Below are 144,179 nucleotides of genomic sequence, written 5' to 3'. Positions count from 1 at the left end.
TATTCTTGTCCAGGCTTTCTTATCTTATCTAATCATTATTTCCTATCTTGTTCATTTGCGGTTTTGCAGCTGAAGATGATGGTTCGGTAAAACCATCGAAACTAGTCCTGTGAAAATTTTGTAGGTATAACGCTGATTTTTGTTGTTTGACTTCTGAATTAGTATTTATTCGGCGTGTTATTGTGTCTTAATTATAGAAGCCCCAAACAGGCTTACATTTTGCTTTCTTTTTTGCACGTGGTGTGGCCGCCATTTTGTGATCGTAGGAGTTTCGGTGAGTACATTTTTGCAATTTTCAAGTTATGTTTATGTTTTGTACATTTGGATATTGTGCTTTGCTTGTCTGATTTCATGCATTTTGCTTACAAACGTTTTGTTTTCTATTCATTTCAGTGAGGGATTTTTCTGCTGTTTTGTGTGTACTTTATTATTGCTTAGTTAATTTAATTTGCTTTTCTGCATTGTTTATCATGCCTTCATCCGTTAATCGTTTCACTAAATTACGCCTGAAACGGCAAAAATTCCTGAATCATCTTGACTTTTTACTTAAATGTAAATGTAAAAAATTGATCCCCAATTTTATTCAAATCAAATCTAATCAAAAACCTTCGAGTCGCGTTTCAAGAATTCTGTTAAATTGCAAGCTTGCCTTACTTCGGTCCGTGATAAGGGATACACGTCAACAATTGTCCAAAATTGAACATGAACTCTATAAGCTTCATCTGGAACTCGCTAAATCATATCCAAAATTCACTGCCCTTGAACAAAAGTCTTGGTCTAGAACGGAGAATGCAGTTAACCGTCATAAAAACACCCTTGCAGTTAAATTCGAAAATCTTCCCATTGTAAACATCAAGCCAATAGTTAATATTTCTAATGTTAGTCTTTCAGAAGAACAAGAGAGAATTCTAAAATATAATTTTAACTTCTCACAAACCTGTAAACCCTCGATTCCAAAGATTTTGGCTCCTATCGAAAAAGCTTTCAAGTTCAGTAAAGTTTCAGATTCACAGAAAGAAATGATTAGGCATCTTATCGCTCATAATGTGAAATTCAATAATAAACCTTTGAAACCAAATCTAACTGGGAGAGAAAGAGCTACAATGCGCGAAATTCATTCTAACCCGGATATTATCATTTCAAAGGCCGACAAAGGTGGCCAGATAGTCGTCATGGATAAGAACACTTACATCGATGGTGTCACTAAACTCTTAAACGAAGGACCATATAATCCGATCCCTAAAGATCCTTCACCTTCGGACTTATCCAAAATAAAAACTGCGATCAAATCTTCGCAAATCATTTCAAGCAACTTAAAACATTCGCTTATCCCATCTGTTGCGAATTGTGCCAGATTATATGCTCTTCCCAAAATTCATAAAAGTGGTATTCCTTTCCGCCCTATTGTATCAAATTTAGGTACTGCCTCGTATCCTTTAGCTAAATATTTAGTTTCCAGATTTTCCACTCTATTAGAGAATAACATTTACACCATAAAATATTCAATAGAGTTTGTAAAAAAGGTTAAAAACATTTCTCCTAGTAATTTACTCATGGTTTCTTTTGATGTAAAATCATTATTCACCAATGTCCCAGTGGAGGGTGCATTAAGATGTCTAGAAACCAGACTTCGCGAATTTAATTTCTCTTGCATCGAAATTGATGAGCTAAATTCTCTCACTCAACTCTGTTTGAAACAAACACATTTTGTTTTCCAAAATAAATATTACAAGCAAACTGAGGGATTAGCCATGGGAAGCCCCCTCAGTCCCATCCTGGCTGATATCTACATGCATTATTATGAATCAAAATTGTTTGAAACTTTAAACTTCCCGGCATGGTTCCGCTACGTAGACGATACTTTTACCCTGTTTGAAGGTAATAAAGATGATTTAAATAAAGTTCTTTCAACAATGAATTCTATTGATCCTGCTATTCAGTTCACTTTTGAACTTGAGACTTGCAATTCTCTTCCGTTTCTCGACATTCTGGTCACACGTAACACATCCAACTTCAGTACTACAGTTTACCGTAAACCTTCATCGGTTTGCCTTCCACCACACTTTAAATCATGTCATCCGACTAAACAAAAGTTAGCTTCATTTTATTCCTATGTTTTCCGTGCTCTTCAAGTTTGCTCCTCCAAACTAGCCCTTGATGAAGAACTAAATTATTTAAAAGCAATAGCTATTGACAGGGGCTTTTCACCCAACATTATTAATCAAGCAGTTAAAAAATTCTCATCTCAACACACTAAAAGCCACACTCTTATTTTAGGAGATTATAAAAATTCTGTTGTCATTCCCTTCTTCCCATCAATTAGCTATAAAGTTGCACATATTTTGCAGAAATTTAACTTTCAGGTTGTTTATTCTCCCATCAATAAAATTCCAACTTCTATACTCAAAGACCCCATTCCGGATATGAATTCCTGGGGTATTTATAGGATTCCTTGCCAGTGTGGTTTAATTTACATTGGCCAAACTAAGAGAGCCTTAAAATTTCGCGTCAAGGAACATGAGGCATATGTTAGAAAAAAGGAAACACAGAAGTCTTCTGTTACTCAACATTGTTGGTCCGAAAATCACACTTTCAATTTTTCTGCTGCCAAAATTATTCAAAAAACATCTTCCATTGGAGAACTAGATTTTCTAGAGGCATTTCACATTCATAAAAATCTTTCTGTTCTAGTTAACGGTCCTAATTCCAATCCAAATTTGCCTTCGGCTTTTAGAGAAATTATGTTTTAGTTCTGGTTTCGCCAACAGATGGCGCCACTTGCTTATTCTTGTCCAGGCTTTCTTATCTTATCTAATCATTATTTCCTATCTTGTTCATTTGCGGTTTTGCAGCTGAAGATGATGGTTCGGTAAAACCATCGAAACTAGTCCTGTGAAAATTTTGTAGGTATAACGCTGATTTTTGTTGTTTGACTTCTGAATTAGTATTTATTCGGCGTGTTATTGTGTCTTAATTATAGAAGCCCAAAACAGGCTTACATTTTGCTTTCTTTTTTGCACGTGGTGTGGCCGCCATTTTGTGATCGTAGGAGTTTCGGTGAGTACATTTTTGCAATTTTCAAGTTATGTTTATGTTTTGTACATTTGGATATTGTGCTTTGCTTGTCTGATTTCATGCATTTTGCTTACAAACGTTTTGTTTTCTATTCATTTCAGTGAGGGATTTTTCTGCTGTATTGTGTGTACTTTATTATTGCTCAGTTAATTTAATTTGCTTTTCTGCATTGTTTATCATGCCTTCATCCGTTAATCGTTTCACTAAATTACGCCTGAAACGGCAAAAATTCCTGAATCATCTTGACTTTTTACTTAAATGTAAATGTAAAAAATTGATCCCCAATTTTATTCAAATCAAATCTAATCAAAAACCTTCGAGTCGCGTTTCAAGAATTCTGTTAAATTGCAAGCTTGCCTTACTTCGGTCCGTGATAAGGAATACACGTCAACAATTGTCCAAAATTGAACATGAACTCTATAAGCTTCATCTGGAACTCGCTAAATCATGTCCAAAATTCACTGCCCTTGAACAAAAGTCTTGGTCTAGAACGGAGAATGCAGTTAACCGTCATAAAAACACCCTTGCAGTTAAATTCGAAAAACTTCTTTTACAGTCTTCCAGTTCAAGTAGTTCAGAAAATCTTCCCATTTTAAACATCAAGCCAATAGTTAATATTTCTAATGTTAGTCTTTCAGAAGAACAAGAGAGAATTCTAAAATATAATTTTAACTTCTCACAAACCTGTAAACCCTCGATTCCAAAGATTTTGGCTCCTATCGAAAAAGCTTTCAAGTTCAGTAAAGTTTCAGATTCACAGAAAGAAATGATTAGGCATCTTATCGCTCATAATGTGAAATTCAATAATAAACCTTTGAAACCAAATCTAACTGGGAGAGAAAGAGCTACAATGCGCGAAATTCATTCTAACCCGGATATTATCATTTCAAAGGCCGAGAAAGGTGGCCAGATAGTCGTCATGGATAAGAACACTTACATCGATGGTGTCACTAAACTCTTAAACGAAGGACCATATAATCCGATCCCTAAAGATCCTTCACCTTCGGACTTATCCAAAATAAAAACTGCGATCAAATCTTCGCAAATCATTTCAAGCAACTTAAAACATTCGCTTATCCCATCTGTTGCGAATTGTGCCAGATTATATGCTCTTCCCAAAATTCATAAAAGTGGTATTCCTTTCCGCCCTATTGTATCAAATTTAGGTACTGCCTCGTATCCTTTAGCTAAATATTTAGTTTCCAGATTTTCCACTCTATTAGACAATAACATTTACACCATAAAAAATTCAATAGAGTTTGTAAAAAAGGTTAAAAACATTTCTCCTAGTAATTTACTCATGGTTTCTTTTGATGTAAAATCATTATTCACCAATGTCCCAGTGGAGGGTGCATTAAGATGTCTAGAAACCAGACTTCGCGAATTTAATTTCTCTTGCATCGAAATTGATGAGCTAAATTCTCTCACTCAACTCTGTTTGAAACAAACACATTTTGTTTTCCAAAATAAATATTACAAGCAAACTGAGGGATTAGCCATGGGAAGCCCCCTCAGTCCCATCCTGGCTGATATCTACATGCATTATTATGAATCAAAATTGTTTGAAACTTTAAACTTCCCGGCATGGTTCCGCTACGTAGACGATACTTTTACCCTGTTTGAAGGTAATAAAGATGATTTAAATAAAGTTCTTTCAACAATGAATTCTATTGATCCTGCTATTCAGTTCACTTTTGAACTTGAGACTTGCAATTCTCTTCCGTTTCTCGACATTCTGGTCACACGTAACACATCCAACTTCAGTACTACAGTTTACCGTAAACCTTCATCGGTTTGCCTTCCACCACACTTTAAATCATGTCATCCGACTAAACAAAAGTTAGCTTCATTTTATTCCTATGTTTTCCGTGCTCTTCAAGTTTGCTCCTCCAAACTAGCCCTTGATGAAGAACTAAATTATTTAAAAGCAATAGCTATTGACAGGGGCTTTTCACCCAACATTATTAATCAAGCAGTTAAAAAATTCTCATCTCAACACACTAAAAGCCACACTCTTATTTTAGGAGATTATAAAAATTCTGTTGTCATTCCCTTCTTTCCATCAATTAGCTATAAAGTTGCACATATTTTGCAGAAATTTAACTTTCGGGTTGTTTATTCTCCCATCAATAAAATTCCAACTTCTATACTCAAAGACCCCATTCCGGATATGAATTCCTGGGGTATTTATAGGATTCCTTGCCAGTGTGGTTTAATTTACATTGGCCAAACTAAGAGAGCCTTAAAATTTCGCGTCAAGGAACATGAGGCATATGTTAGAAAAAAGGAAACACAGAAGTCTTCTGTTGCTGAACATTGTTGGTCCGAAAATCACACTTTCAATTTTTCTGCTGCCAAAATTATTCAAAAAACATCTTCCATTGGAGACCTAGGTTTTCTAGAGGCATTTCACATTCAAAAAAATCTTTCTGTTCTAGTTAACGATCCTAATTCCAATCCAAATTTGCCTTCGGCTTTTAGAGAAATTATGTTTTAGTTCTGGTTTCGCCAACAGATGGCGCCACTTGCTTATTCTTGTCCAGGCTTTCTTATCTTATCTAATCATTATTTCCTATCTTGTTCATTTGCGGTTTTGCAGCTGAAGATGATGGTTCGGTAAAACCATCGAAACTAGTCCTGTGAAAATTTTGTAGGTATAACGCTGATTTTTGTTGTTTGACTTCTGAATTAGTATTTATTCGGCGTGTTATTGTGTCTTAATTATAGAAGCCCCAAACAGGCTTACATTTTGCTTTCTTTTTTGCACGTGGTGTGGCCGCCATTTTGTGATCGTAGGAGTTTCGGTGAGTACATTTTTGCAATTTTCAAGTTATGTTTATGTTTTGTACATTTGGATATTGTGCTTTGCTTGTCTGATTTCATGCATTTTGCTTAAAAACGTTTTGTTTTCTATTCATTTCAGTGAGGGATTTTTCTGCTGTTTTGTGTGTACTTTATTATTGCTCAGTTAATTTAATTTGCTTTTCTGCATTGTTTATCATGCCTTCATCCGTTAATCGTTTCACTAAATTACGCCTGAAACGGCAAAAATTCCTGAATCATCTTGACTTTTTACTTAAATGTAAATGTAAAAAATTGATCCCCAATTTTATTCAAATCAAATCTAATCAAAAACCTTCGAGTCGCGTTTCAAGATTTCTGTTAAATTGCAAGCTTGCCTTACTTCGGTCCGTGATAAGGGATACACGTCAACAATTGTCCAAAATTGAACATGAACTCTATAAGCTTCATCTGGAACTCGCTAAATCATATCCAAAATTCACTGCCCTTGAACAAAAGTCTTGGTCTAGAACGGAGAATGCAGTTAACCGTCATAAAAACACCCTTGCAGTTAAATTCGAAAAACTTCTTTTACAGTCTTCCAGTTCAAGTAGTTCAGAAAATCTTCCCATTTTAAACATCAAGCCAATAGTTAATATTTCTAATGTTAGTCTTTCAGAAGAACAAGAGAGAATTCTAAAATATAATTTTAACTTCTCACAAACCTGTAAACCCTCGATTCCAAAGATTTTGGCTCCTATCGAAAAAGCTTTCAAGTTCAGTAAAGTTTCAGATTCACAGAAAGAAATGATTAGGCATCTTATCGCTCATAATGTGAAATTCAATAATAAACCTTTGAAACCAAATCTAACTGGGAGAGAAAGAGCTACAATGCGCGAAATTCATTCTAACCCGGATATTATCATTTCAAAGGCCGAGAAAGGTGGCCAGATAGTCGTCATGGATAAGAACACTTACATCGATGGTGTCACTAAACTCTTAAACGAAGGACCATATAATCCGATCCCTGAAGATCCTTCACCTTCGGACTTATCCAAAATAAAAACTGCGATCAAATCTTCGCAAATCATTTCAAGCAACTTAAAACATTCGCTTATCCCATCTGTTGCGAATTGTGCCAGATTATATGCTCTTCCCAAAATTCATAAATGTGGTATTCCTTTCCGCCCTATTGTATCAAATTTAGGTACTGCCTCGTATCCTTTAGCTAAATATTTAGTTTCCAGATCTTCCACTCTATTAGACAATAACATTTACACCATAAAAAATTCAATAGAGTTTGTAAAAAAGGTTAAAACATTTCTCCTAGTAATTTACTCATGGTTTCTTTTGATGTAAAATCATTATTCACCAATGTCCCAGTGGAGGGTGCATTAAGATGTCTAGAAACCAGACTTCGCGAATTTAATTTCTCTTGCATCGAAATTGATGAGCTAAATTCTCTCACTCAACTCTGTTTGAAACAAACACATTTTGTTTTCCAAAATAAATATTACAAGCAAACTGAGGGATTAGCCATGGGAAGCCTCCTCAGTCCCATCCTGGCTGATATCTACATGCATTATTATGAATCAAAATTGTTTGAAACTTTAAACTTCCCGGCATGGTTCCGCTACGTAGACGATACTTTTACCCTGTTTGAAGGTAATAAAGATGATTTAAATAAAGTTCTTTCAACAATGAATTCTATTGATCCTGCTATTCAGTTCACTTTTGAACTTGAGACTTGCAATTCTCTTCCGTTTCTCGACATTCTGGTCACACGTAACACATCCAACTTCAGTACTACAGTTTACCGTAAACCTTCATCGGTTTGCCTTCCACCACACTTTAAATCATGTCATCCGACTAAACAAAAGTTAGCTTCATTTTATTCCTATGTTTTCCGTGCTCTTCAAGTTTGCTCCTCCAAACTAGCCCTTGATGAAGAACTAAATTATTTAAAAGCAATAGCTATTGACAGGGGCTTTTCACCCAACATTATTAATCAAGCAGTTAAAAAATTCTCATCTCAACACACTAAAAGCCACACTCTTATTTTAGGAGATTATAAAAATTCTGTTGTCATTCCCTTCTTTCCATCAATTAGCTATAAAGTTGCACATATTTTGCAGAAATTTAACTTTCGGGTTGTTTATTCTCCCATCAATAAAATTCCAACTTCTATACTCAAAGACCCCATTCCGGATATGAATTCCTGGGGTATTTATAGGATTCCTTGCCAGTGTGGTTTAATTTACATTGGCCAAACTAAGAGAGCCTTAAAATTTCGCGTCAAGGAACATGAGGCATATGTTAGAAAAAAGGAAACACAGAAGTCTTCTGTTGCTGAACATTGTTGGTCCGAAAATCACACTTTCAATTTTTCTGCTGCCAAAATTATTCAAAAAACATCTTCCATTGGAGACCTAGATTTTCTAGAGGCATTTCACATTCAAAAAAATCTTTCTGTTCTAGTTAACGATCCTAATTCCAATCCAAATTTGCCTTCGGCTTTTAGAGAAATTATGTTTTAGTTCTGGTTTCGCCAACAGATGGCGCCACTTGCTTATTCTTGTCCAGGCTTTCTTATCTTATCTAATCATTATTTCCTATCTTGTTCATTTGCGGTTTTGCAGCTGAAGATGATGGTTCGGTAAAACCATCGAAACTAGTCCTGTGAAAATTTTGTAGGTATAACGCTGATTTTTGTTGTTTGACTTCTGAATTAGTATTTATTCGGCGTGTTATTGTGTCTTAATTATAGAAGCCCCAAACAGGCTTACATTTTGCTTTCTTTTTTGCACGTGGTGTGGCCGCCATTTTGTGATCGTAGGAGTTTCGGTGAGTACATTTTTGCAATTTTCAAGTTATGTTTATGTTTTGTACATTTGGATATTGTGCTTTGCTTGTCTGATTTCATGCATTTTGCTTACAAACGTTTTGTTTTCTATTCATTTCAGTGAGGGATTTTTCTGCTGTTTTGTGTGTACTTTATTATTGCTCAGTTAATTTAATTTGCTTTTCTGCATTGTTTATCATGCCTTCATCCGTTAATCGTTTCACTAAATTACGCCTGAAACGGCAAAAATTCCTGAATCATCTTGACTTTTTACTTAAATGTAAATGTAAAAAATTGATCCCCAATTTTATTCAAATCAAATCTAATCAAAAACCTTCGAGTCGCGTTTCAAGAATTCTGTTAAATTGCAAGCTTGCCTTACTTCGGTCCGTGATAAGGGATACACGTCAACAATTGTCCAAAATTGAACATGAACTCTATAAGCTTCATCTGGAACTCGCTAAATCATATCCAAAATTCACTGCCCTTGAACAAAAGTCTTGGTCTAGAACGGAGAATGCAGTTAACCGTCATAAAAACACCCTTGCAGTTAAATTCGAAAAACTTCTTTTACAGTCTTCCAGTTCAAGTAGTTCAGAAAATCTTCCCATTGTAAACATCAAGCCAATAGTTAATATTTCTAATGTTAGTCTTTCAGAAGAACAAGAGAGAATTCTAAAATATAATTTTAACTTCTCACAAACCTGTAAACCCTCGATTCCAAAGATTTTGGCTCCTATCGAAAAAGCTTTCAAGTTCAGTAAAGTTTCAGATTCACAGAAAGAAATGATTAGGCATCTTATCGCTCATAATGTGAAATTCAATAATAAACCTTTGAAACCAAATCTAACTGGGAGAGAAAGAGCTACAATGCGCGAAATTCATTCTAACCCGGATATTATCATTTCAAAGGCCGACAAAGGTGGCCAGATAGTCGTCATGGATAAGAACACTTACATCGATGGTGTCACTAAACTCTTAAACGAAGGACCATATAATCCGATCCCTAAAGATCCTTCACCTTCGGACTTATCCAAAATAAAAACTGCGATCAAATCTTCGCAAATCATTTCAAGCAACTTAAAACATTCGCTTATCCCATCTGTTGCGAATTGTGCCAGATTATATGCTCTTCCCAAAATTCATAAAAGTGGTATTCCTTTCCGCCCTATTGTATCAAATTTAGGTACTGCCTCGTATCCTTTAGCTAAATATTTAGTTTCCAGATCTTCCACTCCATTAGACAATAACATTTACACCATAAAAAATTCAATAGAGTTTGTAAAAAAGGTTAAAAACATTTCTCCTAGTAATTTACTCATGGTTTCTTTTGATGTAAAATCATTATTCACCAATGTCCCAGTGGAGGGTGCATTAAGATGTCTAGAAACCAGACTTCGCGAATTTAATTTCTCTTGCATCGAAATTGATGAGCTAAATTCTCTCACTCAACTCTGTTTGAAACAAACACATTTTGTTTTCCAAAATAAATATTACAAGCAAACTGAGGGATTAGCCATGGGAAGCCCCCTCAGTCCCATCCTGGCTGATATCTACATGCATTATTATGAATCAAAATTGTTTGAAACTTTAAACTTCCCGGCATGGTTCCGCTACGTAGACGATACTTTTACCCTGTTTGAAGGTAATAAAGATGATTTAAATAAAGTTCTTTCAACAATGAATTCTATTGATCCTGCTATTCAGTTCACTTTTGAACTTGAGACTTGCAATTCTCTTCCGTTTCTCGACATTCTGGTCACACGTAACACATCCAACTTCAGTACTACAGTTTACCGTAAACCTTCATCGGTTTGCCTTCCACCACACTTTAAATCATGTCATCCGACTAAACAAAAGTTAGCTTCATTTTATTCCTATGTTTTCCGTGCTCTTCAAGTTTGCTCCTCCAAACTAGCCCTTGATGAAGAACTAAATTATTTAAAAGCAATAGCTATTGACAGGCGCTTTTCACCCAACATTATTAATCAAGCAGTTAAAAAATTCTCATCTCAACACACTAAAAGCCACACTCTTATTTTAGGAGATTATAAAAATTCTGTTGTCATTCCCTTCTTTCCATCAATTAGCTATAAAGTTGCACATATTTTGCAGAAATTTAACTTTCGGGTTGTTTATTCTCCCATCAATAAAATTCCAACTTCTATACTCAAAGACCCCATTCCGGATATGAATTCCTGGGGTATTTATAGGATTCCTTGCCAGTGTGGTTTAATTTACATTGGCCAAACTAAGAGAGCCTTAAAATTTCGCGTCAAGGAACATGAGGCATATGTTAGAAAAAAGGAAACACAGAAGTCTTCTGTTGCTGAACATTGTTGGTCCGAAAATCACACTTTCAATTTTTCTGCTGCCAAAATTATTCAAAAAACATCTTCCATTGGAGACCTAGATTTTCTAGAGGCATTTCACATTCAAAAAAATCTTTCTGTTCTAGTTAACGATCCTAATTCCAATCCAAATTTGCCTTCGGCTTTTAGAGAAATTATGTTTTAGTTCTGGTTTCGCCAACAGATGGCGCCACTTGCTTATTCTTGTCCAGGCTTTCTTATCTTATCTAATCATTATTTCCTATCTTGTTCATTTGCGGTTTTGCAGCTGAAGATGATGGTTCGGTAAAACCATCGAAACTAGTCCTGTGAAAATTTTGTAGGTATAACGCTGATTTTTGTTGTTTGACTTCTGAATTAGTATTTATTCGGCGTGTTATTGTGTCTTAATTATAGAAGCCCCAAACAGGCTTACATTTTGCTTTCTTTTTTGCACGTGGTGTGGCCGCCATTTTGTGATCGTAGGAGTTTCGGTGAGTACATTTTTGCAATTTTCAAGTTATGTTTATGTTTTGTACATTTGGATATTGTGCTTTGCTTGTCTGATTTCATGCATTTTGCTTACAAACGTTTTGTTTTCTATTCATTTCAGTGAGGGATTTTTCTGCTGTATTGTGTGTACTTTATTATTGCTCAGTTAATTTAATTTGCTTTTCTGCATTGTTTATCATGCCTTCATCCGTTAATCGTTTCACTAAATTACGCCTGAAACGGCAAAAATTCCTGAATCATCTTGACTTTTTACTTAAATGTAAATGTAAAAAATTGATCCCCAATTTTATTCAAATCAAATCTAATCAAAAACCTTCGAGTCGCGTTTCAAGAATTCTGTTAAATTGCAAGCTTGCCTTACTTCGGTCCGTGATAAGGGATACACGTCAACAATTGTCCAAAATTGAACATGAACTCTATAAGCTTCATCTGGAACTCGCTAAATCATATCCAAAATTCACTGCCCTTGAACAAAAGTCTTGGTCTAGAACGGAGAATGCAGTTAACCGTCATAAAAACACCCTTGCAGTTAAATTCGAAAAACTTCTTTTACAGTCTTCCAGTTCAAGTAGTTCAGAAAATCTTCCCATTGTAAACATCAAGCCAATAGTTAATATTTCTAATGTTAGTCTTTCAGAAGAACAAGAGAGAATTCTAAAATATAATTTTAACTTCTCACAAACCTGTAAACCCTCGATTCCAAAGATTTTGGCTCCTATCGAAAAAGCTTTCAAGTTCAGTAAAGTTTCAGATTCACAGAAAGAAATGATTAGGCATCTTATCGCTCATAATGTGAAATTCAATAATAAACCTTTGAAACCAAATCTAACTGGGAGAGAAAGAGCTACAATGCGCGAAATTCATTCTAACCCGGATATTATCATTTCAAAGGCCGACAAAGGTGGCCAGATAGTCGTCATGGATAAGAACACTTACATCGATGGTGTCACTAAACTCTTAAACGAAGGACCATATAATCCGATCCCTAAAGATCCTTCACCTTCGGACTTATCCAAAATAAAAACTGCGATCAAATCTTCGCAAATCATTTCAAGCAACTTAAAACATTCGCTTATCCCATCTGTTGCGAATTGTGCCAGATTATATGCTCTTCCCAAAATTCATAAAAGTGGTATTCCTTTCCGCCCTATTGTATCAAATTTAGGTACTGCCTCGTATCCTTTAGCTAAATATTTAGTTTCCAGATTTTCCACTCTATTAGACAATAACATTTACACCATAAAAAATTCAATAGAGTTTGTAAAAAAGGTTAAAAACATTTCTCCTAGTAATTTACTCATGGTTTCTTTTGATGTAAAATCATTATTCACCAATGTCCCAGTGGAGGGTGCATTAAGATGTCTAGAAACCAGACTTCGCGAATTTAATTTCTCTTGCATCGAAATTGATGAGCTAAATTCTCTCACTCAACTCTGTTTGAAACAAACACATTTTGTTTTCCAAAATAAATATTACAAGCAAACTGAGGGATTAGCCATGGGAAGCCCCCTCAGTCCCATCCTGGCTGATATCTACATGCATTATTATGAATCAAAATTGTTTGAAACTTTAAACTTCCCGGCATGGTTCCGCTACGTAGACGATACTTTTACCCTGTTTGAAGGTAATAAAGATGATTTAAATAAAGTTCTTTCAACAATGAATTCTATTGATCCTGCTATTCAGTTCACTTTTGAACTTGAGACTTGCAATTCTCTTCCGTTTCTCGACATTCTGGTCACACGTAACACATCCAACTTCAGTACTACAGTTTACCGTAAACCTTCATCGGTTTGCCTTCCACCACACTTTAAATCATGTCATCCGACTAAACAAAAGTTAGCTTCATTTTATTCCTATGTTTTCCGTGCTCTTCAAGTTTGCTCCTCCAAACTAGCCCTTGATGAAGAACTAAATTATTTAAAAGCAATAGCTATTGACAGGCGCTTTTCACCCAACATTATTAATCAAGCAGTTAAAAAATTCTCATCTCAACACACTAAAAGCCACACTCTTATTTTAGGAGATTATAAAAATTCTGTTGTCATTCCCTTCTTTCCATCAATTAGCTATAAAGTTGCACATATTTTGCAGAAATTTAACTTTCGGGTTGTTTATTCTCCCATCAATAAAATTCCAACTTCTATACTCAAAGACCCCATTCCGGATATGAATTCCTGGGGTATTTATAGGATTCCTTGCCAGTGTGGTTTAATTTACATTGGCCAAACTAAGAGAGCCTTAAAATTTCGCGTCAAGGAACATGAGGCATATGTTAGAAAAAAGGAAACACAGAAGTCTTCTGTTGCTGAACATTGTTGGTCCGAAAATCACACTTTCAATTTTTCTGCTGCCAAAATTATTCAAAAAACATCTTCCATTGGAGACCTAGATTTTCTAGAGGCATTTCACATTCAAAAAAATCTTTCTGTTCTAGTTAACGATCCTAATTCCAATCCAAATTTGCCTTCGGCTTTTAGAGAAATTATGTTTTAGTTCTGGTTTCGCCAACTGATGGCGCCACTTGCTTATTCTTGTCCAGGCTTTCTTATCTTATCTAATCATTATTTCCTATCTTGTTCATTTGCGGTTTTGCAGCTGAAGATGATGGTTCGGTAAAACCATCGAAACTAGTCCTGTGAAAATTTTGTAGGTATAACGCTGATTTTTGTTGTTTGACTTCTGAATTAGTATTTATTCGGCGTGTTATTGTGTCTTAATTATAGAAGCCCCAAACAGGCTTACATTTTGCTTTCTTTTTTGCACGTGGTGTGGCCGCCATTTTGTGATCGTAGGAGTTTCGGTGAGTACATTTTTGCAATTTTCAAGTTATGTTTATGTTTTGTACATTTGGATATTGTGCTTTGCTTGTCTGATTTCATGCATTTTGCTTACAAACGTTTTGTTTTCTATTCATTTCAGTGAGGGATTTTTCTGCTGTTTTGTGTGTACTTTATTATTGCTCAGTTAATTTAATTTGCTTTTCTGCATTGTTTATCATGCCTTCATCCGTTAATCGTTTCACTAAATTACGCCTGAAACGGCAAAAATTCCTGAATCATCTTGACTTTTTACTTAAATGTAAATGTAAAAAATTGATCCCCAATTTTATTCAAATCAAATCTAATCAAAAACCTTCGAGTCGCGTTTCAAGAATTCTGTTAAATTGCAAGCTTGCCTTACTTCGGTCCGTGATAAGGGATACACGTCAACAATTGTCCAAAATTGAACATGAACTCTATAAGCTTCATCTGGAACTCGCTAAATCATATCCAAAATTCACTGCCCTTGAACAAAAGTCTTGGTCTAGAACGGAGAATGCAGTTAACCGTCATAAAAACACCCTTGCAGTTAAATTCGAAAAACTTCTTTTACAGTCTTCCAGTTCAAGTAGTTCAGAAAATCTTCCCATTGTAAACATCAAGCCAATAGTTAATATTTCTAATGTTAGTCTTTCAGAAGAACAAGAGAGAATTCTAAAATATAATTTTAACTTCTCACAAACCTGTAAACCCTCGATTCCAAAGATTTTGGCTCCTATCGAAAAAGCTTTCAAGTTCAGTAAAGTTTCAGATTCACAGAAAGAAATGATTAGGCATCTTATCGCTCATAATGTGAAATTCAATAATAAACCTTTGAAACCAAATCTAACTGGGAGAGAAAGAGCTACAATGCGCGAAATTCATTCTAACCCGGATATTATCATTTCAAAGGCCGACAAAGGTGGCCAGATAGTCGTCATGGATAAGAACACTTACATCGATGGTGTCACTAAACTCTTAAACGAAGGACCATATAATCCGATCCCTAAAGATCCTTCACCTTCGGACTTATCCAAAATAAAAACTGCGATCAAATCTTCGCAAATCATTTCAAGCAACTTAAAACATTCGCTTATCCCATCTGTTGCGAATTGTGCCAGATTATATGCTCTTCCCAAAATTCATAAAAGTGGTATTCCTTTCCGCCCTATTGTATCAAATTTAGGTACTGCCTCGTATCCTTTAGCTAAATATTTAGTTTCCAGATCTTCCACTCTATTAGACAATAACATTTACACCATAAAAAATTCAATAGAGTTTGTAAAAAAGGTTAAAAACATTTCTCCTAGTAATTTACTCATGGTTTCTTTTGATGTAAAATCATTATTCACCAATGTCCCAGTGGAGGGTGCATTAAGATGTCTAGAAACCAGACTTCGCGAATTTAATTTCTCTTGCATCGAAATTGATGAGCTAAATTCTCTCACTCAACTCTGTTTGAAACAAACACATTTTGTTTTCCAAAATAAATATTACAAGCAAACTGAGGGATTAGCCATGGGAAGCCCCCTCAGTCCCATCCTGGCTGATATCTACATGCATTATTATGAATCAAAATTGTTTGAAACTTTAAACTTCCCGGCATGGTTCCGCTACGTAGACGATACTTTTACCCTGTTTGAAGGTAATAAAGATGATTTAAATAAAGTTCTTTCAACAATGAATTCTATTGATCCTGCTATTCAGTTCACTTTTGAACTTGAGACTTGCAATTCTCTTCCGTTTCTCGACATTCTGGTCACACGTAACACATCCAACTTCAGTACTACAGTTTACCGTAAACCTTCATCGGTTTGCCTTCCACCACACTTTAAATCATGTCATCCGACTAAACAAAAGTTAGCTTCATTTTATTCCTATGTTTTCCGTGCTCTTCAAGTTTGCTCCTCCAAACTAGCCCTTGATGAAGAACTAAATTATTTAAAAGCAATAGCTATTGACAGGCGCTTTTCACCCAACATTATTAATCAAGCAGTTAAAAAATTCTCATCTCAACACACTAAAAGCCACACTCTTATTTTAGGAGATTATAAAAATTCTGTTGTCATTCCCTTCTTTCCATCAATTAGCTATAAAGTTGCACATATTTTGCAGAAATTTAACTTTCGGGTTGTTTATTCTCCCATCAATAAAATTCCAACTTCTATACTCAAAGACCCCATTCCGGATATGAATTCCTGGGGTATTTATAGGATTCCTTGCCAGTGTGGTTTAATTTACATTGGCCAAACTAAGAGAGCCTTAAAATTTCGCGTCAAGGAACATGAGGCATATGTTAGAAAAAAGGAAACACAGAAGTCTTCTGTTGCTGAACATTGTTGGTCCGAAAATCACACTTTCAATTTTTCTGCTGCCAAAATTATTCAAAAAACATCTTCCATTGGAGACCTAGATTTTCTAGAGGCATTTCACATTCAAAAAAATCTTTCTGTTCTAGTTAACGATCCTAATTCCAATCCAAATTTGCCTTCGGCTTTTAGAGAAATTATGTTTTAGTTCTGGTTTCGCCAACAGATGGCGCCACTTGCTTATTCTTGTCCAGGCTTTCTTGTCTTATCTAATCATTATTTCCTATCTTGTTCATTTGCGGTTTTGCAGCTGAAGATGATGGTTCGGTAAAACCATCGAAACTAGTCCTGTGAAAATTTTGTAGGTATAACGCTGATTTTTGTTGTTTGACTTCTGAATTAGTATTTATTCGGCGTGTTATTGTGTCTTAATTATAGAAGCCCCAAACAGGCTTACATTTTGCTTTCTTTTTTGCACGTGGTGTGGCCGCCATTTTGTGATCGTAGGAGTTTCGGTGAGTACATTTTTGCAATTTTCAAGTTATGTTTATGTTTTGTACATTTGGATATTGTGCTTTGCTTGTCTGATTTCATGCATTTTGCTTACAAACGTTTTGTTTTCTATTCATTTCAGTGAGGGATTTTTCTGCTGTTTTGTGTGTACTTTATTATTGCTCAGTTAATTTAATTTGCTTTTCTGCATTGTTTATCATGCCTTCATCCGTTAATCGTTTCACTAAATTACGCCTGAAACGGCAAAAATTCCTGAATCATCTTGACTTTTTACTTAAATGTAAATGTAAAAAATTGATCCCCAATTTTATTCAAATCAAATCTAATCAAAAACCTTCGAGTCGCGTTTCAAGAATTCTGTTAAATTGCAAGCTTGCCTTACTTCGGTCCGTGATAAGGGATACACGTCAACAATTGTCCAAAATTGAACATGAACTCTATAAGCTTCATCTGGAACTCGCTAAATCATATCCAAAATTCACTGCCCTTGAACAAAAGTCTTGGTCTAGAACGGAGAATGCAGTTAACCGTCATAAAAACACCCTTGCAGTTAAATTCGAAAAACTTCTTTTACAGTCTTCCAGTTCAAGTAGTTCAGAAAATCTTCCCATTGTAAACATCAAGCCAATAGTTAATATTTCTAATGTTAGTCTTTCAGAAGAACAAGAGAGAATTCTAAAATATAATTTTAACTTCTCACAAACCTGTAAACCCTCGATTCCAAAGATTTTGGCTCCTATCGAGAAAGCTTTCAAGTTCAGTAAAGTTTCAGATTCACAGAAAGAAATGATTAGGCATCTTATCGCTCATAATGTGAAATTCAATAATAAACCTTTGAAACCAAATCTAACTGGGAGAGAAAGAGCTACAATGCGCGAAATTCATTCTAACCCGGATATTATCATTTCAAAGGCCGACAAAGGTGGCCAGATAGTCGTCATGGATAAGAACACTTACATCGATGGTGTCACTAAACTCTTAAACGAAGGACCATATAATCCGATCCCTAAAGATCCTTCACCTTCGGACTTATCCAAAATAAAAACTGCGATCAAATCTTCGCAAATCATTTCAAGCAACTTAAAACATTCGCTTATCCCATCTGTTGCGAATTGTGCCAGATTATATGCTCTTCCCAAAATTCATAAAAGTGGTATTCCTTTCCGCCCTATTGTATCAAATTTAGGTACTGCCTCGTATCCTTTAGCTAAATATTTAGTTTCCAGATCTTCCACTCTATTAGACAATAACATTTACACCATAAAAAATTCAATAGAGTTTGTAAAAAAGGTTAAAAACATTTCTCCTAGTAATTTACTCATGGTTTCTTTTGATGTAAAATCATTATTCACCAATGTCCCAGTGGAGGGTGCATTAAGATGTCTAGAAACCAGACTTCGCGAATTTAATTTCTCTTGCATCGAAATTGATGAGCTAAATTCTCTCACTCAACTCTGTTTGAAACAAACACATTTTGTTTTCCAAAATAAATATTACAAGCAAACTGAGGGATTAGCCATGGGAAGCCCCCTCAGTCCCATCCTGGCTGATATCTACATGCATTATTATGAATCAAAATTGTTTGAAACTTTAAACTTCCCGGCATGGTTCCGCTACGTAGACGATACTTTTACCCTGTTTGAAGGTAATAAAGATGATTTAAATAAAGTTCTTTCAACAATGAATTCTATTGATCCTGCTATTCAGTTCACTTTTGAACTTGAGACTTGCAATTCTCTTCCGTTTCTCGACATTCTGGTCACACGTAACACATCCAACTTCAGTACTACAGTTTACCGTAAACCTTCATCGGTTTGCCTTCCACCACACTTTAAATCATGTCATCCGACTAAACAAAAGTTAGCTTCATTTTATTCCTATGTTTTCCGTGCTCTTCAAGTTTGCTCCTCCAAACTAGCCCTTGATGAAGAACTAAATTATTTAAAAGCAATAGCTATTGACAGGCGCTTTTCACCCAACATTATTAATCAAGCAGTTAAAAAATTCTCATCTCAACACACTAAAAGCCACACTCTTATTTTAGGAGATTATAAAAATTCTGTTGTCATTCCCTTCTTTCCATCAATTAGCTATAAAGTTGCACATATTTTGCAGAAATTTAACTTTCGGGTTGTTTATTCTCCCATCAATAAAATTCCAACTTCTATACTCAAAGACCCCATTCCGGATATGAATTCCTGGGGTATTTATAGGATTCCTTGCCAGTGTGGTTTAATTTACATTGGCCAAACTAAGAGAGCCTTAAAATTTCGCGTCAAGGAACATGAGGCATATGTTAGAAAAAAGGAAACACAGAAGTCTTCTGTTGCTGAACATTGTTGGTCCGAAAATCACACTTTCAATTTTTCTGCTGCCAAAATTATTCAAAAAACATCTTCCATTGGAGACCTAGATTTTCTAGAGGCATTTCACATTCAAAAAAATCTTTCTGTTCTAGTTAACGATCCTAATTCCAATCCAAATTTGCCTTCGGCTTTTAGAGAAATTATGTTTTAGTTCTGGTTTCGCCAACAGATGGCGCCACTTGCTTATTCTTGTCCAGGCTTTCTTGTCTTATCTAATCATTATTTCCTATCTTGTTCATTTGCGGTTTTGCAGCTGAAGATGATGGTTCGGTAAAACCATCGAAACTAGTCCTGTGAAAATTTTGTAGGTATAACGCTGATTTTTGTTGTTTGACTTCTGAATTAGTATTTATTCGGCGTGTTATTGTGTCTTAATTATAGAAGCCCCAAACAGGCTTACATTTTGCTTTCTTTTTTGCACGTGGTGTGGCCGCCATTTTGTGATCGTAGGAGTTTCGGTGAGTACATTTTTGCAATTTTCAAGTTATGTTTATGTTTTGTACATTTGGATATTGTGCTTTGCTTGTCTGATTTCATGCATTTTGCTTACAAACGTTTTGTTTTCTATTCATTTCAGTGAGGGATTTTTCTGCTGTTTTGTGTGTACTTTATTATTGCTCAGTTAATTTAATTTGCTTTTCTGCATTGTTTATCATGCCTTCATCCGTTAATCGTTTCACTAAATTACGCCTGAAACGGCAAAAATTCCTGAATCATCTTGACTTTTTACTTAAATGTAAATGTAAAAAATTGATCCCCAATTTTATTCAAATCAAATCTAATCAAAAACCTTCGAGTCGCGTTTCAAGAATTCTGTTAAATTGCAAGCTTGCCTTACTTCGGTCCGTGATAAGGGATACACGTCAACAATTGTCCAAAATTGAACATGAACTCTATAAGCTTCATCTGGAACTCGCTAAATCATATCCAAAATTCACTGCCCTTGAACAAAAGTCTTGGTCTAGAACGGAGAATGCAGTTAACCGTCATAAAAACACCCTTGCAGTTAAATTCGAAAAACTTCTTTTACAGTCTTCCAGTTCAAGTAGTTCAGAAAATCTTCCCATTGTAAACATCAAGCCAATAGTTAATATTTCTAATGTTAGTCTTTCAGAAGAACAAGAGAGAATTCTAAAATATAATTTTAACTTCTCACAAACCTGTAAACCCTCGATTCCAAAGATTTTGGCTCCTATCGAGAAAGCTTTCAAGTTCAGTAAAGTTTCAGATTCACAGAAAGAAATGATTAGGCATCTTATCGCTCATAATGTGAAATTCAATAATAAACCTTTGAAACCAAATCTAACTGGGAGAGAAAGAGCTACAATGCGCGAAATTCATTCTAACCCGGATATTATCATTTCAAAGGCCGACAAAGGTGGCCAGATAGTCGTCATGGATAAGAACACTTACATCGATGGTGTCACTAAACTCTTAAACGAAGGACCATATAATCCGATCCCTAAAGATCCTTCACCTTCGGACTTATCCAAAATAAAAACTGCGATCAAATCTTCGCAAATCATTTCAAGCAACTTAAAACATTCGCTTATCCCATCTGTTGCGAATTGTGCCAGATTATATGCTCTTCCCAAAATTCATAAAAGTGGTATTCCTTTCCGCCCTATTGTATCAAATTTAGGTACTGCCTCGTATCCTTTAGCTAAATATTTAGTTTCCAGATCTTCCACTCTATTAGACAATAACATTTACACCATAAAAAATTCAATAGAGTTTGTAAAAAAGGTTAAAAACATTTCTCCTAGTAATTTACTCATGGTTTCTTTTGATGTAAAATCATTATTCACCAATGTCCCAGTGGAGGGTGCATTAAGATGTCTAGAAACCAGACTTCGCGAATTTAATTTCTCTTGCATCGAAATTGATGAGCTAAATTCTCTCACTCAACTCTGTTTGAAACAAACACATTTTGTTTTCCAAAATAAATATTACAAGCAAACTGAGGGATTAGCCATGGGAAGCCCCCTCAGTCCCATCCTGGCTGATATCTACATGCATTATTATGAATCAAAATTGTTTGAAACTTTAAACTTCCCGGCATGGTTCCGCTACGTAGACGATACTTTTACCCTGTTTGAAGGTAATAAAGATGATTTAAATAAAGTTCTTTCAACAATGAATTCTATTGATCCTGCTATTCAGTTCACTTTTGAACTTGAGACTTGCAATTCTCTTCCGTTTCTCGACATTCTGGTCACACGTAACACATCCAACTTCAGTACTACAGTTTACCGTAAACCTTCATCGGTTTGCCTTCCACCACACTTTAAATCATGTCATCCGACTAAACAAAAGTTAGCTTCATTTTATTCCTATGTTTTCCGTGCTCTTCAAGTTTGCTCCTCCAAACTAGCCCTTGATGAAGAACTAAATTATTTAAAAGCAATAGCTATTGACAGGGGCTTTTCACCCAACATTATTAATCAAGCAGTTAAAAAATTCTCATCTCAACACACTAAAAGCCACACTCTTATTTTAGGAGATTATAAAAATTCTGTTGTCATTCCCTTCTTTCCATCAATTAGCTATAAAGTTGCACATATTTTGCAGAAATTTAACTTTCGGGTTGTTTATTCTCCCATCAATAAAATTCCAACTTCTATACTCAAAGACCCCATTCCGGATATGAATTCCTGGAGTATTTATAGGATTCCTTGCCAGTGTGGTTTAATTTACATTGGCCAAACTAAGAGAGCCTTAAAATTTCGCGTCAAGGAACATGAGGCATATGTTAGAAAAAAGGAAACACAGAAGTCTTCTGTTGCTGAACATTGTTGGTCCGAAAATCACACTTTCAATTTTTCTGCTGCCAAAATTATTCAAAAAACATCTTCCATTGGAGACCTAGATTTTCTAGAGGCATTTCACATTCAAAAAAATCTTTCTGTTCTAGTTAACGATCCTAATTCCAATCCAAATTTGCCTTCGGCTTTTAGAGAAATTATGTTTTAGTTCTGGTTTCGCCAACAGATGGCGCCACTTGCTTATTCTTGTCCAGGCTTTCTTATCTTATCTAATCATTATTTCCTATCTTGTTCATTTGCGGTTTTGCAGCTGAAGATGATGGTTCGGTAAAACCATCGAAACTAGTCCTGTGAAAATTTTGTAGGTATAACGCTGATTTTTGTTGTTTGACTTCTGAATTAGTATTTATTCGGCGTGTTATTGTGTCTTAATTATAGAAGCCCCAAACAGGCTTACATTTTGCTTTCTTTTTTGCACGTGGTGTGGCCGCCATTTTGTGATCGTAGGAGTTTCGGTGAGTACATTTTTGCAATTTTCAAGTTATGTTTATGTTTTGTACATTTGGATATTGTGCTTTGCTTGTCTGATTTCATGCATTTTGCTTACAAACGTTTTGTTTTCTATTCATTTCAGTGAGGGATTTTTCTGCTGTTTTGTGTGTACTTTATTATTGCTCAGTTAATTTAATTTGCTTTTCTGCATTGTTTATCATGCCTTCATCCGTTAATCGTTTCACTAAATTACGCCTGAAACGGCAAAAATTCCTGAATCATCTTGACTTTTTACTTAAATGTAAATGTAAAAAATTGATCCCCAATTTTATTCAAATCAAATCTAATCAAAAACCTTCGAGTCGCGTTTCAAGAATTCTGTTAAATTGCAAGCTTGCCTTACTTCGGTCCGTGATAAGGGATACACGTCAACAATTGTCCAAAATTGAACATGAACTCTATAAGCTTCATCTGGAACTCGCTAAATCATATCCAAAATTCACTGCCCTTGAACAAAAGTCTTGGTCTAGAACGGAGAATGCAGTTAACCGTCATAAAAACACCCTTGCAGTTAAATTCGAAAAACTTCTTTTACAGTCTTCCAGTTCAAGTAGTTCAGAAAATCTTCCCATTTTAAACATCAAGCCAATAGTTAATATTTCTAATGTTAGTCTTTCAGAAGAACAAGAGAGAATTCTAAAATATAATTTTAACTTCTCACAAACCTGTAAACCCTCGATTCCAAAGATTTTGGCTCCTATCGAAAAAGCTTTCAAGTTCAGTAAAGTTTCAGATTCACAGAAAGAAATGATTAGGCATCTTATCGCTCATAATGTGAAATTCAATAATAAACCTTTGAAACCAAATCTAACTGGGAGAGAAAGAGCTACAATGCGCGAAATTCATTCTAACCCGGATATTATCATTTCAAAGGCCGACAAAGGTGGCCAGATAGTCGTCATGGATAAGAACACTTACATCGATGGTGTCACTAAACTCTTAAACGAAGGACCATATAATCCGATCCCTAAAGATCCTTCACCTTCGGACTTATCCAAAATAAAAACTGCGATCAAATCTTTGGAAATCATTTCAAGCAACTTAAAACATTCGCTTATCCCATCTGTTGCGAATTGTGCCAGATTATATGCTCTTCCCAAAATTCATAAAAGTGGTATTCCTTTCCGCCCTATTGTATCAAATTTAGGTACTGCCTCGTATCCTTTAGCTAAATATTTAGTTTCCAGATTTTCCACTCTATTAGACAATAACATTTACACCATAAAAAATTCAATAGAGTTTGTAAAAAAGGTTAAAAACATTTCTCCTAGTAATTTACTCATGGTTTCTTTTGATGTAAAATCATTATTCACCAATGTCCCAGTGGAGGGTGCATTAAGATGTCTAGAAACCAGACTTCGCGAATTTAATTTCTCTTGCATCGAAATTGATGAGCTAAATTCTCTCACTCAACTCTGTTTGAAACAAACACATTTTGTTTTCCAAAATAAATATTACAAGCAAACTGAGGGATTAGCCATGGGAAGCCCCCTCAGTCCCATCCTGGCTGATATCTACATGCATTATTATGAATCAAAATTGTTTGAAACTTTAAACTTCCCGGCATGGTTCCGCTACGTAGACGATACTTTTACCCTGTTTGAAGGTAATAAAGATGATTTAAATAAAGTTCTTTCAACAATGAATTCTATTGATCCTGCTATTCAGTTCACTTTTGAACTTGAGACTTGCAATTCTCTTCCGTTTCTCGACATTCTGGTCACACGTAACACATCCAACTTCAGTACTACAGTTTACCGTAAACCTTCATCGGTTTGCCTTCCACCACACTTTAAATCATGTCATCCGACTAAACAAAAGTTAGCTTCATTTTATTCCTATGTTTTCCGTGCTCTTCAAGTTTGCTCCTCCAAACTAGCCCTTGATGAAGAACTAAATTATTTAAAAGCAATAGCTATTGACAGGCGCTTTTCACCCAACATTATTAATCAAGCAGTTAAAAAATTCTCATCTCAACACACTAAAAGCCACACTCTTATTTTAGGAGATTATAAAAATTCTGTTGTCATTCCCTTCTTTCCATCAATTAGCTATAAAGTTGCACATATTTTGCAGAAATTTAACTTTCGGGTTGTTTATTCTCCCATCAATAAAATTCCAACTTCTATACTCAAAGACCCCATTCCGGATATGAATTCCTGGGGTATTTATAGGATTCCTTGCCAGTGTGGTTTAATTTACATTGGCCAAACTAAGAGAGCCTTAAAATTTCGCGTCAAGGAACATGAGGCATATGTTAGAAAAAAGGAAACACAGAAGTCTTCTGTTGCTGAACATTGTTGGTCCGAAAATCACACTTTCAATTTTTCTGCTGCCAAAATTATTCAAAAAACATCTTCCATTGGAGACCTAGATTTTCTAGAGGCATTTCACATTCAAAAAAATCTTTCTGTTCTAGTTAACGATCCTAATTCCAATCCAAATTTGCCTTCGGCTTTTAGAGAAATTATGTTTTAGTTCTGGTTTCGCCAACAGATGGCGCCACTTGCTTATTCTTGTCCAGGCTTTCTTGTCTTATCTAATCATTATTTCCTATCTTGTTCATTTGCGGTTTTGCAGCTGAAGATGATGGTTCGGTAAAACCATCGAAACTAGTCCTGTGAAAATTTTGTAGGTATAACGCTGATTTTTGTTGTTTGACTTCTGAATTAGTATTTATTCGGCGTGTTATTGTGTCTTAATTATAGAAGCCCCAAACAGGCTTACATTTTGCTTTCTTTTTTGCACGTGGTGTGGCCGCCATTTTGTGATCGTAGGAGTTTCGGTGAGTACATTTTTGCAATTTTCAAGTTATGTTTATGTTTTGTACATTTGGATATTGTGCTTTGCTTGTCTGATTTCATGCATTTTGCTTACAAACGTTTTGTTTTCTATTCATTTCAGTGAGGGATTTTTCTGCTGTTTTGTGTGTACTTTATTATTGCTCAGTTAATTTAATTTGCTTTTCTGCATTGTTTATCATGCCTTCATCCGTTAATCGTTTCACTAAATTACGCCTGAAACGGCAAAAATTCCTGAATCATCTTGACTTTTTACTTAAATGTAAATGTAAAAAATTGATCCCCAATTTTATTCAAATCAAATCTAATCAAAAACCTTCGAGTCGCGTTTCAAGAATTCTGTTAAATTGCAAGCTTGCCTTACTTCGGTCCGTGATAAGGGATACACGTCAACAATTGTCCAAAATTGAACATGAACTCTATAAGCTTCATCTGGAACTCGCTAAATCATATCCAAAATTCACTGCCCTTGAACAAAAGTCTTGGTCTAGAACGGAGAATGCAGTTAACCGTCATAAAAACACCCTTGCAGTTAAATTCGAAAAACTTCTTTTACAGTCTTCCAGTTCAAGTAGTTCAGAAAATCTTCCCATTGTAAACATCAAGCCAATAGTTAATATTTCTAATGTTAGTCTTTCAGAAGAACAAGAGAGAATTCTAAAATATAATTTTAACTTCTCACAAACCTGTAAACCCTCGATTCCAAAGATTTTGGCTCCTATCGAAAAAGCTTTCAAGTTCAGTAAAGTTTCAGATTCACAGAAAGAAATGATTAGGCATCTTATCGCTCATAATGTGAAATTCAATAATAAACCTTTGAAACCAAATCTAACTGGGAGAGAAAGAGCTACAATGCGCGAAATTCATTCTAACCCGGATATTATCATTTCAAAGGCCGACAAAGGTGGCCAGATAGTCGTCATGGATAAGAACACTTACATCGATGGTGTCACTAAACTCTTAAACGAAGGACCATATAATCCGATCCCTAAAGATCCTTCACCTTCGGACTTATCCAAAATAAAAACTGCGATCAAATCTTCGCAAATCATTTCAAGCAACTTAAAACATTCGCTTATCCCATCTGTTGCGAATTGTGCCAGATTATATGCTCTTCCCAAAATTCATAAAAGTGGTATTCCTTTCCGCCCTATTGTATCAAATTTAGGTACTGCCTCGTATCCTTTAGCTAAATATTTAGTTTCCCGATCTTCCACTCTATTAGACAATAACATTTACACCATAAAAAATTCAATAGAAATTGTAAAAAAGGTTAAAAACATTTCTCCTAGTAATTTACTCATGGTTTCTTTTGATGTAAAATCATTATTCACCAATGTCCCAGTGGTGGGTGCATTAAGATGTCTAGAAACCAGACTTCGCGAATTTAATTTCTCTTGCATCGAAATTGATGAGCTAAATTCTCTCACTCAACTCTGTTTGAAACAAACACATTTTGTTTTCCAAAATAAATATTACAAGCAAACTGAGGGATTAGCCATGGGAAGCCCCCTCAGTCCCATCCTGGCTGATATCTACATGCATTATTATGAATCAAAATTGTTTGAAACTTTAAACTTCCCGGCATGGTTCCGCTACGTAGACGATACTTTTACCCTGTTTGAAGGTAATAAAGATGATTTAAATAAAGTTCTTTCAACAATGAATTCTATTGATCCTGCTATTCAGTTCACTTTTGAACTTGAGACTTGCAATTCTCTTCCGTTTCTCGACATTCTGGTCACACGTAACACATCCAACTTCAGTACTACAGTTTACCGTAAACCTTCATCGGTTTGCCTTCCACCACACTTTAAATCATGTCATCCGACTAAACAAAAGTTAGCTTCATTTTATTCCTATGTTTTCCGTGCTCTTCAAGTTTGCTCCTCCAAACTAGCCCTTGATGAAGAACTAAATTATTTAAAAGCAATAGCTATTGACAGGGGCTTTTCACCCAACATTATTAATCAAGCAGTTAAAAAATTCTCATCTCAACACACTAAAAGCCACACTCTTATTTTAGGAGATTATAAAAATTCTGTTGTCATTCCCTTCTTTCCATCAATTAGCTATAAAGTTGCACATATTTTGCAGAAATTTAACTTTCGGGTTGTTTATTCTCCCATCAATAAAATTCCAACTTCTATACTCAAAGACCCCATTCCGGATATGAATTCCTGGAGTATTTATAGGATTCCTTGCCAGTGTGGTTTAATTTACATTGGCCAAACTAAGAGAGCCTTAAAATTTCGCGTCAAGGAACATGAGGCATATGTTAGAAAAAAGGAAACACAGAAGTCTTCTGTTGCTGAACATTGTTGGTCCGAAAATCACACTTTCAATTTTTCTGCTGCCAAAATTATTCAAAAAACATCTTCCATTGGAGACCTAGATTTTCTAGAGGCATTTCACATTCAAAAAAATCTTTCTGTTCTAGTTAACGATCCTAATTCCAATCCAAATTTGCCTTCGGCTTTTAGAGAAATTATGTTTTAGTTCTGGTTTCGCCAACAGATGGCGCCACTTGCTTATTCTTGTCCAGGCTTTCTTATCTTATCTAATCATTATTTCCTATCTTGTTCATTTGCGGTTTTGCAGCTGAAGATGATGGTTCGGTAAAACCATCGAAACTAGTCCTGTGAAAATTTTGTAGGTATAACGCTGATTTTTGTTGTTTGACTTCTGAATTAGTATTTATTCGGCGTGTTATTGTGTCTTAATTATAGAAGCCCCAAACAGGCTTACATTTTGCTTTCTTTTTTGCACGTGGTGTGGCCGCCATTTTGTGATCGTAGGAGTTTCGGTGAGTACATTTTTGCAATTTTCAAGTTATGTTTATGTTTTGTACATTTGGATATTGTGCTTTGCTTGTCTGATTTCATGCATTTTGCTTACAAACGTTTTGTTTTCTATTCATTTCAGTGAGGGATTTTTCTGCTGTTTTGTGTGTACTTTATTATTGCTCAGTTAATTTAATTTGCTTTTCTGCATTGTTTATCATGCCTTCATCCGTTAATCGTTTCACTAAATTACGCCTGAAACGGCAAAAATTCCTGAATCATCTTGACTTTTTACTTAAATGTAAATGTAAAAAATTGATCCCCAATTTTATTCAAATCAAATCTAATCAAAAACCTTCGAGTCGCGTTTCAAGAATTCTGTTAAATTGCAAGCTTGCCTTACTTCGGTCCGTGATAAGGGATACACGTCAACAATTGTCCAAAATTGAACATGAACTCTATAAGCTTCATCTGGAACTCGCTAAATCATATCCAAAATTCACTGCCCTTGAACAAAAGTCTTGGTCTAGAACGGAGAATGCAGTTAACCGTCATAAAAACACCCTTGCAGTTAAATTCGAAAAACTTCTTTTACAGTCTTCCAGTTCAAGTAGTTCAGAAAATCTTCCCATTGTAAACATCAAGCCAATAGTTAATATTTCTAATGTTAGTCTTTCAGAAGAACAAGAGAGAATTCTAAAATATAATTTTAACTTCTCACAAACCTGTAAACCCTCGATTCCAAAGATTTTGGCTCCTATCGAAAAAGCTTTCAAGTTCAGTAAAGTTTCAGATTCACAGAAAGAAATGATTAGGCATCTTATCGCTCATAATGTGAAATTCAATAATAAACCTTTGAAACCAAATCTAACTGGGAGAGAAAGAGCTACAATGCGCGAAATTCATTCTAACCCGGATATTATCATTTCAAAGGCCGACAAAGGTGGCCAGATAGTCGTCATGGATAAGAACACTTACATCGATGGTGTCACTAAACTCTTAAACGAAGGACCATATAATCCGATCCCTAAAGATCCTTCACCTTCGGACTTATCCAAAATAAAAACTGCGATCAAATCTTCGCAAATCATTTCAAGCAACTTAAAACATTCGCTTATCCCATCTGTTGCGAATTGTGCCAGATTATATGCTCTTCCCAAAATTCATAAAAGTGGTATTCCTTTCCGCCCTATTGTATCAAATTTAGGTACTGCCTCGTATCCTTTAGCTAAATATTTAGTTTCCAGATCTTCCACTCTATTAGACAATAACATTTACACCATAAAAAATTCAATAGAGTTTGTAAAAAAGGTTAAAAACATTTCTCCTAGTAATTTACTCATGGTTTCTTTTGATGTAAAATCATTATTCACCAATGTCCCAGTGGAGGGTGCATTAAGATGTCTAGAAACCAGACTTCGCGAATTTAATTTCTCTTGCATCGAAATTGATGAGCTAAATTCTCTCACTCAACTCTGTTTGAAACAAACACATTTTGTTTTCCAAAATAAATATTACAAGCAAACTGAGGGATTAGCCATGGGAAGCCCCCTCAGTCCCATCCTGGCTGGTATCTACATGCATTATTATGAATCAAAATTGTTTGAAACTTTAAACTTCCCGGCATGGTTCCGCTACGTAGACGATACTTTTACCCTGTTTGAAGGTAATAAAGATGATTTAAATAAAGTTCTTTCAACAATGAATTCTATTGATCCTGCTATTCAGTTCACTTTTGAACTTGAGACTTGCAATTCTCTTCCGTTTCTCGACATTCTGGTCACACGTAACACATCCAACTTCAGTACTACAGTTTACCGTAAACCTTCATCGGTTTGCCTTCCACCACACTTTAAATCATGTCATCCGACTAAACAAAAGTTAGCTTCATTTTATTCCTATGTTTTCCGTGCTCTTCAAGTTTGCTCCTCCAAACTAGCCCTTGATGAAGAACTAAATTATTTAAAAGCAATAGCTATTGACAGGCGCTTTTCACCCAACATTATTAATCAAGCAGTTAAAAAATTCTCATCTCAACACACTAAAAGCCACACTCTTATTTTAGGAGATTATAAAAATTCTGTTGTCATTCCCTTCTTTCCATCAATTAGCTATAAAGTTGCACATATTTTGCAGAAATTTAACTTTCGGGTTGTTTATTCTCCCATCAATAAAATTCCAACTTCTATACTCAAAGACCCCATTCCGGATATGAATTCCTGGAGTATTTATAGGATTCCTTGCCAGTGTGGTTTAATTTACATTGGCCAAACTAAGAGAGCCTTAAAATTTCGCGTCAAGGAACATGAGGCATATGTTAGAAAAAAGGAAACACAGAAGTCTTCTGTTGCTGAACATTGTTGGTCCGAAAATCACACTTTCAATTTTTCTGCTGCCAAAATTATTCAAAAAACATCTTCCATTGGAGACCTAGATTTTCTAGAGGCATTTCACATTCAAAAAAATCTTTCTGTTCTAGTTAACGATCCTAATTCCAATCCAAATTTGCCTTCGGCTTTTAGAGAAATTATGTTTTAGTTCTGGTTTCGCCAACAGATGGCGCCACTTGCTTATTCTTGTCCAGGCTTTCTTATCTTATCTAATCATTATTTCCTATCTTGTTCATTTGCGGTTTTGCAGCTGAAGATGATGGTTCGGTAAAACCATCGAAACTAGTCCTGTGAAAATTTTGTAGGTATAACGCTGATTTTTGTTGTTTGACTTCTGAATTAGTATTTATTCGGCGTGTTATTGTGTCTTAATTATAGAAGCCCCAAACAGGCTTACATTTTGCTTTCTTTTTTGCACGTGGTGTGGCCGCCATTTTGTGATCGTAGGAGTTTCGGTGAGTACATTTTTGCAATTTTCAAGTTATGTTTATGTTTTGTACATTTGGATATTGTGCTTTGCTTGTCTGATTTCATGCATTTTGCTTACAAACGTTTTGTTTTCTATTCATTTCAGTGAGGGATTTTTCTGCTGTTTTGTGTGTACTTTATTATTGCTCAGTTAATTTAATTTGCTTTTCTGCATTGTTTATCATGCCTTCATCCGTTAATCGTTTCACTAAATTACGCCTGAAACGGCAAAAATTCCTGAATCATCTTGACTTTTTACTTAAATGTAAATGTAAAAAATTGATCCCCAATTTTATTCAAATCAAATCTAATCAAAAACCTTCGAGTCGCGTTTCAAGAATTCTGTTAAATTGCAAGCTTGCCTTACTTCGGTCCGTGATAAGGGATACACGTCAACAATTGTCCAAAATTGAACATGAACTCTATAAGCTTCATCTGGAACTCGCTAAATCATATCCAAAATTCACTGCCCTTGAACAAAAGTCTTGGTCTAGAACGGAGAATGCAGTTAACCGTCATAAAAACACCCTTGCAGTTAAATTCGAAAAACTTCTTTTACAGTCTTCCAGTTCAAGTAGTTCAGAAAATCTTCCCATTGTAAACATCAAGCCAATAGTTAATATTTCTAATGTTAGTCTTTCAGAAGAACAAGAGAGAATTCTAAAATATAATTTTAACTTCTCACAAACCTGTAAACCCTCGATTCCAAAGATTTTGGCTCCTATCGAAAAAGCTTTCAAGTTCAGTAAAGTTTCAGATTCACAGAAAGAAATGATTAGGCATCTTATCGCTCATAATGTGAAATTCAATAATAAACCTTTGAAACCAAATCTAACTGGGAGAGAAAGAGCTACAATGCGCGAAATTCATTCTAACCCGGATATTATCATTCCAAAGGCCGACAAAGGTGGCCAGATAGTCGTCATGGATAAGAACACTTACATCGATGGTGTCACTAAACTCTTAAACGAAGGACCATATAATCCGATCCCTAAAGATCCTTCACCTTCGGACTTATCCAAAATAAAAACTGCGATCAAATCTTCGCAAATCATTTCAAGCAACTTAAAACATTCGCTTATCCCATCTGTTGCGAATTGTGCCAGATTATATGCTCTTCCCAAAATTCATAAAAGTGGTATTCCTTTCCGCCCTATTGTATCAAATTTAGGTACTGCCTCGTATCCTTTAGCTAAATATTTAGTTTCCAGATTTTCCACTCTATTAGACAATAACATTTACACCATAAAAATTTCAATAGAGTTTGTAAAAAAGGTTAAAAACATTTCTCCTAGTAATTTACTCATGGTTTCTTTTGATGTAAAATCATTATTCACCAATGTCCCAGTGGAGGGTGCATTAAGATGTCTAGAAACCAGACTTCGCGAATTTCATTTCTCTTGCATCGAAATTGATGAGCTAATTTCTCTCACTGAACTCTGTTTGAAACAAACACATTTTGTTTTCCAAAATAAATATTACAAGCAAACTGAGGGATTAGCCATGGGAAGCCCCCTCAGTCCCATCCTGGCTGATATCTACATGCATTATTATGAATCAAAATTGTTTGAAACTTTAAACTTCCCGGCATGGTTCCGCTACGTAGACGATACTTTTACCCTGTTTGAAGGTAATAAAGATGATTTAAATAAAGTTCTTTCAACAATGAATTCTATTGATCCTGCTATTCAGTTCACTTTTGAACTTGAGACTTGCAATTCTCTTCCGTTTCTCGACATTCTGGTCACACGTAACACATCCAACTTCAGTACTACAGTTTACCGTAAACCTTCATCGGTTTGCCTTCCACCACACTTTAAATCATGTCATCCGACTAAACAAAAGTTAGCTTCATTTTATTCCTATGTTTTCCGTGCTCTTCAAGTTTGCTCCTCCAAACTAGCCCTTGATGAAGAACTAAATTATTTAAAAGCAATAGCTATTGACAGGGGCTTTTCACCCAACATTATTAATCAAGCAGTTAAAAAATTCTCATCTCAACACACTAAAAGCCACACTCTTATTTTAGGAGATTATAAAAATTCTGTTGTCATTCCCTTCTTTCCATCAATTAGCTATAAAGTTGCACATATTTTGCAGAAATTTAACTTTCGGGTTGTTTATTCTCCCATCAATAAAATTCCAACTTCTATACTCAAAGACCCCATTCCGGATATGAATTCCTGGAGTATTTATAGGATTCCTTGCCAGTGTGGTTTAATTTACATTGGCCAAACTAAGAGAGCCTTAAAATTTCGCGTCAAGGAACATGAGGCATATGTTAGAAAAAAGGAAACACAGAAGTCTTCTGTTGCTGAACATTGTTGGTCCGAAAATCACACTTTCAATTTTTCTGCTGCCAAAATTATTCAAAAAACATCTTCCATTGGAGACCTAGATTTTCTAGAGGCATTTCACATCCATAAAAATCTAGTTAACGATCCTAATTCCAATCCAAATTTGCCTTCGGCTTTTAGAGAAATTATGTTTTAGTTCTGGTTTCGCCAACAGATGGCGCCACTTGCTTATTCTTGTCCAGGCTTTCTTATCTTATCTAATCATTATTTCCTATCTTGTTCATTTGCGGTTTTGCAGCTGAAGATGATGGTTCGGTAAAACCATCGAAACTAGTCCTGTGAAAATTTTGTAGGTATAACGCTGATTTTTGTTGTTTGACTTCTGAATTACATGTACGTTTGTTTCGGGGCGCCATGGGCACAGAGACCGCATAGTTGTGAAAGTAATAAATATAATTTTTAAATGTCCGATGACACTTTTGGTTTTGGACAGGTAGCTGGATATTTCGCGGACCGGCGGTTGAGAAACACTCACTTAGAATATTTGTCGTAATAATTTTCATTGATTCTAAAAATGCCCGACTTTTGATATTAGTTTACAATACCCATGCAGGCATTTTGATATAAGATCGGAGCATAATTTTTTGTGCATTGAAAGCAATAATTTTTACAACTTCTGCTTTAATGTATCTCGGGTTGTTTATAGTATTGAATGTTACTGAGCTAGTAGATGTGTTCAGTCTCGAATGAATATTCTTGAATTTTGAACAACTCTAAATATTCTAAAACAAGGAAGCCTTGAAATTTTTCTTATGGTTAAACAGGACAAAAATGGGATGTGCTCCTCAATAAAAGAAGGAAAACGCATGCTTGCGGGATGAGCAGATTTTGCTACATTTGAGTAGCCTGTGGAAATCGCGGGATGAGCAGTCAGAGGGTTAATAATGTGTTTTGTTAACGCCATCATCACAAATTCGAGTTGTGATTGACGGAGCTGTCGAACCCATGCAGGCAATTTTAAGTGAGATCCGTTAAGTATTGATGAAAATTATTAATGTTTAAGTTCCTGAAATAATGAATTTTTAAGGAACTACTGCGTACTTCTCGTGTGATCCGGCAAGCACATCCGGTAGGATAATGTTAAGCGAGCTGAATCAATTACTGAAAAGTCACGTGTTCGATTCTTGGCAGATGCATTGTCAATTTCTATAGAAGAGAATCATAGAATCTGTTTCAGTCTTCGTGGATGCTTCGGAAATTAAGAAAGTAACGCTCTGTTTTTCAGGCATTTGAAATAGAATCATGCTTACATATTTTAATATAAGTGAAATTTGAGAATTTACGTCCTATATAAATACTTTGATTTACACTTTTTTATTGAATCATTACTTTATCGCAATCTAATTTTGCCCCACGGCTCATTGTTATCTTAAAGTCATATCTTATTCGGCGAAAGGTTGGCAAGGCTCTGAGTGGATATAGCATGTATTAATCATCTCTAATACAAATATATATATATATGTATATATATATGTATATATATATGTAAAAACACATTTTAAGGAACAATATTTATGAAAAGTTTCAAAGAAATTCAAAGAATCCTTTCGGAGAATTCCTAGAAGGTGTTCCTGTTTTGGACTGATATAGATCACGCAATTAATTATATATAGAAATTTTCTAAAGCTATTTAAATTTTACGTAAGCACAATCATTCGATATTTTTAAGAATATCTGGCTAGGATTCTTTATTTTTCAGAAAACATCCAGAGTTTATGTAAAATAGTTTATTTTAGTCTATCGTCCACAGTCTAGGTCCATAGATGATAAGATTTCGTGATTTTATGAGTCAGACTCACAGTTGATGAAAGTGTTAAATCAATTCTCGTGATCCTAATCATTCGTTATAACGTATTCTATTTCTTCCCAGTGTGATGCGACATACATTTACAACGATTGTTAAATACCTTGCTAATTATATCGAATAACATTTTACTATTAGTATAAGCAATCCTTTGTCTAAGCTAGCATACTCTTTTTATTTGTGAGAAAATTTAATATGAGATGATAATGCAAAATTACTTCCAGAAACTAGGAGCTCTGGGTGTTTTAGTGAAGAAATTCCTGGAGTTCTCCTTTGAAACACTTGCCTCCAGAAAGCCTCATAATAAGCATGAACACCAGTTTGTCACGTTACAACTAATGATCTTCATCGGTAATGATTTGAAAGTGTTCATGTGGCAAGGAATCAAACCAAATTTCGTTTCGTATTCAGATTTGCTTTGATGTACGTAACATAGTGGTACAGCATGTTTTCTATATATCTAAGGGTCCTTTATCGTGTTATATTCATGTTTTATGGAAGTTATTTTTGTTTGAAGTATACACGTAAATGTAGCTCAGAGTGACAGAATTCTTCAGGACCGCCAAAGGCTTCGAGACCTGATGCTTCGACATACTTTGCATACCACTATTTACTCCACTATATGTAACCGTTGAAACCTCGTGAGAATTTCTTTTGAGTAATTTACCTCAAGAATTTTTTTTTTACTCAATTTAAATCGGTATGAAGTTTATAATTTCACTATTGTTTGCATGCTTCGACAATCCACATGACTAACAGCATAAAATGACGTTTCACAAGAAAATTCCGCTTCCCAAAACTACGTCATTGTGAATATTCAATGCAATTTTTATATTCTTTGAATGATGCTCGGTTATTTTTCTTTATTTAATAATTTTCTGTTAATTTATTGCTTGTCTTTTAATAATCACTAAAATTTTCATGATTAAATTGATATGGAAGCATTTTAAAGTAAAAATATTTATTTACATATCATATTCTCAATAAATACTTTTCGCAAATTTTATTTTTCCCATACCTTACATTAGATGACCATTTTAATGGAAAATAGGGAAGAGAAAGTTGAGCTAAAGTCAAAACTGCTTTTGTCTTAATTACAAAGCTCTACCCTAAGTGTTTTAAGACATTGTAGTAATAAGTAACATTTTAAAATATCAAAGTAAGAGCAATGTTAATATTTTCTAAATGATTTAATTACCTAATTTATATTTAATTATGAGCCAAAGATGTATAATTATACAAAACTTGCATTTTATAGCTACACTTAGCTTTTTTGCATTATGAGGTATTTTCTCCGTTTTCCAACATCTCTTCGTGGTGTAGCACACTCGGCGCGAATTTGAAAGGGCCAGGTTCGTGGCCCGGTGAAGGCATTTCTCATGTAGTCTTGCTTCAAAATAACCTAATGACTATAGTGGCGCTCGAACTAAAAACGAAGTGGACAATAATTCTTCACCACCAGGATTTGGCGACTGGATCCCCTAATTCCCCATCGCCTTTTAAAAGGGGAAGTATCTAAGGTATTTTCTCCCTCTTCTAGCATGCCTTCGTGGTGTAACGGTAACACGCTCGACGCAAATTCCAGAGGGTCAGATTCGAGTTCCGGTGAAATCGACGCTCATTTTTCATGTGCTCCTGCTTCAAAATAGCATAATGCCTGTACAACATTAACATAATTTTGTAGTAATATTTTTACAATGAAACGAAATTTCTTAAATTTTCGTTAATGTTTAAAAATACATTCTTATGCAAAGCATGTCAAGGCTGGTGGTTCCCTTTTAAGAAAATAATTGGGAGATGACACCATACAGTGTTCCTTATTATCCACAACGTGGATTTCGCCTGAAACGAAATGTTCTAGATCAAATTCGAATCACTCATAATCCAAAATGAGATGCATTGCCTGGAAGGTTTTTCAAAAAGTTTAATTAAACTTAATATTTACATATTACAATGTAGGGTAAAATGCCTGAATCGAATATTTAAGGCTCAAAAAGCAAGAACTGAATAGTTCCATCTAAGAATCTAAATCGAATTCTATTGCGCAGTGCATCGAAATTTTACCTTCAAGAAGAATATTTTTCCAAGTCACGTGTTCAGAAGGGGAAGGGTTAAGTAAGCCAATAGATGGTCTTCTAACGCCATCTCTTGGCGATATCAAAGAATACTCCTTAACACACTCCCCACCTGAACTGCACAAGAGTTCATCTAACTCAATTATACATACAATCATGTACATAAATCATAATTCTATAAAAATGCAAAAAATTCTAATTAGTTAAAAGCTTCAATTGCAAAAAAAAAAAAAAAAAGTTTATACACAGCTTGTATCAATTAATAAATGTTATAACTAATAAATGAACTAAATTTGTTAAAATATTTTCACCTTAACTAAACAAACTTAACTAACGATATTCAATTAAATCATTAATAGGAGAAAAAAAATGAAAAAATGCACAACAAATTCGTTAAAGTTCAAAATATCTAAAGTCCAAGAAGATATAGATGTTGGACAGTACGTTTTAAAGTCCCATTAACAGTTTTTAATTCGAATGATCGGACTTTACCATCACGTCCAGGAATAGTTTTTATGATTCTACCAAGTTTCCATAACAGTTTGTTTTTATTATCTCCTTCAACTAAAACAACATCTCCTACTTTTAGTTCCAGTTGAAGTTTCGGATTCTTCAAGAAATGGGCAGTTCTAAGATCTATAAATAGTGTTGCTTCCATTTGCACCACAACTGTTTTAACAGCAATTCTTGATAACGCTTTCTTTTTAACAGCGTTTCTCTTGTCGTTTCGCTACCGATGATTCAAGCAAAAGTCAAAGGATACTTCAAATCAGTTTGTCCAATGTTTAGAAAGTGCATTTGAGTCAAGGGTTGTGGCTCGTCATTGTCGTTGTAAACGTAACTTGGAGGTCGTGAATTAAGAACTGACTCCACTTCGACAAGCAGTGTAGACATTTCTTCGAAAGTCAACAATGCTTTTCCTACGATTTTTCTTAAACATTCTTTAACAGATCTCACAAGTCTCTCATAAAACCCTCCCCACCATGGGGCTAGCTCTTCCAATTTCCAATGGATTCTTTCTTTGGCAATAAAATTCTTGAATTTGTCATCTTTTAAAACTTTCGAAAACTCTTTTGTCAGGGCATATAAAAATTACCCAAGTAGAAAAATGTTTTCTATAGTTAATTACTCAAACAATAACAAAAAAAATTCATCCTCATGTGATAAAAATTGTTCAGATATCGTTATACTCAGATAACCGGCACTTGGCGAGGTTCCCGAAATCGCATTCGCCAACTTGGGCAATAGGCGTCAAACAGTAGAAAGAGTTTAGGTTTCTAGCTCAGATGTTAACTAGGATAGGAAAAAAGGAAAGGGATACAGTACAAAGTTTGTAATCCGGATATCCATTATCCGGAATGATCTATAATCTGGACCTCAAAGCCACAAACTTACGCATGCGCGTTTAATGCGCGTCTGCTACGCATGCGCGTAGCGTTTACCCATGCGCACTTCCGATAATATAGAAAATGACAGAGAGGTTATTGAAAACGAAAAAAATTCGATTGACAAGTTAGTCGGTATACTTAACAGAGCAATTACAGGACTTGAACTTTGTAACTGAATAAGAAATTATGTCTGTTTATAGAATTAAGGAGAAAGTATTAGCACAAAAAACAAAGCAACTTAAACAACTTACATTGAAAGAAATGTTTAATAAAGTAAGCAAATAAATATTAAGCTTTTTTTGTAAATTTTGATATCCTTTAGATCATAATTGCTCTTTATTTCATAAATTACGATTTCATATTTCTAATTGTATAATTTCTGCATGCCATCTTATTAGATTTAAATTGATGATCTATAATCCTGGAAAACCCCTAATCCCGAATCGCTGAAGTCCCGACGAGTCCGCATTACGGACTTTGTACTGTATTTTCCTTCTATATGCAGATACTTTGCTTTGGGTGTCGTGACTTTTCAGATAAATCTTTGTGCTGATGATCACACGACTTTGTTAGGAGACGTTTTGAATTCGCTGTTTAATTGTTTTCTAAATGAATGTGTGTGTGTGTGATTATGGCAAAGCTTCAAGGGCTATCTGTCTAAGGGAAGAAATGCCTTCGTGGAGGATTTTCTAAGGAAAACTGGCTGCTATACGCGTTACACATGGGGAAAACCACGAAAACCTCCCATGCAGCCAGCCCGTTCGTGGGATTCGAACCCCGGACCGAACTACCAGTGTTCAACGACTTTACCGCTCGGCCGCTGGTGGGCTTTCTAAATAAATGAATAACACCTGCAATTAGAATAAAATAATTTTATTGTTATACAAGAAAATTACAAAATATGCTCCTTTTCCGTTTCATTATCCTATGTGCATTTAGATATAATTTATTTCTAAATAACTTTAAAAATATATTTAAAACTTTTAATTATAAACTTGAATAAATTACATTTCTAATCATAATGAAATGATTTTATTTTTATTATAATAAAATATGCTCTTTTTCTAACTTATCGCTCATATTTCCTGAAAAAATTTGTTTAATTACCTAATTAATATTTAACTATATGGGAGTCTGGCCATAACAAACAGGAATTAATTTCTAAATAAATTAATTGTATTTCTGATATGAATAAATATGTAAGATAAACAATATGTGAATCAAAATTATCATTTAAACTAACGGTAAAACTTTAATTCTCCCTCTCTGTCTAAAAATCGTAATAACTTTTCTGGATTGCGGTATTTCTAGATTATTCCATTTTGCATGGCCTGCGCAGCGCTGATGACGTAAAAATTGGAAACTGGAACTTTTTAACTCAATCCAAAACCTTTCTCTTCGTGTACTTCCATCTTGCATAAATACGCACTTCAGCTTCGCTCGCTACCTTGCTAGGATGTAATTTCGCCGTCTTGCTCGCTATCGCAATAATATCAAAAATGTAAATTTTCTGTGAATAATATGGCCACAATCTCAATTGCAAATAAAAATGGAATTAAAACTTCCTCGACTGACAAGTTTCTTAGATATTACGATATCAACACATTAGCATACTACGCAATCAGAGTTCTTCCTCTTCAATATGGATCTAAGTACGCGTTAACAGTACTCGCTCTTTTCCTTGCTTTTATTATGTCATATATATATATATTTTAATTTATGCAAGTCATTTGTTTAATCTAACCTAATGTCTTTTTTCTATTTATGTCCACGTATAAATAGGATTAGGATTATTTAGAATATCAAAAACACTCCCGGGCTATTTGCTTAAATAGAGTTAAGCCCGTTAGTCGGGGCTTGGGGAGGAATTCATCTGGTGGACTTGGTGAGTGTAGGACGCATTTTGATTAGCTCCGTGATCGACCTCGTGTTCTGTGTGCCATTTTCGCCGCCATCTTGGATGGTTTTGTGTTGCATCTGTTTTTTCGATGGTATTTCTCTACAGCAAAGTGATTCTATGCAAATTGGATACACAATTTTCTCGGATCTAGTGTAATGCTCCTTTTTATTAGTATTTGTGAGTGATCTTTCTTCAACTTAGTGTGTTCAACGGTGTTGTGATCGTGATTGTTCCACATGGAGGGAAACGAGTTTCCTCCGTTACCGGACAAATCAAAAATGGATGTTGTGATTACGGCGTGTAAAAAAACGTTCTGTGGACTTGGCTGTTTTGGATTACGGTAATGTCACACTTAGCCGGGATTGGCAAGACCTTATTATGAAAGACACCTGGACCAAAGATGACGTCTACCTGGGTCTTAGCTTCGTGGATAAGATCGATACGGATTTAACGGCGCGTGGCAATTTCTGTGCTAACCTGTTAAAAATTGTCAAGGACGAAACCAGCGTTGCCGAAATCAAAAAGGATCTGGAAAGGCATCGAAGCGTCGGGACAGCCCTGAAGGAAGAAATCCAAGGTAAGTGCCAAAGTGTTACTGCCCTTGACTTAAATAGTAATGAATTTGCACCACATAATGTTTTGTTAAATAGATTGTGTTCTGTAGCAAATGAGCTATGCAATGCTAATGGTAATTCTAAGGTTAATTCTAATGATAACATTTCAGTTAAAGCTGGCCAGAATGTTAGTGATGATGTGATAATTAAACCTAGGCCTAAGCGCCCTTCAAAAAAAGTGGCCAAAAGATCAATAAATGATGACCGGGACGTGGACGGGTTTATTCTCCCTAAGAATACCGCCCGCCCGAGTAAATTGATAAAATGCAATGTTGAATTACCACTGGAAAATAAATTTGAAAAATTAAGTACCAATGATGATGATGTTCAAATTGTTGATAATGAAAATGATGTTAACATGGAAGAGAATGTAAATGTTAAAATTGTAAAGCCTAAACCGGTCATGGTAAAGCCGGACATTAAATTCAATGACTTCATGAAGGTGCTCCGGAAAGAGGTTAAATGTGAATTTGCAGGCAAGGTGCAGGGGGACTTCTTAAAGATCTTCCCTGAATCTGAGGATGATCATCGAGCAATTACGAGATACTTGGATGAAAAAATGATATACCACTACATCATTCTATCAAAATTGGACAAACCACTAAAAGTGGTTTTAAGAGGTATGCCAATAGATTGCCCGGTAGAGGATATTCACGAGGAGTTGATGCAGATGGGTTACAAGATCCGGAAAGTGGCACAAATGCATAGGATACGAACAAGAGTCCCCATGCCCTTGTTTCAAATTCACATTGAAAAAACACCTGAGGTGGAAAAGATCTATGATGTTACTAAATTTATGAGTTTCTATGTTAGTTTTAAGCCTTACCAAGTGGATGGAAGTGTTGTGCAGTGTCATAACTGCCAGCACTTCCATCACGCTTCTGATAATTGTAAATTGCAACCTCGGTGTGTCAAATGCGCTGGCACCCATAAGACGAAGGAGTGTTCCAGTAAATTTATTGATAATGTGAAATGCTGTAATTGTGGACAAACGGGGCATCCCGCGTATTATCGTGGGTGTCCCGAATTTCCAGCTCCTCAGGGTGCCAGAACTCAGGGTAATAAATTAAAAACTAATCTTGCTGTAAACAAACCTGTTGTAATGAATAGTAATACTGTGAAGCCTGGTGTGTCATATGCTAATGTCGCTGGCGGTAAAACCCCCCAAAAAAACTGATACTACTGTAACAAATGACAATATTGTACAAATTAAGAAAACTGAGGATGAATGTAAGATCACTAAGGATCAGAATAGCAACGACGTAGGCCTCTCTGGCCTATTTGAAGTTACTAAACTTATTAAGGACATTGTCTATTTGAAGTTACTAAACTTATTAAGGACATTGTCTATTTGAAGTTACTAAACTTATTAAGGACATTGTCTATTTGAAGTTACTAAACTTATTAAGGACATTATTAAGGCTATCTCAGAAAATTCATGAATTAAGAGATTTTATAAATGAGTACACTCCTGATGTTATGTTCCTTCAAGAACACAAACTTGTCCCAGCCTCACCAATTTATGTACAGAATTATGCTGTACATCGATCCAACAGATCTCCTTCCATCTACCGCCCAAGGGGGGTGGCACTGCACTCCTGATAAAACGCTGCATCCCACATCTTCCTGTCACAATACCGCAGCTTTCGGTCGTAGAGGTCTCTGCTATTTCACTCACAACAAACACTTCCATAACATACATACCTCCAGGACATCATGTTTCTGCAGTCCTGGCTGACTTACAAATTTTACTCAGTCTTGGAAAACACATTATCCTAGGTGGAGACTTAAATGCACGACACCGCGCATGGAACTGCTATAATTCAAACGACACTGGACGTGTAATTCTAAACTTAGCCCACACGGCTGGATTACACATAGCAGCTCCAAACACCCCAACACGGTACACCACTAGGTCCACCGGAATCCTCGATTTCTTCCTGCTCGGAAATACCAGTGTCCCACTGGATATTTCCGTGCTGGATGAATTATCATCGGATCATAACCCGGTTAAAATGATTCTGGACATTAGTGGGTATACCACAACAGACACCAGAGCCTTTCGGATTGACTGGCAAAAATTTGCCAAAGCTCTCAACAACATACACTACACTCTTCCTACGATACAGTCAGGGGATGACATTGACAGTTTTATTCAGGAGATTACTCAAAAAATTACTATGGAAAGAGATGATGCCAAAGTAGAAGTACCTAAGAGGAAAGAGGTACGCAACAGAGAGTTGACACTGCTTGCCAAACAGAGAAATGCTGCACGAAGGAGATTCCAAAGAACACGGCACAGGGAGGATAAGCAACTGCTTAATCGCCTGTCTAATGCAGTCAAGTCTCTTACACGCGAACAAGCACAACACAGCTGGACCAGTTACCTTAACTCACTTTCCACAGATGATAAATCACTGTGGAAAGCAATCTCTAGGTATACTAAATGCTACAATAACATTCCGCCCCTTAAAGGCCCTACGAGGATTCACTACACTGAAACTGAGAAGGCAGAATTGTTAGCACAGCAGCTGGAATCTCAGTTTTGCACAAACAACATACAAGACACTACAACAGAAAATCTCGTTTACACCTTTCATAACAGTCTCACAACAGATACAAGCATAAACAACATCCCTCCAGTTATGCCCTCGGAGGTTGTTGACTATGTCAATAAACTTAAGAAGAAGAAAAGTCCAGAACTGGACAGCATCACCAACACCATGTTGAAGAAACTGCCGCTCAAGATTATCTTCATGCTGTCCAAGCTCTTCACAAAAATCCTACAGCAGCAATATTTCCCTACTGTATGGAAGACGGTTAAAATCATACCTATCTTGAAACCGGGGAAGACTGCATCGGATCCAGAGGCTTATCGGCCGATAAGTCTTTTATCTTCACTGAGTAAGCTCTTCGAAGCAACTCTACTACAGAGAATTAATAGTCACTTGGAGAACAACAACATCCTGATCCCAAGTCAATTTGGTTTCCGAAAAGGCCTGGGAACTACAAATCAGCTTTGCAGAGTTGTTGAAATGATTTCTGAAGGCTTTGCAAAGAAAAAAGTAACTGGAGGGCTGTTTATTGACATAGCCAGGGCCTTCGATAGAGTCTGGCTGGAGGCACTCGTCTACAAAATACACAATCTGAGTTTCCCAGATTACATCACAAACATCACAAAGTCCTACCTAACAGGTAGAAACTTCGTCGTTCACGTATCTGGAACAAACTCTACTGTGTATCCCATAAGGGCCGGGGTACCTCAGGGATCCCTTTTAGGGCCCACCTACTTTAATATTTACGTGAACGACACCCCTACAACACACAACACAACACTGGCTATGTATGCAGATGACACAGCAATCCTCACACAATGTGCATTTGCTGGTTCAGCTATCCAACACTTACAAAATTACATACAAGCATTAGAGACTTGGCTTTTATAATGGAAAATTAAAGTCAACATAAATAAAACTCAAGCCATTCTCTTTACTAGAAAAGAGAAATTCAAGAAAAACCTCATGATGTATGGAAACTCTATCCCCTGGGCCAAGCAAGTCCCTTACCTTGGGGTGACCCTCAGTAAAACTTTGTCATGGAACCCACACGTTACAAATATTATTAAGAAGTTTCGAGCACGAAAAGCTAAACTCTTCCCCTTAATTGCTCGAAACAGTGTTTTATCAATAGATAATAAGCTACTCATTTATAAATCCATTTTGTGTCCATTACTATGCTTTGCATGCCCTGTCTGGGCGTACTCATGCAATAGATACCGAGGGAAACTTCATGTGGCACAAAATTGTATGCTACGCCAAATTGTCAACGCACCTTGGTATGTGCGTAATAACAAGATACATGAAGAACTGGGTGTACGCCCCCTCAAATCATTTTATTATAGCCAAGAGGTTTCACAGCAGGCAGCTCACAATCAACAACCCTGCCATTAAGATCCCTGATTATGATCAGTATGACCTGGAGAATGAAAATCGACCACTGGCCATTCTCAACGAATGAATAATGTAAGCTTGTCGCATAGCATAGTAATGCATTTCTGATTATTATGATTATATGTTTTGTATTGAGCACCTTCTTTTCTATTTACTGTATTGCATTTTATATCGTATCTTTTATTTACTGTATGGCATTCTTATATATATATATCTTTAATTTGTTTTACCTGTAACCTCTCCATATTTATCAAGGGCTGGTAACACTTTGTGCACTCCTTCTGCCAATTAACATCTTGTCTTTTAGGAATCACCGCTCGGCAGCTTTCTGCTCTTTACAGCTACAATTAGAAATTAGTTTGAATTAGATTTATAACTCAAATGGCTTAAAAAAAAGTATAAAAATTTTTTTTAAAAATTAAGATCTCATTAGTCAGGTTAATTGTTTTGAATGAGGTTCGCAATGTCTAAAATGAAGGGGTAGGGCCTTCGGCCCAGGTACCCGGGTGTAACAAAGCACCGCTCCACTGAGTCGGGGCTTGAAACGAAAGTTCTAGATCAAATTCGAATCACTCATAATTCAAAATGAGATGCATTGCCTGAAGGGTTTTTCAAAACTTTTAATTAAACTTAATATTTGCATATATACAATGTAGACTAAAATGCCTGAATCGAATATTTAATGCTCAAAAAACAAGAACTGAATAGTTCCATCTAAGAATCTAAAACGAATTCTATTACGTAGTGCATCGAAATTCTACCTTCAAGAAGAATATTTTTCCAAGTCACGTGTTCAGAAGGGGAAGGGTTAAGTAAGCCAACAGATGGACTCCTAACGCCATCTCTTGGCGATATCAAAGAATATTCCTTAACACGCCTCTGCCAAAGGTACATAGTTGCCCACTTTTGGTAGTCTTTCATTTATGGCGGTAAAGGAAATGTTGAATCTAGGAATATTATCAATGAAAATTCTCAGCAGCCACAATATCAGCATTTCTTCTCTGCAGTCTTGTAATATTTGAGATATCTGGTTTGGTTTTTCTGATAATGGGAAAACGCCGATTGCCTCATGTATCCACTTATGAAAGTCAAATCCTGTGTCTACTCTAGATTTAACAGCACAACTCGAAAAAGAACATGTTTGTTTAATACTATGTGGGTAGGGTACGAACTGCGCCAAATTTGATCGAAGATACCCGTCCCCCTCTTATCTAATCCATGAACTGCGCGACGTTTGCTGTCCCCTATTTCTTTCCCAAGATAATTGGGTGTTACAAAAAGTCATTTATCGCCATTATTGGAACATTCTATTGTGACTGACCTTTATTTTCGTTTATCAATATTGTAAAAATTGTGCATGCGAAACAAATATTAATTTAAAGTCTGGCGTGTACTAAAGTAAAAATTAATTTCTTTTACACTCATTTTAAAGTTTTATGATGCTTAAAGGAATGATGAGCCAGATCTTTTTATTCTCTGTAAGAATTAAAAACTTTCCAAGTTGTAGATTTTAATCGCTGATTTATATATATTATATATCACTTTTGAATAGTAAAATGGATAGATTAATGACATACACAAAATTGATACATAATCAACCTATCAAATATCAGATTTGTAGCGCACCTTAAATAAGTTTCTTATCTAGATAAATATTAACAAATCTTCTTAGATAGTAGAATGGTTTTAACTTTCAAATTTACCATTTTAGGTAAACAGTTCTAATTTAATTAAAAAATTCTCTTTATTAAATCTAAAAATTGGAGGTTATAAGTCGTTCTAAATTCACTCTAATATTATTGCAATATATTCCCGTATTAAGCTTTCCATTTTTAGTCATTGAAGTTATTTTAAGGTTATTTTGTTACAAATTCCATATTTTAATACTAGAAACGTTTAAATATTTATTCTGTTTTCTACCTGATGTACTTTGGCATACATTTAATTTCTAATACACATTTAATTAATAAGTTAATAATTATGAGCATCAGCAGAATTTTCATTATTAACAAAAAAAAAAAAAAAAATTAAACTTTCTTATATTTATATCCTGGAATTTTCAGTTCCCTTTTAATCTGTTCCTTTTTCTCATATTGTTGCACTGTACTCAAGTTTTCATGTATGTAGAATTTATATACTTTGTATTGCATTAATGCGAATTTATATTTAAATGATAATTTTTACAAATTCTTGCATCACAACTCTAGTTAACAGAAGATGTTTCTAACACCTTGGTAAAGCTTAATCTTCAGCATGTAGCTTATTTTCTAACCTAGTTTCAGGCTAAATTATTTGTAAAATTAATTACTTGAAATTATTTGTTAACAATGATGGTCGCTAAATCACGCTCATAATATTTCTAACTGTTGTGATTTATAATGCAACGAGTTCGTGTGATTCATAATATTGTTCATTTATAATTTTTTCACCAGTATTGAAATTAATAGCATATACTGATAATATTATCCATTTAGATTACATTGCCTTCTTCATTCTTTTATGCTACATTCCTAACATTTCATAATGGCATACTTATTTGTATGGCATACTTATCTATGTTTAACTCATTCACCAAACATGTAAATCTATAATTCAGCCCACTTTTGTTTTTACATGTACTGTATCTTCTACTTTCTTTAATGTATTGTTGAGCTTAATTTTGAAAGATCTTACGATCAAGCGGAAAAGTCACTAAACATTGGTAGTTCGATCCGAGTTTCTAATACCAGAGATCCTCCAGCCTTTTTTTTTTTTTTTTTTTTTTTCTCATGTACTTATTTACTGTGTAAAAATGTAGCGTAAAAATTTCAGTTCATGAAGTAAAAATACTTTTTAAATTTATTCTTTAAAAATATTGCAAAAATTTTCACCTTTACCTTAGCATATCTTTTTACATATCCCTCTAATAAGAAAAAATAAGGAAAGAAATTAACTCGGTTTCGGTGATTGATACCTCGGTGCAAATTATATGTAACAATTTTCCAAAAGCATAGAGTTTATATGGATATCAATAAATTAAGGATTATTTCTCCATCTAATTTTCTTAAAATGTTTATTCCAGAATTTTCTTTTCACACTGTAGCGCTTAACTTTATGAGTTTTCTATAACCATTCAATTTCTCTAGCTATGGCAACTTTGTATACCTTCTGACAAGTAGTTATATTTTTAACAACGGTATTTTAATTCCTGTTGACTATCAGTACATTATTCACTTGTTTCACAAGTGCAACTTTTATTTTATACGCAAATCTACGTAAAATAGCATTAAAACTTCAGTTATGCTGAGCTCCTCATCGATTGCTTGTTTTAGATTGAATGAAATTAAGCTTAATGTTACTGTTAATTAGATTGTTATTAATTTAATTATACGTTTCTAATTAATTATATGTTCAGATATTTCCAAGTATATTACAGAAACTTTTGCATCCCAATTTTTAATTTTTGGTTAAAAAATAAACTTTTATTTATTGAGAGGCCTGACTGATTATATTAATTTGCAGTATTGTTTATCTAATTCCTTTCTTCTAGATAAATTTTAGAAAAAACTTTTTAGCATAATAATTTAAATTTATTTACAATCTATACGTCAGTGTTCCAAATGCATAGTAATGTTGTTATAATAGATTTGATGCTAAGCTTTTTCTAAATCTAACTAAATTTAATTTCTGCAAACATTTACATGATTACTTTAATTAACAAAAACTGTTTTTAGCACACTTTAACACACTTTGATGTGAATTAATTTTTTGCACGCTAGTGAACTCTATTAAATTTTCCAGTCTAGTTCAGACATCTTGACTATTATAAATGCAATTTATTTATTACTATTATTCAAGTAATTGGCCTGCTTGTTAGATAGTTTTTTACGGGTGTACTCCAACTGCGCTAATGAAAATCCCTCCCCGGGTCGAGCTATAGTCCAACTGCGCCAATCAAAATTTCTTCCCTCTGCTGCTATTGCGAAAGGTGGTTCTAATTCTAAATGAAGTGAAATACTTCATCAATCTACAAAAATAATCATTTTATTTACAAAGCAACTTGGATTGCATCGAAAGTTCACTGCTAACTAACTACGTCGCAAACTAAAAACCAACATTCCTTTTCAGAAGCGAAGCGCCCTCTAACGGCGATATATAAATCATTTGGGGGATTTTTCCACACTCCCCACCTGATAATTTTCGAAAAAATTATCACTATTTCAGCATACAAATAATAAAATATAAGAAAGCAACTTACATATCAAATACATTCAACTGATGTAAATATAAACTGCAAAAGGAAATTCTATAAAATAAACAAATATAGTTAACTGCATCAACTCAAATGTTACTCAATACGTAAACATTAATTCAAATTACAAACAGTAAATTCTTAGTAATAAATAAACTAATTATCTAAAATTAATGTTAGTGAATATGAAATACAAGAAGTAAAATTAAAAGGTTACAAATTTAGTTCATTCTCAGTCTGATAGTTCAAGGGGGTATATCAATTGCACAGGTCTCTTAAGGTCCCCTGTTTTAGTTTTTACCACACATGATCGTACAAGACCATCACGTCCTTTGAAGACTTGAATTACTCGACCTAAATCCCAGAGGAACTTAGATTTAGTTGTTCCTTCAAGTAAAACGATATCACCAATTTTAAGATTTTTCTTGGCTTCTGGTGTACCGAAGAAGTGAGCATTTCTCAACTCAAGAAGATACTGATTTTTCCATTTTTTCCAGAACTGCTTTATAAGTGTTGTCTGATATTCTTTTCGTTTTATTAGACTATTTCTTGTTGGAGAGTTATTCAGGATCTCAGCAAAGTTGTATGGATATTCATCCTTATGTCCGATCAATAGAAAATCAGCCGGTGCAAGCGGTTCAGGTTCATGTAAATCGTTGAAAACGTAGGTCAAAGGACGTCTATTCACAATATTTTCGACCTCTGTCAACACAGTCATAAATTCTTCAAAATTCAGTTGAGCTCTGCCTAATATCTTTTTCAACGGTTCCTTTATGGTTTTCATAAGGCGTTCATAAAAAGCTCCCCACCATGGAGCAAGCTCGACGATAAATTTCCAAGTCAAGCCTTCATTTGCTAGAAAATTTTGAAAGTCTGTACCTTTAATTATGCTGTAAAAATACTGTAAATCTTTGGCAGCATATTTGAAAGTTTTCGCGTTATCTGAATAAAAAGTGCGACAGTTTCCTCTTCTCGAAATGAAACGTCTGAGAGCCAAAATGAATTTGTTTGCAGACATATTGGAAATGAGTTCTAGATGTAACGCTCGTGTAACAGCGCACGTAAACAATACAATGTATGATTTCTGAATGTCGTTTCCAGACCTGATGTAAACTGGACCTGTGAAATCCACGCCTGTAACATAGAAAGGTGGAGTTTCAACAATTCGATCTTTAGGTAACTGAGCTGTCATTTGTTTTGCTAGTTTTACTGCGTATTTCCGACAAATTAAACAGTTCCCTAAGACTTTCTTTACCAACTGACGGCCTTTAGGAATCCAAAATTTCTGTCTTAGTTTGGCTAAAGTTGCTGCAACTCCCGCATGCAGAACGTTATTATGTTCCCTTTTTACAATTAATTCAGTAAATTTGGAATCTTTAGGAAGAAGAACTGGATGCTTCTCGTCAACTGTATATTCGGTTTCTTCTAATCTTCCCTTAATTCGAAGAATTTTATTTTCATCAAGAAACGGTGCCAAGCTGAATATATCAGAGCTGGGAGAAATTGACTTGTTAGATTGAAGAGCCTTAATTTCAGGTGTGAAGAAATCCATCTGGGATTTACGAACACAAAAAATTTCAGTGTCCTGAATTTCAAAAGCACTTAATGTTCCACTATTAGCAGGCAGTTTTCTTGTCTTAGCAACGAAACGTCTAACCCATGCCATAATTCTGGGATATTTCAGCACATTACTGAATTTTGTTATATCCAATAGTTGATCATGTCTTTTCACAACAATGTCATAAACAGATATTTTACTACGGAGTTCTAGTTGCTTATCGTTTCCCACGTCTAACTTCGGTTGAACTGGCCAGTCTATACGTTTGTTTTGCAACCATTCTGGTCCAAACCACCAAAGTGAACAATTTCTTAAATTAGCAACAGTAGTTCCTCGTGATATGAGGTCGGAGGGGTTATCTTTCCCACGGCAATAATGCCAATTATTGCTTTCAGTTAGTTTCTGAATTTCATAAACTCTGTTTTTGATGAAAGATTTAAATCTTTCGGGAGATCCCTGAATCCAAAAATACGTTATTTGAGAATCAGTCCAGTGGAAGGGGATTACTTCGTATTTTAAAGATTTTGCTATTTTATCACTCAATCTAGCGGATAAAAGCGCACCCAAAAGCTCCAATCTAGGAAGTGTAAGGGATTTCAGAGGTGCAACTCTACTCTTGGAAGCAACAAAAACTGTTTGAAAAGTTCCATTGTTCAAAACTATTCTCAGATATACCACGCATCCATAAGCTTTCAAACTAGCATCAGAAAAGCTATGGAGTTCTATTTGTTTCACATCTGCATCTAATATTCCTTCTAAATAGTAGCGGGGAATTCTGAGGTGGTTCAGTTCTTCAATTTCTTCGTACCAGGCTTTCCATTTATAACTAAGATCAGGTGGCAGTTCATCATCCCAATCAATTTTGGCAGACCAGATTTCCTGAATCAGACACTTTATTCTTATAGTGAAAGAGCCATAAAATCCGACAGGATCAAAAATACGGCCTGCGGTTTGCAACAGAAAACGTTTTGAGTTGATTGACGAGGAAATGAAATTTGTCAAGTGCTGAGTGTCAAAATAAAAATTATCATTATCCGTATCCAAATTAATTCCTAACACTTTGATCGGGACAACTTCAGGAGATTCTTGCATCGAAAATTCTTTGCGATGCCAAATATCTTTGAGTTCTTTGGAATTAGTATGCCACTTATGTAGTGACATGCTAGCTTCATTAAAAATGTTCACAATTTCTAAACTTGTTTTCAGGGCTTGTTCTAAATTTTGTTGACCACCAATAATGTCATCAACATACAGGCAGTTCTTTAAGAGTTCTACTGTTTCAGGATATATTTCTGAATATTTTTTAAGGTGATGCTTAATAGTAGCAGCTAGAAGAAATGGACTAGATTTTACTCCAAACAAAATTCTTGTAAATCAACTTCAAACTTTCATTGTTATCACCAGGATCATCTTTCCAAAAGAATCGTATAACGTCCCTGTCTTCTTCATTTAACTCTATCTGTAAGAATGCTTGTGTAATGTCCGCGGTAAAGGCTATCGAATTTTGTCTAAATTTTATCAATAAATCAAAAATATCAGGATATAGGTTCGGACCAGTATATAAACAGTCATTTAGAGAGAGTGTTTTTGGTTTATGGGCTGAAGCATCATAAACTATTCTTAGTTTGCTTGTTGCTCTATCATTTCTGATGACTGCTCTATGAGGTAAATAAAATAGGGTTTTATCATTTTGATTGTCTTCTTGAACTGGTTCAATAATATGTTTTAACTCGTAATCCTTTAAAACCTCTGTGTATTGAACAAACAAAGAGTTATCAATTTTAAATTTGTTACTCAATTTCTTAAATCTTTCAAATGCTATATCCCTATTATCTTCCATTAAATGTTTTGAATTCGGTTTCCAAGGTAATTTTACTTGGTATCTGCAGTTCTTATACCTGATATCAGATTCGAAAGATTTCATAATTTCTAAATCAACAGTTTTGTCGTTTTGAGTATCACTTTCCAAACCCAAGTTTTCTAACTTCCAAAACTGTTGTAACTGTTCTGATATCAAGTTTTCATTTACAATTACTTTCATAGTTAATAATTCACTATGATCATTATTTACTTTACCCTGCAAACACCACCCAAATAAAGATTCTGTGGCTATTACATTTCTTGAAATTCTTTTAATTTTACCAGTAATTATAGAATAGTAGAAATCTACCCCTATGAGAATATCAATTTTGTCACCTTTTCTACAACAATCTGCTAATTGTAAATTTTGTAAAATTTTATTTTTCTTAGCAAAGTTCAAATCTGGAGGAGAGATAACAGTATTGGATATATTTTCGGTTTCAAGAAGCTCAATATATATATTAAGATTAGGATCGTTTACATTTTCTAGTTTTGCTCTAACAACATTAAAGGTTTTTTCTAACGCACTTTTATCACCAAAGGAATAAACAGAAAGTGATTCTTTTCTAACAATCGGAAGTTCCATTTTAGTAGATATATCTTTAGTTATGAAAGATCTCATTGAGCCATTATCAAAAAGAATTCTGACATTTTCAGATTTATCATTATTTCGGATCAATGCAGAAGCCGTTTGTAATAATATTTTATTAGATCTATTTTCATCGGAATTATATGACAAAACAGCGGAAATAACGCTCGAATCCGACGTTTTCTTTTCAGGTTTTTCATTATCTTTTTTCTGATGGAATGAATAACAAATGGCTTTCGAGTGTTTATTAAAGCAGAAGGCACAGTTTATTTTTTGTTTACAATTTTGAATCCGGTGAAACCGACCCAAACATAAAAAACAGCGCGATTTACTTTTTAAGATCTCTTTTTTCTTTTCTACACTTAAAATTTCGCAATCCGCAGATTTATGATTTGTGTTCCCGCAGAACAGACACTGCGATTCGGATGACGCCGCTAATAACTCAACTGTAGACGGCTTGCTCGTTATGGCTGGAGAATGTTTATGTTTGAAGGGCAAATGCTTTTCCAATCGCGAATATTTTTCTCTAGAATTATAATTAACAGAAGCCGCGCGTTCTCTACTGAATACTTCGTTCCTCAAAAAGGCTAACAAACCTTTTAAATCCCAATTTTCGTCTTTAATTTTTCGGTTATAATCAAGAACGAATTCATTAGGAAGTAATTTCAAAATTAAAGGAGTTAACAGATTTCCGTAGGTATCAGAGTCTATTTTTAATGCTTCAAGATTTCTTATCTGTACTTCGGCGTGATCTAGAAGTTTTCTTAATCCGTTTATATCATTAGGATTTCTAACAGGTGAAGTACTTAAGAGTTGTCCTAAATGCGAATTAATTAAGATGTTCTTTTGACCAAATCTGGAACGTAACAGTTCAAGAGCAGCTTCGTAATTATTTTCGATGAGAGCGAAACCAGAAATAGCTTTGGCGGCTGAGCCACCAAGAAAGCTTTTTAAGTAAATTAATTTTTCTATTTTTGATAAATTCGGATTTTTATCAGTCGCATTTTCGAACTGACCTATGAATTCTAACCAATCCGAAGAATCACCATAAAATTTAGAGATCGTTAATTTTGGAAGACGAGTAAATTTGTTACTTTCGTTTTGGGATTCTGTAACGGTTTCATTAGAAATGTTTCTATTGCATTGTCCGAATTTTCCAACTTATTCAACTCTTTCAACTTTTTCTTTCCTCTAAACTGCCACACTTGAATTTTCTCTTCATATTCCAAAGCGGATGAGATTTAAAGTTCAAATTCGTCTTCTTCGACTTTTAATTCTCGTTCTATTTTAGCGTCTAAATTGCTCAAGGATTTTGATTTTTTGTTTAACTGGTCTAAAATTTCTTCTAATACATTTACATTTATACTACTATCATCTTTATTCAGTTCGGTTTCAATTTTCTTTAATATCTTGGACACTCCGGTCCTCAATACCTTTCGTTTCGATTTCAGTTTAGCAATAAGATCTTCCATATTATATAAAAATAGAAAATACAGGCTTACCTTGGCTGTCTTCGCATAAAATAATATCCAAAATTAAAAAACACAAACTTCTAAATTGGCCAAAGGTTCTCGGCACCGATGCGCCATATTGCGAAAGGTGGTTCTAATTCTAAATGAAGTGAAATACTTCATCAATCTACAAAAATAATCATTTTATTTACAAAGCAACTTGGATTGCATCGAAAGTTCACTGCTAACTAACTACGTCGCAAACTAAAAACCAACATTCCTTTTCAGAAGCGAAGCGCCCTCTAACGGCGATATATAAATCATTTGGGGGATTTTTCCACAGCTGCCTACAGGGTTACAATTTAACTTTTCGAAGCCAATTGTAGCCAAGAGGAAAATAAAAATAAATAAATAGAAAAACATATCACAAGAACAAGTAAAAAATATCTAACAAGCAGGCTAATTACTTGAATAACAGTAATAAATGCGAGAGCGAACAAAGAAAATAAAAGGTATTGATAAACATACATATTAGCATTACAAACACCTTTCATTTATTATAATAATATCATAAATTAAATAATTATAAAGCATTCCATATCAAAGCGTGTTAAAGTGTGCTAAAAATATTTTTTGTTAATTAAAGTAATCATGTAAATGTTTGCAGAAATTAAATTTAGTTAAATTAAAAAAAAGCTTAGTATGAAATCTATTATAACGACGTTACTATGCACTTGGAACACTGACGTATAAATTGTAAATAAATTTAAATTATTATGCTAAGTTTTTTCTAAAATTTATCTAGAAGAAAGGAATTAGATAAACAATACTGCAAATTAATATAATCAATCAGGCCTCTCAATAAATAAAAGTTTATTTTTTTAACCCAAAATAAAAAATTGGGATGCAAAAGTTTGAGTAATATACTTGGAAATATCTGAACGTATAATTAATTAGAAAAGTATAATTAAATTAATAACAATCTAATTAACAGTAACATTAAGCTTAATTTCATTCAATCTAAAACAAGCAATCGATGAGGAGCTCAGCATAACTGAAGTTTTAATGCTATTTTACGTAGATTTGCGTATAAAATAAAAGTTGCACTTGTGAAACAAGTGAATAATGTACTGATAGTCAACAGGAATTAAAATACCGTTGTTAAAAATATAACTACTTGTCAGAAGGTATGCAAAGTTGCGATGGCTAGAGAAATTGAATGATTATAGAAAACTCATAAAGTTAAGCGCTACATTGTGAAAAGAAAATTCTGGAATAAACATGTTAAGAAAATTAGATGGAGAAATAATCCTTAATTTATTGATATCCATATAAATTCTATGCTTTTGGAAAAATGTTACATATAATTTGCACCGAGGTATCAAGCATCGAAACCGAGTTAATTTCTTTCCTTATTTTTTCTTATTAGAGGGATTTGTAAAAAGATATGCTAAAGTAAAGGTGAAAATTTTTGCAATATTTTTAAAGAATAAATTAAAAAAGTATTTTTACTTCATTAAATTTCAAGTAATTAATTTTGAAAATAATTCACCCTGGAACTGGGTTAGAAAATAAGCTACATGCTGAAGATTAAGCTTTGCCAAGGTGTTAGAAACATCTTCTATTAACTAGAGTTGTGATGCAAGAATTTGTAAAAATTATCATTTAAATATAAATTGGCATAAATACAATACAAAGTATATAAATTCTACATACATGAAAACTTGAGAATAGTGCAACAATATCTGAAAAAGGAGGATTAAAAGGGAACTGAAAATCCCAGGATATGAATATAAGTGAGTTTGATTTTTTTTTGTTTGTTAATTATGAAAATTCTGCTGACGCTCATAATTATTAATTGTGACAGCAAGCGCATGCGCAAAAGGAAATAACGCTGTCAGTTTATGTTTCAAATCTGTGATGACTGCGAGTATGTCAAACGAAGTGGAAAGTGAATTTTATAAAATTTTATTTGATGGATAACCTTACGAAAGAAGTCTTCCAAGTTCGGAGGAAAAGAGGATGGTAAAATCCTAGTATACGGTGCAGCCTTGGTGCGATTTTGAAAATTATCGCCAACACCAAAATGACCCGTTTAACTACTCATCGTATATGTCCAACGAGAATGAAGTCATTGTATATGTCCCATTTACTGCTCATCATAAAGTCGCCAAAAGTATCCAAATCCCTTGTGCACCGGATACTAGGATTAAACCAAGAGGATTTCGAGATCAGATGTGATTTTAATAGTGAAGACAGATGGGAGAATTGGAAAATACATTTTGAAGCTGTTTCCCACGTGCATTGGATTGTACCTTCCAATCGAAAATGCAAATCGGAAAGAGCAAAGTTTATTTTTAAGAAAGATTATGTGTGTCAACATGCAAAACTAAATAAGAAAGAGGCTAGTTTCAGAAATAAAGAATGTTTAGCTACTTTGCATGTCAGAATTAAGAGATTTTTTTATTTTCGTCTCCCGCACCTCTCCAGTTTTTATATACTGTCCTTAACAACCATATATTAATTTCATACATCATTTTTGCAAAATTCCCCTTCCCCCCCCCGCACACACACAATCTTGGACTGTGTCGATAGGCAAACTTTCAATTTAACAACTCAAAATTTCAAAGAACCAAGAGTTATCATTATGCATATCGAGTAAACGTTGCAAGAAGAGGCGGAAAGACTTGCAAATTAAACTACAAGAAATAACACGAGATTGGTTAAAGTTTCATCTAAGAATGCTGAGAAAGAACCTTTAAGAAATTTAAATGGTCCTCTATATTTTAATCCTTTGCCGCAAAGATGGACAAAGAGTGAACCACTGCCGATTTTTTCAAATTTAAAATATTATCTAGTAGATAAAAGAGAAATAAATGTTTGTAGTCAATTTGAGCAAATGGACATTTCAGAAGAAGAGATGTTTTTTTTTTTTTTTTTTTTTTTTTTTTTAAATTTTCCTTAAGTGTAGGTGGAAATATGTAAATGTCAGTTGGGTAAGGGAAGTTGAATTTTTTGCAAGAGCTGAAAAGAAATTTCTCTCGTTTCTCAAATCTTTTCTAATTAAAAAAAAAAAAAAAAAACTCTTTCTTTTTGCTTAATAATTTCATATCTACAGTTTTTGTTCTTGGAACTGGAATCTAATTTTACAACTCCTAGGTCAAAAAGTTTAGACATCAAATTATAGAAACAGTTTTTTTTTTTTTTTTTTTTTTTTTTTTTTTTAAATTATTAAGAAGGTTAGAGAGCTGAGAAAAATTCTCCCAAGACCACAATCTAGGAAAGGACCTGTTGAAATGTTGGAAAATAATGGCCCATTTTTCCACTCCTCCCGAGATTCTCCTATTTGTCACACATTAACATGCCATCCAATATATCATCTACCTACTCACTTGCACCCTCTTCAACCGATTTATCACCCCTCAGAATGGAATTTACTAAAGGAAGTGCATCCAGCCATTTTATGGAGACTGTTTGCCGCAGGATATTCGCCAAAATGGCGATGCTACCATTTGGAAACGGAACTACAGAAATATAAACTCTTACTTTAATTCCGTCAAATGGGTTAGATCCACCGAACTTTTTAACTTTCTTGCAATACTTTACTAAACATGGACTGTTGCTTTTTCCCTCCTAACTTGAGCTCTTTCAACTTTTCTTCTCTCATTAATCCTTCGTAATTGTTATATTTCGATTTGTGTTGTTCGTAATGACGTTTAATATTATATAACTTTGGTACATTAATAGTATTATTACATATCAAGCAGATTATTCGGATTCAGGTAAACAATGTGTTTACGAATTCAACACCCCATGGATTCTTTAGCTTAAAAACGAGACACGTTTTAGAGAACGAGGTCCATCTAATTCAAACCATCTGCCCTATACCATAGCTGTAGAACAAGGATGTCAAACTCGCGGCCCACAACAAATATTTTTGCGGCCCGGCCAATATATCGGCAAATAATAATATATAATAATAAAATAACATATCGACGAAGAAAAAAATTAAATGTTTACTGCTAAGTAATTAACGATAATTTATTCAGTGTTAGATTACTCACAGCGAGCTGACACACACACTACTTAAATTACAAATGCGTGTGAGTAGCTTGCGTTCAGCTACCTTCGGCTTTTGGGGGACACGAGCACTCAGAACTTGTACGCATCCCCCGATAGCCGAATGCGGCCGAACTCATGGTCTCAGTTTTCCATTTGCTTTATTATTAATTATTACTTAATTCATATTGTTACGGATTTCATAGTTATTTATTTAGTTAGTTTTTTTTATTTAGAATTGTAATTAGATTTGCTTCATGTTGCCTTAGCAACGCAGACGATTTTTGAAAAGGCAGCTGAGTTGGAAGGTTAAAAATAGAACAGCGCGTGCATTTAATACCTAATAAATAAATATCTCGTAATTGCTGTTGCCATCCACAAAAATCCAGATATTTATAGATGTTTCCAGTATATTCGAGAAATTAATTATAAAGCTTATAAAAGCCGAGAACAAACAACTCATCTCAGTAGTAGCTGTAGTTCTAGAGAACTGTTTGTTTACTTAATGCTGTGATTGATTTGTAGCGATTTCGCTGTGAGATAGATAGTTTCTCTGTTTTGAATTGATTTTTGCTAAACGTTTGACATTTTGTGATATTGTTAGAATATTTTTGAAGAAATATTTCAGCATTTTGATTTATCTTTTGTGGAAAGAATAAATTTTTGTTAACTTTTTAACGTTAACCGTGTTTATTCCAGCCCTTTGTATTCAGTAAGTCTATATCAAAACCAAGTGGTAGTAAAATTAAACGAAAAATCGCTGACGAACATAGAATATTCCAAGTAAAATGGGAATTAGAATATTTTTGCTGTGAAATAAAAGATAAAATAATCTGCTTGATATGTAATAATACTATTAATGTACCAAAGTTATATAATATTAAACGTCATTACAAACAACACAAATCGAAATATAACAATTACGAAGGATTAATGAGAGAAGAAAAGTTGAAAGAGCTCAAGTTAGGAGTGAAAAAGCAACAGTCCATGTTTAGTAAAGTATTGCAAGAAAGTGAAGCGGCGGTACATGCAAGCTACGTCTTGTCCGAGTTGATAGCTAAACATTCGAAGCCTTTTACTGTTGGTGATTTCATCATAATGAAAGCTGGAGAAATTGTTTCTCCTGGAAATATGAAGGCTTTTCAATCAAATTCATTGTCTCGAAATACAGTTGCGGAAAGAGTTACTGATTTAGCCGCGAATTTAAGTGATCAGATCAAAGCAAAATCATCTAGTTTCGAAAGTTTCTCCATTGCCTGTGACGAGAGCACGGACATTAGTGGCAAAGCTCAATTAGCAGTGTTTCTTCGTTCTTGTGACAAGAATTTTAACACTTTTGAGGAACTACTGGAACTAATTCCGATGCCTGGTACTACCACAGGAGAAGATATATTTACTTGTGTTTTTGGACTTCTGCAGAAATACAATCTACCTTTGGCAAAATTAAATTCTGTAGCTACAGATGGCGCTCCCTCAATGACCGGGAAAAACAAGGGCTTCGTAGCATTACTAAGAAAAAATCTTAGTGAAATTCACAGTTCAAACATTCATCATATGCATTGTATTATACATCAAGAAGTTCTATGCACGAAAGTAATAAATATGGAGAATGTTTTGTCATATATAAAAAAAGTTATAAATTTTATAAGATCTCGAGGTTTAAATCAGCATCAATTCACTGCTTTCTTAAGTGAGTTAGATAGTGAATATTCGGGTTTGTCCTACTATACCGAGGTACGTTGGTTATCTTGCTCCAAGATTCTCAAACAATTCTGGGATTTGAAAGAAGAAATATGTCAGTTTTTAAAAACGAAAAATCAAGACGTAAGTTTGTTTTACGATCCAATATGGATACAAGATTTATCTTTCTTGGTTGATATAACCAAACACTTAACCGATTTAAATTTATCGTTACAAGGAAAAGATCATATCATTACGAACATGTTTGACATAATTAAAGCATTCAAATGTCAAGTAGTTCTTTGGAAAAAACAAATTAAAAATGAAGATTTGACGCACTTCCCGACGTGCAGCATGAACAAATCAAGTTTAGATGATACTTGTTCGTATCAAAGATACGCAGAAAAAATTGCAAATTTAACAACTGAATTTGAAACGAGGTTTAATGACTTTACTTCCCTTGAAGACAATTTTTTTTGTTTTCTTCGAATTTCTCAATAAGTATTGACTCAGTACCCAGCCATATGAAAATGGAGGTCATCGAGATTCAATGCAACTCAAATTTGAAAGCAAAATTCATTGAAGTGGGTGTGCCTGAGTTTTACAAATATTTACCAGCGAGGTTTGAAAATACTCAAAAATTCGCATATGAAATTATTTCGAAATTCGAAATGATGGAAAATTTGTTTTAATTTACACTCATGTCCATAAATTAAGGATAATTCGGAGTCACGCGGAAATCTATTTCTAAAATAAATATATCACCTGTAAAATCACTACACACATCTTCAAGAATCATATGCAAATTTCAGGAAGTAACCAGATGACACGATGGTACGTCACAATGACGAGAGTGTAAGAAAGTGATATATAAGGAATACAGGCAAAGAAGTAAAATTTTTCTCAGGCGCTTTATAAGCATTTCAGTGCATTAACCGAATAGTTATGACACAAAGAACGCATTTGGATGATTTTTTACGTGGTAGAATTATCGGCCGTCTGGAATGTGGGCGTACCCAACTGGAAGTATCAGACAAACTTGGAATTGCCCAGAGTGTCATCTCCAGGCTTTGGCAACGATTCAAAGATGATGGTAATGTGAGTAGACGTTACACCACAGGTCGCCCCAGAGTTATAACGCGGAATGAGGACCGGTATTTGGCAGTTACTGCCAAAAGAAACAGGCGGAGCACAGACTCAGACCTGTCTCATCAGCTCTCTTCAGCCACTGGTACGACAATTTCAAGGCAGACCGTGTACAGACGCTTAGGGCAGATTGGTCTATATGCTCGTAGACCTGTCAGATGCGTTCCACTTACCGCAACTCACTGTCGCCTGAGGTTAGCCTGGAGTAGAGAGCATGCATTGTGGACACCGCAACAGTGGGCTTGTGTGATGTTTTCCGACGAGTCCAGGTTTAGCTTGCAGTCTCATTCTCGCCGGACTTTCATATGGAGAGCTCCAGGTACCCTTTACCACCAAGAAAACATCATTGAACGACACAGTTACGGTGATGGAGGAGTGCTCGTTTGGGGTGGAATTATTCTGGGTTCCAGAACTGACCTGCATATTCACATTGGAACCATGAAAAGCCAAATCTATCGGGACGTCATTCTGGAACAACATGTACGTTTGTTTCGGGGCGCCATGGGCGCACAATTTGTGTTTATGGATGACAACGCCCGTCCTCACCGTGCAAACATCGTAAGCGAATGCCTTCAATCGGAGGATATCACCTGTATGGACTGGCCAGCATTCTAACCGGACTTGAATCCAGTAGAGCATGTGTGGTACATGCTTGGCCAACGAGTTGCAGCCCGTCAACCTCCTCCTACATATCTACCGGAACTTCGGAGAGCATTGCTTTTTGAGTGGTGTAATATCCCCCGAGATCAGATCGATAATTTGATACTCAGCATGCCTAGGCGTTGCACGGACTGTATTGCATCGTCTGGGAGACATACACTGTATTAACAATCATACCAACCATGTAATATTGGTTTTTTGTAAATAGGTTTTTTTTTTTTTTTGTAATTTGCTCCAGGGAGAAAAAATCGCTAATATTTTTAATAATATCAAACATATGGCATCTTTTTTTGCTCTTTGCCTTTTTTTTAATAAATAAGCTTTACAAATAAGTCAAATTTGTTTTGCTTCTAACTCTTCCTTTGCCTGATTTTTCATTATCCTTAATTTATGGACATGAGTGTATTTAGTTCCCATCAACTTTTTAACATCTATGGACGTTACAACTTTTGCCTTCGATGTTGTAACCTTTCAAGGCCGCCGCGTTGGGGGTGGCAAAATTGTTCACCGCACAAGGGCGTCTGGGCCAGGAGGGCGCCAGTATTGATAGTACTTATCAGTTTTTTAATTTAATGTTACTTAAAGTTGTTAATTATACACTTGCGATTTTGCATGTTTTATATTTTATAAGTAACAGAATGAGATTTTAATTTTATATTTTAATTTTATTTTACTTTTGTTTTGCGAGTTGTTTTCGTTTCTGTAAAACAAAATTTGATTAGCCGATACGAAAAATAAAAACACGTCCCGTGTGGAGTTCGCGCTACCGCACGGAACGTGTTAAAAATCTGAAAGTTTGTAACATGTAACAACATGAATTGGGAGTGTTTTGTATCGGCATATATTTATTCTCTATGTGCTGAGAGGCTGTTGCGGCTCAACGTCGTTGCTTAGTTTGCTTTTTTTTTTTTTTTTTTTTTTTTTTTTCTGAAATGATAATATATTTTTTAAATGTGGCAACCAGAAGTCGCCATTCAAAACTATTATTGTATTCTCAACTTAAATATATTCTCATCACTTTAAAGGCACATGTATTTTGATATCTTTTATTTTCTCTTTTTCTTTATTTTGTGTGTTTAATAGTATTCTTTCATGGAATTTTTGCATGTGGTAAGACAACTCAGCCATGGGCTCGCTCGACCCTCACAAGTGGCTGTCATTTCTGAAAAACTTTATTACGATTACTACATGCAAATTTATTGAATCATTTTATGTTAGGTTTAGTTAACTTTGTGAGGTAAACCAGATACCTATTGCACGTTCTAGTTTACTATTTTAGCCTCCTACAGGGCTATGTAAGAATTAGTATTCCCTAATTTGCCACTGTGGCGGATTACAAAATACTGATTCTTACATTCAAAAGCATACACGCACGGTGGCAGCGCCACCGCGTGTATGTTCCTTTGAATTAACAGGGAATACCCTTATTTTTAATCATATACGTAGTAGCTGCTTATGAAGTGCGTACATTCTGTGAAATTGCTTCTCAAGCAAAGTACTGTGATTAGTTGTTTTCAAATCGTTTTTTGTTTATAATTGCTCTAAAAATAGGATTATTATTTAAATATAAGTGAACAATGTAAATATATTATTAGTATTATTTTCAGAGCAGTAAAGATTCATAAAAAGAAACAATTCATTAAGAAAACCCTTTATCTTTCAAATTAACAAAATAATTCAAAAAGCAACTTTTTTATTTATCTCAATAAAACCCAGATAAATTTTACCCGTAATTGGGCAGAATTTTATTTATCTATTTCTGATATGCAATTACAATTTCCAAATAATCGAAATTTTTTTTAAAAAATTACTAATGATTATAGCTCTTTTTCATTAAAAATTTATAATTATTATGTATCTGAGATGTTTTCAATACTTCAATTGCTTATAACAAATGCTTTTTAGTAATTTGTATTAATATTGGTTTAATTTACTTAAATATTTTGAATCACCTGAAAGAAGAAAAAATTTCATACTAAATTGTTAAAAATAAATTTTCCGAAAAAAAAAAAATCATAATTTTTAGTCAAATTAGATTCTTTATCTGAATCTTTATTTAGTAGCAAATGACATAAATAGCTTTCGGCTTTCAAACACTATATTGAGAGAAAATCATATGATGCATTTCGTATATGGAATGAAAATTAAATTTTTTTATTTAATGCAAAAAATATATTTTTTAGAAACATGTTTTCAAAAAAAGAAAAAAGTCGGAAGCACAAAATAGAAAAAGGAAATTGCAACGAGGGGACGCTAATGAGAAGCTGGTGGGATTTTTAAATAAATATCTCAGAAACACAATGGGATTAGACGGACAAGCAATAGTGATAACGGACATTTTTTTAAGTTGTTTGAAACCATAGCAAAATTTGATTCAATAATCGCTGAACATCTCCACAACATTCAAACATCTCAAAAGAAGAACATTGCTCATTATTTAGGGGATCAAATTCAGAAGGAAATTATAAGCATTATTTCAGAAGGAATTAAAATGCATTTATCACATATGATTAAATCGTCAAAATATTACTCACTAATTCTGGATTCTACACCTGATGTCAGTCATAACGAACAGTTGACTGTTGTAATTCGATTTGTTTATAAGAACGACGAAACCAATAAAGCACAAATTGAAGTTCAATCTGTCAACGACACTATTGGACAGGGTCAGTTTGAATTCACAAATGCACATTTAAAATCGTTTGAACTAAATTTATCAGATTTACGAGGCCAATATTACGATAATGGTGCTAATATCACAAGAAAGCACAAAGGATTGTAGCAAAACATTATTGAAAATAATTCGAGGGCACTCTATGTCCCCTGCTCTGCCTATTCTCTAAATTTAGTTGTAAATGATGCAGCTAAAATTTCCTTCGAAACAGTTAATTTCTTCGGACTAGTGCAGGAGATTTACAACTGCTTTTCTTCTTCCGTTAAACTTTGGTCTATTTTGCAACAGTATATTGAAAATCTCACTTTAAAGCCACTCTCCATCACCAGATGGAAACGTAGAATTCAAACTTTAAGACCGTTGAAAAACGATTTGAAGGGAATTTTGAGAACGTTAATAAATATTCAAGAAGATTAAACAAGAGACATGTAATCAAGAACTCAAGCAAAAAATTGATTCAGAAGGTTGCCTCGTTTAAATTCATTTGTTCCATTAACATCTGACACGATATTTTAAATTTAGTAAATGTGGTAAATGAAATAATGCAAAATTATAAATGCGACTTGTCGTGATTGACAGTTTACAAAATCTTATATCAGAACTAAATAATCGTAGATCAAATGAAGCGTATGAACATGCAATTGCCAATGCAAGTATCGTTGCTGATGATTTGGGTGTGGATACTGATTTTCCAAAATGTCGAAACAGGTTTAAAAAGAAACTATTTCAAGATGAACAAACCGACAAACCAATCTTCAATCCAAGACAAAAACTTAAGGCTGAATTTTACAATATAATATTAGACACTGCTTTTTCTTCAATTACTGAAAGATTCAGTCAATTAAGGTTGGCGTTGGTGTATTTAATTATGGCAAAGCACACTAGGGCTATCTGCCTAAGGGGAGGGATGCCTTCGTGGAGTTCTATCGTAGGCCTTTTCCATGTCAAAGAAGAATGAAACCACATGATTTCTTTTCACAAATGTATTGCGTACTGAGGTTTCTAAAAACGGGGCATTATCAAGTGAAGATCTTGTCTTACGGAAACCACTTTGGTAAGGCGATAGGCAATAATTAGTCTCCAGATAGTGGGTGAGACGGTGATTTACTATTTGTTATGTTACGTAATGCGTTACATTCGAACAATGGCTAGCTCAGAAGGGATTCATAAGTCATCTACCCGATGAATTAACAGCTATCTTATCATAAACGGAGCACTTCAAATCATTTAAACTTAAGGAAAAAGGTTTATTTACACATAAGTACAAGTTAAATGAATAAGAAATATTTATCTAGCTACATCATGCAAACATCGTCCTTAGCTATCTAAACCGCAACTATTCGTTTTTCTCTGGCGTCCCATGACGCCAGTCTCTATCTGGCCTTTGATTCGCTGGCGTATGGGTGCCATTTCCAACATCCTCCCCCCTTTGAGTTGCTGGATAGCTACTCAAAACATTCAAGTCTATCAAGCTCAATCTAAGTGGTATCTTAACAGTTCTACCAGATCTTGTCTTTGTTGTCTTAAAACTTGTCACATACATCGGAAACATCAGTGGGGTCCGGAGATCGGGGTGACCCAGAAATTTCTGAATGATGAGAGGTACGCAAGTCGTCTTCACGATGAGAAACTGAAGACTTTACAGCAGATTGATGTTTTTGAGGATCACTTGGATGACATGAACCTGACAAATCATCATCTTGGATTTCTAGAGGAAACACTCGTTGTATCGGACGTACTAAATTGTTAGTTTGCGTTCTTAATCTAACTGTTCTCACTTTACAGTCTTTTCCTGGAATCAGTTCCGTAACCCTGGCTAAAGGCCAATTAAATCTCTTTTTGATATCATCTCCTACTAACACAACGTCATTCACTCGAATATTTGGAAATTGTGAATTTTGCTGTCGTTTCTGAATAAGTAGTCCTAAATATTCCTTTCGAAACGTACTCGGAGATCTTCCATTAACTTTGCAAGAAATCTGATTTTTTTCCTGAGATGATTGGTGTCTGTGTCTATATCAGTTGCATCTAAATTTGATCTATCGGTCAAAAACATGGCAGGTGTTAAGTGGAGCGTGGTCTTCTGAATCTTCGGACAAATATGTCAGGGGTCGCAAATTTACTACCCTTTCACATTCGCACATAATTGTTTCCAGTTCTTCATAGCTTTGCCCAAAGTTTTCCTAAGGAGTTCTTGGACTACTCGACCAAGTCTTTCCCACCATACGCCCCACCAGCTAGCAGTGGGGGGAATGAATTTCCATTCCATCTTCTGTATTTCTGTTTGTCGAGTTACTTTACTCCAATCAATTTCTAACAAATTATTATAAGCTCCCCTAAAGTTTGTACCCGTTGTCTGTATAAACCACTCTAGGTCTTCCTCTTTTAGCAACAAAACGTCTAAATGATAACAGAAAAGCATCAGTGGAAAGCGATGTTATTAACTCTAAATGAATTGCTCTATAAAGAGCACATGTGTAGAGAACCATCCATACTTTGTCCCCATGTTTTACAAATAGGGGACCAGCCAAGTCAATACCAACTACTTCTAAAGCTGCTGCATTTTCCACTCTATCAGCAGGCAAGGAAACTGGTTCAGTGATGAGAGATTTAGTTTTGTATCATCGACATTTAATACAGTCTTTCAGAACACTACGTATCGCTCTTCTTCCTCTTGTAATCCAGTAATTTTCACGCAATATACTTAGTAATATCTGGGTTCCAGCATTACAGTTTTCTCGGTGAAAATATTCAATCAGTCTTTGAGTAAAGATACATTTATCAGGAAGAAGAATAGGTGAAATGAAACGCATAGAAAGGCTTATCTATGCGTTCAGTAATTCGAGTTTTAACTCTAATAATTCCGTTCACATCTTTGAAAACACACAAGTTCCGAATAGAGGTTTCACTAGGAAAACAATGAGCTTGCATATTACGAATAAGCAGAATTTCAGCATTTTCAATCTCCTGCATTAGAAGTTCTCCCCCCCCCCTCGTCTAGTATCATGACGCGATCTTACATTACTGATAAATCTCAATATCCATGCAACCATTTTAACTATTGAATGGAAATTTGAGAATTTAATGGCATACCACGGGACTTTCTCTTCCGACAAATTAATATTACATAATCTTTCTCCTTTCAAATGTGATTTCGGGTGTTACTGCCGTCAATATCTCGGTATCAGGCCAGTTGTCTGTTGTTTGCAACAACCATGCCGGGCCTTTCCACCAGCAAGATTCTAACAATTTCTTAGGAGAACACCCTCGCGAGATCCGATCAGCGGGATTCATTTTCTCTGGCACATGTCGCCATTCATTATTAGGAAACAGATTATTTCTTTAACTCTGTTCGAGACAAAAACTGTCCAATCACCATGTTCCTTTAACCAGTATAAAGCTACCCTAGAGTCGCTCCAAAATATTGTTTTAATCTCATGGGCGTTTAATGCCCGCTACACTGAATATACCAACCTGGCACCAATGCAACAAGCTATTAACTCTAACCTAGGGATCGTTACTTTCTTCAAAGGTGCAACTCTGTTTTTTGCTGTAACAAAGTAAATTTTTACCCCTTGAGAGGTTCTCGTTCTAAAAAAAAAATACAGGTGGCATATGCCTCTTTGCACGCATCTACGAAAACATGCATCTCAGTGGAATCAATTATTTCAACATAACTTGAGATTTCGATCTCTCTTAATGCGTCTATTTCTCTAAACCATCTTTTAAAAGACATTTGAATATTATCTGGTAAGGGAGTATCCCACTTTAGATTTAAATTCCACGTTTCCTGCAATAAAAGCTTAGGTGGTAAGATTCCAGGACTCAACAGACCTATTGGATAAAATATTTTCTGAACTGTAGCTAAAATGATTCTTTTAATGAAATTCTGATCTTCACTTACAAGATCAAAGTTTAAATTACACTTAAAAGAGTGTCTTTATCAAGATACCTGGGCTCTGAGAATTTGATGTACTTACTAACGCAGCTGCGGTGGCGGATTCTAGATTTTTACCTAGTGTATTCTTTTTCTTAGAAATATGATTAGAACCAAACCCAGTGCGGGCTAACACGACCATTTCTTCTCCTTTCACTTCTTGTTTCAGAAAATTCATCAAATTTTCAAGGCATCGGTCATCAGGCTGAGGTGCTTCTTTTAAATTTCTGTTTCTCTCCCAAGGAATTAATACTTCTTCGGGCAGGCAGGATTCAACTAAAGGCGTTAAGAAATCACCATACTTCTCTTTCGTTCTTCCAAGACTTTTTAAAGCTCTAATCTTGGTTTCTAAATCATCGTAGAGAGTGGGAACATCACACGTCCACTGCTTGCATTACGCGTAACCATGTTTAGAAGATCTCTGATGTATATCTCTGATGATGTTAGATCTCTGATGTATATCTGTACAAGTAAGTCTTCTCTTCCAAACCTCTCTCGAAGCTGAGCGATTGCTTTCAAATAATTCGACGCCGTTGCCGAAAAGCTCTCCACTGCCCGTGTGGCTTCGGACTGAGGAACAACTGCTTGCAGGAGGTACTGGAATTTATCTTCATCTGGAATTGTCAGATCTTCATGGATCTTCGAAACCTGGCTCCAAAACGTCAAAAATTCTTTTGCTTCATCGTTTAATTTCTTTAGTTCGATCTTCGGCAGTTTAAATTTGCGCTTCTCTGGTAATTCAGTAGGGAAAGGATTCTTCAATAGCTTTTCGATTTCAGAGCACAGTTCAAAATATTTATCTCTATAAGGCTCAGATGAAATAAAATCTTCATATAGCTTTTCAGCTTCTTTAGATTGTAGAATTAGCGACGTTACTTCCTTTTAGCAAATTTCAAGTCGATTAAACTTCTCTAAGCTGTTGTTCCAGAATCGAAAGTAGCTTCAAATCGTGAATATCTGATTTTAGTTCTGCATCAATTTTGTTTGCACATGTGATAAAGGAAGTTCTTAAACATTTTCGTTCAGTTTTCAGCTGTGTAAGCTCCATTTTCAATTTATTTTAGCTGTTATCGCGCCCCACGTTTTGGCGCCACAAATGTTATGTTACGTAATGCGTTATGTTCGAACAATGGCTAGCTCAGAAGGGATTCATAAGTCATCTACCCGATGAATTAACAGCTATCTTATCATAAATGGAGCACTTCAAATCATTTAAACTTAAGGAAAAAGATTTATTTACACATAAGTACAAGCTAAATGAATAAGAAATATTTATCTAGCTACAATATCTATTGTACATTCCGTTGTTTAAAAATAGTGGACTGTAAATTAACTTGATGTTACTTCAGTATAGAACCCAAAAAAACCTCAGACTCCTAACGTTGACCGAAACTTCTTTATTGACTTTCAAATAGTAAGTTAGTTGAGGAACGGCGAAGACCACACAAACTCCGACTTCAGTGGCGGCTTACCAACACAAACTCAGAAGACCTCTGCCTAGTTGAAACTCCAGTAATTCACCGCAACCTCGAAGCTCTAACCGCGAGCTTTAAAAACCTAACAAATTTGCGTCTGCGCCGCTCCTCAGTACAAAGAAAGAAATACAATTTGCATAACATCGAACATACCCCCAGCCTTGAAGTCCCAAGGGCGTTCAAACAATAAATTTAAACTGTTGAACTGCATAAACCTGAAAAATAAAAATTAAAGTCTCTAAATCAAGAATTAAATGGCAAAGCGCATAGCTTTGCTATAGGTCGTTTTATTTCACCATTAGACGTGCGTAAACTCACCACTCGAACTTTCTCATCCAGACCGGGATGCACTTTAATAATTCTACCTAATTTCCAACGTAGCGGAGGTAGATTTTCGTTCTTAATAAGAACCATATCACCAATCTTCAGGTCTTGTTGTACCTTGCACCACTTGGGTCTCTACTGCAATCTAGATAAATACTCACTGCTCCAACGATTCCAGAAATGTTGAAATAACCTTTGCACGTTCCTCCAACGGTCACTGCAGCTCAAGGTTTCTTGAATTTGGTTAGATTCTGGAATAGCGCTTAAAGCCGCACCAGTTAAAAAGTGTCCTGGTGTTATCGCCTCCAAGTCGCTACAATCACTTGAAGCTGGTACTAAAGGCCTAGAATTAAGACAGGATTCAATTTGGGTTATTAATGTCAAAAATTCCTCATATGTTAAAATAAGTGTTCCTAAACATCTTTTTAAGTGATGTTTCATAGACTTGATACCCGCTTCCCAAAGCCCTCCAAAATGAGGGGCAGAGGGAGAATTAAACAACCATTTAATATTTTCTGAAGAAATATAACCCTGTAGCTGTTCATCACGTTGAACAATAGAAAAGGCTTTCCTTAATTCTTTATTAGCTCCTATAAAATTCGTTGCACAATCACTGTGAATTTCACACGGTTTGCCTCTACGAGCTATAAACCGCTTAAGTGTCGCGAGGAATGATTTTGTTGAAAGATCTCCAACTAATTCTAAGTGTATTGCTCTTTTAGTAAAACAAATAAATAGACATACGTAACACTTAAAGATTTTGACTCCTCTACCCGGACGATATTTTATGTTAAATGGTCCTGCTAAATCAATCCCTACACGAGAAAAAGCTCTACTTTGAGTAACTCTTGAAGCGGGTAAATCTGCCATTAGCTGAGTTGCAGTTTGCGCTCTAACTCTACGGCAGATAACACATTGGTTTATACACTTTCTTATAATATCTCCAGCATTCACAATCCAAAATCTATGTCGTACGACAGAAGTGAGTAGCTGCGTACCTGCGTGAAGATACGTGTCATGATAATGCTTAATAATTAAACGCGTAATGTTGTGATTCTTAGGTAAAATCATAGGATGTTTCTGATTATTTGAAACTGTAGAGTTTCTGAGCCTTCCGCCTACATGCATTACTCCCGCGGAATCCCAGAAAGGACTTAAAGACAGTAATTTACTTGATGTCTTCAAGGGTTTACCAGATTCTAAACAGAATAATTCTTCTGGAAATTCGGCTCTTTGCACAATCCTAACAATCATAGAAGTAACTTCACAGAATTCTTCAGTAGATAAATAACCCTTTATATGCTCTGTAGGTAACTTACTACAATTATTTCTAAATCTTAAACACCACGCTAACACTCGACATAACTTTAACCATGATGAAAATCTTGAAAGCACACTAGGCTCTTCAAATTTGGAAGCATTTGAACTGAAACTCTTTTTCAATTCCTTCAACAAAACTTCACCCTCTAATTCTACACTTAAATTTTGCTGTACATGAATTAGGGATTCGTTTAACCACTGCGGTCCCTTCATCCATAACTCACATTGTAGGAATTCTGATGGAATAAAACGTCTGGTCCCACAGTCTGCAGGATTTTCTTTTACAGCAACGTAATTCCATTGAATACCTGGAACAGCTTCCTGGATTTTTGAAACTCGATTTGCCACAAAAGGTAGCCAACGGCGAGGTTCGGACGAAACCCATGCCAATGTAATCCGCGAGTCGGTCCATGCGTAAATATTGTTAATAGGCAGTTCTATGCATGATAATACTGCATGTAAGAGGTTGGTTAAAAGTAACGCAGCACACAACTCTAGTCTCGTTAGAGACTGGGTTTTTAAGGGCGCTACTCTGGTTTTCGATGTCAGAAGGCCGACTTTGATTGACGAATCAAGATCGATTGTACGAAGATAGATGACTGCACAATAAGCCTTTTCTGAAGCGTCGCAGAAAGCATGGATATCTATCACTACTGCCTTCGGACTCAAGACATACCTCGGAAATTGTAAGCTTGAAAGTAAGGGCAATTCTAGATAGAAACGCTTCCATTTCCTACTTATTCTCTTATCAACGAGTTCATCCCAACCCAGCTGTAAGTTCCATAACTCTTGTAATAATATTTTCGCGTATATTATTGTTGGTGCTAACCATCCCATTGGATCAAAGATTTTGGCTACTTCTGATAAAATAGTCCTCTTTATCTTTATATATAGTATATATATCTTTATATATTTATAAAATAGTAAACTCTTTATCACTTATGCATACCGAAAAATGAAACGTATCACTAGAGTTGTTCCAATTAATTCCCAATACTTTTACTTTCTTGTCACTGTTTATTTCAAGAGAAATACTAGATTCTCGTAAGCACTCGGGAATATTCTCTAAAATAGCTGAACTGTTTGAAATCCACTTCCTTAAGCAAAATCCACCCCTTTTCATCATTTCATTCAACTGCTGAACTAGGACATTCGCTTCCTCTTCACTTTGTGCCCCTGAAAGCAAATCATCAACATAAAAATCACGAAGGGCAATTTTTGATGCTAAAGGAAATCTCGCTTGTTCATCTAATGCAAGTTGTTTCATTACTCTAGTAGACAAATATGGCGCACAGGCAGTCCCATATGTAACTGTCACTAATCTAAATGTACTCAAGGGCTCACTAGGACTATCCCTCCAAAGCATTCGTTGCCAATTTGTATCTTCTGGGTGGACACGAATTTGTCTGAACATCTTCTCTACATCGGCACATACTGCAATTTTGTGACTTCTAAACCGTAGAAGAATTGGAAACAGCTCTTGCTGAACTCTTGGCCCAACCATCAAAATATCATTCAATGAAAGACCCGATGTGGTTTTAGCTGAAGCATCGAAAACAACTCTCAGTTTAGTCGTAGTACTTGATTCCTTTAATACGGCATGATGAGGCATGTAATACGTAGAGTCAATAAGAATCTCTCCCTCAGGCACTCCCTCCATATGTCTCAGCTCAAGGTATTCCCTCATGAAATCCTTATACTGTTCATATATCTGAGGCCTTTTTAGAAGTGAATTTTCTAAAGATTGGAATCTACGCATAGCTAATTGTCTGGAATCTCCAAGCTGAGAAGGCGGAGAGTGAAACGGTAATTTCACAGTATATACCCCACTTTCCTCTCTCGTATATGTAGATTTGAAATAATCTTCACATGCTCTCTCCGATTTAGTAAGCATGTCGAACGTAGGTACAGCATCCAATTTCCAAAAGTCAGACAGCATCTGATCAGTTTCCACTTGTATATTATTAACATAGATAGTAGGATTAATTTCTGTTGAATTATACTTACTACCTGAAATAATCCATCCTAGTTCAGAACGAGAAGCTACCGGTTTACCTTCTTCGCATTTAATTATTTCTCCCTTTAAAAGAGGTAAGGCAATATCTACGCCTAAAAGTATATCAACAGGCCCACTTTTGTAAAACGTTGGATCTGCTAACATTAATTCATTATATTCCTCAACGTACTTCTTATCCAATGTAAAATGCGGCAAAGTTCCAATAATTCTATTGATGATAAATACTGGTGTTTTAAATGACACTTTCGCCGGAAAATGCGGAACGAAGTTTATTTCCGTAATCCCATTAGTTTTCGTATCCAAAGACCCTAAACATGAAATAAAAACTTTGGCATTTCTTCTTGCTAACCCTAGCCTTTGTACACAATCTTCTGAAATCAGGCTTGCTTGACTGCCAGGGTCAAGGAGGGCTCTACACAATTGGTATTCACCCGATGAATCTAACACTTTAATAACAGCCGTACATAATAAAACTTCACTCTGAAAATTAAAGTCTGAAACACAAGATTTAATTACTGGACTAGAACTTGCGATATTCTCCCCTGACCCAGCCGATTGAGCGCGAGGTTCTGGGCCAGGGAAAAATGGCTTAGCAGTCACTGATAATTCATTCGAACTGTTCGTAACTCCTTTACGTGCCTTTGGCTCATTTTGAACTCTTTCGAATTGCAGTAGTGTGTGGTGATTTTTAAAGCACTTTTTACATTTATGTGTACTTCTACACTCGAAAGCTTTATGGTTTGAAACCAAACAATTAAAACAAACATTATTTCTCTTGACAAAATTAACGCGTTCCTTAACATTCAGATTTAAAAACTTATTACATTTAAAAACTGAATGACCGGCTTTACAATACGTACACTGCGCGCGAATCTCTGAAGCCAGTGAAGTTAATTTGTCTTTTGTAACTTGCTTTTTAACACCTTGCATTTTACCTGCTTGCAAGGTTCTGGGCAAGAGATTTCAAGAACTCTAGCAGATTATTAAGTGTTGGTATTTCCTCACTCTTTAATGTTCTTTCCTACCATACTCTCGTCGAAGAATCCAATTTAAACTGTACTATTAACATTAAAATGGTATCCGCGAATTGCTCCACTTTGAATCCTAGATTTTCAAACGAACATACACACTCTCTTACAGTGTCTACTAACGCTAATATCTGACTAGGAATTTCAGATTGTAAATTTGATAAATACAAGATTTTCTTTAATAACGATGAAAGTAATTCTCTCTTATGTGAAAATCTTTGACACAATAAATGCCACGCTATTTCGAAATTCCTGTCACAAATAGTTAAAACTTGAACAATCCGCAAAGCATCTCCTTTTAAAGAACCCTTTAAATATTGTAGCTTTTGTGCACCTGATAAACGGTCATTATCCACTATCGCCGTTTTAAATAAATCAAAAAATGATAACCATTCTTCAGTACTGCCACTAAATACAGGAAGAGTTAGCTTAGGTAAGCGTATACTCGCTATTTCACAAGATTTAGTTTCCACACTAATGTCTAACATTCTTAACTCTGGTTAGCATTAAAATTAACTCATCAGCCGTATCTTGTATGACCTGTTGTTCTTCTATAAATACATCAATATCTTTTTCTTCACACACTACAAATATGTTACTAAAAATATCCGAAAGTTCGGTCATTAAGTCATTTAATCTAGATTTAAAAAGTTCTAACTGATCAACATCAGCAGAATCGTAAGTCACGGTAATTTTCTCTTTCAGTTTACTTAACTTAGCTTTAGCTACACGCTTTTTAGTCTTAAGCGTTGTAAATTCCATAATCTAATAAGAAAGATAAAAAAACACACTGACTCACCAAATTTACTGTGACTCCGGCTCGACGGACCATAAAACATGTACATTCCGTTGTTTAAAAATAGTGGACTGTAAATTAACTTGATGTTACTTCAGTATAGAACCCAAAAAACCTCAGACTCCTAACGTTGACCGAAACTTCTTTATTGACTTTCAAATAGTAAGTTAGTTGAGGAACGGCGAAGACCACACAAACTCCGACTTCAGTGGCGGCTTACCAACACAATCATAGACATAGTAAGCATGGCTGTCTTGAGGTCTTTGAATTCCTTGTAATATTTACAATGACTGAGAAGTGGTCACTATCGTAGAGATTCTTCCCTACACTGAAAGAGCAGAAAGGTAGAAGAGATCAATTGCATGAAATGTTCTAGTCAGCTGATGAAAGTAAATGTGTTCTCCATTATTAAGTAAACAAATAGAATGATCTTCCATTAATTGTTCGGTCTGCCGGCCCCTTAAATTAGTGCCTCTACTTCCCCATAAGGTATTATGGGCACTGAAGTCCCCTAAAAGCAAAAAAGATTCTGGAAGCTGCTCTATTATTCTGTCCAACTCTCGCTGATCAACATGCTCATGTGGGGGTAAATACATGGTGCATACAGAGATTGAAAAGCGTAAATTAATCTGAACCGCCACAGCTTGAAGGAAGGTCGTCAAAGGGAGAGCAATGTATGGGTGATTGTGGGAGGCGATAAGGCCCACACCACTACAGGCACGATTTCCAGATGGGTTATCCTTTCTTACTGCGGTATATCTCCGTATCTTAGCACGTCTGCTTGGTTTTAACAAGGTCTCCTGAAGCGGAAAGCAGGCAGGTTGATGCATGTTTATTAAATCCTTGATGTTATCCAGGTTTTGACGAAAACAGAGGAAAACACAGGCAATTCCACGAACTAAATGTACCCATTATGAATGCTTGTTTTGGCGGTGGTTTTGTTTCGACTTTCGAGGCAAAAGGTGTTTCGGAAGGGATAACCCTTCTTCAACGTCCATTTCGTCAGAGTCGTCTAGACGTCCTGAACTCATGCTTGCAATGGAACTTTGACTGGGGGTCCTGGGTTTTTGCTTATTTTTCTTTGATACCATCTCTATGTTTGTTCTGTTGGACATCCTGTTTTACTTTGGGCGCAGTTACCGGCGTACTACTTTCAACATCAGGCTTTCTTCCCGGATTTTTGGTTTCTAGGATCTTCTGTCATTGCTAGTTCTTTTTTCTGTGGGGTTGTTGCTGTTTGCGTTGATATTTATCTTAATGATTTTGTTGAGGATGCATAAGATTTATTAGGTCTTGACTAATTAAAGAGAACAAGTCTTTTGGCTTCTGCAATTGATATCTTTTGTGCAACTTTAATATTTTGATGTTTTTCTGTCTGCCATTTCGGACGTGATTTATAAAAAGCTGGGTGCTCGCCTTCACCAGCATGGCCTATGATAGAACATCGAGCGCACGTGAGGCTACTGCGACAAGGTCTTTCCATGTCCAAAGCGCTGACATTGAAAGCAACGCACTGGATTCCGTATATATGGCCTGACTGAACCGTTTAGGTATCCAGCTTTGATGTTTTTAGGCAGGTTAGGATACTTGAAAGTAAATATGACACGTTTAGTGGGAATGAGTTGACCTTTCCGTATTTTGATCCTATGAGCACCATACACGTTTTGATCTGCCAACTCTAACAAATTCCTCTTCAGTTACCGATAGTAAATCTATTTCAGAGATTATTCCTCAAGACGAATTTAGAGAGTTATGTGGCTTAACTGCAATGTTTGCTTGTCCTAATTTAGTTAAGTTTCAAAAGACTATTAGACTGCTTTCCGGACACAGTATCTATCAAAAGGTCTCCAGACCGAAGTCTTAGTATTTTTTCAGTTCTCCTGCAGAAAACAAAAGATGTTTATTATAAAGGGTGATATTTTTTTCAATTCTTCAGAGCTGGTTATAAGTAAGAAACGTGGACAAAGTACATCCGATACAATGCTTTCTATGTCACTTCTTAGTCTTTTGGTCACAGTCGGAGTATCGGGTACATTGTTGGAGCAGGAAGGTATCTTAGTATTCATATTTAAATGGAGAAAGATTCGGGTCCGACCGCCCCACCCACCATGGAGGCCAACAAGGGAACGCAGATTCCTATGCCAGGGCTAGCCGGACCTATACGCAAATTGAAGTCCCACAGTCGGTTCCTCAGGTTAACTGAAGCAGAGGTCAAAGCAGTGTTGGGGACAGTACCTCGCCCCTCAATTACCAGGACCTTCCTTTCCAGTGACACAGGTCTCCACGCACGGGAAACACGTGGGCAGTTTTCTCGCCACTCGCAGAACTAGGGACAAGACTGTTCCAGTTCCATTATAGAGGAGAGGAGTTAGAAAGGAGGAGAGATTACTGGGACTTCAGGATTGTGACATCCGATTACCTAGACGGTAATCCCCTGAAGGTATTTTCACCTGCTATGCTTTAGCTGGGTATGTTGGAACGGCCTTCACGCCTAGGGTGGCCCTAACAGGAGCTATGCTTCCGACGTACTTCCTCACCCCCACCACGTTGAGGCAGCATAGCAGGACTTGAGGTGTGTTGGAGGGTTCTTGCAATTTATGAATAGTGTTATAGCGAAACAGTGTTACAGGATGCCGTATTGTAGGAGGGCTACCTGTACTCAAAATTCTAAATTTCCCAATATATTATTTCTTCATTTTAAGTCTTGCCTAATGCAATTGAACATCAAAACTGCTAATAAACATCTAGTATTGTAAGAATATAGTTTATTCAGAACGCGTTAATAGTATTTGCACATTAGTTTCACCGAAACGTTTTGGAAACCCAATTTTTGTTTAAACGAAAGTGCTTCACAAGAATTATAGTCTGCAACAAGTATGTTAACAGTTCCATATTTGAAGTGAGCACAGCAAAACGTTACAAATTAACAGCACGCCGTAGAAATTTCGTAATTATTTGAAAGGTTGTAAAGTATTTGAAATGCCCAGAAAACCCAACGTAGATAGTTCGAGCAACTTTGATGCTACAAAACGATAGAAATAGCATGGAACCGTTGAAAATGCGTTGAACAAAAATTAGTGCCGTGAAAGTTAGTGGATTTATAAAACCGGCTTGCAATAAAAATTAACATTGAAAGTGTCAGTCATTAGGATGCATGGATAAAATGGACGAACAAGGAAATTTAGTTAAGAAATTTAAGGAAAATACGCGTGGAGTTCCCAAAATCCAGCAAAAGTTATTTATCGTATTGGAACAATCTTAAGTTTTCAGACGAGCGGAGTTTTAATACATTTGAATCTGATAGATGAATAACTACGTAGCGAAAGCCGAAAGAATTGAATACCGAAAACTATTGCCTACTCTTAAGCACGGGGATGGTTTGGGGACATTCAACTGCTTTCGGCATGAGAAATTTAGTTTATAAAAAACATGGATCAGTATATGCTTAATGAAATATGTATATAATCAATATATGCCGAGTATTTATTATACACTTAATGAAAAACCTAAAAGTATCTGCAAGAAAGCAGAGAAGTTGGATGTATTTTGCATTACTTCAGGATTAATGATTTTATACATTGTCCTAAATAGGTGCTTGTAGTTACTATAAAGCTGTCCTGAAGTTCAGATGTCTATAGTCATCGGACTTAAACTTTCGACTACTGACGGGACATAGGTTCCTCTAAAAGCTTAAAAATTACTGTTGGGTTGAAAAGTATAATCTCCTGAATGTTGTGGCATCATCTTCCAATAGTTGGAAAATCAAAACGCCGCTGTGCTCGTTGTACACAAATGAACGTAAATAGAAAAACAAATCTACGTGCGAGACATATGTATCACCATTAACTATGGCAAGCCGGAAACAGTTTGTCAACAACAGTTTGGCTTTAAAACAGTTTGTCAAAAAAATCCGAAATGTTAAATTCACCTGACGACTTTTTGTTCACTTAGAAAACTGGTTAAACGCATTTTTTGTAAATTCGTGGTCACAGGGTTAAATTCTACCAAACGCATAAAGGTGAATTGGAAAAGCATAAGGAAAGCCGATACTTCTTCGGGAAGTTCTAAAAAGAATTTTTTACGGAGGAATGGAAAAATGAAATAGTCCCCACCCCACACACACACATCCCAAAAAATATAGACGAATGATTTAAGGTCATCCATCGAAATACTGAAACGCCTATCGTTTTTATTATTAAGTGTAAACCATTTGTTGGAAGTGCCCGAATACTTGCGAGTTCATGTTGAGCTTTGAATAAATTATTAAACAAAAACATAGAGTAATGTTTTTTGAAAACAAGTGAATTTTAAAAAGATCAGCAATGCAAGTCATTTCGACGTTTAGTAAACGATATTTAACAAATGAAAGTAAAAATACAAGGGTCCGAAAGCAACGTGAGCTATTGCATAACGAATTCAATGAGTAGTGTTTGACTTTGTTCTAAATTGAATGAGGGAATTTCACGGGAGCTTATTAATATCCTGCAGCATTAAATATGTGCAATAAGGAAAGGATCACTCAACTTCGCATTTGGTAATGAAATTTCAGACGTTTTACAGAAAAAACAAAGGATATAGGAATTCAAATTTATTGTGTTACAGTTATTAACTTCACAATGCGGACAACACATTAGAAACGCTTCCAATACACATGAGAACATTTACAAATTTCTTTTTCTATCGCGAATCAACTTCACAAATTCTCTGGATTCTTCTTTCCCCCGTTTAATATCGGCTTTCATCTCTTCCGACCTAGCTTTGTAAAGCTCCAAAAATATTTCTTGTACTGCTGCAAGTTTTTCTTCACGTTCAGATGCAGGTGAATTGCTCTCACTGCTTTCTCCTTGAGAAGACTGCTCGCAGAATTTCCTGAAAAATCAAATCCATGCTTATACACATACTTTTAATGAGGAATAGAGTATTTTCTTATCAGTTCTTCTAAGCAATGACTTCTTAAGCATTTAATCTAATTTTTTAGATGTTCATTTCCAGATTGCTATCAAGATTTGAACGCTACCTTTTAAGACCTGCACAAGCATTTGAAGTAAGATTATATTAAAATCGTTGAAGTGTATAAATCCTAGGTTCTCACACTTTATTTGAGCATTATGCAAGATGAGAAAGAACAGAAAAAGAGGTTTCTAACTTAAGATAAAACAAAAATTGCCTTTACCATTTTCACACGGCGGCAATAGGTATAAGCGGTTTGCGGTCTTACACCACAAGCAGCTTCTGTGAGACAGATGAGGATGTTTTAACCAAAGAAATTTGAATTGGGAGAAGTAAAGCTTCAACGCCACAGAAAAAAATTCAGTCTAAAATGTAAGGCGTTGACAAACTTTACAGGCGTAAAGACAGACTTTGAAATTCATTCAGGACTGCACAATCCAAAACCGTCGGCAATACTTGAGAACACAGCCTCGTCGTTCATACAAAATTCCATTACTATTTAAACTCAAGAAAAATAAACCTTAATATAAAGGTAACCTTTTAAATTTCAACAATGTTATAAAATATTGCATGTGTTTAGATTTGTGCTCCAAAAGAGCAATTCTAGGGCTGCAAGCTACTTTCTGATGGCAACACATATGATTCAGTTATCCTGTCAATTTTCACTACTCATCGCTACCATACATAATTCAACCAAACTTTAAAACAAGCTTTAAAATTTTCAGCTTTTAGGATATGTAAATTTCAAACAGAATCGTGTAATGTGTAACTTGCCAGCAAATTTATTGATTAAATACAGCAAAATTAATGGGAGGAAAGGTGCATAATAGAACTGGAATATATTCTGGCATATTCAGAATTAAAACAGTCAGATTCATAAAACTGGAGGCCTGAAACCCAAAAACTCGTAGAAATCATTAATTTTTCATTAACGTAGATACGAGTTAAGAAAGACGCCGATGCGAGTTAAGCAAGACGCCTTGATCCGTGTAGTGGCTAACGACGCTAGTTGCAGTATTCCTAGTGTCCGGATTCCGGAAAGGTATGGTTTTAGGCAAGTGATAACTTTGGGGGAACGTCTATGTAAGAGATAAAGCAATACTAAAATATTGGGTAGCCGGAAGCTCTGTAGAATGGTCCGATGATAGGCGGTTGAAAAACCTCGGATCCATCCCTCGAGACACGCTCCAGAATTGGAAGAAACCATTTTGGAATACATTAGAAAATTGGAAACTGGAACTTTGAATTACTACCATGCCACTACGTGAGAGACCATTTGAAGTAAAAGAACGTGCACTGACGTGCAGCACAGCTCCTTTCATAAAGTTAGTTTAATTTCAGGTTAAATGTTTAAAAAAAGGGCCCACGACGGTTGTCGTTTAAGGGCGAATACGGAAACAGAATAACTCTGAAAATTGTTACCAGCTTCAAATTTTATAAAAGCACATTTCACATTTTAAGTATAGGAAAGTTTAGGGGCTTTCCCGAATGTTTGAGAAATGTCTGTATATACCATCTGAAATCAAGCCGATTTAAAGAAATGTGCTGTAATTAACGTATCATGTCGAAGATCTTCAATAATTCTAGCTGTTGGGCAGATTGAAAGGGAATATTAGAAAAATTATCCTGGAGATAACTTTGTTAAACTATGCAAATTAACAATATACTACAGTTTAAATTTAAAATTGTTACTACTTACTTCATAGAGAACCGGTCGGACGAAATATGCTCGAGACATTTGAAGCAAAACAGCATTATCTGCAACATAAATGTATTAAGAGTAAGGCAGTTTTTACACTCAGAATTTTATGCAAGATTTACGAACATTAAATTTTGCTGCGAATTTGAGATTTACGATTTTAAAGTTTTAAATACTTTAATATATCGTTAATAGAATTTTCGCGAAAAACTAAATCTTACTCCGAAACTCAAATTTAAATCGGTCAATTTTGCTAGATTTCTGGGCTACCAAAAAGGTTTGTTTTCTTAAATTAGGTAAAACCACCTTTTATTGTCTGTTAATACCGATAAGCTAAAAAGCCGAAAGGAAATTCCAAATTTAGAAACGTCCTACATTGTGAAGTAAATCTGGACGTTTAGTGCAAGCTATTAAACCGTCGGGCAGCACAACAAAAAAACCAAACGTTCATTAATTCCCATACACTTCAAATACTGTTTTTACGAATTTTGAACGATTTACTTAAAAATAAAGTTTTAAAATGCTCTACTTACGGTTTTGCATAGCATGCATTTAGCACAAGACTTTTTCCAGAGATAAGTTGCTAAGATAACTTCTCATTAACTTGGAACTTTAGTACGCGACTCTAGAATACAAAAGCTCGTGATCTTTTGTATCCTTTTCCTAGTTACAATTGGAAAAAGTCTGCAAGTTAACCCTTCGATGATTGCAAGGTAAAGCAATTCTTCCCGAATACGAGCGATCTATTTACTCGTAAATGTTTAAACGCGAGCTGTGTCCGTTTGCGCCTACTGTGTTGTGTAACCGGAATACGAGTCGAGGTCGTTAGTGTTAAAAGCTAAAAAAAGTTAGTTGACTGCGCTTGAAGCACGTTTCTATAAAGTTGCAAATTTTCGTTGCGTAAATCTTTTTCCTTTATCACTGAATCCTATCACTACACTTTCTGCATCATGGGTTTATAAAACATTACTTAAGCTCTGCAGATTCCATACGTCGCACTGTGTGCGATATTCGCTGCTGATATAAATGCCTCATGAGCAATTAGCCCGTATTTTAATTGTTCAATCGACAGCAATGGCAAGGAGAAAAGTACCTTTCCCGGTTCACATTTATTCGGCGAAGACTTAAGCCTACGAGCGGATGAGCGGTAAAGTTGCTGAAAATTCATAGTTCGCTCTGGGTTCGATCCCAGGAAAACGAAGTAACTGCATAGGCGTTTTCATCGTTTGAACCGTATGTAACGTGGATACAGGCAAGTTTCTCTTTGAAAATGTGTCATGTAGACATCCCTCTTCTTAAATCACAGGGGTTGCATACACTGACTTAGTATTGTACTCTGATAGTCGTGGCTCTGAGGGCAAAATAACACGAACCCGGTTCCTACTTTCAGAAAAGGCAGCCTATGCTATTCCTTCGGCCATCCGAGCGGGGCCGTGACTACCAGCAACACGGAGTCAGTATCGCGCCCGCTCATTGTGTGCGTGCACGCGGGAGTGACGAGCGCTTGATTTAGTGGTTTAGCGTTTGGGGGATTGGGAGAGTTAAAATTCGGTATTCTTGGATTAAGCGCCAAGGTTTGTAGCCAGTACAGGATTTACGTACAAGTTGCAGCTTTATAATTCAAAGAAGCCATAAGAACTTTTCTGACTTTGAAGTTATTCATAAAATTTTTCAAAGAGGAATAGATTTCCATTTTCTTGTGTGTGTGGGGGGGGTAGTAGGAATGGTTTGATTTGTCAACTGCATTCATCTAAACCTACTATCAGGTACACACATTCACTTAAAAACACGCGGCGCTTACCAGATATTAGAATCTAGAGACAATTTCTTCAAGATTGAGTCTTCCAATCCTCATAAATTCTGCAGTCTTGATTTCGGACATAAAACCCCAATAACTCACTCCTCAGGCTTCTCATCTAGCTATTTCAATGATTTTCTAACATGTTTCTCAAAGATCTGATGTCAAAGAAAAAAGTTTACTTATGCTCTTAGAATATAATTTTAAAATAAGCATTAAAGTGGTTTGGAGATGTTACCAAAATATGCCCGTTTTATAGATAGTGATTGAAAATTTAACCGATATTGCAAAGTCGCAAAATTAAAACATAATTTGGATAAAAAGTTTCTCACGAAAACAAATACATAGAAATAAACTTCAGTTCCGAATTTCGCTATTTTATGAAAAAGGAGAATTTTAAAAGGTTTCATTAAATTATTAAATATTGCTCATTTATGTAATTACACTAACAGTATCATGAGAGAACTCAAGTAAAAACTATAAACGACTCTTAACTCTAGGGTCTTACAGAGCAGTCGCTCTGTAACAGCACGGAATAATGTTACCATTATTTCGTGCTGTACTGAAAAGTGCCGTTATGAAATATTGCATTGTTAAACAAGCGGGGGTAAATAGTACAGCAATAAGATACATTCCGATGACCTTAGATCACGTTGAGGTACGTATAGCTAATGTAAACAAACAAGATCATTCTTCTTGCGGAATGCATTTCATTGGTTAAAAAACTTCGTGAACTTGGGACCATTTAATAAACTGAAATAGGAAAACTTCCCGACTTGAATGACATCTGCATATGTTAAAACGCAAAAAAGCATAACTGACTTTGAATATCCCTTTCATATAATATAGTAATGTCAGGAAAAGTAAGCTAAAAAGGAGCAAAAATGAAGGAACTTTGATAGCAAATTCAAGAAAAATAATTACCAGATATTTTTGGAACATTCTATCCTGCAAGTCATGCCTGCAAATAAAGAATTTAAATTTAGCAGCGCAACATTATATCAAAATGCTTCATTCCAATGGTCTCAAAACGGCGGCACGAAAGTTGCACGGCCCGCGAATACATTTTTCTTAAATTAGCATCATTAAGACAATGTACCGATGCACGAATTTAAAGAAAAGTTTAAGATTTTAATTATCGAGAATTTTGAAATTTTATTACCGTTGAAAATGAACCAGACTTCTAGAAAACCTATAAAAGTAGCTAATCAGTTACATTTACAGGTACCAAGTTATTTAGTGATAAAAGTCTTAAAAAATTTGAACAGATTTGATTAACCTTTTTTCGAACTTGTCAAAATAAATATCCTCAGATACAAACTTTGGCAATAAGAATAGTTTTTTTGGGGGAATACATTTATATGTGAACAATTTTCCGCTGCATTTGAAAATTAGCACTTTTAAAATAAGAGCTAGGATGATCGATGAGCATCTATAATTCATAATAGCAATAGTTTATAGTAATTTTCTGAAAGATTACGAACTTTTAACGAAAAGTCACGAGATATTGTAGCTGAAAGTTGTAGCAAGAAATTTATCTGCATACAAATATACGTTTTTTCCGTATGTGTTCGAAAAGTAAAATACAGATAGTCTTTTCAAGTTTACACCCACTGAAACAATTTTCTTAATTACATTTAGTTTAAGTTAATGGTTAATTCAATACTCTGGAATTATTTAAAATGTTAGTCTGAAACTAAATTTTTTCAGAGATGAAATTGAAAGTTATCAATTTGCGTCATTGATATCCTCGTTTATATATATATGTTTAGATAATTAACTTTTAAATAAAATTGAAGATTTCAGTTTAAAAAAATTTCATTCAAATGAAATTTTCATTTCAGCAAGACCTCAGCCCGTCAAGTTGCTTTCGGATCTTGCATTCCGCCCGCCTGAAATTAGAGACCACTGGTTTAGAAAACGTCAATAAAATATTACATAGTTCGAAAACGTAAAGTTTTTTAACCAGATAAAGAATACTCACCCACAGAGGTGCCAGTCGTACGATACTGTAAGGAAAGCCATTTCCAGAGGGTTCAAAGACTGGTGGATTAAACCATCGGCCCAGAGCGACAAACGTAAAAGGCATACGAAAAGTGGTGTCCTATCCAAACCATTATGGGAGTTTATGAGAATTCCCTTTTTCTCTAAAACATTAATAGGAATTTTTTTATACAGTCGATAACAAGCGAAAACAAATATTTCTTTTAAATAATCAATTAACTGAACACTGCAAGTTTTAAATTAACACTGCAGATTAATTGTATTTTTAATATTGTTAATGCATTCCAAGATTACAGTATAGTTTTAAGCTAGTAGAAGGGTCTTTTGTCTCTAACATCGATCTCGTAATCACCAACAGCATGCGTAGCCTCCTCGGCTAAAGCATCCACCCTCTTTACCCAGGAAACCTCTGCATTAATCCATGAAAAAACAATAGGCGTTGTGCTCTTTTACATATAAATCCTTGATGTCACCAAAGCCTTGATTACAGTTACCCGGGCAAAAGAGCCTGATTGGATTACTCAACTATGGCAAAGCACACGAGGCTATCTGGCTAAAGGGAGGGATGCCTTCGTGGAGGATTTTCTAAGGGAAACTGGCTCGTATACACGTTACACATGGGAAAACCACGAAACCGCCCATGCAGCCAGCCCGTTCACGGAATTCGAACCTCGGACCGAACTACCAGTATTCAGCGTCTTTACCGCTTGGTCGCTGGTGGGCCCCAAGAGAGCCTGAAGCGCAGAAAGACAGTATATAATTTTTTTTTTCAAATTTCTATTTATCCACCTCAGGGCATAAAGATCTTCCACATAACAGTACCACTCAGAGCCTATAGGAGAAGACTGCATTATCAATTATCTGAAAATAATATTTCAGAACAGTGGTGAGCTGTAGGCCCCTGAGGGCATCTTTTCTAATATCTAACAAGTCATACAAGATTCAGACGAGATGGTAAATAAAATCATTTCGTTGTGAAAGGTCCTTAACTGTTCTCATGAGGGAGGACCAGCAAACGCCATCAAAAGGCTTACTGATATCAAATGAAATCAATACAATGCGATTGACATTTACTTTTCACAAAGTTTATTAGATCGAATAAATCATCGTTGGTCGAGCTCCCTTTAATAAAGCAATATGGTGGTTCACTGGAGTTTTTCCATTAAAAACAAAAGAGAACCAAGACCCATTTGGGGAAAGACATTAGACAAATCACTGCCCGAATATTCACCTGTATAACAACTGCTTGGAGAGTTAACCAAGGGAAGGAAGGGTAGTTGGTGTTAATGGAGGTAAGCAAGCCTACACCACTTGTACGCTCTCTAAAAAGTGTTATTTCTTACCATTGAACACCTACATAACTATGCTGGATTATCGTGTAATAACTGGATTATCGTGTAATAAGAGCTAGGATGATCGATGAGCATCTATAATTCGTCTTAGTGTTTAAGGAATGTCTTGTACTGCAACAGAAATAACTTAGCATTATTAGCGAGTTATAAGCTCAAAACCCTGGTGGAAGCCGCGAGATGAGGGTGACTATTAGGCATTCTAATTATTACCATGCTGTTTTGGAAGGTCTGCCTTCTTTTATTTCCATCACAGATTCAATAAAATAGTTTCGATAGACTTCAGCTTGGGCTTCTGTTTCTGGTTTTTAATTTTTGAGCTTTCCGCTCTTTGTACTTTTTATTTCCAAACTTTTTTCCTTGTTTGGAAGCAGGATTTAAAATGGTTTCCTTGCTAATTATTTTTGGTTTAGGTGTCTTCTGTATGCTACGAGATGTTTGGGTTCTTATTTACCGATGATTTGTTGGCTTCAGCACAAGAAATATTTCGTCGTGCTTCACCGGTGGTAAAGTTTCTTAGGTTCGGATAGATTTTTTTATAACTTTAATGTTGTTTTCTTTTCATTTAAAGCAGGTTTGCGAGTATTATGGATGGTCAGCCTGACAATTTACACATTCTGAATCAGCATTGCAGTACCAACTTTCATAACCAGTCATAGAACAATGAGTACAAGCTAGGATTCCGCGGCAGACATTTCTTTGTATAACCGTACCGTTGCATTGAAAACGGCGCAGTAGATTTGGCACATACGGTATGATAAAACAAGTCAAGCACCTCGCCTTAATAGACATCGGTGTCTAGAGATGAGAACGCCAAGATAATATACTTGGTGTTACCAATCCCTACACATTTTCATTCTGAGAGTCCCACAGATTTTTTTCGGTCAGATTTTTGAAAAGTTCATCCTCAGACATCAGGTCCATTTCTAAAATAACACCTCTGAACGTGTTCAAAGAATTATGTGGAAACACAAATAGAACGAGCGCCCATATTTGTCATTTTAGGAGAGAAGAGGATCAAGCGTCAGATAGTCTTGATTAGCAGATCCTTAACGAAGCTTCACGCTTTCTGGCTTGGCAGTTGAGACCACAATATACTTGGCGGAATGGTGATAGATATTTTAATTGAGCAGCGATGGCTGAAAACTTAAAACATTTCATTCTCACGCTAACAATGGCAGAAGTGCATATTCTTACTGATGCAGAATTAGTTTCCATGTGAATAAGAAATTTAAAATTGCCACATCATAAATAGAACAATTTCCGGTTCGACCATCCCACCAACCAGGGAGTCCAACCTAAGAACACAGATTCCCGCGTTATTGCTAGCCAGACCTATATGCAAACAGAAGACTTTTGCGAGAAGAAACCTGTGAAAGCTCATCTACCAGCCAATGACACGAAGGACAAATGAACAACCGATTGTAACACTAGTGGGAACAGCTAAATGCCTGCCTGGACCAAATATGCAAAACAGCGTGTTAAGGACAGCATCTCTCCCTTCAACTAACAGAAATGTCCTATCCAGAAGAGCATGTCTACGCACGACAGTTCACCGCGATGAAACAAAAGTTTCAATTGCACCTCGTAGTTAGACCCATCCTCTATAAGGGGACATCACACGGAGAAAGGGGGGAAGAATGAAAGACGAGAGGAAAGGCCATTGGAACTGCGGCTTTTTAACACCCGACCACCAAGATGACAATCCTCTGAAAGGTCTTCGCCTTACCATGCTTCATCTGAGCGTACCGGAATGGCTTCACGCCTAGAGAAGCCTTACTAGAATATAGACTCCGGACATACTTCACCCAGTGACACCCCCTGCCAAGGCGAGGCATGATAGGGCTTGGGCATTCTAAGATGATTGGGCTTCTATTTACATTACAAATAAGGGAAAAAACAGCCATGCAGGTTGAGAATAGCAGGTTAAAAAATAAGTTCGGGAAACATGAAAACTTTCACAAAAACTTATTGTGCATTCGAAATAACAGATTTCAGTAGCATCAGATATTTAATCTTTAAGAGTATAATTACTTTCTGTAAAGAAATTTAGAAAATTCATGCATCGTAAACCGGTAGTTCAGATTTTAATTAAACTTTTGTGCATACAAGTATTTCATTACTCACTAAAGCAAATTTTTAATTTAAAGAATTAAGTTTCGAGAATTTTTAGAATACTCACCAGACATTATGCAGGTCAACAAGAGCAAAAGATAATTTTGAGTGATTTCAAGAGCCGTCCAAAGCTGGAAAATAAAAGATTCTACACTCAAATGATATTCAACAAACTGTTTTGCATTCACCATAGGCAGTAGATTGAAATTAACATTTTACGTTTAGAATTCGAAATCGATAGTTTTAATTGAAAGAAATTAAGACCTATGCAAGACAAACACGATGGATTTAATCAGGTTTATGTGCAAATGCTGAAAGAAACGTTTGGCAGTTAATCATTGGCTTAGAGTCGCAAATGGTGTCGAATCCAAAAACGATTTCATCTTGGAATTTCTGTAGAGATACTTTATCAAAGGAATTTTTAGCTTCATCCTCTTTAGCAAAAACCTAATCTTGACGTTTTCTTTGTCGCAGAATGCAAGTAAGTTCTAGCTGTTATTTCTCAATGGGGTATAACTGCATTAGTGATTACGGCAAAGGACGAAGACTTTGCATCAGATAAGGTGCTTCGTGTAGGACATTCCAAAGGAGATTATAATCATATGCACGTTATATCAGTGTTGCCAGATCACGCGATATTTTGCAAATTTGCCGCTTTTGACAAACATTTGCGCCTAAAATTTGTATGTGATTTGTAGCGAAATGTTTGGTACTCTCAATTCTCTGTGCTACTTTGAGACAAAAACTTAATATATCGTTAAACGCTTATATGTTAAAATAATGTATTTGCTGAAATAAGTTTATAATAAAAAGTTGCGTAAACTTAAATAGGATATGGCGTCTGGCGATTCCAAGATCATAGAACAGCTGCAAACAGTTTTCAGTACCAGCGGCTGGCATTTTCACATTTTAATTTATTGATTTGTTAAAAGTCTGCGAATAAGTAATGCGGTTGCAGAAAGAATATTCTCAAACTCAAAAAGTCACTTCGCCCCCAAACAAAACATTGAAATAGAAAGTGCTTTGAACTCTTAGATTCCATACTTTGATGTCATTGGAACACTAGTTTTCCTCGTTAAAATTATGTAAAATATTAAATATCAAGAACAAAGGATAACTTGTATTTAGCATACACGTCAATCTTTCCCATGCTAAAAACTGCTTAGGAAGGGGAGAGTATGTACATAAATGTTTTCATACATGCAATTTCAAAAATTCATATTAAAAATATTGTAAATAAATCTAATGTATGCATTTTCAAAATAAATATTGTTAAAACCAATGTGTACTCGTGTTATTTTGCGTTGTGTAAAGAGCAATTTTTCTTCCAACGCAAAGAGCAAAGAGTATTGTATCGCTGAGAGATAGAATTTCTTAAAACAATAGCAATGAAAAAATATTGTAAAAGTGTAAAACAGTTATGCACCTTAATACTAATATTTACAAAATGTTTTTCAAGCCAGCTTTTCCCTTAATACTATGGTGATAAGGAAACTATTTGTGGCTTGAGCACAACACAGAATTCAAACGGAAAGAAATGAAATTCATTATCCTGATAACATTGCTTAGAACTAAACAATCGAGGTCACTTAAAGCAAAATCAGTTTCTAAACACAGAAAGCTAAGGATTAAAGGACGTGGATTTTATTAGTAATCTGAATCTTGTAAGGCTAAATAACTCAGCCAAGCAAACTCCACTGAAAAACATTAACAGTTAAAATAAAGCAGAAAGTGAATTAGAAAAATTAACTACCATCTCAAATTACACTGGTGTGCAAAAATTAAGGACGAAGTCGAAAAATTAGCATATCAGTTGAACGAAGAGGCAGAGCGGTCAGAAAGACCAATCAGGAGATTAAGTAAGGTGATGTACGGTAGCACATGCGCAGATATGCAGGTAGACGTAATGGGGGAGTGTCTGAGTAATATAAAGCATGTTGTCGGTGTAAGATCAGTATTTCTGGAAAAGAGATTGCACTCCGTATAGCAGTTAAAATCACACCGAGTTGCTGCCTCAGCGAGAAATGGCGAATAATCAATCTGTTAGACGACATCTGGATGCTTTTACCAGAGGTCGAATCATTGGGAAGTTGGAGGAAGGCCTCAGTGTGACAAGTGTGGCTGCAGAGTTCGGAATTGCTCACAGCATCGTTTCACGACTTGAGACAATTTCAAACTACAGGAACTGCTATCCGGGGGCTTAGTAGTGGTCGTCCACGAGGAACCACACCCGCAGATGACCGGTATATTGCCTTACAGGCCAGAAGAAACAGGCGGCAGACAGCGGAAGAAATCGCTAGACACACGACACAGGCGACTGGACGACCGATATCGCGTTTTACCGTGGCCAGAAGACTGCACGGTGATCGTCTGTTTGCACGACGCCCTGTACGGTGTACCTCTAACGCCTGCCCATCGGAGAAGGCGTTCTCTGTGGCGCCGGGAACACCGGAATTGGGGAGACAATGAATGGGGACGAGTACTCTTTACAGATGAGCAGATTCAGTCTGAGTAGCGATTCTCATCGCATACTCATCTGGAGAGAGCGGGGAAGCCGCAATCATCCCTCGAACATCATTGAAAGGGACAGGTATAGAGGTGGCGGTGTTCTGGTTTGGGTGGCATGCTTGGTAGTCGGACAGACCTTGACATCTTCGACGCAGGTTCAGTCAACAGGACCCGTTATTGTAACGAGATTCTTCCATATGTGAGTCTTTTTAGAGGCGCTATGGGTCCGCAGTTCCTTTTCATGGACGACAGTGCACCATGTCATCGCACAGTAGTTGCCGAACAGCTCTTAGAGAGTGAGGATATTGAACTTATGGATTGGCCGGCACGATCTCCGGATCTCAATCCCATCGAGCATGTACGAGATTTTCTAGGCAGACGCTTGGCAGCTCGCACCTTACCACCAGTAACGATTCCGCAGCTTCGATTGGCGCTGCAAGACGAATGGGCAGCAATGCCTCAAGAACTCATTGACACCCTCATTCTCAGCATGGGCAAACGCTGTGAAACCTGCCTAGCAGTCAGGGGAGATCATATCCCCTATTAAAGACCGGATGTTTCTTGCTGGACACCCATCACAGGGATGTTTCGGCCTTCAGTCGCATTGCACTCCATTCTACTTTTTCAATAAAGCTTTTTATCCCTCTGATCTCTTTTAGTAAGTGTTGCTTACATTACTCATGTCCTTACGTATTGGGGATCTTACGGTATTAAATGTGTTGATTTGGAAAGCTTTTGTACAAAGTTATATTGAAAAAAACGTCTCGTCCTTAATTTTTGCACACCAGTGTAGTACAAAAGAGCTAACAATCCAAATGGGAGGAAGCACTTAACCCTGAAATGTATGTAGTGGCCATTTAGAGACACTCATATTTAATTATGTAAATCAAAACACAAATTTTAGCTTACTGCATAGTGTAATGAATTCGATACATACCGTTTATGTATAGTTTTGAAAGTTTCAGTGTGGTGCAACAGTCATTGTGAGTTGATGTGTAGGGTGAGCACATCATTTGTGTTTACGAACTTTTGATTGTGTTTTTATTCAAAGTTTTAAAATTGAACAAGTTTATAAGGTATGTATTATTATTATGTAAAAATTATTATACATTTACCCGTCTTATGTTTTTTGCAAGTTAATTTTACCGAAATTGGAATACTAAAAAAGATCTATTTTATTTGATATCAATTCTAATGCAATTTTGACTTTCTTTACTTTAAAAATAAAAATTCATGCAGAAAAATGAATGCTTAAACAACGGATAATTAGCAATAGTTTTAAAATTTTCTTCAAAACTAAGATATGCAACTGAAATGATTAATAACTGAATTAGTCCTAACATAAGGAACCAATGGAGACTGAACTTGATGACATAAGAAATGATGTGCTACTTCGAGATTTTTCAATTCTTTTCCTGCTAATTTAGATTAAATATTTCTGACAACACTTACGTATGTGAGAGAGTTTGTTGATTGGGGAATGAACTTAGGATTAAATACCGAATTCCCGATTAAACGAACTCTAAGAGCCCGTGTAAAGAAAATTATTGCAGTTTAAGACTATAAATCTACACATTTTCTGAAGATAACTTTTACATATATACACCAGAAAGCCAAACACTGGGAACAAAACTCATTTCATTTTTATGTGAAACAGCTAAATAAACTATATGAAATCAGTACAAAAGATTCTTACTTGGCATTTACTGATGTCCATGCCTGGAACTTTTACATCAACAGGGAACCGAATTGCAGTGCCTCTCTTAGACTGAAAGTAATATGAAAGCTATAAGTTATAAGAAACTACTCACCACGAAAAATTAAATTTACTGTTACAGATAAAAATTAAATGCGATGCGAATTAATTTTTTAAAGTTTACATTAATCATAGTAATAATTTTCTTGATTTAAGAAATTCGCTAGAAACAAGCATGCAGTCAACTCGATGGCAAGGCAAATGGTCCATTTACACGCATTTGCTGCTTTGAAATATACAGCTGTAGTAAAAAGGGTAGAGTTCCGAAACTCGCATCTTAAATTTTCTTAATAAGAAACGTGATTTTCTCAAATATTTCAGATATTAAATTCATTACACATTTCTTCCAGCATTTAGTTATTTGTCAATTTCTAAAGCAATATTTTTAAAGATACTGTTATTTCTACGATTACAGTTAGTGGAATTTGTCGACAGGAATTAAACACCTAATTACGCAATACTACAACAGCTTTCTAACAATTATTTCAAAACAAGAACTCGAGAGCTGTAGCTTGAGGAGAGAAATTTACCGATTTCGCTCAAATGCATGTCGCATGAACAAAAAACGAAAATATCCAAGTAGCCAATTTTAGCGATTTGGTTCTCGTACTACCTTTCTTCAGGCGTTGTATCATTTCCAGTGGGAAAACAATGAAAGAATGCCTCCTCTTAAAACTAAAATTACGCCAGATTGCTTTCAATAAACTGATTGGAATCAAATGCCAAAAAATTATATTTGAGTTTTCTTGAGGAAATCGTTATTACATGCATAATCGTTGAACTAACCATGCCATTTGCATCTTGCCATACAAGTAAACTCGACAGAAATTTAAGTAACAGGCTTGGAAACTGAACATACCCAATCGCAATAGAATTTCAACTTTTCAACTTTTGTATTCTCAAGGAATTCTCTAAAATGATATGCACCTGAAAGATTCAGAAAATTGAAATTATATCTATGAAATAACTAATTTTGTTAGAGCGTTTCATTTATCACTTTAATGTGTACAATTCTGTAAAACAGGACCGTTTAAAATATTGGGGTTTATATAAGGTCAAGTAGACAGACAAGATTACTTATCTCAATGTTAGAGTTTAATGACAACACTTCATTTTCAAGAGAGAAAACCGAAAAGAGCTTTGGAGCAGAGACTGAGCCAGTGACGTCAAAGATTTCCGATTGGGAAGAACAAAATTTGTGGTACAGTAATCTTAGGTACGTATGCGGTCACAGGCCGATTTATACTTCCAATTTTTAAAAACTGGATTTCAACCACGAAAATGTCATCCAGCCGCCTGTTGAAATTACTGCTTGTACTAAACATTTTAGTTCATTCGGCCAAAAGTTCCAAAACGGCTGGTAAAATTATTGGTTGACTGATAAAAGCAAAAGAGGAATGCTATCTGCCTAGGAGAGATGTCTTCGGGGAGAACTTGAGAGTATCAAGGGCAATAAAACTAGCCCGTTCGCAGAGATTTCAAACTCGATCGAACTAACTTATTTTTAAGAGTTCAACGCAAATAATTTGCCTTCAAAATATTAAGGGGATATATCTCGTTCACGAATAGCTATATTTTCTTGCAATGTGAATGTTTACCCCATGTTTGATTTTCATCTATGAAAAATATTCAATAAGCAGAATTCACTGTTCAATTTTTCTGTAATGGTGATCTTTTTTCTGACGCATAAGCTTGAAATATTAAGTTAGGTGCATATGTAATGAGACATTAAAAACCTGCTAAAAGCAATAAAACAAAATTAACTATATTAAAGTTTAAAATTAATCAGTTAAATTCAAACATCTTTCAAGAGATAAAATATTCTCAATACAAATTTCCCGCCAGGAAGGATTACAATATGTACACGAAGGCAATTAAAAACACAATAGCTAGTTAATATGTGGTGTATAGGCAAATCCTGAAATATATGGACTCTGTCTCCTAATTAATGTCAAGTTATTTGATGTAGCAAAGCTCAAGAGCTATTAGAGTACGGTGAGAGATGTGAGATTTATTATGAACCTAACTCTAATTAGATTATGTTTTCATGGAGTATTTCCTCAGAAAAACTGGCTCATTAACGTTATACAAAGGCTGTTGGCACATTTTTTAGACTATTTTGCTTTTCTATAAAAGTCCTGTGTGCTTGGAAATTTGTTTTCACTGCATATATATTTTTGAAAGCATAAATTATGGTCTACTTACCAGTCTAGTTTTCATGCAAAATATCGCTTTTAAAAACCTAATGAATGGAAGGCTACGTTTGTCCTTTCCGAAGAACTTCATCCGTACCTAGTTATTAAAAACGTTGTAAAGGTTGTGGTTTTCAGATATCTAAAGCTACGATAGGTATTATCAACAAGGGAAAAAAGGATCAAAATTGAGCTTCAAGTGGAAAATTTGTTCCAAATACGTATCGAAGAAAAAATGGAATCTTTCGAATGTTACAAATGCAAGATCTTTAATGTTGAAAGAAAATCCGTCAAGTCAAAGCACGGTTGCAAAATCATTAAAATGCTCAGTTTCAACTGTAAACAAAACTATTAGTGCTGATTTAAATCTTATAAAGGCGAAAAACAAAGCGCATCGTCCTTCAAGGACATATCGCCGAACGCAGTGCAATATTCTTCATGAGAAACATTTATCTGGACAAACATGGAAAAGTACTGTCACAATAAACGAGTCTTGGGTGTACTTAACTTCAATAAAAAGATCCATTTATTATAAAAAAGGAGAAAAAATCGTAAAACGTAGTTCAAGGAATCTAAAGAAAGTTTCCTAAGAGATTTACGATTATTGCTAGTTTTTCATATAACGAAAAACTTAAGAGCGGAGAAAAATGTTAATATCAATTCCACATATCGTCAAAAACATTATACCCAAATTACAAATATGAAATACGTTCTTTACACAGCGTGATCAATTAGAACTTCCTCAAGACAGCAAACAGCGACATGTCAAAGTCTACTGCTCATTTTCTATGGAAAAAGAAACGGGCATCAAGGCCATATCTTCTACTCGTTCTTCTGATCTATCAGCAATGTATTTTTGGACTTGTAAAAAGCAGGTTGTGCAAACGTGGAATTAAGACCACCTTAGACTTTGCAAAGCTGTTCGACAGCAATGGGATAAAATAACTCTTCCAATACTAAAAAAAGCTTCATTGTCTTTGAAATTACGGTGTATAAAGATGAAGAATAAGGGTTATAAAATAAAACATTTAAAACAAAATTTTTAGGTAAAATATTTGTGCAATTACAATGAAAATAGTCTAAAAAGTGTTCGAACAGCTTCTGTACATGGGAAGAACTACAAAAACCAACCATGAATCGACTCTCACCTGAGCTTGAACCGGGTTGGACTACTACTGTTCAGCAATCTTAACCACTGGAAGGCCGCGATTAACTACATACAATATCCAATAATTTTCAAAGAAAAGTAACTACAGAGTGAAGTCAAGCAATAAGTTTAGAAATTGGGACAATAAATATTTTTCCTGAAAGAAGATAGGCAGAATTTTAAATTTAATTTCAAAACTGATTAATATATCAAGTGTGAGTTTACCTTGGTAAGGTAGGCGAAGTGTTTCAAATTCTTCGTAAAGATGCAGGTAATGATTTTCTGGAGCAGAAGCACTAAAAAGAAGCGAGATTAGAATTTCAGCATTTTATTTTTCACAAATTAAAAAAGTCAGAGAAACTTACTTTTCATCGCTTTTCATAACTTCGCCTATGTTTCTGAAATCGCAAATATAGCCTACGCCAAAGTCCTTCAGGAGCTTTACATCTCTCTTCATTTCTTCTTGGAATTTAACAGACCTGAAGAAAATTCCATTCGATTCACAAAATTGCATTATAGGAAGTGTAACAACGCAAGATCAGCGATAAATTTGGCATACAAGAGATCTAAACTCAAACGGCTAGTAAGCATTGATAAAGTAACAAATTCTCTCCAAAATGTTAATGATTTCATAATTGTATTCATTTATATCAACATTGAATTCATTAAAATCACCATGGAACTTTTAAGATAGTTATGAAAAATTTCAAGCATTTATTAAAATTAGCAGTTAGAGGAACCAATTACATAGCTCTACAAGTTAAAACCACATATATACTATATTGAAGAACTCATTGCCACCTCAGTTCTAATCGAGCATTTACCAGCACATTTGGAAAAGGGCAGGGTTGTATTAAATATGAAATTACTTCTTGAGTTACATCAGAATTCGTAAAACTGAAGACATTCTTCTACTTGCAGAAGTTCTTTCTTGCTAAAAATAGAGAGATTTAAAACCTGTGGCATGCACTAACGTTCATTCACATGTACTGATACAGGCACTAGTTTTGATTCAATAAAGAAACAGTAATCTCTTTCTTAAGTATTCGCTCGAAGCTTAATACCGCCGCGGAAATATTTACTGATTTTCAATTAGATCATGAAATTGATTCATTTCTCTTACTGCAAACCGTTACAGGACATCTCAGAATGTAAGAAAGCCGGAATTCTAATATTAATTTGTTCAGGAAAAAATCATGTCTGCATTGAATTCACGTTTTTAACGGATTGATTAATTAGAATATCGCAAAGTACAGTAGGGCTTTCTGCGCAAAGGAGGAGATAGCTTTCATGGAAGAGATAATCATATTTACGCTAGCTTGTATAAAAGGGGAAAACTTCCAACCGCAAACGGTTGGCAACCGTTGCTTGGACTCGCAGCTGGCTTGAACTAGCATTGTTCAGGGATTTTATTTGCTCGGCTGCTGGCTGGCAGCTATATGGAACGACATCTAACTACATTCAGTTTAATACCGTTTGCTAGTATTTTAGCCTAGGTGGAACTATGTTCGACTAACTAATCTATCTAACGACATCTAACTAGTAAAGGGCACCTAGGTGGAACGACATTAACTACATTCTAGTTTAATTTAGAGGAAGCTGATAAACACAGCTCGTGTTTTGAGCCTCCAAAATCAGAACCGGAACAATTTGTACTAGCAGACAGTCAACCGACGGAGGTTAAAACTAATCAAGAATACAGAACTTAACTTACATTAATATGTACACTGCAGTGTTTATATTCATCTCGTAGTCCGAGAAAGTAACCCATCTGCAAAAGACATTTTGATAAAGGTAAATTTAAGATATTTACACAAGTTGGAACACAGAATTCTAGTTAGATTGTAATATTAGATTAGCTCCTTGAATTAAACCATTTTGTAAACACTTAATTCAAAGTGCACTTTCTAAAAACGTCATAATTTATGAAAATTCAAGAATTTTAATTTTTCGCTTGTTCCATTCAAAGCTTCGATATAATCTTTGATATTACATTACTTTGCTGAAATTTATTTCTTTAAATCTAATAAAGAGTTTGTAGGATTTTAATTTAGCTCCTGGGGTTGTATGCAGCTATTCTGGCACATTACATAACAGACTAAATTGCAAAACTTCAACAGCGTTTATTAGGTTTTCTAATAAATAACCTTTGCTTTCTTCAAGGTTTTCAGTACTGCTTTAGAGAGAGTTGTAAATGTTAATTCATTTTACGCCTGACGCAAGAAATTCAAATTCTATTACGGCACTATCATGTATGTTAAAGCCATTTTACCATCCTCATCCTGTTTAACAACTAGCATTAGATTCATTCTGGAGCTCTTTTCTCTAGTTTTGAAACAAGTTTAGTATGCCGCCCCATTCGATATGGTGATTAGCGGTGTTGGTTGCCACGGGATGGGTACAGGATCAAATCCCTGAAATCGACTTTCAGCAGTACTACCTGGTCGACGCCCATAAGCATACATGGAGTCATTTTAATTTCAGTTCATAAGAGCAGGTAAGTTTATTTTCTGTATTTGAATATCGGTAATGTTCTTAAAACTGCTGGCGTGTAATCTGTATAAAAAGAACTGAAATTTTCCGATACTACGGAAGGATTTAATTTACACCGGTGAAGTACTTCCATTTAAGGTAATGGGGGATACCTCATAATATCCGAATTCTGTTTAAACATGCAAGGATGTTAAATGACCGACAAGTTTGTCAATTCTCGACCAATGTTTAATGAGCAAATGTCAGGTTACTGAAAACCTGCACCATCATTAACGCAAAACGGGCAGAACTGATATCATTTCAAAATATCACTAGTTTCCAGAAGGATTTTTGTTTGCAATTCGACTTCATTAGTTAAGACATTTTAAATGATCTATACTCAGAACGGCAAAATTTTCCTCAGGAAGCAGATTGAAAATTGAATATAGCTTATAACTGAACTTTTAAAAAAGGGTATGCAGTTTAGAGAAAAGCACTGGACAGCTGTTCTCGTGAAGGAAAGCTGCCTGATAATGACACATTTTGAGACACTTCGAGTTGGTTTTTTTGAATGGAATAAAACCTCGAGGGTTATTATGAATCAGACAAATGGTGAGCAAAATTCAAGATACATAAACAAGTATCAAGTTAATTGATGAAGTGAACGTGAAATACTGATGAAGGCATGGAGAAATGACTGAAAAATGCTCTAGCAACAGATAGAGCAGGATAAAATGTAGTTCAAATCATATGGTAAAAGGAGATATCTTAAAAAACTTAAGAAGTTGATGCGAGGGTTTCTTCCAATGAGATCTGTTAACATTCGTAAAGTTAAAATAAAATTCACGTTTCTGACTAAAAGCAAGACAGCAGGTTAAAATGTGATTGACTGAAACGGGAACGTTGCAAGTGCCACAAATATGCTCATTGTGTCCTTTCAATAGGTACTGATGTGGTCAGTCTGCAAATACCAATTCGTAAGCGAGTCAGTACTACATCCTCCTTCAGATTCCCTCTCGACTCTCAGTACTCTAAATTAGGTTTTACCTGCCTTAATTTGTTCCGAGTTTGGCATTCCCAGAATTCTTGCCACTTGAACAAAAGACACTTCAAGTAGTTTTATACAATAAGAAGACAATGTTTGAGCTAAACTTGCTAAGTAATGTTCAGTGGTCTTATGATTATTACAACCACATAGTCGTTAGAATGTTAAATTGCCATGCAACTAGGTAAACTGATCATAAGCATGCATGGAGTCATTTTAATTTCAGTTCATAAGAGCAGGTAAGTTTATTTTCTGTATTTGAATATCGGTAATGTTCTTAAAACTGCTGGCGTGTAATCTGTATATAAAGAACTGAAATCTTCCGATACTAAGGAGGGATTTAATTTACACCGGTGAAGTACTTCCATTTAAGGTAATGGGAGATCTCAATATCCGAATTCTGTTTAAACATGCAAAAATGCACTTAGTGTATTAATGATTTAATATATGCTACAAAACATTTAAGTAATTTCATTTGATACGATTTCATTGTTTTGGGATATGCAATTACAAAAATAAAGGTACTAAAGTGAGTATGCTTACTTTCCTCTTCCAAAATTATGATGCCATGCTTTTGTCACTTTGTCTTGCAGTGCTGCAGAACGGCAGACATACTAAAATTAAAAAGAAAGTTAACTTATTGTGCCAAAGTATGAAAAGGCTTCTTGCCCTTCAGAAGATCTTTCTAAAGGGCATTCCAATGGAAACTCATTGGTTTTACACTTTACAGTCCGCTCGCTGGGATCTGAACATAACTGCTAATGAATAAACTCATGCACTCGTTTACAGGTAGATCAGAAACTAAACATAGGATCCGTTTCGCAACTTAAGCTATAGATTAGTTTGGTTTATCAGATTACGGCAAAGCACTCGAGGACTATCTGCCTTAAGGGAGGGATGCCTTCGTGGAGGACTTTTTAAGGGAAACTGGCTCGCATACACGTTACACATGGGGAAAACCACGAAAACACCCATGCAGCCAGCCCGTTCGCGGGATTCGAACCTCGGACCGAACTACTAGTGTTCAGCGACGTTACCGCTCGGCCGCTGGTGGGCCTAGCTATATATTGGAAATTTAAGTACTTAAACGTTTACGGTCTTATGCAGCAGATAAAAATTTCTATATTCAACTGTTACCAAGAACTAAGCAATACTCAAAACCCTCAGTATGCAGCGATATTCAAATGACTATTAGACTAAGCAAGCTGTGTAATAATGCAGCTTGTTACAAGCCACATTCAAGTGTTAAAACTACGTTATTCTGTTTAGAAATTTCCTCGCTGATCTTTTTTCACTCTGGCAGCCTCGACTTGGTGCCAGATAGAAGGCACGATCTATGTTTTCTTGACTACGGATTTTATCTCCGCGAGAACCATACGAGTAACGGTATTTTATGAAACTAGGCATGGCAGAGATTGAGAGAATAGGAATTCTAATCAGGATTACGTTACATGTGTAATACTAAAGAATGGAATTAAGGAGAACTGTTAACTCATTACATCAAAGTACAAGAAAGCTTTAATGATGCTTTCATGCAAGATTTTGTAGGGAAAACTGACGCATTTACCTTACACATCGGAAATACGATTGAGAGACACTTTTTGAAGACGGAGAGGTGTTTAATTATGCCAACATAGTCATATTTAAAATCTTGACAATTATTTCCCTTTCTCCGGCTATAACCGTTTCAACAAATTGAAGAAAAATTGCAGAGGCAAAATTTGGAACACCTCACGTGTCTAGAAGAGCATCAGCAGCTAAACAACGAAAAGGTTGAAATATACCAGACACAGCAGTAGCACTATTTTTAGGAATAGAAACCACTTCGATAAAAGTGCATTGACAGCAAAGGGGAATATTCTGAAGGCGATCATATTGATACACATGAATGAAGTCAAAAAGCTATGTACTGTCACGATATACATTTCCCACTCATTGCTGCCAACTTGTATAAGATCTCACGAGTGGATACTCGAAATATATACGGAAGTGAAAAAATTTGTACTGAAAGAGAATGAAGATGCTAGTTCATACATGAGGTTGTGGTATTCTTACCGACATATATTTAGAAATTAAAGCCATAAAAATGACAAATGCTGGAACACATTCATAAAATGAACAAAGAATAGTTGACAGTAAATAAAATTTTAATATAGAATTCGCGTATTAAAACAGAATTTAGATCTAGGACCTAAGGGAAGGGGCGCCTTCGAGGAAGCATATATAAGGGAAACTTTCATTTTGTAAGGTTATGCATATTCAAAACCAGCCATGCAGCCAAAATGTGCACCTGGGTTTGAACCCAGAGTGAGACTAGCAATATCCAATGATCTTAACCATTCATCCATTGTGATTCAGACAATGGCCAATTCAGTATTGATTTATGAGACAAGGCCACATTAACCTTGTCTGATAAATCAATACAGAATGATAAAAGCATATTACTCCTAAACTAGAAAATTTTCCATTTAACTGAGAGTGAAGTAATGAGTATTAAAGTACTAGATAAATTTTTGAAGATACGAAACTGAAATAAGAGACATGTCCGGACATGCTATTTTGCGGTTATAAAAATGTATTGGGAATAATTAGCTGTATTTTTAGCAGTTAAAACTGGCAAATTTGCGAGTTGAGTAAATTAAGTCAATTTGGAATAAAAAGAGCATCAATAACATAAGCATAATTATAAACGAAGAAACCAAGTTATAAAAATGGTTTTAAAGAATAATAGTCATAAGAAATCAATGTTATCGAATTCAGTCTGGCATAAAATAAGATTTTTTGGCAAAATTCACCTCATGGATAAAGTTTACTATAACTGCTATTAACGAACGCGTTTTGCTCTTGGTAGACAATTTTGCTTTCCGCAGATGATGTGTCAGCAATTTCGCAATAAACTATTTTAGAGAAAATTTAATGCACCATTTGGATAATCGGAATTGCACTACACTAAGAAACAGTTATCGATGATCTAATAGTAATTTTTTGTTCCATTCAATAAAATATTCACTTTCTTTTCAATTTCACATGTGGTCCAAAATTTGAAACTTGTCTCCGAAAACGGGTCTCAAATTCCAAAAATGTGCGAAAATCGAGTTTCTATCCGTTTTCCAGTATAAGAAGCAGTATTTCGCAGTTTAATGTGTTAAATTATGATCAACACCCCGTATGATCACGCAGCGATTTAGCGATTTTCTATACTACCACTAGCAGGGACACAACATGCATGACAACGTCTGGGCCAGGTTCGGTAAGTGGCCCGTTTATTTGCTAAGGTAAGCCTCCGATGCAACTGTCCGAAGACAAATTTTCTATATTTCAGAAAACTACTGATTAGCAATTTTAGTGAATATAACATTTTTGAGGGAAGATCAGTATCGTGTTTAAACCATCGTTTCCCCGACCACTTAAAGGCTTATTTTTCTGCTTCTGAGGATTTTGCTCAAGGTCTGCTTATCTTTGTAATGATACAACTTTTTTTTAGCGTCACCTATGAACTCCGACTTGGAAACAAAAACTGACTCATTTAATAACACTTGCATTACAATTTAATTGAAACTCTTAACGCAATAAGGAAGCAATAAGAATTAGATTTGTCAAAACATTTGTAGTATTGCAGAGTAGTTGTACACCTACGTTGCATGCAGACTTCTGCCATAATACGTTCGTAGGAGTATATGTTGAAAGACGTTACTTCGGCACACTATATCACTGCAATACCGATTTGTTACGTGTTAAGAGTTAATATCCATTAGAAAGAAAAATGAAACTACATGCAACTTGAGCGAGATTATATGAAGGATCTACAGAAAATTTGTAAGATTAAGATACGAGTGCGACAGCGTGTGCATCAAATCAAATTCGATTCACGACATAAGATTCTCGTTTCATACTTAAGATATCGATTTTCTTTGATAATATTTTGTTCCATGAATTGAAGTTCTCACCTCGAAAAATGAAGCGTGTCTTGAGATGTCATATTCAGTAAAGTTAACTTCCAATTACCCAATTCTCGCATTCATTTGTATAAAAAGGTTCATATTTAAAAAATTCTCAGGTTGGTGAAGATATTAAATTTAAACGATCGTGAGAGCTTATACTCCCATTAATAGGAGAACAAAAAATTCCGAATTCATAAATTTCTTACAAGTAAGCAGATTTTATGCTGATTTAAAACATGAATTAGCATTTGTATTGATTTTAAAAAGATTAATTATGATTACATATGGAATCCACCTACACCGAAATCAAATTACTGGATATTAATAATCAGCACCGAGTACTAGATGCGCATATTTTAATCTCACTGAAATTTTCCACGTAATTTCATTATCTTATATTTAAAATTCGTAGGATGTGGTGGAAAATATTGAAGTAGATTAACTTACCTTCCCTTGACAAAGGATTACAGGCAAAGGAAATCTCTTCTTGCGCCTAACGAGACGACAATCTTTAACCTCTTTAGCCCATTCTTCGCCATTAAAGTCGGATAACCTGAAATTACGAGCATAAATTAGTTCAGAAATGAGCGATTTGCCTCACCACCTTTTTCATTTACTATAAAATCTGGCAGGAAATGGTTCCAAGGCAATTTCAGTGCTATTCAGAGCCTCATGGCAATATCAGTGGCACAAGTTACTTGCCAAATAAAACATATCGATGACTACAGAAAGGCTCATACGAACTGTTCCTCAGAAATTTCTGAAGATTTTCTAATAAAGATTAGAACAGTCATTTTACATATAAGAAAATCACGAAATGCCATGCAGCCAGCCCATTAAATGGGTCGAAACTCAGGTTCTAGCAGGATTACTTCCAAAAGGTTAAGCCTTACATTGGATCATAACAGAACTATATATAATCAAACAGACGCCATTTTGGGGAAATATGTTAACTCGGACATTTGAAAAGAATGTTTATTACGTGCTAGGCTATTAAGCACTACACACATGGAAAGGGAAGGCTTAGGGAAACTGGCTCGAGTCCACGTTACACAGGCGGAAAACCATGAAAATGTCCATGGAGCCAATCAGTTTCCCAGACCTCTAATCTCGGATCGAGCTACCGGTGTCCAGCGGGTTTTACCGTTTGGCCGCTGGTGGCCCAAGAAGAAATAATTTAACATTATTCTTCAAATGTGCTAAAGACTAATACGCTTCTCAACACACGAGAACACTGCTTCGAAAATTGTCAGTGCCGCCAGTGAAATTTGGCAAAGAAATGATGTTCGTAGACTGTCCAGAGCCTCGGATGTCGGTTTATAAACAATTTCTTGCTAGTATTAATTTTTCTAGATGTGAAATACATTAACTGTTATACAGAGATAAACAAATGAGATGTCACTTCTGTACAATGGAAAAGCTATTAGAAAACAGTCTTTCATTTGAAGTTAACCGTTTCATTACGAGTCAAGTGATGTTAAGCTTTTGTTGCTCTGGTGCCTATAAAACTTTTAGGCTGTCCCAAAATCCTAGTGCCTGGTGCAGAAGCACTGGTTGAGCTGGCTCGTGCGTCTACGTAGGGTACATTCGATTTTTACCAAGCTGGAAAAGTATTTTATTGTACGTGGAATGATTGGCAGAGTTTTAAGGTCTATCTAAATTAGAGATAAATAGCAGCTTATCAGATCGGTGAGCAAATGTAAACAACGTTTAGGCAAAACTAAACTACATATTTTGACAATCATGCAAGTCCCTCCCCTTCAGAACGAATTTTGCTAAATTTTTTCCTGCTAAACAGGTGTCTGGTAATTCTCAAAAAACGGTAATTTTGTTCAAAATCTGCGCAAAATTAAGGTTGCCGTTCCGCCTAATTCAGTTTTACGAGGGCTATCCAGAAAGTAGATTACGTTTTGGAATAAAAAAATAAAGTATAGGAAACAAATTTTATTATATACAGATGAAAGCCACACTCAAATACTACTTTTCTACATAGTCACCATACAAATTAAGGCATTTATCGTAGCGATGTACGAGCTTGGAAATTCCTTCGTCGAAAAATTCGGCCGCCTGCGCCTTCAACCACTTCGTTACCTCTTCTTGCAGCTGTGCGTCGTCATCAAAACGCTGCATAGCCAGCCACTTCTTCATTGCTGGGAATAGGTGGAAGTCGCTCGGTGCCAGGTCGGGACTGTACGAGTAAAGAGTCACCATCCTTATGGTAAGCGTCCAAAAAGTTCAACGCTGCAGCCATTCGCTGATTTTTGTGGTCCTCTGTCAAGATTTTTGGAATCCATCTTGCACAAAACTTGTAACCAAGCTTTTCGCTGATGATTTCGTGCAACAAACTTCGCGAAATTTGTGGAAAACTCAAAGAAAGTTCCGTTATTGTGAAATTTCGATTTTCACGGACTTTAGCATCGACTTTTTCGAGAAGTTCGGCGGTCACTATGCTGGGTCTCCCACTTCGATCTTCGTCGTGAACATTGGTTCGGCCATTTTGAAACCTTATGACCCACTGACGCACTCCACCTTCAGTGATAATGTTGTCCCCATACACTTCACGAAGCTGCCGATAGATTTCTATCGGTTTACAGTTTTTTGCAGTCAGAAACCTTATTACTGAGCGCACCTCGCAGCTCGCGGGATTTTCAATTAACGCAGACATTTCAAACCGTCACAGTATCTGAACGGAGCACAGCACGAACCTCTCACTAGCACGGCTAGATGCAGACTGAGCTGCGCAACGCTCTGACCCCAAGATGGCCGCGCTAGCCCCGCCCCTAGCGGACACAGACGGAAACGTAATCTACTTCCTGGATTGGCGTGTTTCTTTCCAAATTTCAATGATAAACTAAATAAAAGCTCAAGCACAATGAGTCTACAAGATTTCAGTAATTTTACGAATTCCAACAAAACAGTAAATAATTGACAGTTTTTCTCACTATACTAGCGGGCTGCAGCTAAAGCAAAATTTATACAAGTTCTATTCCATAAAAAATTTTACTCTACCTCTATTTAGAAAAGATGTATAACAATTTTAAAATTCCATCTCGTACGCGCTTCGACACTGCACGCCGAGCAGCAACGAAGATCAGCAAAAAAAGCAACTTGCAGGGTGTGAAAACTAACTTTTCCAGAGTTTTTCAATTTATATTTCGGGTGATTAAAATTTAAAATGAGATTGGTCGAAATAGTTTCTCACTGACTTTTTGGAATCCGGAGGCGTACCTCTCTCGAAACTCAATTCCCCGCCGTTCCGGAGGAGATGTTACAACTGTTTTCGTGAAATATCGCCTGCTTACGGGCAGAGTTTTCTATGCTGTTAATAGTTTGCTTTGATCCACAGTATATTTGCTGTGCAAATATACTGTGGATAAAATCAAATTATTCACTAATTAAGTATTATCAACTATTATTAACAAATTAAGCAAACTATTAATATACAGGCTGAGCAAATACCTGTCCGGTAAAACGAATATAATTAGCAGTTCAGATACCTTAAATATTACGTAAAGCATGAGGATAAAGCAATATACAGTTCAATGGTTTTTAGACGATTTCATGGACGCAATAGATAAACCCAAATGTGCGCTTTGCAGTCTTGAATAAAGATATAAACAACAACTGTCGAAAAATTATTACTCTTTTCTATAAATGATAGTCTGAGTTTACGTCAGTAGACACTGCTCAAAAAATTATCATGCAAGAACGTAAAAATTTCTCATTTTGTTTCTCGTACATTGACTGCAAAACGAACACTGAATTTTTGCATGTGAAGATTTCATTCAACAAACAATCTTGATATTTTCAAGCAAATTGTGCCAGGTTATATTTAATACTTTGCTTATAATCGCGAGTAAGAAGTCAAACATTTATCATAGTTGCAGTTGGTCCACCACGCTTCTCAAACTTCGGTCTAAGACATATGAAACACCATGCCTGGTGACTTTTCCGAACGAGAATTTATTTCAGAGGTATAGAAAGTACTGTTTTATAAAGACGTACTGAAGGGTCTTCTGAAGAGAATTAATGGCGCTATGCCTAAAAAGTTTGGATTATTTGAATATGGCAAAGCACACGCGGGTTATCTGTTAAAAGGTAGGGATGTCTTCATGGAGAACTTTCTAAAGGAAACTAGCTCGTATTCACGCTACACACTGAAAAACTGCCAACCACATGTAGCCAGCCCATTCACCTGAGCTCGAATCCTGTCTGAATTACATCTGTATTCAATTATTCTGTCAGTTATATTTATATATTCTCATTTATATCTGGGAAAGAAAATTCTGTTATATCCATTTTAAAATAAGTGTTGCTGAAATTTTATCAAACACCGATTCCTTTCTTCGGTTGAGATGTTTCATGTACCCTTAAGATAACAAATGTGAAACAGTCACAAAAGTCTGCGTACAGACTAAATTTTAAGTTAAAAAAACACTTAAAGCATAGAAAAAATGTATTTTAATCATTGCATTTTATTTCTTCTATTAGCTAAAATTGTAAGCTTAAATAAAAAGTAAATAACATCAGTGTAATACTTTTTCAATTTTTTCAAAAATATATTTTGTCAAAAACTCAGAAATTCTCTCAAATAAGTCTGCGTACACTCAAAAAAAGCAAAATATAAGTTTTTTACATTACTTCAATACTTCGTAGGATATCCTTTATTCTTCAAAACAGCTTGCAGACGTCTGGGCATTGACTGAACTAGTTTTTCAGTGTCATCCGAAGTAAATTTCGCCCATTCTTCCTGCAATTTACTAATTAGTTCATTTCGCAACGTAATATTGTGTTTTCGAATTAGTTGATCCAATTTTGCCCACAAATGTTCGATTGGATTGACGTTTGGTGACTGTGGAGGAGTACGCAACTGTCTTGGAGTGATAGAGGAGATATTCCTTCACAATTTCAGCTGCATGTTTCGGGTCGTTGTCTTGTTGGAAAATAAAAGTATTAGAAAGGTTTAAATTTCGGGCACTGTCTCGTAGATTTTTCTCCAGAATATCCAGATAAACACTTATCCATGACTTTATCAATAATGTGAAAATTTCCAACTCCTTTCGATGACATACACCCCCATACCATCACACCGCCAACTCCATGTTTGACAGTTGGATTTAAATTTCTGATTCAGTTCTGTTCCTGGTTTTCTCTAGACAAAAGGGTGACCATTAACTTTAAATATTGTAAACTTACTTTCATCTGACCAATTTACATTGTTCCAGAAGTCCTGCGAAGAGTTTAAATATGTTTTGGCAAAAGCAATTCTTTTCTTTCTATTTGTCTCGGAAATGTATGGCTGACCTAGGTTTGCGTCCATGAAAATCGGACTTTCGCAGCACTTTTCGTACAGTTTTAGGAGAAATTTCCTTGTTGCTAGTTAAAAAATGTCTTTTGCAATGCTTGCAGCAGAAAGTTTAGAATTTTGTTTAATTCGTAAAAGAATTTCTTCTCTCTGCGTTAGCTTCTTCGGTCTCCCACATCTTGGTTTTACAGCAAGAATACCAGTGTCAAGATAGTTTTGAATAACTCTTTGCACACTAGAAAATGGTTTTCCAATGGTTTTACCAATATAATGAAGAGTTTTACCTTCATCTCTCAATTTGATAATTAGTTGTCTCGTAACTAACGGAATTTCTTTCTTGGTTATCATTTTGGTCAAAGAAAATAGAAATAGAAGTTGAATTTGCTTAGGAAGTCAATGACCTTGAAAGTAACCTTTGATTTCTCAAATTTGAAGTTTAAAATTTAGATAAGAAATCCCGCCGCCTCCTTCGCGTTGTACGCAAACTTTGGCTTTGATTTCTGGCCACTTATCTTTTAAAAATTAGTGTGCATAAATTAGATATGAAAATATTACAGTTAAATAATTTCAAAGTCCCTTATTGAAACTAAATATTTAAAAAATAAAACTAAGAAACTACCCTTTTCGCACCTTAAAATTTCGATTTGATATTACTTTTCTTGATGTAAGCAGACTTTATTGACTAACTGTACGTATTTTTAGAGAGTTTAAAGAAGATTTTTAAATAACTTAAATGAAGGTTATCTTTTTTTATCTAATTACGTTAGGTTTGTGTACGCAGTACAAAACTAGAATGCTTAAGTGTGTAGACACTTAATCATTCTAAAAATGAGAGCTTAACAAAAACATCTTTTCAGAAATCTTAATTCAAATTAACTTCTACTTTAGCGTATCCATGGACGCACACAAGTGTTTTCTGCTAATAACTAGAAAATTGAATACCATGTTTCAAGAAGGTATTTTTTTGTTTAGGTTATTTGATATGGTAAAGCATACGAGGGCCGTCTGTTTAAGAAGAGGTATATGCCTTCATGGAAAATTCTCATTCACGTTACACATGGGAAAACCCTCGAAAATGTCCATGCAACCAGCCCTTACACCTAGAACCGAATTCAGGGCGAACTACCAGCGTTCAGAGACTATCGTCTCGCCACTAGCGGGCACGACGAAAACTGGCTTTATTCACGTTACACATGTGGAAAACCATGAAAACAAGCCATGCAGCCAGTTTGTTAGTCCGGACTGAACTCTCTATCGAGCACTCTTAACTCTGCCATTGGTGAGCTAAAAAATATTCAACACGTTGAGCCCGGCGCCAGCAGTAAACTTTCCGTGTGGCCGTCACTGGAATTGTCGTTTGGCTAGCGTGGGTCTATGTGACCGACAGTATTAAAGTTTAAAAGTAAATACAGTCTCAAATGTGATCAAATGTAGATTTAATGAAATTTATTTGAAACATTCTAAACAAAAATACGGCTTAGCTTTACACATTACAATAAGTAACAACTTTTTGGCAACATTGTTATGAATCTGGATCAAGCCGATTTTGGTACGAAGATAACCGGCTGAACCGAAACCAGCCGGCTGAACGGAAAGGACAGAAAATTCGGCGCCGGGCTCAACGTGTTAATTGAACTGAAATGTTTAAATCTTCAAAGACTTATTGCAGCAAGAAGCTATGGAAAGCTGACAACATCCATTTTTCAGAGTTCAAATAGTAATTTCAGAATTCAAATAGTAACTACAGGGCAGACAAGCATGATTATGGTATACGGAATTTACCAAAAATAAAAATTGATACAGCGATGTGGTTTCACGTTTTTCAAAACGTGATTTCAATATTTAGGTGCATTTCTATAATATTTATTTGAAAAAATCAGACTTTCATATTACTCAATTATAGATGTAACGAGTACATCCGACTTCCAGTTTTAAACGATTGATTGCATTTAAAAATGTTCCACATCTTTCATTCAAAATGTTTCGTAATTTTACACTACAACTATTTGTGCCAAATGAATTCAATTGAATTTGAGCATATTTAAATACAAGTAAATTCAAAGCGAATTAGGATTGTTATTTACAAAGAAAAATTTCTGTATCTACATGATGATTCATTTGAAATGCTGATAATGCAATTTTAAGATTTCCTTATAGACGCATGCTACAGAAAATTAAATTTTTGCTTCTAATATTAACTAAACTCGGGAAATTGGATTATTTAAAATGTAAATTTCTTAGTTGAAACAGTTAGCTGTTCCAATAAACGAAGCAAAATACAACAACATTTAAATTTCATGGACACGTTATTTTAAAAACAAGAACGCCATTAAAAGTAAAAATACTTTTTAAGCCAATACGCGACTTAATGACAGTAGGGCGCTGGAAAAAATTTAATTCACAGGAATTGCAGTGTTTTTCTAATTATTGCAAAACGATCCTTTACGCACTGTAGTTCAAAGTATTCTTAAATACAATGCGATTTTCAATCCAGTTAAAAATATGAATAGAAATTGTCATTTGAAAAGGTTTCTGCGTACCGTAAAAGAATGATTCTTGGCATCTCTAGCTCAGTTATGTTTTATTCAGAATAGTAAATTGAACTTAATATAAAAATCGTCTTCACATTCTAGATTGATTCTTTACACAATCTATAAACCATACAATATTAAACTGAAAATATTCAGTATTAACTCCATTTTCATTACTAATTTTATATCGCCCCCAAAATTAAAATTTCTTCTATACTTTTATTTTCCTTGGCATAATAATTGATAGCTTCGTAGGGATTAATTCAGAAAAACCGAAGTTTCGGAGGAAATCTTTTGATCGCGCTCGTAATTTTCTTTACTAACTATTTCAGGTCAAATCGTAGCCATTTTCTTAAATTACAAACCTTAAACTTAAGTTAATTACAAATCAATAGCTGCCAGTTTAACATTTGAATATATGAATAAAGTTTAGAATTAAATAATTTAAATTCAGTCTCTCGCACTGAACGACTCCCACTATGGGGGACTTGTCCGGAGCAGTATAACCTCTTCGGTTTCTTCGGGTTTTGTGCCAAAAAGTAATGAAGCATCCACCATAGAAGATAATTTTGCCTTCCTTACTTTAAAGAATGATATCACTCAAATTCATGATAATAGCCCAGAGTGATCTTTAAAGGCCTATATGAATATACTGAAGTACGATATTTAGAAACTTTCGTCAATATGTAAAATTCTACGTATTTTAAACAGTATAAAATTCGGAAATCCTCTCCACAATGGAAGCCCTAGGCATAGAGTTGTTTGCCTTCTCACAAGGTCTACATTTAAAGAAAAAATACCAAAATTGGCGTTTTATATGAAGATCCCAATTCCGCATTTTGTAAAAATTCTGCCTATAGCATACAAATTCTAGACTTACGTTTTCAAGCTTACCAAGACTATCGACAACATGCATTTTAGGGTTCAAGGTTAAATAAGGTGGGAACACCACATTTTTAATTTGAACAAATTTAGAAAGTTTGGTTTACTTAATTAACATAATGATAGCACACGAGGGCTATTAACCTAATGAGATGGATGCCTTTGTGGAGGACTTAAAGAAAACTCGTGTCCACGTTACGCATCGTTGCACCCAGGGAAAAAAATCACGAAAACTCATGCAACCAGCTTGTTCGCCGCGAGTGAAACTTCGGTCGAACAACCGGTGTTGAGCGAACAACCGCTCGGCCTCTGTTGGGACAGAAATTTAGAAAGAATATTTCCTTTTTCAGCCTTGGAACCTGACACACATTCAAGTTAAACAAGGGGAAAGTCTTGAAAATGCATATAGTTAGCCCATTCACCGGAATTTTAACCACGTCCTGCGGTATTCACTTGGCCATTACGACGCTAGAAACCGCAATGAATTACATACGTTTCGCGGCACAAGCCACAGTTAATATGAATTGTAATTCTTTTAAGTTCACGTTTAATATATACGTCTCTTACACAGTTTGTCTTAAGTATAATTCTTAAATTTGAATATACGTAAGCTGTCAATTTTTGACTTTACAGGATAAGGCCATGGCAAGCATTCAAGAGCAGAGAGGACTTTCTAAGGAAAACCAACATTTTTGCTTTAACATGGGGTAAACCATGAAAGTTCTCATGTAGCTATTTTTGTCTCATGTAACTGAATCTAGATAAAACTACCAGTGTTCAGCAGATTTACCACTCCGTCGCTGGCGGGCCTGTTCACTTTTTTAACTACCTTTTCTTAAAACAGTATAATCATAGTTGCCATTAAGTATTTATAACTCACCAGAAAGTTCATATGGATTGCCCTCAATTTCTTAATATTCGAAGAAACGACGTCTCGTTTAAGCTTTTCGGAACATTGTGATAAGTCACCACTTAAGTGTTAACACTAATGTAACAAGATATCCTTTTAGTTGACGGCTATTAAAGGTTTATGCACCCGATTACGACTACGCATTCTACATGGATTATGGGAACTGAAACTCTTAGTTACGAAATGTAGATTTTACTAGTTTGCAATATTAAAATTTTTATAATTAGATGTAAAATTTTATGATTCATTTACCTATAGAAAATAGTTCTAAATATAAATGAGTTAATTACCTAGATTCCGGACTCGGCGTAGGAGCACCGATTGCCTTCTCCTTCAAGGGGATGACTATGAACCCTGGGTAACCGGGACAAAGACTTCCAAATCTATTGCGTCTGACCTAGCATTAAGAATTCACATTTTATATTTCAGGAAATGTTTACAAACATTCAGTGCATTTAAAAGGCAAATAAAAATGACTCTGATGTCAAAAATATAACTGATAAAATTTATGATTAAAGAAATAACTTTGAAAACGGTAAATACAAAACTTCTCTGGGAAGTACTCACATCACATATATAGTCTCTTTCGAAAAGGGTAACACACATCCTCCCCATGGTAAGGTGATCCTGCAATTTAATAAATTAGTATAGCTGATGCATGCATACATATAATTTATATATACTCAAATTGGTACTTGTGTATTATCCAGTACCCGCTGATATACCAACAATCTATTGGCGCTTTTTGGCGATTAAATACATTTTCAGAATCCACAAATTCCGACGGGGACTGTGGCTATTGCAATTAAAATTGTATTAGGGTGTATTCTCCACTATCTCTTCCTTAATATGAACTAATAAATAAGTTAAAACTAGTTTCCACTAGTTACTCTACCTTTTTGCCGTCTACTGTTGATATATTTCCATCTTGTATTTTCTTTCATATATAGATTCGTAGCATGTATATTGAATTCGCAGAGATATTTTGCCAAATAACACTTGCGCAGAAATAATGAACTACTTTTGCTTCCTTTCTCAGGAAGTCTAGGAAACACATAACGCAAAATACAGTAAAGATCAGGAAGACGAACATTGCCCCGAAATTTTAGCTGCAAGAAACGTATTAAAAATGACAGTGGGTTATTCGAATATGGCAAAGCACATGAGAGCTGTTTACTTAGGGAAAGGGATACTTTCGTGAAGGTTTTCCCAAGTTGAACTAGATCGTATTCACGTTATTTAAGGGGAAAACAAGAAAACTAATCAAACTACTCTCTATAGGCCAGACCGTTCTGGGTTCAAACTCAGGTCGAGCTACTAATTTTCAGCCAAAAGAATAACAGAATGCAAATATGCGTTTTCTCTATCTTGAAATTAATGTTGAAATAAAAGCCATTTCCGCATTTCCTTAAAAAAGAAAAAAAAAAAAAAAAAGACAGACATTAGTAAGAAAAATATTGTTTTTCAAGAAGAATCTAGAATAGATTAGAGTTACCGAACGGTCCTAGGAATCATTCAGGTGCAGTATTTTTGGCGACGTGATGGCGGGTACCGGCTGATACACAACTACCTGTTCAGCTTTAAAATAAGACGCTGAACAAATATTAATTTAGAAGTCAAACAAAAATCAGCGTTATATTTGCAAATGTAATGCTGATTTTTGTTGTTTGACTTCTAAATTAATACCAGTTTAGCATCAACTATTAAGAATATTATGGTCTTAATGCTGCAGTTCGTAGCTCTAAATAGACAGGCAATAATTTCAGATACTATATCAATTTTGAGAATTACACTAGCATATGTTCAATTTATGTACATTTTATATTTCCCTTACCTAAATTTAATGAAAATTAGTGGATGAAGATCCAAACTGCTTAACCATCGGAATACGATTTGAAGATTTAAAATCAACTGTTGAATGACTTAGGATTGAGTAGATGTTCTATGGGGATAAAAAAGATATTGAAAGAAGCTTGAAAAGTTAAGTTTTAATTTTTTAAAAAATTAGCTGCCTACATTTAAATTTCAGCAAGACTGATTTAAAACGATTAGGTTGTAAATATGAAAATCTGTTTTAGAATTGGACAATTTTTTTGAACAATTTAGAATTATTGACTAGCATTAAGTTACACGAGAGATAAAACATACATTTCCCATACAGCCAGCACATGTGGCAGGATTTGAACCTGATAGAACTACAGGTGTTAAAATGATTTTACCGCGCTACTTTTGGGCTACTACTACAGCATGAAAAATATAAGACATCATTTGTTAAAAACATCATACTATACCTGATCGTCGCCCGATAAGTAGTACTCGCATTGGGTTACCTTCTTGAATATGTTTTGTAGATAAGTCATAGTTACTAATCCATCGCATTTTGTCCTCTTGGCTTTCTTCTCCATTTTAGAACAATTATATGCCCTAGCTGACACAACAACCTTCCTCACACGGCACACTGAGAAAAATTATCGAGCGAAATATTTATAGATTCTTACTCCGGGATCTAAGTTAAAGATAGCCAATGATATTCAACATGCAAATTTTTGTCCTTCTTCTTCCTTCAGTAGTATCTTCGTTTAGAACATGTCAATTAAATTTACGCATGTGAAAAATTATGGAAATACTCATGCGTCGGACTGTTTACAGGGATTCACCCCCTGGTCGAATTACCAGTGTCCGTTGCTTTCAGCAAACATAAATTTTATGAACTAATCCACCGACCAATAAATTTGCTGGTAGTTTTCTATTACCATTTGCCAGTTCCACTTTCGTTAAATACTAATCAAGGACCGATATGGCCCGATAATTCGGCTGGATAACGGCTGACTAAGGAAAACAGTGGCATTAATACCGTAATTTAGAAATAGGTAAAACCGCTCTTATGGGGAATCGGGTAAGAGCCGTTAGCTCTCCGGTCTGAATCTTTTTTTTTTTTTTTAACAAGTCACCACTCACTAATAATAATCTTAATAAATAACTTCGAGAGCGAGAAATGGCGTCGAACGACACTACTTCAGAGAGCCGGATCACGTCAGATAAATCCGGCACATCAGCGGAACTGGGAGCTAGGAGGAATAACTGAATAACTGCCGCGCGCAAGGATAGAACGAATAACGGAGAGAAGCAAATGATGAGGGGGGAAAAAATCGATTCGATCGAACCTCTAAGACACTGGATTGATGTTTTCTGCTGCACTTTTGAGATTTGATAAAACCTCTTTTCTACATACAACTAATAAAATTCAGAGATAAATGTTCGAAAAGTTGAGAAATGACAAAAATTAAATCCGTTTTTAACATGGAAGGAGAAATATTCCCCCTCTCTCCTAAAATGAAAATCGAATCTTCTTGGCACGCTTCCAACACTCGGTGAGTGAACTCCGTGAGAACAACGATTCTCAACCGGTGGTAAGCATGGACCTTATAAGAAATAGACTAACCCAAACTGGTTTTCTCCCTCTTCTGAGCGTCACCATCGAGATAAACAAGGCCTGCGCTCTGAAACGAAACTGGCTTGTGACGTCACGGTTAAGGGACCCTCAGCAAACTTTTTGTTGGCTTTTATAAGTTGTAATTTTTTATTCATTATGTTTTAAGAATTGAATTTATGTTTACTTTTGACATCTGAAGCATCATCCCTTGTAATAATTACTAACACTAGTAATATAAAAACTGTCAACAAAATTTATGATTATTTATTTTAATTGGAAACTAATTTTATATGAAATAACTGTCCTAAGGGGTTAAAAGCATAACACTTATTTCATTACATAATATGTAGAATATGAAATGCAGAGTAAATTTGATTCTTGACAGAGTAATGTGTTCTTAAATTTAAATATCAATGTTTTTTGCAAATAATTAAATATCATTTTATCATGATGAAACTTAAATGCATATGTTTAGCTAATATAGCTTCTGTTCACTTTTATATATGTTATTATCATGCAATCAGTTTGTTTAAAATTTGTTATGCAATATAAATCTTTCTGAGAATGATAGAAAAGTTTCTAAAGTAATGTATGTAAGATTCATATTAACGTAATTAAATTGCGAAACTGCAAAATGAAATTTTAAAAATATACAGTTATTGAAGAAGCAGTAGTAATTGAATTCATATGTAGACATACTTGTTTTCATTGTATTTCAATTCAATGCAATTTTAAAAACAATTTTTTTAATTATCTTTTAAATTACAATCTTTAATTTGAGTATGTGGCACCACCAAAAGCTATGTAAGTTAAGTTAAAAAAATTGCTTACATTATACAGAAAAGTTTTGAACATGATGTTAGGATTTATATTTTCTTTTCATGTGGATATTAATAGAAAAAATATTTTCAGAACAGAGGTAACGCTTATAGTTAAATAGGTATGATGTAAATATTTGCAAGAAATTTCAGTTTCTAAAAGTTTTTTAAGTATTTCGTATATTTTTAAAATATTTTCAAAAAAGTTGTGTATAACTTTATTTAAAAAACTTTTTTCCTGTCTTATTTGGAATTTTAATATTGATAGTCTTCAGAGCTATGTAATAAACATTATCTCAATTTAACTACAGATTCTGCCGAATAATTATGTAGCATTAAGAGGAAAACACATACAATATGTAAGTAAGAAATAATTTTAAGACTAGACTATTTATTAATTTATTACATTCAGAAAAATTTTCTGACTGATATAAGGCATTTAAATGTTAGTCTAAATATTAAGTAGTCTCTTGCATTCGTTTGATGTTTTATAATCCTGCTACATTAATATGATAGTTATAAAAAATATGCAATAATTATAGAATGAGAGATAACATGTGTTCCCACTGGCAAACATTTTGTTAAAGTAGTGGGTGAAACAAAAAAATTTGATACGGTGATGAGAATCAACGAGAGACACAAAGACAGTGCAGAAAAATCAAAGTAAAAATTTTAGCTACTTGAATTTTAAAACCAATTTTTCTTCAAAGAAATGATTTGTTTTTAAAAGCACCACACCATTCTCAAATAATTTTGTTTTGAAAATAAGTACTAACAAAAGAAAATGAAAATATTTCATATTCGTAAAAGCTTTGTAAAACATTATATTGCCGCTTGTAATTTTGTTTTAGACTGATTTTATAGTATGAGATACCAATTTCATAGAATAGGTTTAGAAAATGGGTCTTTAGCAAGGAAGCTAAACTGCGCGAAGACCGGTCCCCTAGCAGTGACGTATTAACTCACCGCGCAGGAGTAGTGGGTAAAGGCCGATTCTGGAACAAAAGAAGCTCCGCAACTCCGCAACTTCTCCCCCCTCACCTCCCCCTCCCTTCTCCTCCCAAGCACTCCTCTTCCCCCATCCCCTCCCACTCCTTCTCATCCCCCAAACCCACCCTTTCCCTTCCAAGTGCTTTGCTTTTGCCCTCCTACAACCTTCTACTAGGGTCAGAGGGAAACTCTTGTCAAAGCGGTTTTGTCCGAATGTTGATGAAAGGGACATTAGTTATTATTTTACTTAATTGCAGTAAATTAACTGAATTTAAACAACAAGATAGTCTTAACGAAAGTTTGCGTTATATCATTATACCGTGTTAATTAATAAATTTGCTTTTTATCTTCACAGAGAAAGTTTCTTCCATTTACTTTAATAATCATAATTTAGAGGCTTAATAACGATATTAAATTTTTTTTCCTGTTTAAATTTTATTTTATTTTTAAAAACTAACCTTAATCACACACACACACACACCAAAAAAAAAAAAATTATCAAAATATTAATTTTGATACGATGTATTATTAGGTTATTTGAATAGGTATAATAACAGATTGTAACGTATTCGCAAAGGCACATTTTTTTAACATAAAAAATGGAGCATTCCCGAATATTCTCTATTTACATGCAAAGGAATATTAATTTTATTTTTAGACACAAAATTGCATTGAAATGTATATAGATTTAAATTTTTCCCACTATCAAATTACATTTCATATCAAGAGCAAGTTAGATTCTACTTTTCTGAGCAAAGTATTTGTGTGTGTATTTAATTATGGCAAAGGACAGTAGGGCTATCTTCCTAAGGGAAGGGGTGCCTTCGTGGAGAACTTTCTAAGGGAAACTGGCTCGTATACACGTTTCACATAGGAAAAACCACGAAAACACCCATGCAGCCAGCCCGTTCGCGGGATTCGAACCTCGGACCGACCTACCAGCGTTCAGCGACTTTACCGCTCGGCCGCTGGTGAGCCGTAAAGTATTTGGGAGTGTCAGTAGTAAAAATGTTCAGTGAAACAAGTGAGAGTATATTTCGCTTCTACCTTTAGAAAACACACCTATTGTAAATATTTCCATTTTCCCGCGCTTTCTCCGTTTTGTCCTCGAAAAAAACTTTGTTGCTTTTTGACTTCGGACAGTTACATTTTACCATGATTAGGATATATTAGATATACTGGTATTTGGACAATAAAAAAAATTACTTAAAAATTCATGTTTTAGAGTCCATAAAGACCGAATTTCTAAAGTATTCACTTCTACAGCCGCTCGAGTATTTCAGCACCTGAGCAACTGAACATCTGAGGTAATAATTTATTTTTTTCCCTCTCTAATATTTGTGATAGAATATTCATTGAATATGTATAAAACATTACAGTCAGATTAACCTTCTCAAACTTCAAAATTGTGTTCTAATGAAGAGAAAAAGAACGTGAGTATTCGCATTTGGTGTATAAATTTGATCAAGAAATATTACTTTTTAAATACTCCAATTTACTCTAATTTATGAGAGAAAAATGTCTATTTTATTGTAAATAAGTACGCAAATGTATTTAGTTCCCATTTTTTGTGTCTATATGTAATGTCTCAGATTATCTATAAATATTCTAAGTGAATATCTATTAAACGCTACAGTCAGATTAGCCTTCTCTTTTAAAATGAATTTGTGGGAGAAAAATGTCCATATTATTGTCATTAAGGGCGCAAATGTATGTATTTTGTGTATATAATGTCTCTAGTATAACTATTTAATTGTATAACTATTTAATTGAATAGATGTTGAATATCTATTAAACATAACAATTCGATTATCCCTTTCCAATTGAAATTGGTAGTGCAATGAAGGAAAAAAAAAAATGTGTATTCGGATTTTATGCATAAGTTTAGTCAATAAACATTAATTTAATAATATTTATGTGAGAAAAATGTCTATTTTACTGTCAATAAGTACACAAATATATTTATTTCCCATTTATCTTGTGTATATAATGTCTCAGGTTATATATCAATATTTTACATGAATAGCCATTGAATATGTATTAGATACTGGAGTCATATTATCTTTCTCAGATTGAAATTTGTTTTCTAATGAAGAAAATGAATGAATATTCATATTTTCTGTATAAATTTAATCAAAAAAAAATACTACTACCTTTTAATAAATAAATGTTTTTCGATATGTTTGTATTTTTTATTTGTTAGTTAAGTATAAAACAGAATTTATCTTTATTTACTTTCTATAAATAGACTTCTCAGAGTAAAATGATATTTATCTGATATGGAGTTCCCATATATGAAACCACCTTTTCTCAATGATAAATAGCTGTCCGTCTAATTCAGGCAGAACTTTTTTTTTTTTTTTTTTTTTTTTTTTTTTTTTGTTAAAAAAATAATAGATGAAAAAATTATAAAACCATTTCCTCGTAAAGTTATTTGGTGCTATGGAGCATATCAAAATCTGTTGCATGAAATAACTGGTGTAAAATTTTATAATGGGTTGCCCTCAAATATCAATCGAATATCTGGTGCACTTATTATTATTGACGATCTTATGTCTGAATTAGGAGATGATTCTATACCATCCAAATTATTTACCAAAGGAAGCCATCACAGGAATTTGTCTGTTAATTGTATAGAATAAAATATGTTTCATAAGGGTAAAGAAATGAGAAATATTTCTCTAAACGCTTCCTTATTGCGCTGTTTCAAAAATATAAGAGATAAATTACAAGTTCACTATTTAGTAAGGCAAGATGTATCCAGGTGAAACGAATTTTTTTCAGGAAACTTTTTACGATGCAACTAGTTTACCTGATGGTTATCTTTTCATATATTTAAAGCCGGAAACAGAGGAACAAGTTCGCTTACATACGGTGTATTATTTCCTCTGGTGATAAAAACTTCGCGCATGTTCCACGGAGATCAGTTTTGACTTAAAACATCATGATGCTTGCCGGTATTGATTTCGAAGGATTTCAACTTAGGCCAGAATGTTTCATTATTAAAGAATTAGCGTTTCAAGGTACTGGTAATTCCTACCTTGGATTCCTACTGGACATTTCTGCGTCCCTAGTCATGGCAAAAGCTCAACACAAAGCAAAAAATCGTTTTTTCATGAGTGGACCGCAATATACTTGGAATGCTATGGAATTCTGGTGAATTTCCTTACGAAAACCTTCAAGCCATTCTACGTTATTTATTAGATCGCTATCATAGCGCATTTGTATAAGGATATGAAAACTGTAAAGTTTTAGAACAAGTGATCAAATCATGAAATTTTAAATCTGGATAACTTTTGTTGCCCCAAGGTGAATAATTTGCTGGCAGATCCCTTTAAATGCAGATTTCATTCTCCAAATCACTCACACTGTGCTTTATTCAAGGCAACTACTTTTTCAAAAATTTTTTCAAATATATACCAGTGACTTAAGATATATGATATCCTTCTCCGTCAATATGCCAACGTGTGCAGATCGACATTTACATGGATTAGAGCTATTATCTAAAAGTAAAAGGAAAGCAAATATTCTTCGAAACTATACAAATCCTGTAATTAAAGCTGTCCGTGAATACGTGACAAATGACTTAAAAAATCAAATTACTTTTATTTATATCAAAAGAAAGAAATAATAAGTCGAAAAACACCATCTTTATGCGGTACAAAATCTTAACTTAGAACGGTCATAAAAGACCTTTTAATTTATTACAAAAGTTTAACTGTTAGAGGACAAAATAGCCTCTTTTGAAGGAATAAAACTTTGGTTTAAAAAGTCGAAAATCACCCCAAGAAATATAATTTTACAATGTAAAACCCAATAGATTCCTATAAACATAAACTAGTCTTTAAAAGAAGAAAATTACCTTTTATTTATTAAAAGAATTTTATATTTAAAGGTAGAAAAACTCCTTTTTTGTCTGATGTGAAACTTTAATTTTAAAAGAGAAAAATTGCTTCTATATTTATGTTTAAAACTTAAATTTCATAAAATATAAAATGACCTTACATTTTACTTGATTGCGTTGTGAAATTCATAGTCAGGACGATCCTCTTTCTCTTAAACAAAGTTGTAACCAATATGTATATTAAGCAAGATTTTGGAATTCAGAATTTTTAATTAAAATGTAACCAATATATATATTGGTTACAAATTTTTTTAAGAGAAAGAGGATCGTCCTGACATCTATGAATTTCACAACGCAATCAAGTAAAATGTAAGGTCACTTTATATTTTATGAAATTTAAGTTTTAAACATAAATATAGAAGCAATTTTTCTCTTTTAAAATTAAAGTTTCACATCAGACAAAAAAGGAGTTTTTCTACCTTTAAATATAAAATTCTTTTAATAAATAAAAGGTAATTTTCTTCTTTTAAAGACTAGTTTATGTTTATAGGAATCTATTGGGTTTTACATTGTAAAATTATATTTCTTGTGGTGATTTTCGACTTTTTAAACCAAAGTTTTATTCCTTCAAAAGAGGCTATTTTGTCCTCTAACAGTTAAACTTTTGTAATAAATTAAAAGGTCTTTTATGACCGTTCTAAGTTAAGATTTTGTACCGCATAAAGATGGTGTTTTTCGACTTATTATTTCTTTCTTTTGATATAAATAAAAGTAATTTGATTTTTTAAGTCATTTTCACGTATTCACGGACAGCTTTAATTACAGGATTTGTATAGTTTCGAAGAATATTTGCTTTCCTTTTACTTTTAGATAATAGCTCTAATTCATGTAAATGTCGATCTGCACACGTTGGCATATTGACGGAGAAGGATATCATATATCTTAAGTCACTGGTATATATTTGAAAAAAATTTTGAAAAAGTAGTTGCCTTGAATAAAGCACAGTGCGAGTGATTTGGAGAATGAAATCTGCATTTAAAGGGATCTGCCAGCAAATTATTCACCTTGGGGCAACAAAAGTTATCCAGATTTAAAATTTCATGATTTGATCACTTGTTCTAAAACTTTACAGTTTTCATATCCTTATACAAATGCGCTATGATAGCGATCTAATAAATAACGTAGAATGGCTTGAAGGTTTTCGTAAGGAAATTCACCAGAATTCCATAGCATTCCAAGTATATTGCGGTCCACTCATGAAAAAACGATTTTTTGCTTTGTGTTGAGCTTTTGCCATGACTAGGGACGCAGAAATGTCCAGTAGGAATCCAAGGTAGGAATTACCAGTACCTTGAAACGCTAATTCTTTAATAATGAAACATTCTGGCCTAAGTTGAAATCCTTCGAAATCAATACCGGCAAGCATCATGATGTTTTAAGTCAAAACTGATCTCCGTGGAACATGCGCGAAGTTTTTATCACCAGAGGAAATAATACACCGTATGTAAGCGAACTTGTTCCTCTGTTTCCGGCTTTAAATATATGAAAAGATAACCATCAGGTAAACTAGTTGCATCGTAAAAAGTTTCCTGAAAAAAATTCGTTTCACCTGGATACATCTTGCCTTACTAAATAGTGAACTTGTAATTTATCTCTTATATTTTTGAAACAGCGCAATAAGGAAGCGTTTAGAGAAATATTTCTCATTTCTTTACCCTTATGAAACATATTTTATTCTATACAATTAACAGACAAATTCCTGTGATGGCTTCCTTTGGTAAATAATTTGGATGGTATAGAATCATCTCCTAATTCAGACATAAGATCGTCAATAATAATAAGTGCACCAGATATTCGATTGATATTTGAGGGCAACCCATTATAAAATTTTACACCAGTTATTTCATGCAACAGATTTTGATATGCTCCATAGCACCAAATAACTTTACGAGGAAATGGTTTTATAATTTTTTCATCTATTATTTTTTTAACAAAAAAAAAAAAAAAAAAAAAGTTCTGCCTGAATTAGACGGACAGCTATTTATCATTGAGAAAGGTGGTTTCATATATGGGAACTCCATATCAGATAAATATCATTTTACTCTGAGAAGTCTATTTATAGAAAGTAAATAAAGATAAATTCTGTTTTATACTTAACTAACAAATAAAAAATACAAACATATCGAAAAACATTTATTTATTAAAAGGTAGTAGTATTTTTTTGATTAAATTTATACAGAACATATGAATATTCATTCATTTTCTTCATTAGAAAACAAATTTCACTCTGAGAAAGATAATATGACTCCAGTATCTAATACATATTCAATGCCTATTCATGTAAAATATTGATATATAACCTGAGACATAATATACACAAGATAAATGGGAAATAAATATATTTGTGTACTTGTTGACAGTAAAATAGACATTTTTCTCACATAAATATTATTAAATTAATGTTTATTGACTAAACTTATGCATAAAATCCGAATACACATTTTTTTTCCTTCATTGCACTACCAATTTCAATTAGAAAGGGATAATCGAATTGTTATGTTTAATAGATAGTCTTAAACTTAATAAAACTAATAATTCACAAAATAGCATAGACTTTCTAGATCTTCAAATCATTAACTACAAAAAAATTTTACTTTTTGACAAAACAAGAAACTTCAATTTCAATACTAACAAATTAATAAATTGGAACTCCAACATATCCAAAAAAGTAATAAACAATACTATAATTAATCAAATACAACGTATTAAAACTATATGCACAGATACAATAGATTTACAACGCGAAATTTTGATCCTTTTCAAAATCAACCATTGCCTTAAAAGAGCAGGCGTTAAATACTCACTCTAAATCATTTAACTGATAGGGATATGATAATTTATTCCTATACCTGAGAAGGCGGTATAAGTTGGATGACTATCAGTTGAAAGATTTGTATATAGTGTAATTACTCAATTGTATATATTGTAAAAAGCTAATTGTCTTCAGACATATACTGTTACTATACTGTTACTAAAAAAATGGGCCTATTTCCTGCCTTTAGACTGTCTATTAGCTCTTGGACAGCGAAAATGCATTTCTTCCTTTCTTAAATTCTTAATCATTGCGACACGACAATTAGCCAGAAATTAATTAATTTCCATTCACTAGTATTTTCTAAAAAATCTTAACAGACGGTCTCTCTCAGATAAGAACTCCACAAAATACATCCCTCAAGAATTCCAAGTCCCACCCACTACCATAAATTACTTCACCCAAGTCTTACCGACTGATATTATTCAAAGCCCCTACTGCCGCTAAGAATTTTCGGACACCCTACACTTCTGAGTCAGACACGAAGAGAACACTTTGCCAACTCCCCCACTAGAAAGAATGTAAGTTACTTAATACCTTTCTGGCCTTTATATCTTCATGTACATTCACTATCTTATTTATATTATTTTCTATATTATTTTTATGTTTTCTTTGATTTGTTTTTACAACGTTTGCATTATTTATCTTTTTTATAATCTTCTATGTTTATTTCAACTTTACTTTGAATTCGATTTCATAATGACAATTTCCAATGTTTAATTTCTACTACTAATAATAATATAGTACTCAAATACATAAAGATGATAGTGTCGGGGACGGTTACTCGAGTTTCACAGTTTTTTGATTTTTACTCCAAATTGAATTGACTAAAATGCTTCATGAGAATAAGTTCTTTGAGCAGCAACTATTCGCGGAAATATTTGGCCTGACTAGAATTGCCGATTTGGCTTTAACTTATAACTAAACACTTTCATATTTACGTATTTTTATCAATTATTGTTCATTGAACGGGAGTTGGTTTGTTCCCCTTGAAAAGTCAACTAATTTCCGATCAATGACAATAATTACATGTTTTAATTTTTCCTTTTACAATTGAAATATTATTCTTCGTGATGATTTAACTCCAGTCCCCGTTAAAACATTATTAACATTTTGCTTTCAAATTACTTCAAAACATCTTTCAAAATATAACTTACCAGTATGGATGCACACTTTTAAAATAATTCTACTTTAATTAAACTTAAGAGATAATATAATCAATTAATCAATACTGTTTAGGAAATAAATTATTATTAACTAACTTTGCAGCAATTGCGCAAGTAATAATAACTTGTATTCGCACTAAATGGATTTAAGTTCATACAACATTTGATATGCTAAATAGCAGCTATTAGCGCTATTTATCTCTTACATAATGTACCCACTTTATATATTAACTCCATCCTTTTTAAGTTTTAAAGTTCTTATACAAAAACTTTACTGTATTGAAGGTTAGCAGCCTCCTTACTTTTATATCTTGCTAGTTTAACTCATATTGAAATCACTAAATGTCATTCCACTAGATGACAAACTTGAAAATTTAACGCCATGCCTGCAACAGGTAAACCCAAAAAACAATTTCTATGAAAAACATTTAACTGTATTTACATGATTACTTGCGGTACTTGACATATTAAATATATAGGACAGACTAAAAACCAACTTAACTTTCGAATAAATAACCATAGAGCTCAAATCAAAAAATTCAACGCACAAAAAAATAGCATTAAAATAAGTACACCATCACAACTTAATACAGCAGAATTAGAACACTTTAAACACCATGACTTCAACTCTATTCAACTTCAGATACTAGATATCAAAATCACAAAACACGAATTTTTCAGGAATCTCTCTATATACTAAAACAACGTTCACTTTATCCATATGGACTTAACACTTATATACATAGTCATAGAGATACTTCTAAGACTTCTAAGAAGTCTATTTTCAGCCAATTTAAACTCTACAGCATTAAAACGCAAAGAGGAAAAAGAGGAAGCAAAATAAAAAATAATGCGAGATTTTTATCCACTTTGAATACACTTGCATTGAAAAAACAATTGAAATGTTTTTTTGACTCAGACTGCTTTCCCAAGAAACTTCTCAACTGGTTACACTCCTGTACTAATAAATTCCTTATCAAACTAAAAAAATTCATTCAAGAAAGCTACGACGACATACAAATCATTAAAGACATGATTCTTGATTTTAGTCTTTTCAGACTCTCTAATAGTCTCACTCAACGCAAAATTTATTTTAAAGTCAATTTTCTGCATCCGCAGTTTGACAATATTCATTTCTCAAGAATCATCAGAGATTGTAAAGATTACTTTCCCGCAGTTGACATAATACCAATGATTGCATTTAAATATCAAAGGACCTTAAGCAACTTGCTTGCTAACCACCATGAAATAGATGAAACTGCAGAATGACACTGTAAGACACCAATTTACAGCAATTACGTAGATTCTCATCACCAGCACATAATTACTGGCAACCTGAATATCATACAAAACCATCAACTAAAAACACGAATGAGTTATGGTACAAAATTTAGACCAGTCAGAAACATTACTACAAATTACTGTTACAAGACTTTTGAAAACAACATCAACGAATTTAAAGCAAGCTATCAACTGAATTTACCCATAGATACCTTCTTAAAATGGAAAGCTAAAATTCTTCAACGCATATCCACAGAAATCAGTCACCTCAAATTTAAAAGTACACTGAATTGGTCGCAACTTACATCAGATATTAATAAATTAAAACAGCTTTTTACTATTATAAAAATAGATAAAGCAACTAATAACTTTAGCATTATATGAAAACAATTCTATACTGAGATTTTTCATAAAAAACTTCTCAACGCAACTACTTATCAATCACCCAACCTTACAGAAACATCTATAATAAACAGGATTAAAACTTTTCATAAGAAACTGAATATTACTTTCAATGCTAACTACAACAGATTTACTAATCTTTATGCGATTCCCAAATTCCATAAAACACCATTAAAATTTAGATTTATAGCTAATGGAACTAATAATTACAAGAAAAATATTGACTATTATTTTTCAATTCAACTTAATAAAATCTGTAAATTTATTTTCAATGATTGTAACACTAATCATAATATTGCTGGATCATTCATAATAACACTCCTGTCATTAATACCATTCATACCATTAACATCCAAAACATTAACTGCTATGATTTTGAAAACTTATATACCTCACTTCCTCTAGAAGAAATTTTTACCAGTCTACTTGATCTACCAAAACTTTTCCCTAATATACTCAATATCATGACTCTTGACAAATGGAAAACTTACCTAAAATGCACACTTTTTCATAACTACATCAAGTTTCAAAATCAACTTTTTAAACAAGTCAGAGGATTGCCAATGGGCTTACATTCCAGCACCTCGATCTGTAATATCTTTTTATTTGTCAAAGAATTTAACTTCCAAAAAAATCTACAATCACAAGAGTTAAATTACTACAAACACACCTACAGATATATTGATGACCTTATTACAATTAATAATGCGAGATTTTTATCCACTTTGAATACACTTGCATTGAAAAAACAATTGAAATGTTTTTTTGACTCAGACTGCTTTCCCAAGAAACTTCTCAACTGGTTACACTCCTGTACTAATAAATTCCTTATCAAACTAAAAAAATTCATTCAAGAAAGCTACGACGACATACAAATCATTAAAGACATGATTCTTGATTTTAGTCTTTTCAGACTCTCTAATAGTCTCACTCAACGCAAAATTTATTTTAAAGTCAATTTTCTGCATCAGCAGTTTGACAATATTCATTTCTCAAGAATCATCAGAGATTGTAAAGATTACTTCCCCGCAGTTGACACAATACCAATGATTGCATTTAAATATCAAAGGACCTTAAGCAACTTGCTTACTAACCACCATGAAATAGATGAAACTGCAGAATGACACTGTAAGACACCAATTTACAGCAATTACGTAGATTCTCATCACCAGCACATAATTACTGGCAACCTGAATATCATACAAAACCATCAACTAAAAACACTAATGAGTTATGGTACAAAATTTAGACCAGTCAGAAACATTACTACAAATTACTGTTACAAGACTTTTGAAAGCAACATCAACGAATTTATAGTTAAAGCAAGCTATCAACTGAATTTACCCATACATACCTTCTTAAAATGGAAAGCTAAAATTCTTCAACGCATATCCACAGAAATCAGTCACCTCAAATTTAAAAGTACACTGAATTGGTCGCAACTTACATCAGATATTAGTAAATTAAAACAGCTTTTTACTATTACAAAAATAGATAAAGCAACTAATAACTTTAGCATTATATGAAACCAATTCTACACTGAGATTATTCATAAAGAACTTCTCAACGCAACTACTTATCAATCATCTAACCTTACAGAAACATCTATAATAAACAGGATTAAAACTTTTCATAAGAAACTGAATATTACTTTCAATGCTAACTACAACAGATTTCCTATTTTTATGCGATTCCCAAATTCCATAAAACACCATTAAAATTTAGATTTATAGCTAATGGAACTAATAATTACAAGAAAAATATTGACTATTATTTTTCAATTACACTCCTGTCATTAATACCTTTCATACCATTAACATTCAAAACATTAACTGCTATGAGTTTGAAAACTTATATACCTCACTTCCTCTAGAAGAAATCTATACCAGTCTACTTGATCTACCAAAACTTTTCCCTAATATACTCAATATCATGACTCTTGACAAATGGAAAACTTACCTAAAATGCACACTTTTTCATAACTACATCAAGTTTCAAAATCAACTTTTTAAACAAGTCAGAGGATTGCCAATTGGCCTACATTCCAGCACCTCGATCTGTAATATCTTTTTATTTGTCAAAGAATTTAACTTCCAAAAAAATCTACAATCACAAGAGTTAAATTACTACAAACACACCTACAGATATATTGATGACCTTATTACAATTAATAATTTTGGTAAAATTGAAAACTCCGACATTTATCCGAATTGTCTTAAACTTAATAAAACTAATAATTCACAAAATAGCATAGACTTTCTAGATCTTCAAATCATTAACTACAAAAAAATTTTACTTTTTGACAAAACAAGAAACTTCAATTTCAATACTAACAAATTAATAAATTGGAACTCCAACATATCCAAAAAAGTAATAAACAATACTATAATTAATCAAATACAACGTATTAAAACTATATGCACAGATACAATAGATTTACAACGCGGAATTTTGATCCTTTTCAAAATTCTCAAAAATAATCTAATTCCCTTTCAATTTATCAACCATTGCCTTAAAAGAGCAGGCGTTAAATACTCACTCTAAATCATTTAACTGATAGGGATATGATAATTTATTCCTAAACCTGAGAAGGCGGTATAAGTTGGATGACTATCAGTTGAAAGATTTGTATATAGTGTAATTACTCAATTGTATATATTGTAAAAAGCTAATTGTCTTCAGACATATACTGTTACTATACTGTTACTAAAAAAATGGGCCTATTTCCTGCCTTTAGACTGTCTATTAGCTCTTGGACAGCAAAAATGCCTTTTTCCTTTCTTAAATTCTTAATCATTGCGACACGACAATTAGCCAGAAATTAATTAATTTCCATTCACTAGTATTTTCTAAAAAATCTTAACAGACAGTCTCTCAGATAAGAACTCCACAAAATACATCCCTCAAGAATTCCAAGTCCCACCCACTACCATAAATTACTTCACCCAAGTCTTACCGACTGATATTATTCAAAGCCCCTACTGCCGCTAAGAATTTTCGGACACGCTACACTTCTGAGTCAGACACGAAGAGAACACTTTGCCAACTCCCCCACTAGAAAGAATGTTAGTTACTTAATACCTTTCTGGCCTTTATATCTTCATGTACATTCACTATCTTATTTATATTATTTTCTATATTATTTTTATATTATTTTTATGTTTTCTTTGATTTGTTTTTACAAAGTTTGCATTCTTTATCTTTTTTATAATCTTCTATGTTTATTTCAACTTTACTTTGAATTCGATTTCATAATGACAATTTCCAATGTTTAATTTCTACTAATAATAATAACATAGTACTCAAATACATAAAGATGATAGTGTCGGGGACGGTTACTCGAGTTTTACAGTTTTTTGATTTTTACTCCAAATTGAATTGACTAAAATGCTTCATGAGAATAAGTTCTTTGAGTAGCAACTATTCGCGGAAATATTTGGCCTGACTAGAATTGCCGATTTGGCTTTAACTTATAACTCGAGTAAAGACGAAACACTTTCATATTTACGTATTTTTATCAATTATTGTTCATTGAACGGGAGTTGCTTTCTTCCCCTTGAAAAGTCAACTAATTTCCGATCAAAGACAATAATTACATGTTTTAATTTTTCCTTTTACAAATGAAATATTATTATTCGTGATGATTTAACTCCAGTCCCCGTTAAAACATTATTAACATTTTGCTTTCAAATTACTTCAAAACATCTTTCAAAATATAACTTACCAGTATGGATGCATACTTTTAAAATAATTCTACTTTAATTAAACTTAAGAGATAATATAATCAATTAATCAATACTGTTTAGGAAATAAATTATTATTAACTAACTTTGCAGCAATTGCGCAAGTAATAATAACTTGTATTCGCACTAATGGATTTAAGTTCATACAACATTTGATATGCTAAATAGCAGCTATTAGCGCTATTTATCTTTTACATAATGTACCCACTTTATATATTATCTCCATCCTTTTTAAGTTTTAAAATTCTTATACAAAATCTTTACTGTATTGAAGTTTAGCAGCCTCCTTACTTTTATATCTTGCTAGTTTAACTCGTATTGAAATCACTAAATGTCATTCCACTAGATGACAAACTTGAAAATTTAACGCCATGCCTGCAACAGGTAAACACAAAAAACAATTTCTATGAAAAACATTTAACTGTATTTACATGATTACTTGCGGTACTTGACATATTAAATATATAGGACAGACTAAAAACAATCTTAACTTTCGAATAAATAACCATAGAGCTCAAATCAAAAAATTCAACGCACAAAAAAATAGCATTAAAATAAGTACACCATTACAACTTAATACAGCAGAATTAGAACACTTTAAACACCATGACTTCAACTCTATTCAACTTCAGATACTAGATATCAAAATCACAAAACACGAATTTTTCAGGAATCTCTCTATATACTAAAACAACGTTCACTTTATCCATATGGACTTAACACTTATATACATAGTCATAGAGATACTTCTAAGAAGTATATTTTCAGCCAATTTAAACTCTACAGCATTAAAACGCAAAGAGGAAAAAGTGGAAGCAAAATAAAAAATAATGCGAGATTTTTATCCACTTTGAATACACTTGCATTGAAAAAACAATTGAAATGTTTTTTTGACTCAGACTGCTTTCCCAAGAAACTTCTCAACTGGTTACACTCCTGTACTAATAAATTCCTTATCAAACTAAAAAAATTCATTCAAGAAAGCTACGACGACATACAAATCATTAAAGACATGATTCTTGATTTTAGTCTTTTCAGACTCTCTAATAGTCTCACTCAACGCAAAATTTATTTTAAAGTCAATTTTCTGCATCCGCAGTTTGACAATATTCATTTCTCAAGAATCATCAGAGATTGTAAAGATTACTTCCCCGCAGTTGACACAATACCAATGATTGCATTTAAATATCAAAGGACCTTAAGCAACTTGCTTACTAACCACCATGAAATAGATGAAACTGCAGAATGACACTGTAAGACACCAATTTACAGCAATTACGTAGATCTCATCACCAGCACATAATTAATGGCAACCTGAATATCATACAAAACCATCAACTAAAAACACTAATGAGTTATGGTACAAAATTTAGACCAGTCAGAAACATTACTACAAATTACTGTTACAAGACTTTTGAAAACAACATCAACGAATTTATAGTTAAAGCAAGCTATCAACTGAATTTACCCATAGATACCTTCTTAAAATGGAAAGCTAAAATTCTTCAACGCATATCCACAGAAATCAGTCACCTCAAATTTAAAAGTACACTGAATTGGTCGCAACTTACATCAGATATTAGTAAATTAAAACAGCTTTTTACTATTACAAAAATAGATAAAGCAACTAATAACTTTAGCATTATATGAAAACAATTCTACACTGAGATTATTCATAAAAAACTTCTCAACGCAACTACTTATCAATCAGCCAACCTTACAGAAACATCTATAATAAACAGGATTAAAACTTTTCATAAGAAACTGAATATTACTTTCAATGCTAACTACAACAGATTTACTAATCTTTATGCGATTCCCAAATTCCATAAAACACCATTAAAATTTAGATTTATAGCTAATGGAACTAATAATTACAAGAAAAATATTGACTATTATTTTTCAATTCAACTTAATAAAATCTGTAAATTTATTTTCAATGATTGTAACACTAATCATAACTATTGCTGGATCATTCATAATAACACTCCTGTCATTAATACCATTCATACCATTAACATCCAAAACATTAACTGCTATGATTTTGAAAACTTATATACCTCACTTCCTCTAGAAGAAATCTATACCAGTCTACTTGATCTACCAAAACTTTTCCCTAATATACTCAATATCATGACTCTTGACAAATGGAAAACTTACCTAAAATGCACACTTTTTCATAACTACATCAAGTTTCAAAATCAACTTTTTAAACAAGTCAGAGGATTGCCAATGGGCTTACATTCCAGCACCTCGATCTGTAATATCTTTTTATTTGTCAAAGAATTTAACTTCCAAAAAAATCTACAATCACAAGAGTTAAATTACTACAAACACACCTACAGATATATTGATGACCTTATTACAATTAATAATTTTGGTAAAATTGAAAACTCCGACATTTATCCGAATTGTCTTAAACTTAATAAAACTAATAATTCACAAAATAGCATAGACTTTCTAGATCTTCAAATCATTAACTACAAAAAAATTTTACTTTTTGACAAAACAAGAAACTTCAATTTCAATACTAACAAATTAATAAATTGGAACTCCAACATATCCAAAAATGTAATAAACAATACTATAATTAATCAAATACAACGTATTAAAACTATATGCACAGATACAATAGATTTACAACGCGAAATTTTGATCCTTTTCAAAATTCTCAAAAATAATCTAATTCCCTTTCAATTTATCAACCATTGCCTTAAAAGAGCAGGCGTTAAATACTCACTCTAAATCATTTAACTGATAGGGATATGATAATTTATTCCTAAACCTGAGAAGGCGGTATAAGTTGGATGACTATCAGTTGAAAGATTTGTATATAGTGTAATTACTCAATTGTATATATTGTAAAAAGCTAATTGTCTTCAGACATATACTGTTACTAAAAAAATGGGCCTATTTCCTGCCTTTAGACTGTCTATTAGCTCTTGGACAGCGAAAATGCCTTTTTCCTTTCTTAAATTCTTAATCATTGCGACACGACAATTAGCCAGAAATTAATTAATTTCCATTCACTAGTATTTTCTAAAAAATCTTAACAGACAGTCTCTCTCAGATAAGAACTCCACAAAATACATCCCTCAAGAATTCCAAGTCCTACCCACTACCATAAATTACTTCACCCAAGTCTTACCGACTGATATTATTCAAAGCCCCTACTGCCGCTAAGATTTCCAATGTTTAATTTCTACTACTAATAATAATATAGTACTCAAATACATAAAGATGATAGTGTCGGGGACGGTTACTCGAGTTTTACAGTTTTTTTGATTTTTACTCCAAATTGAATTGACTAAAATGCTTCATGAGAATAAGTTCTTTGAGTAGCAACTATTCGCGGAAATATTTGGCCTGACTAGAATTGCCGATTTGGCTTTAACTTATAACTCGAGTAAAGACGAAACACTTTCATATTTACGTATTTTTATCAATTATTGTTCATTGAACGGGAGTTGGTTTGTTCCCCTTGAAAAGTCAACTAATTTCCGATCAATGACAATAATTACATGTTTTAATTTTTCCTTTTACAATTGAAATATTATTCTTCGTGATGATTTAACTCCAGTCCCCGTTAAAACATTATTAACATTTTGCTTTCAAATTACTTCAAAACATCTTTCAAAATATAACTTACCAGTATGGATGCACACTTTTAAAATAATTCTACTTTAATTAAACTTAAGAGATAATATAATCAATTAATCAATACTGTTTAGGAAATAAATTATTATTAACTAACTTTGCAGCAATTGCGCAAGTAATAATAACTTGTATTCGCACTAAATGGATTTAAGTTCATACAACATTTGATATGCTAAATAGCAGCTATTAGCGCTATTTATCTCTTACATAATGTACCCACTTTATATATTAACTCCATCCTTTTTAAGTTTTAAAGTTCTTATACAAAAACTTTACTGTATTGAAGGTTAGCAGCCTCCTTACTTTTATATCTTGCTAGTTTAACTCATATTGAAATCACTAAATGTCATTCCACTAGATGACAAACTTGAAAATTTAACGCCATGCCTGCAACAGGTAAACCCAAAAAACAATTTCTATGAAAAACATTTAACTGTATTTACATGATTACTTGCGGTACTTGACATATTAAATATATAGGACAGACTAAAAACCAACTTAACTTTCGAATAAATAACCATAGAGCTCAAATCAAAAAATTCAACGCACAAAAAAATAGCATTAAAATAAGTACACCATCACAACTTAATACAGCAGAATTAGAACACTTTAAACACCATGACTTCAACTCTATTCAACTTCAGATACTAGATATCAAAATCACAAAACACGAATTTTTCAGGAATCTCTCTATATACTAAAACAACGTTCACTTTATCCATATGGACTTAACACTTATATACATAGTCATAGAGATACTTCTAAGACTTCTAAGAAGTCTATTTTCAGCCAATTTAAACTCTACAGCATTAAAACGCAAAGAGGAAAAAGAGGAAGCAAAATAAAAAATAATGCGAGATTTTTATCCACTTTGAATACACTTGCATTGAAAAAACAATTGAAATGTTTTTTTGACTCAGACTGCTTTCCCAAGAAACTTCTCAACTGGTTACACTCCTGTACTAATAAATTCCTTATCAAACTAAAAAAATTCATTCAAGAAAGCTACGACGACATACAAATCATTAAAGACATGATTCTTGATTTTAGTCTTTTCAGACTCTCTAATAGTCTCACTCAACGCAAAATTTATTTTAAAGTCAATTTTCTGCATCCGCAGTTTGACAATATTCATTTCTCAAGAATCATCAGAGATTGTAAAGATTACTTTCCCGCAGTTGACATAATACCAATGATTGCATTTAAATATCAAAGGACCTTAAGCAACTTGCTTGCTAACCACCATGAAATAGATGAAACTGCAGAATGACACTGTAAGACACCAATTTACAGCAATTACGTAGATTCTCATCACCAGCACATAATTACTGGCAACCTGAATATCATACAAAACCATCAACTAAAAACACGAATGAGTTATGGTACAAAATTTAGACCAGTCAGAAACATTACTACAAATTACTGTTACAAGACTTTTGAAAACAACATCAACGAATTTAAAGCAAGCTATCAACTGAATTTACCCATAGATACCTTCTTAAAATGGAAAGCTAAAATTCTTCAACGCATATCCACAGAAATCAGTCACCTCAAATTTAAAAGTACACTGAATTGGTCGCAACTTACATCAGATATTAATAAATTAAAACAGCTTTTTACTATTATAAAAATAGATAAAGCAACTAATAACTTTAGCATTATATGAAAACAATTCTATACTGAGATTTTTCATAAAAAACTTCTCAACGCAACTACTTATCAATCACCCAACCTTACAGAAACATCTATAATAAACAGGATTAAAACTTTTCATAAGAAACTGAATATTACTTTCAATGCTAACTACAACAGATTTACTAATCTTTATGCGATTCCCAAATTCCATAAAACACCATTAAAATTTAGATTTATAGCTAATGGAACTAATAATTACAAGAAAAATATTGACTATTATTTTTCAATTCAACTTAATAAAATCTGTAAATTTATTTTCAATGATTGTAACACTAATCATAATATTGCTGGATCATTCATAATAACACTCCTGTCATTAATACCATTCATACCATTAACATCCAAAACATTAACTGCTATGATTTTGAAAACTTATATACCTCACTTCCTCTAGAAGAAATCTATACCAGTCTACTTGATCTACCAAAACTTTTCCCTAATATACTCAATATCATGACTCTTGACAAATGGAAAACTTACCTAAAATGCACACTTTTTCATAACTACATCAAGTTTCAAAATCAACTTTTTAAACAAGTCAGAGGATTGCCAATGGGCTTACATTCCAGCACCTCGATCTGTAATATCTTTTTATTTGTCAAAGAATTTAACTTCCAAAAAAATCTACAATCACAAGAGTTAAATTACTACAAACACACCTACAGATATATTGATGACCTTATTACAATTAATAATGCGAGATTTTTATCCACTTTGAATACACTTGCATTGAAAAAACAATTGAAATGTTTTTTTGACTCAGACTGCTTTCCCAAGAAACTTCTCAACTGGTTACACTCCTGTACTAATAAATTCCTTATCAAACTAAAAAAATTCATTCAAGAAAGCTACGACGACATACAAATCATTAAAGACATGATTCTTGATTTTAGTCTTTTCAGACTCTCTAATAGTCTCACTCAACGCAAAATTTATTTTAAAGTCAATTTTCTGCATCAGCAGTTTGACAATATTCATTTCTCAAGAATCATCAGAGATTGTAAAGATTACTTCCCCGCAGTTGACACAATACCAATGATTGCATTTAAATATCAAAGGACCTTAAGCAACTTGCTTACTAACCACCATGAAATAGATGAAACTGCAGAATGACACTGTAAGACACCAATTTACAGCAATTACGTAGATTCTCATCACCAGCACATAATTACTGGCAACCTGAATATCATACAAAACCATCAACTAAAAACACTAATGAGTTATGGTACAAAATTTAGACCAGTCAGAAACATTACTACAAATTACTGTTACAAGACTTTTGAAAGCAACATCAACGAATTTATAGTTAAAGCAAGCTATCAACTGAATTTACCCATACATACCTTCTTAAAATGGAAAGCTAAAATTCTTCAACGCATATCCACAGAAATCAGTCACCTCAAATTTAAAAGTACACTGAATTGGTCGCAACTTACATCAGATATTAGTAAATTAAAACAGCTTTTTACTATTACAAAAATAGATAAAGCAACTAATAACTTTAGCATTATATGAAAACAATTCTACACTGAGATTATTCATAAAGAACTTCTCAACGCAACTACTTATCAATCATCCAACCTTACAGAAACATCTATAATAAACAGGATTAAAACTTTTCATAAGAAACTGAATATTACTTTCAATGCTAACTACAACAGATTTCCTATTTTTATGCGATTCCCAAATTCCATAAAACACCATTAAAATTTAGATTTATAGCTAATGGAACTAATAATTACAAGAAAAATATTGACTATTATTTTTCAATTACACTCCTGTCATTAATACCTTTCATACCATTAACATTCAAAACATTAACTGCTATGAGTTTGAAAACTTATATACCTCACTTCCTCTAGAAGAAATCTATACCAGTCTACTTGATCTACCAAAACTTTTCCCTAATATACTCAATATCATGACTCTTGACAAATGGAAAACTTACCTAAAATGCACACTTTTTCATAACTACATCAAGTTTCAAAATCAACTTTTTAAACAAGTCAGAGGATTGCCAATTGGCCTACATTCCAGCACCTCGATCTGTAATATCTTTTTATTTGTCAAAGAATTTAACTTCCAAAAAAATCTACAATCACAAGAGTTAAATTACTACAAACACACCTACAGATATATTGATGACCTTATTACAATTAATAATTTTGGTAAAATTGAAAACTCCGACATTTATCCGAATTGTCTTAAACTTAATAAAACTAATAATTCACAAAATAGCATAGACTTTCTAGATCTTCAAATCATTAACTACAAAAAAATTTTACTTTTTGACAAAACAAGAAACTTCAATTTCAATACTAACAAATTAATAAATTAGAACTCCAACATATCCAAAAATGTAATAAACAATACTATAATTAATCAAATACAACGTATTAAAACTATATGCACAGATACAATAGATTTACAACGCGAAATTTTGATCCTTTTCAAAATTCTCAAAAATAATCTAATTCCCTTTCAATTTATCAACCATTGCCTTAAAAGAGCAGGCGTTAAATACTCACTCTAAATCATTTAACTGATAGGGATATGATAATTTATTCCTAAACCTGAGAAGGCGGTATAAGTTGGATGACTATCAGTTGAAAGATTTGTATATAGTGTAATTACTCAATTGTATATATTGTAAAAAGCTAATTGTCTTCAGACATATACTGTTACTAAAAAAATGGGCCTATTTCCTGCCTTTAGACTGTCTATTAGCTCTTGGACAGCGAAAATGCCTTTTTCCTTTCTTAAATTCTTAATCATTGCGACACGACAATTAGCCAGAAATTAATTAATTTCCATTCACTAGTATTTTCTAAAAAATCTTAACAGACAGTCTCTCTCAGATAAGAACTCCACAAAATACATCCCTCAAGAATTCCAAGTCCTACCCACTACCATAAATTACTTCACCCAAGTCTTACCGACTGATATTATTCAAAGCCCCTACTGCCGCTAAGATTTCCAATGTTTAATTTCTACTACTAATAATAATATAGTACTCAAATACATAAAGATGATAGTGTCGGGGACGGTTACTCGAGTTTTACAGTTTTTTTGATTTTTACTCCAAATTGAATTGACTAAAATGCTTCATGAGAATAAGTTCTTTGAGTAGCAACTATTCGCGGAAATATTTGGCCTGACTAGAATTGCCGATTTGGCTTTAACTTATAACTCGAGTAAAGACGAAACACTTTCATATTTACGTATTTTTATCAATTATTGTTCATTGAACGGGAGTTGGTTTGTTCCCCTTGAAAAGTCAACTAATTTCCGATCAATGACAATAATTACATGTTTTAATTTTTCCTTTTACAATTGAAATATTATTCTTCGTGATGATTTAACTCCAGTCCCCGTTAAAACATTATTAACATTTTGCTTTCAAATTACTTCAAAACATCTTTCAAAATATAACTTACCAGTATGGATGCACACTTTTAAAATAATTCTACTTTAATTAAACTTAAGAGATAATATAATCAATTAATCAATACTGTTTAGGAAATAAATTATTATTAACTAACTTTGCAGCAATTGCGCAAGTAATAATAACTTGTATTCGCACTAAATGGATTTAAGTTCATACAACATTTGATATGCTAAATAGCAGCTATTAGCGCTATTTATCTCTTACATAATGTACCCACTTTATATATTAACTCCATCCTTTTTAAGTTTTAAAGTTCTTATACAAAAACTTTACTGTATTGAAGGTTAGCAGCCTCCTTACTTTTATATCTTGCTAGTTTAACTCATATTGAAATCACTAAATGTCATTCCACTAGATGACAAACTTGAAAATTTAACGCCATGCCTGCAACAGGTAAACCCAAAAAACAATTTCTATGAAAAACATTTAACTGTATTTACATGATTACTTGCGGTACTTGACATATTAAATATATAGGACAGACTAAAAACCAACTTAACTTTCGAATAAATAACCATAGAGCTCAAATCAAAAAATTCAACGCACAAAAAAATAGCATTAAAATAAGTACACCATCACAACTTAATACAGCAGAATTAGAACACTTTAAACACCATGACTTCAACTCTATTCAACTTCAGATACTAGATATCAAAATCACAAAACACGAATTTTTCAGGAATCTCTCTATATACTAAAACAACGTTCACTTTATCCATATGGACTTAACACTTATATACATAGTCATAGAGATACTTCTAAGACTTCTCAGAAGTCTATTTTCAGCCAATTTAAACTCTACAGCATTAAAACGCAAAGAGGAAAAAGAGGAAGCAAAATAAAAAATAATGCGAGATTTTTATCCACTTTGAATACACTTGCATTGAAAAAACAATTGAAATGTTTTTTTGACTCAGACTGCTTTCCCAAGAAACTTCTCAACTGGTTACACTCCTGTACTAATAAATTCCTTATCAAACTAAAAAAATTCATTCAAGAAAGCTACGACGACATACAAATCATTAAAGACATGATTCTTGATTTTAGTCTTTTCAGACTCTCTAATAGTCTCACTCAACGCAAAATTTATTTTAAAGTCAATTTTCTGCATCCGCAGTTTGACAATATTCATTTCTCAAGAATCATCAGAGATTGTAAAGATTACTTTCCCGCAGTTGACATAATACCAATGATTGCATTTAAATATCAAAGGACCTTAAGCAACTTGCTTGCTAACCACCATGAAATAGATGAAACTGCAGAATGACACTGTAAGACACCAATTTACAGCAATTACGTAGATTCTCATCACCAGCACATAATTACTGGCAACCTGAATATCATACAAAACCATCAACTAAAAACACGAATGAGTTATGGTACAAAATTTAGACCAGTCAGAAACATTACTACAAATTACTGTTACAAGACTTTTGAAAACAACATCAACGAATTTAAAGCAAGCTATCAACTGAATTTACCCATAGATACCTTCTTAAAATGGAAAGCTAAAATTCTTCAACGCATATCCACAGAAATCAGTCACCTCAAATTTAAAAGTACACTGAATTGGTCGCAACTTACATCAGATATTAATAAATTAAAACAGCTTTTTACTATTATAAAAATAGATAAAGCAACTAATAACTTTAGCATTATATGAAAACAATTCTATACTGAGATTTTTCATAAAAAACTTCTCAACGCAACTACTTATCAATCACCCAACCTTACAGAAACATCTATAATAAACAGGATTAAAACTTTTCATAAGAAACTGAATATTACTTTCAATGCTAACTACAACAGATTTACTAATCTTTATGCGATTCCCAAATTCCATAAAACACCATTAAAATTTAGATTTATAGCTAATGGAACTAATAATTACAAGAAAAATATTGACTATTATTTTTCAATTCAACTTAATAAAATCTGTAAATTTATTTTCAATGATTGTAACACTAATCATAATATTGCTGGATCATTCATAATAACACTCCTGTCATTAATACCATTCATACCATTAACATCCAAAACATTA

At 34.3% G+C, this 144,179-nt stretch overlaps 1 protein-coding gene across 2 annotated transcripts; it reads right to left on the bottom strand.

Moving 5' to 3' along the window:
• Nucleotides 1-80,757: 80,757 nt before the first annotated feature.
• On the bottom strand, nucleotides 80,758-118,147 carry LOC118180740 (phosphatidylinositol-3,5-bisphosphate 3-phosphatase MTMR14-like). 2 transcript variants are annotated; one of them, XM_085806609.1, is made up of 15 exons: nucleotides 117,078-118,144; nucleotides 115,354-115,413; nucleotides 115,077-115,183; nucleotides 105,606-105,711; nucleotides 101,761-101,831; nucleotides 99,415-99,471; nucleotides 98,066-98,179; nucleotides 97,926-97,996; nucleotides 95,221-95,288; nucleotides 94,302-94,373; nucleotides 90,165-90,228; nucleotides 86,614-86,776; nucleotides 85,554-85,590; nucleotides 82,832-82,890; nucleotides 80,758-81,051 (listed from the first exon to the last, which is right to left on the bottom strand). In XM_085806609.1, exons 1-15 carry the CDS (start codon nucleotides 117,189-117,191, stop codon nucleotides 80,844-80,846), a joined length of 1,371 nt encoding a protein of 456 aa, XP_085662735.1. In that variant the 5' UTR covers nucleotides 117,192-118,144; the 3' UTR covers nucleotides 80,758-80,843. The 2 variants fall into 2 exon arrangements, with proteins under 2 accessions (XP_085662735.1, XP_085662736.1); XM_085806610.1 differs by lacking the exon at nucleotides 99,415-99,471 and having other exon boundaries at nucleotides 117,078-118,147.
• Between the last annotated feature and the right edge of the window lie 26,032 nt (nucleotides 118,148-144,179).

This window comes from Stegodyphus dumicola, chromosome 12 (assembly GCF_044657685.1).
Source record: "Stegodyphus dumicola isolate Sdum_Otavi_A_Nest chromosome 12, ASM4465768v1".
Classification (NCBI taxonomy): domain Eukaryota; kingdom Metazoa; phylum Arthropoda; class Arachnida; order Araneae; family Eresidae; genus Stegodyphus; species Stegodyphus dumicola.
The sequence above is the reverse complement of the archived record's forward strand: the minus strand, read 5'-3'. Positions and strand labels throughout refer to the sequence as shown.

Coding starts and splice junctions, on each gene's coding strand:
- LOC118180740 (XM_085806609.1), bottom strand. CDS start 117,191: ATGGAGAAGAAAGCCAAGAGGACAAAATGCGATGGATTAGTAACTATG. Junction 115,414..117,077: donor ACTTATCGGGCGACGATCAG/GTATAGTATGAT, acceptor ATTAAATTGCAG/GATCACCTTACCATGGGGAG. Junction 81,052..82,831: donor TCCGACCGGTTCTCTATGAA/GTAAGTAGTAAC, acceptor TTGATTTTTCAG/GAAATTCTGCGAGCAGTCTT.